General features: G+C 41.4%; 2 protein-coding genes across 4 annotated transcripts; one reads left to right on the forward strand and one right to left on the reverse strand.

The window, feature by feature from the left end:
• The first annotated feature begins 13,252 nt into the window (after positions 1-13,252).
• On the forward strand, positions 13,253-61,837 carry SH3BP5 (SH3 domain binding protein 5). The gene is made up of 9 exons (XM_080581259.1): positions 13,253-13,592; positions 15,141-15,203; positions 24,723-24,851; positions 44,557-44,721; positions 52,383-52,513; positions 55,941-55,983; positions 56,503-56,722; positions 59,467-59,727; positions 60,404-61,837. The coding sequence occupies exons 1-9, from the start codon at positions 13,476-13,478 to the stop codon at positions 60,583-60,585; spliced, it is 1,311 nt and encodes a 436-aa protein (XP_080437385.1). The 5' UTR covers positions 13,253-13,475; the 3' UTR covers positions 60,586-61,837.
• A 4,130-nt stretch (positions 61,838-65,967) lies between these two features.
• On the reverse strand, positions 65,968-97,584 carry CAPN7 (calpain 7). Of its 3 annotated transcripts, XM_080581257.1 has the most exons (21): positions 97,356-97,532; positions 93,914-94,022; positions 92,129-92,286; positions 89,836-89,903; positions 88,776-88,976; positions 87,235-87,321; positions 86,249-86,375; positions 85,391-85,476; positions 84,293-84,386; positions 82,607-82,753; positions 80,885-80,991; positions 79,302-79,422; positions 78,916-79,060; positions 77,869-77,968; positions 74,925-75,060; positions 74,398-74,473; positions 71,863-72,008; positions 71,315-71,377; positions 68,524-68,654; positions 66,911-67,003; positions 65,968-66,831 (listed from the first exon to the last, which is right to left on the reverse strand). In XM_080581257.1, the coding sequence occupies exons 1-21, from the start codon at positions 97,455-97,457 to the stop codon at positions 66,687-66,689; spliced, it is 2,442 nt and encodes an 813-aa protein (XP_080437383.1). In that variant the 5' UTR covers positions 97,458-97,532; the 3' UTR covers positions 65,968-66,686. The 3 variants fall into 3 exon arrangements, with proteins under 3 accessions (XP_080437383.1, XP_080437382.1, XP_080437384.1); XM_080581256.1 differs by lacking the exon at positions 93,914-94,022 and having other exon boundaries at positions 97,356-97,584; XM_080581258.1 differs by lacking the exons at positions 93,914-94,022; positions 97,356-97,532 and having other exon boundaries at positions 92,088-92,268.
• Positions 97,585-125,096: the final 27,512 nt, after the last annotated feature.

The following is a 125,096-nucleotide window of genomic DNA, read 5'->3' on the forward strand; positions in this document are numbered from 1 at the left end:
GGGTGGCAGCAGCAGAGGCAGCGTGGCTCTCGGTCGGGCTGTGGCAAGCACAGGAGCAGGCGCCTGGCAGCTCATGTATTTCTCCTACACCGCTGCTTTGAAATGGCAGTGGGACGGCTGTAGCCAACAGCCCTCCCATCAGACAGTGTGGATTTGTGAAAACACAAATTTAAAAAGCTTGGTGGAAAAGTATGAGTTAGTAGAAAACTATTTCAGTGTGCTGACTAAATTATTTCAATGTGAAGAATTCTTACAGTTGTAAGAATAACTGTCCTTCAGAGAGCTTAAAAAAAAACCTTCCTGTTTCTGTTCTACTTTTTTTCCAAGCAGTTTCTCACTGTAAACTATAAAGCACAGCTTTCTCAGAGAAAGTGTTACTATTTTTCTACCAAATGGAAGAATCCATGTTCTTTGTTGTGAAATCACGCTGTAAATATGTAACTCCTGAAGGCTTAAAATTTATCTCTTGCATGAGAAAACAAATGCACGTCAGGAGTCCAAATGTCAAAGTTTTCTCTATGTACATTTATCTTTAAAGTTTCAGGTTAAGATTGTGGAAGAGCAGGAGGTTACGGGCTAATAACAGTCCTAAGGAGAATTCTAAGCTCTGAATTTTGCATTCATCTCTGATGTCGAAGTTCCTAAAGGTTTGCTTATTTTCAAGTCAATTATTTACTTTGTTGTAGTCAAATTATCATAAAATCAGGAAATATTTTAACTACGCATCTGTTATCAAGAATGGTTCCATCAAAACCTGTTCAAAGTGATTTTAAAAATCAGATCCTCTAAGTGAAGTCAGTATTATGTGTTTTCATCAGGATAAAAAGCAGCACTCTTTTCTGAAGAGGAATCGATTTGACTATGCACGCCTGGATACCAATTAGGAACAAATTCTCACTGTAAAAGCACAAGGAAGAGTGGGTGGGAGGTTGTGCATCCCTTTAGAAAGGAACTGAAATAATATCATTTCTACAGTCATGTTAGTCTCATTACATGAATCACAGAATGCACAATGCCTTGAACACAGGCTTTTGGGTGTGGGGAAGATGCACTTAAAAACAAGCCATAATCAACGAAAGGGTGCTGTGCTGCTCTGCACCAGCTATGATATACTGCTAATTGTTAATGCAACGCATTTCTTGTAGATGAAAGAGCAATATGTGTCTCTAGCATGCTCTGTTATGTTGCCTTCATCGCCAGCCTGTCCCCATCGCTGGCGTGTTGGTCTGGCTCTTCAGCTGGAGAAGGGGCACAGCTCCCTTCCACTCAGAGGAGCTCTGCCGACATATGTGAGTGGCGGATACAATCCATTATAGTTAGTGTTCCCGGGGGGGTGATCCACATCCACATGCTATTGCTGCAGGCAGGGGACACGAAGCCACAGTTTTGTCCTTAATCTGCATCTCTGTAATGTTACGGTGGGGTAAAAAGGTGAAGAAGTATCTTGCCTACTCTCGCTTCTCCTGGTATTCGCTCATGGAAGTGACAAGCTGTCATTTTCTAGTTTGTGTGAAAAGCGACACCTAATCTCCCTTCCCCCTGCTGCAACCTTGCCAATATATTTGCTGCATGCAGATATAGATTTGTGTTCATTTCCCTAACAGATGTCGCAGTGATTCAGTACGGAATGTGCTTGGGGACATGATTATAACTGAACAGTTCGCAAGGAAGGGGAGGTGAATGCATTGGCATTTTTTGCTCCTGTTATAATATAACTTTGTATTTCAGATCCTCTATTCAGAATTTTTACTTCCCGTTTTGAGCAAGAAGGAGGCAAGGCTTGCAACTGCATCAAACACTCCAGAAATTCTGTGGGACCATATGTATGCATACAAATATAAGCAACAAAAGTATCTGAGCCTAAAAAGTAGCTTGGGACTCTGACAAACTCTACACGACTCTGAATGTCTGGGCAGTGCCATACAGCTCAAGCTGCTATTTCTAAGGTGTTTCAGACGAGGCCGGGTGAGATGTACTGACATATCAATGTGAACTCTACACGATGTTTCCTGCATGTTGCCTTAAGGTGCTCAGGGACTGATTTTATATTCAGTGACACTGTGAATTGACAGTTGTTTGATATTTAGATGCAGGAGAGTGTCTGTGAGAAGAACATGAATCCTACTGTTATTCAAAGTAAGGTTTAATTAAAAGTAGGCTCCTAGTACTCAGATTTTTACTGGGAATGCCTATCTCCCTTCTTTCACTTCTCTATCCAATTTACATGGAAAAATGTTTCTCTGCTGAGGAAGTGGCTCAAGAAGGCTTGGCACTCGTGTAACAACAACCCTAGGGCACCACTTCCCCCTTCAGAATACAAGTTAATTATATACCTGCTGCAAAATAACACAGGTGCCAAATTCAAGAAGAATAAAAGGCAATTATTGAGCTGCTCACATCACTCGTATCGCTGCCGCTACGCTATTGTTTGATAGCTGTATAATTGATGTGTGCTGCTGTGATATGCAGCCTCTAGTCTGTGTGCACATTTGCCTATATATTCTTTCAAGAAGTCCCAACTGCCTGGTATTTTCTATCATTACAAGTAGATGCTGGCTCTTGACCGAGCCTTCTCAGGGCTTGTGGAAATATCCCTCCTTTAATAAAGGTAATGTCAGTGGGGATTGCCACTTTCAACCATTTTGATGTCTTTAGCACAAAGGAAATGCTGTTTCCTCCCTCTGGAGGATTACACAGCATTAAAGCTGCTCAGTCTGTGAAGATCAGTACGCTGCTGCGTGGTTGGTTTTTTTCTCCCTTGCCCCCCTTGAAGGATTTATTGCTCCAAAGGGGTGCCTGCGAGGGGAGAGCTGTGCTGCAGGCTGCCCAACATCTGCTTTGTTCCTTTTGCTCTCTCTGCAAAATGCCTGCATCTGAAAATCAATGGTATTTCCTGCTGTTTGGAGGGGGTTCCTGTCCTTGCATCCCACTGCAGATCTCCGGCACTCTGCAGTGGCAACTGGAGGGCTGTTTGCACTGCCGCAGCTGCTGTTATACCGGGGCTACTCAGTTCTGCTTGCTGGGACTGGGGAGCAGCACGGATGCCAGACTGAGTTAGAGCAATTTTCATCCCCTTGCATCAGGACTGCAGTTACAATCTTGGCGGCAGTTTTGCTTGGGAGATCTGAGAGACAAACCTTCTGGGTCTCCAGGGAGTTGAGTACACTGAGCCCTCTCCTGTGATCATGACAAGGAGGAAGATCCATTTTCTTTCTGGTTGGCTTGCTCCTGAGAAGACCTGCATGTCAAATGCATCTCAGAATATTTTGAGATATGTGTATCCCTCTCCAAACAAGGGCTGGATGATCCTCACACACCTGCCAAATGCAAAGACTTTCAACTACTTTCCTCCTTATCTGCATTTTTGGCTGGTGACCATGCTGATTTCCTGAGCCGCTCAGTCCGTTTGCTGAAACGGTCCTGGCAGCAAAGCACCCACACATGCTCTCCTTTACTAGACACAGCGCCTGAATACTCCTTTTTACAAAAAGCAATGTGAAAAGCTTAGAGAAATGAAGGCACCCTTTCAGATCAATTTTTGGACATGTCAAATCCCACCATCCTACCAGAACCTGCCCCACGTATTTATCATGCCTACCATATGCAGGGCATTCAGATACTTTTCATCATGTGAGAGTTGCTTGTGCCTCGGCAGCTTGTTGGAAATGTGGGTGCAGAGGTGCACAGCATCTTTTGCCAGGAGCTCACTTGCAAGGAGTTACCCTGTGGGACTGGAGGAAATGAAAGTTGGAAGCAAACTGGAGGAAAGGCCAAAGGAGCTAAAAGGGAAGCTCAGGGGTCACGTTTTAGATCAGAGAAACATGGTCCTCATGAATATGATCTGTGTTCATCTGCACGTTAATGAAGGACATTCTGTCTGGCTCCTCACGGTCCTCTTAGGCAGGATTTTCCGGAGGGCTGAAGCATGCTCCCTTATCTCTTCCTGCTGTTGTGGAGCTTGCTCCTGAGATATACACCGCCTATTACAGCCAGGACATGGCCTGTCTGCACATATGAGCTGGAAAAGTGCTGTTCTGACGCAGTCAGTGGCTGAGAATGAGGGAAATGCCACCTTTCCTCCTTGTGCCAATGGAGCAAGGGAAACAAAACAATGAATGGCCTTTTGGGACAGGGAAGAGAGCAGCTTTAGAATCCAGCTCTTTGAAGCAATTGTTGCCTGGCACGTAGCAACCCTTTGTATCTCCACCTCTAGAAGTCTAGAAGGTGTCTCAAAAAAAAAAAAAAAAACAAAACAAACGAGAGGGAAAATGAGTTTTCTGACCAATGGGTGGGCTGCAGGGACACCCAAGGTGAAATGCTTCTCTTTTGACCCTACAAACTCTTATCAAGCAAGTTTATAAAACTGCCCTCATATCAGAGAAATTTTGGTAGAGATGAAGTTGCAACATCATACTTTATTTTTTCCTAGGGTTAAGTGTGGGTTTTTTCGTGATAAAAGAGACTGATCTGATGAGGATAAGTGTACTCCAGACTGTACTGCGAGAATTCTCCAGTATCTGCAACAGGCAAGGAGACGCATCCCCAAAGTGAGAGCCAAAATGCTGTAGCTACATCGTTCGCACAAACACTTGTGCTGAACCATGGCTAACAGTAAGAGTGATGCTATAGTTCATATGTAAACAAGCAAACCTGTTTTTGAATTAATTTATCGCCATACCAAGGCTTACTTTTTGGGGGAATTTGTTTTACTGTGTAACTTCTGCTATGGAAATTTTAGTAAGTTTTTCAAGAACTATGCAGTTAGGCATGGGTGCTAAAAACGCAATTCTAGTTCAAAACAAGAGAAGATCTTTTGCAGACCTAGGGAAATGGAGCAAGGGTGAAGCATGCTAAAAAGGAAAGTTTAGAGGAGAGGTGAAGCTAGAATTAAAGTAAGTGACTAGAAGTCTGATTTTTAATTTTGCCATGAGATTCTTATGTGTGGCCTTTTTGCAGTCATTTAGCCTCCTCGTATTTTCACAGGTTTGTTTGGAAAGTAGATATAACAATAATACTATAAGAGGTTTTCTCTTGGTCTCTTACCCAAAGCCACTTCTGTTAGCATCCTCTGTTATAGCGCTTGTTTTTGCCATCTGGGAGAGACCAGAGCTAGCCTGGCCTTGGAAAGAGACCTTTAGTGGTGTTGAGTTAATATTCTTAACCCTAGGTCTAGAACTAGTAAAAGAAAAAAATATGTTCAAAAAAATAGTTCAGTTTATACTGAGACCAGAATCAGGTGCCTGTGATCTGGTAACTTTAAAGATCTGACATTGTGCCTATAGCGCTCCTCAGCTGATGGAGATCTGAACCGCTCACTGTCACAAAACTCTGCAGACCCCTTTTTCCATATCTGTGCTGTACTTTCCAAACCTAATGTCAAGTTGCAGAGGCGGTAGGGATATTCCCTCATCCTCAGAAGTCCCCAGAGCAGTGGGCAACTTTGCTTTCATTTTTGCAGAGCCTACACCATGTCTTGGTGCTGCTGCCTCCGTTCCTTGCTGGGTGGCTCAGACCGACCCCCAGCCTCTGGTTTATGGAGGCAGCAGCAGCAAAGTGTTGGGTGGCTGTGGGACCTTGGGGAAGGGCTGATGAGGAGTGGGATGGGCGAAGGGCAGCCCACAGGTTGGCATGTGGTCTGGGCTGCAAGGCTCAGAGAGCGCCACTGAGACTGTGTTGTGGTGGTGGAAAGTTGGGGTGTGATGAAGTGGGTGGGAGATGGGGTGAAAGAGGGATATGAGAGGAAAAACCTCAGCCAGGGAGAGTGAACAGCAAATGCTGCCTCTAAGAGAGGGATTTCCAGGATGTAATGCTGGGAGGTCAGGAGAAGGGAAAAAGAGAAAGGAAGGACAAGGGCAAATGAAAGAAAGGAGCTAATGATACTTGAGGTGGAAGAAAGAAGGGGAAGGTGATAAGACTGTGGAAAAGACGAGACTGAGACTGAGCAGTGAGGTAGAAGAAGAGATGGCAGAGCTGAGGAAGGAGCAGAGATGACAGGGAGAGATCCTATATCTACATCACAATCCCAAAGTGTTCATTCAGCTTTAGGAGATGTGAGGCCATTGCTCGGACGCTGCTGGCAGCACAGCTTTGTCAGTGAGGCTTCAGAACCTTCCCTGTGTCACCGACTTTGTACCCGGGCAGGTCTCACAGCCCTGGAGCTAGCTCTGAGCTGCCGGGGCCGGGCTGCTGTCGGTGACCCCAGCGGGAGGGCACCTAGGCCGCTCTGCAGCGGTGCCCGGAGCCTGTGGCATGCGGGGCGGGCAGGAGAGGGAGCACAGACAGGCACTGCTTCTCCTCCTGAAGTACGAAGTTGAGTGCTAAAGCAGACCCTGCTTCACTCCCACACACAATGTGCTCAGTCGCCTGGTTTTTATGTAACGGGAAGCACTGAAGACTGCGATTCTGCCGGGGGGGGGGGCAGAAAACCTTGCTATTAATGGTGGGAGAGGGGGCAAAGGTTCTTGGTACACAGGAAGCATCTCACCTCTATGGAGCTGATACGGATTTTTACATCTGAGTATTTGAATGGCCTTTGTGTTTCCTTACTTAGGAGACACTCAAAGCGTGGACCCATCATGCAGGCGTGAAACTCAGATTAGTTACACTGACACGTGTTTCTGTGTCTAGATGCTGCATAAACTCATATTTTCTGGCACAAGGTAAATTAGGCTATAACGAGCCTCAGAAGGATACTAAAGAGGAGGGTAGAGAAATACTTCCCATTTCTCCTATCATGACTTACAGCTCAGCCAGACACGGTTAGGAAGCACAGAGACTGTGCAAAGACCTTGGTGAATACCTTGCTAATTGGGCTTGGCTGTGGAAGGGCCTGTCCCCATCTCTGGGCTTCCCCCTTGGCTGCTGTTTTTTCTCCACAGCTCCAAGGCAGGAGTTCCCTGAGTGGTTGCCAGCCCCTGTCTTTTATTTCTCTAGATACACACTGGTTTCTGCCTTTTCTCTTTGCACATTAATTGGCCATGATGATAATGAGATCCCAAATCCCCCTGCCTTTCTATAGCTATCTGGGCTACTCAGCCTCCTGTTTGAAAATTTATTTTCAGCCCGTTTCTGTGGTTCTCTGGGCCATCTTGTACTTAAAATATCTCTGCTGCTTCCCTCTATTTAATCAATTAGTACCTCTATGATGTGGGATTTGTGCAGGAAAACAAAGGGAAAGCTTCCCCGAATAGCTGGTGCTGGAGTGCTTTGAGGTCCTCTGATGAAAAGTGCTCTGGAGGCTCACGTTGTTAACGCTATATGCTCATCAGCTTAAAATAGGAGATCAGTGAATTTCCTGTCTGGTGGCAAGATTACTGAGAAGCAAAGTCTGTGGTCAGGGAGCTTTTAGCAGCCATGAGGTCGCTCTTGTGCAGAGCTGTGCTTCCATCCTGCACACACGAGGCATCCTCGCTCCACAGGAGATGCCTCCTTGGTCACAGGGAGAACCATGGGGCAGTGCCCCAAAGCACTTCTCATGAGGAGCATTGCATGCAGTGGGGAGGTGTGAGAGCCCCTTCCTCCTGAGCTGGGAAACTCTGTGCCGAATGTACAAGTGGGGATCCCGTGTGAGGGAAGGGCTGACAAATCTGCCAGCTTTGAGCAACTGTGACTCCCACTGGACTATATCAGTCAAGGTAATACTCTGAACTGGGCCCATCTGAGCTTCGCTAGCTGGGGTTTCGTGTTTACCATCACTTTTTTGTAGTGCTGTGTTGCAGGGATTTCTGTATTCATCTGTCAGTGTTGCACTCAGTGTTGTGAGCAGTGTGGCCTCGTGGCAAGGGACCAGTGAGGGGATTTTACCCTTTAAATCTACCAGTGAGATACCTGCTAATATAGTTAAATAGGCACAAATATGTAATCTGTCTGAACATTAAACAAACAAAGGACTGGAAAATGAGATACGTTCTTGCACATGGCTTATGTTATTTGGACAGTATAGGTTGTTCTTTAAATAAATGTTTTAAAAGTGGTTTGCGTAAGAACAAAGAATAAAAGATGAAGGTGGGTGTTTTTGTACTGAATAGCAATGATGTATCTGGATCACTGCAGAAGCATTACTGAATTATCAGGCTGGGTAGAGGAGAGTGGATCTTGCATCTCATTTTGGCTCTCACAAGGCAACACTTCTTGTCTAAGGCCTTATTCTGAGTACAGACCAGCACCTTTGCACCTGATCCTGCTCCCATCGAAACTGATGGGAGACTACTTATCGGGGAAAGCAGATGTCAGGATGGCGAGCCTCCATGAATACGTTCAACTTAAAAGGATGCAGTACAGGGTTTTCCCTGTTCAAGTGTCAGGCATTGTAAAGGGGATCTTCCTTATCGCTCAGCAGCAGATACAAGGAAGACTCTCTCATGTTACTGTGGTATTTCCTAAATCTGCAAAAGCAGCAGACTTTGTATTTTGGGCAGGTGGGCAGTGGGCCTGCTCTGCTCCTCTGTAGAGAGCATCCTTGTACCTATGACTTCTAGTGGGAAATTCCATGCTGCCCACCCTGGCCTGGACAGCCTGCAGGAGGAGAAAGTCCTGCGGTGGTGGTGGTTCTCTCCCAGTGAAACAGCAACAAGCAGAGGGGCCCATAAAGCTGTTAGTCATGTACTATATATAGTATCATTTTTGCAAATTTTATGTAAAATATATATATCGCACTCACACTATCTGTATAAAGCATCTTCAAGAAGATCAGGTTTCAGAATAATAAGAAAAGTAGCTCATTGGGAACAAATGTATACCCAGTAGAAATCAGCCAAACTACTAATTTTGCTAATAATTCTTATATTTTTTTTTCTGAAATATAGTAAAATCAGTGTGGCTAGAAAATAGATTGTATCTCTTTAAATGAACCTACTTTCATTGTAGCCTTGTGAAGCCCAGAGGGTATTTTTTTAATCATCCTTAAATGGTTCTTGTTAAAAAAGAAGTGAAACTAAAGGGTATTTTGGGATGTAGCATTTTCTTTAAATACGTTCCTTGTGTGTGGGGAAATCTATGTTTGTACCATAGATGCTCAGGCCCCATTAATGCATCTTTGTGTGCTTCATTTGTATCCAAGTTCAAAAGGTGATTGCATCTTAACAAAAGGTGTAAAAAAGAATAACTGATTCTTAACATGTCCTAAAATGCAGAGTGCAATCATGCTGCAACCACTGTGAGTAAGGAAGAGTGAAAATTTGACTGAGAAATAAGCCAGAAGTTTTGATTCTGACCACTTCTGAAGAGTTTAACCCTCTGCGTGTGTATCCAGGGAATTTAAAATGTTCTGCAAATGCAGTCTGTATGTTAAAAAAAAAAAAAAAAAAGTTTAGCCTCCTATCAGTGAGATTAAGACTTGGAGAACCAGATCTTTGAATGTACTGGGTTTGTGGGCGAGATCCTGCTTAGTGTTTAAAAGTGTTTCGAACATGTGCAATATACTTCTGAAAAGCAGCTAAGCATATGGGGTTTAAATGTTGATAGAGCAATATCTTTGCAGCAGTTTGGAAGAGAGAGATGGTGACTTTGGTTTTAACTGAGAATTTCCCCAGGCTAAACTAATTTCTGGTGTAATATTGCCAAAGTTAGTATGGTAAACTGGTTTTCAGGATTACTTCAGTTATAGCAATTACTTAGGTGACTTTATGCCCATAAACGTGTTTTGGGAGCCATGTTTTATACACTTTTTTTTTTTCTTAGAATTGGACTGTTTATACTACTGTGTTTATTTGATGGTAAATTATTTAAAACAAATTGCAATAGCGCTTCAATATTTGAGGCGAGTTGGAAATTAGCCTCTAGCCCCATAATCAACAAAAGCAGAATTTTTCAGGGCAAAACTTTTTTTCCAGTCCCTTCGAGGAAAGAGAGGTGGGATTATGGAAGCAAGGCAGTCTCAATCAGTTTTCTCCACAAAGTTTCCCATGAACTGCAAATGTGTCTTCAGTAAGCGAATGTGTGTTAATTAATCCCAAACTGTACTTAAATGCCATCAACGTTCAAAAAGAGGAGATAGTAGGTCTTGTTTCTGAGGAAGGAGATGTAGCATTGATTTGTATTTTATGTTCTTGCCTCTAGTGCTTGGGCAGAAGCAAGCTTTGAGGGCATGTATGAGCAGAAATTTGAATGTAAGACTAGACTTGAAAAAAAACAACAAAAAAAACCCCTTCCTTAAAATTCATTCAAAATCTACCATCATCAAGTATACATTAAATTATGCTAACCATTTGCTTTGATTTCCCCCCCCTAAATTATTAACAGTCATTAGTATGTTTCCCTAGGCAGTCCTTCACTGATACATACTGCTTCCCGGCTGATTTTATTTAAAATGTAACTTGTATTTCCCCAATGTCTATTCAGAAGATGTAATACCTAATTTACAAAACATCCTCCAGAACAAGGGAGAAAATTCCTCTCTGTACTCCTCCCTTATAGAAGCTTCCCTCTTTTTCCTGCCAAGTGCTGCCTGTACACAGAAGATTTCTGTGGGACCAGAAAACGGGGTCATCTAGCAGCTTCCCCTGAAAGTATGATTGCTGTTTGGCCTGAGCATCACCCTGCCCAGAGGTTTCTGTGCTCTGGGATCTGGCACTGATGACAAAGACTGCAGCCCAAATGGCTGCTGTCGTGTCGTGCAATGCAGCCACGCATTGCCTGGTGTGATTAAAAAGGTCATTGAAGTAGCTTCGATCACGACTCTCCCTGCATCGGTACGTCTCCCCGTGCTTTTTAGATGAGCTGTACCATCTCCGGCCTAACTTTTGTCTAGCTGCAGCCTGGCCCAGTGAGTCGGCGCTAATTCTCCGCTGTGACCACCCTGGAATCCCCTTAGTGAAAGAGAGTGCTGTTTCTCCCTGCCTCAACGGCACAGCGGTTGATATGCAAACATTGCTTCGGACCGAGGTTTTGAAATATTGATGCAAGAGAAAGCACACAGATTGTCTCGGTCCATCCTCGTGCAGGCTTGACTCAGCTGCCTTTGTGCATATTGGACCTGGGGTGGAAGTGAAAAGGCCAGCATGACTGGCTTTCTTTTTCTGGGGGGAGGCTTCTGACTTAACACATTGCGTAGGACATTTGCTGGGATGAGATTACTCATGACTTGGTGAAAGTAATACCCTAACGCCACCATCTGCCGTTTACTTCTTGTGCTGCGTTGGCTTAAGCAGAGCATGGAGCCCACCTGCATGCTGTGCGGGGTGGCTGCTCACAGCTCCTGGGGCTCTGCTGCCCTTTGCATGTGACAGCGGTTTCAGCCAGAGCTGTTTCATGGGGAAGAGAGAAAACTGACCATGCAAATAATATTCTTGAGTCTTTTATTGACATTCACGTGTACCGAGTGGTCTCTCTTTCTTGTTTCCTTCAAACCTCTCCCTCAAGGCTGCTTTTCTGTTTACACCTTCGTGGTGGGAAACTCACAACCTGTGTGTTCTTCAGCAGTTCCTTAAAAATAAACCTTCCTGATGTGTTGGTTTGGTATAAAATGATCTCAGCAGCCTGGGGCCTGCGTGTGAGCTTTCGAAGCCGTGGAGAAAGCGGGCTGTGTATTCATACCGTCTCTTGCACAGGGCTGAGCTGCGCAGGCAGCTCTCCCACCACGCTCGTTCCAAGTACGAACGTGGAAAGAAACAGCTTGCTCTGACACGATGGTGGCAGATTGATGAATTTGGCTTAGTTTTATTTGAGCCGTGACAATCACTGGGACTGTTATGGTGGCAATGGAACAACAGGGTCCTCGCTCAAACGTTACAAAACCTGTGGGGAGAGCACGGTCTGTATGGGAGCATTTGGGTACCCCAAGCAGCAGGAAGTGCTTTGTGTGTCACTGCTGTGGGTCAGACCGTGTGGGTTTTGGAGAAAAGTGGTGAAGCTACCGTAGCTGTTCTGCACAGCCATGTTTTCTAGAAACGTAAGCGGTGACGGTGGGATTGCCAGCATTAACTCGTCCATGTGCTGCTTTGTGTTTTCTCTGCCCCTTTTAGGATGTCGGACCATCACCATCTTGGCGTGAGCCACAGCACAGTGGGGATGAGACACCCCAAGGCCCTGGAAGCTCTGGGCTGTTTGCACAAGGTTAATTCCCTTGTTGGAAATGAGTAAGAATAAACCACTTGGGGTTGGTGATGTTTTCCTTTTCTTTACATGATTTCTTTTGCTGTGAGAAATGAAGATGTTGCAAACAACCCATCTGCATTTTTGCAACACCTCCTCTGTTCCTTGATTTTTTTTAGTTTGTTGGTGTCACTTTCCATGTTTATACTATTTTCAAATGTTTGTGCCGCTCTCTTTTTCCTTTTTTCTTTTTCTTTTTTATTTTTTTTTCTTCCCAGTTGCTTTATATTGTTTGGAAGAGCTTGAATACTTCTGTTTCCCCCCTTTTTCATGCTAGGAATGTGAATTCTTATCTTCTTATGTTTTGCTGAAATCTTTTTTTGATTTTCAGTCTCTCAGAGGAAGCTTCTTCTCCAAGTATAAGAAATATCTGCTTATTTTTAATTTTTTGGTATTCTTTGCAGAATCTTCTAACAAAAATGGGGTTACATTAAAAAGTGACACTTTTAAGGCGGAGATGTGTTCCTCACCTGTTGGAAATGACCTGCTGCCCACCCAAAGGCAGTGAGGAAGTGGTTCAGCACAGCTGGTGTGATTTGAGGAAGGGCCTCAGCTGAGCCAGTTGCCGCTTCTTGCCTGATTTTTCCCATATGGGTAGCATGGCCCATGCCCTCTGCTGGGAGGGAAAAGAAGAAATAAGGTGGTTTTCCTTTGGAATGAGGAAGGAACACGGTGTGAATCTCTCTTTGGGGTTGCTGTGAGAGGGGAAGAGAAAAACCATTGTTTAAAATTTGTATTTCTTCGCTGCTGCCCACAGAAGGGCTTTCGGCTGTACCTGAGGAAAGTGAGGTGAAGAAAGCGAGGAAAGCTGGAGCTAAAAAGGAACCAAGTTCCTTTACACCCACACGACAAGGACATGGCTTCGGGATGCCTTTTTCTGCCGCATCCAGCGTAGGTGCAACAGCTGCTTGCTCAGCTGCCACACAATGGCAAACCTGGCTTTCATTCCTATTTTCAAGGTTGCCGAAAGCCCCTTATTTTGAAAGTAAAATAATAATTAAGAAGAGAAAGGATCTGCAAGGCGCAGGCGGTGTTCCCTCACACCTGCGGTTCCAACACTTTGGCTTGTGAGGGTTTGGGGGGTGCCGGGCGGGGAGAGGGGGGAAAAATAATAAAGGAAGAGAGGGGGAGAGGAGGGGGAAGGAAGGAAGGAAGGAGGGGGAAGGAAGGAGGGAGGGAGGAGGGAAGGGAAGAAGGAAGGAAGCCAGCCCGCAGTTCCTCCTCGCGGGGCGAGCGCACAAAGAGCCGGGGGCTGCGGCCGGGGAGGGGTTTCCCGGAGGCGGGGCCGGGCCGAGGTGGCCCCGGCGGCGGTGGCCGTGTCGCTGTCCGTGTCGTCGCTGTCGGTGTCGTTGTCGCTGTCGCTGTCGCCGCCCGTTGCCGCCGCCATGGAGCCGGGGTCCAGGCGCGGTCGCGGCGCCGCCGAGGAGGGCCCGCGGCCCGAGGAGGAGGGAGAGGAGGAGGAGGAGGAGGAGGAGGAAGAAGAGGTGGACCCCCGCATCCAGGTGAGGGAGGGGGGCTCGTCCCCTCTCCGCGCGGGGAGGAGAGCGAGCACGCTGCGGGCCTCTCTGTTATTTTTTAAGAGGCGGCTTTAATGGCAGACGGCGGTTCCCCTCCGCGCGTGCCTTCCCGAACGCCTTTTTGCTCAGCCCCGCTTCCAAAACGGTCGAACCCCAAATCCCAATCCCCGAAGCAAGCACCCGCGGCTGACGGACGAACGGACGGACAGACAGACGGACAGACAGCCACCCCGTTTTCCTTCCCTCCACCGTCAGCCTTTCTGCCCCAGCGCTGCTTGCAGGATTCACCAGAGGCTGCTCGGCGGAGGAGCCAGGCCCGCGGCCGAGCCGCCTCAGCTTCTGCCGGCCTAAATTTGGCCCCAGGTTCCTCCGCTGGCAGCCCGTGTCCACCTGCCCTACGTCTGCACCCCTCCGGTCGCTGGTTTTGGCGTTTGGCTAAAAAAAAAAAAAAAAAAAAATAGGGTGCCGTGCCTGCCTCCGAGCACGGGAACTTTCCTCGCCTGGCAGCGGGAGGCAGCTCAGGTCGTTTCTGGCTCAGCAAACGTGGGTGTGCAGGGATGTGCCTTCCAAATCCTGGGAGCTGGGGGCGAGATCCGACCTCCGAGGACAGGCAAGCTGCGCTGTTGGGTTAATCCCCCTCTGGTCGTAGCCGGGGACGTCGCTGTGACCGAGCGGGGGATCGCTAGCTCGGGCGCCCGTCAGGTTTTATGGTGTTGGGTTTGCGTGGTTCAGCGCTTCCCTGGTTGAAAAGCGGGCAATTCTTTAGTGAGACACCCCTGCCGAAGCGGGTAGGATCTCGCACGGAGCAACGTGTTGCTGAAATAATTCAGGCTATTGGAATCCGCTCCCCAGGGTTGCTTTTTGTGGTAAGAAAGTCATTAACTGCGAGCTTTGTTTTTACGGTAACTTCATTCATGCCAACGCCACCTCTAGTAAATATTTATTCAAAGGATTTAACACCTTTGGTTTTGCTGTTAGAGATCAAAATGTTGGCACGAAGGCAGACTAAGTAAACACAATCATACGTCCCATTGACTGGTTTTATTATAGAAAGGTTTGCCAAAATCCAGAGTAAAATGCTTTTCATGTGTTTCTTCTCATGAATGCTGTGCTTTTGCTGGAGCTACTGGGGTAGTACTAAGGTTATGCTATTTTTATTTTTATTTTTTTTGGGGGGGGGGGGGGAGTTGTATCTCACTGGAAACTAGCAGATGCTCACTATGTTGATCAACAGGACAGACGTTATTGTACCTTATGTTTATTTTTTTCTAGTGAGGAATAGCCCAGAACAGGAAACGTACTACCTTAAAATAAAACTGTAGAACTTCTCTGATTATTTTTCTTGTAAGCTGCAGAGTAAAAGACCAGCGGCAAAGTTATTCTAAGTGTCTCAAGTTTTCCTGTTTTCATTAAGCATGTAAGCCACAGCCCTTGTGAACTTTCTGTTGGGATGCTGAATGACCATTCTCAGAAACATTTTTTTCCCCCCAGGTTTCTTAATACACATTTAACATTTTCTTTCTTTCTTTCCAGGGTGAGCTTGAAAAATTGAATCAATCTACAGATGATATCAATCGGAGAGAGACGGAACTGGAGGTAGAGAATTCATCCTTGCATTTTCCTTCTCTGCACGTTGGGTTTTGTGAGCAATAGAACAATATTTTTATGCACGTTCCCTCCTGAATTGTGTCATCTGGATTGGTTATTTGGCTACAAGGAACTGTTGGTAATTTTCAAAGCTGTAAACTGAGATAACAGCTGGAACAGAAAGAGAAAGGTAGAGGGATGCTGACAGTGAGTGGAGCACCCAACCTCCCCCACGGCCAAACCCTATTTTTAGGTTCTGAAACTAAACTTAGACAAGTTCTGTTTTTACAAGTAACTGTTTTAGATTTGTGTTCTTGTGATTATGGACAGTGAAAGTTTGTTTGAAAGATCTTTGGCATACAAGTACCTGCCAGGATCTCCTCACTTTTGTGTGTGAGTGCTTTTTTTTGTTTAAGCTTGTCGGTTTTGCCTTTTTTTTTTTCTTCAGATGTTGAAGGAAAGATTTCCTACTTGGAGGGGAAAAAGTATTTTTTTTTTTTTTTTGACATTTAAAAATCCAATAGTAAGTTCTTGAGCCACTTGGTCATTATTCTGGAAGGCTTGGTGTTGTTGATCTAATACCAACTCAGAACTAACTGGCATACTTGAGCATCTAAGTTTTCTTTTGTTAACTGCAAAACAAAAGATAAAACCTGTGGAAGTGTAAGGTGAATATGTTGTTAAAGGAGAACTGGCATAAAATGCTACTTTAGATCCTAAATAATTTTGGTAACATAATATTTTGAATGCTGTATCAAAGCATGCCAAGATTGCACATACTCTAAAAGTACACTTTTATATATATCTATTCTCTATCTAAAAATGTCAAGGTCTTGGTTTTTTTTCTTTTTTTTTTTTTTCCTTTCTTTATATGTGTATTTTCATGAGATGGGAAGCATGGGATGGGTACCTGGAACATTTTGAAGTTATTGGAGTAACGCCACTGTACACACCAAGCAGAGCAGCGAATAGGTAATAGTTAGGAAGCTGGTGGTGTGACAGTTCACTGGCTTGGCCTCACCTTGAATATTGTATGCAGTTCTGGGCTTCACAGTATAAAAAGGATGTCAAGGTACTTGAAAGTATCCGGAGGAAGACAACAAAGCTGGTAAATGGGCTGGAAGGCATGTCCTGTGGACACTTGAGTTCTCCAGTCTGGAGAAGAGGAGGCCAAGAGGAAACCTCATGGCTCTCCGTGGCTTCCCTGAGGAGATGAAGCAGAGGTGGGTGCTGGTCTCTGCTCCCTGGTCACTGAGATCAGGACGTGAAGGAATGGCACAAAGCTGTGCCAGGGGAGGTTCAGACTAGACATGAGAAAAAATTTCTTTACTGTGAGGCTGGTCAAACGCTGGAACAGGTTGCCTAGCCAGGTGGTTGGTGTCCCAAGCCTGTCTGTGTTCAAGAGGCATTTGGACAATGTCCTCAACAACATGCTTTAACTCTTGGTTAGCCCTGAAGTGGTCAGGCGGTTGGACTCGATGATCTTTGAAGGTCCCTTCCAACTGAACTGTTCTGTTCCATTGGGCAGGATGCAGCATTCCCTGAACTCGTCACGTGGCTGTTTTCTTCTCTTTACTTGTTTCCATTTTCTCTGCTTTCTGGCATGTAGATCATGAATTTATTGGCAAATAAGCTTAGTGGAATGGAGGACTATTTGTTATGCAAAATTAAACTATATTTCAGCTGTGAAAACCGTTCTGTGTTACTACGTTGATTTAAATTTTATGAGTGAACTTTAAAAAAACAGTATGCTAGTGGATCTGTTTAGTCAAAACAGTCCCAATTAAATGGGCTCCGAGTCTCCTCGGGAGCAGTGCTAGCTATATTTATATCTATATATCTAAATATAGATAAGTCTTTTCAATCTCCTTATTTCATGCTGAGGTACTGAAATTGAAAGATGGTGCTATGGATAGTTGCCTGGATTTCATTAATCTTGTCATAACCTTGCGCTGAGGACATATTATGAAGCAGATAGGGTAGTAATAATAATGCAAATGCATACTCATGAAGTAAATCCCAGTGACTTGAAGATGGGATTTTACTGCTTGATTGAAATTATTCATGTGTTCAAGTGTTTGTAGAGTCTGGAGATTTGTAGCTACTATGCGAGAGACACATGCTGAGCTCTAAAGGCTGAAAGGCCCTTGGATATGCCATTGTAAATGAAATAGCAGTGTTTCCACATCAGCTTGATTTTATGTTATTGTTTACCTTACTTAGTCTAAGAAATACTAGGTGTCAGCACAGAGAACAATTACATGATGCTTTCTACCTCTGTGTTATTAAATGTTTACTGCAGATCTGAATTGTACTTACTGTAAGCAATGTTTGATGGATTAAATTTAAGATCCCATCAAGAGTATGTTTCCATGAAAGTTTCCCTTTCACTTTTCATCCAAAATCTTACTGGATTGAAGCCAGTTTGTAGCATCATGCAACTGCATAATTTTTAATCCAGGAAGATTTGCGTTGCTTTTGATCTGCTTTAATTTCGAGGACAAATGCAGTTGGGTGATGTAAGGTCTAAATTTATATACATCCTGATAAATGCATTTTAAATAGACTCAGAACATTTCTAGAGGAAATATTTTTTTTATCCCTCCCCCTATGATATAACAATAAAAAATCCCACATGTTCATTCCAGACAAAAAAAGAGAGCTCTGCCAAGCAGCTTTATAGGATAAATCCAGAGCTTGGAAGGGGGCATTCAGAATCGGGATTGCTCTGTTTCAAAGACTTAAGTCCTTGAATGCTGCTTGAGAACATGGTCTTTTGGGAGAGCCACACCAAGTTTGGCTTTGAAGATTTGTTGTTTTGACTGCTACTAGCAGCTTTGTGACCCTCTTGTTGCCCATTCCTAGTTTGTGGTGGTGTTGCTATTGCAAGATGTTTCGTTAGAAGTTCTGCTTATTTTTCTTCTACCAAACAATGGAGATATATCTATCCTATTCCACTCCATTATTGAAAATATGAAGCAAATAATACCTGATCATAGTTGACTTTAATGGGAACACAATATCATTAGGCTATTTATATTACAGGAAGCCGGCATACAACGTCTTGTGGTATTACTTTGTGGTCCATTCATTCCCACTGCGAAATATTTCCTGAATAATCTGAAAAAGCAACTGGAGCATTTGAGTGGAAGGTTCATGTCTTTGAAGGAAGTTTAGGGAAAAAAAACAATGAACTATGATGGTTTTTGTGATTTGGTGTACTCCCTGATCAGCAGGAAGAGAAGCCTTGTGGCATCTTCTTTCTGTGAGACTGTTTTGGACTTCTGTAGCCTTGCACGAGTTGCTCTGAACTGGGCTGCTGCATGTGTCCACTCTCTCTGGTTTCCATTAACTGCAAAAAAGCTGTAGGTATTAAATGTTTTTAAAGCCTGTGCTTCCGTTCTCCCTGTGCCTCAGTTCTACACCTGCAAAATGGTAATGTTTACCCACTAGAAATGTTAAGGTGCTAAAATCAGTAGATCCTTCTAGGATTTTGATATTGTGTTCTCCTAGTGTAGCCACGGGCATGTCAGGGTTTTGATGATGTATTGAAGTTGGCTTGATCACAGAGATGATAAAATGAGGAATCCTCTTTTAAGTTGACCAGCCTGCCTTTTTTTTTAAAAAAAAAAAAAAAAAGAGAAATTTTGCACCCAAACCACCATGCGAAAGGTGTGGTTTTACATGTGTGGAATGTGTTGAGTAGAGATGCTGAAGTTGGCTGTATCTGTTCTTTAGTTGATATAATTACTCGTTCTTTGCTCTTTTGACCTATCCCACTAAACCCTGGAGAATTATCCTGCCCTGACGATGCTCACAGCCTCTTCAGGACACGTGGCCCTGATAAAGGGCACTGAGCGGCTGGTAGTTATATGTTGCATTAATGTATTGCCTGTTAATGAATCTTTGATTAGGCTTCATTTAAAATCCTTAACACTGCTCATACTAAGTGCAACGCTGAGCATTACTGACACAGCAAAACGATGATAAAGGTCCTCCAGGGGCTTTAACACTTGGCTTTCCTAACGTCCCTGTTTGTTTCAAGCCTCTGGGAAGAGATGCGGGAAACATCTTGCAGTGGAGATGTGAGTACGTTTTGACTAAATGCACGTTAGAGCTGTGCTTTACTATTGGGGCTTTTTTCCTGTGTACTGGAAGCGCGTCTCCATCAGAAGTTGCAAATGTACTTAGCTGGGTGGGTGAGTCATGCACATTTGTTAACTCATCCGTGCCTTTGACCACCTCTCGAAAGTGCAATTCAGATGTAGCAGATTCATCGAGGGACCCTCTGGCAGCATCGTGGGGAGAAAAATACTGCACATACCATTAAAACTACCACTGGAATCCCAGCAATCTCAAAGTGTGGTTTATGTTAGAGAGAGCTTTTGTGCTGCTGGAGCTGCAAGCTTGCCAATGTTTGTTGAGAGGTGGCGATTGCACATGAAAACTAGATTCAGCCACGCTTGTTGGAAGTAGGGCTTGGTTAGGATCCTTCTTTTATGCTTGCCTAGATCCTCTGGCCCTGATCTCCAGGGCTTAGTGCTAATTTTAGGCCTGGGTTTACCCTAAAGGTTACTCTGGGTTGGTGTTGAATAGAGTCACAGGACAGGGTTGTATCTGCTGTGGTGCTCCTTCCCTTGTGAGCCTTGTCAGCATATGAACTCCTCTCAAAAGGGGAAGGGTCCTTTTATTGATTTCCTCCTCAATGTACTGGTTTTCTCAGGGTAAAGCTCGAGATTTTGACCATGTTCCACATACAAATTTTAAGTATTTTTTAAAAAAAATCCTCAGCCTTCCAAGTTCTAGAAGAATGGCCTGTCAGTGACAGGAATCTCCTTCTGACCACGCCTGCTCGGGCTGGGGAAACTTATCTGTAGAAACATCCGCTGCCTTATCAGCAGCCCCGTGCAGCATTTTCCAGTGTCCCAGAGAAGAGTGCACAGAAAAGGGAGGAGCAGCTCCATAGCTGTTTTTCCTGCTGTCTTTTGCAGTGTGATATACATGCGTGATGGATTTGTCCGGCAATAGCCGCTCTTTCCATGTCTATAATTCCCTTGTTTCCTTAGGAAATGGCTCCTGCACGTGGACTGTGATTGCTTTTGTTGTTTTGCCTTTTGCTTTCGTCTGTGGATGAGTAAGGAAAGGCTTCTTCCTCCACTCTGACTCTGGAAAGATTTTGTCACCTGAGTGAGTCAAAGGGCTTTACTTGATTCACAGCCTTGAAGCAGAAATGGGTTTCTGGCTGAAGGAAGGAGGAGTTCAGCAGAGAAATGTGCTTTGGAAGGAGCACCCAGTTCCTCTCCCTGCTTGCCTCCCTTGGCCTTTTTCTAAGAGGACTAAAAGGCAAAAAAATCAGATTGTATTTGTAGTCTCACTGTCTGCAAGCAGGAGGTTAAAACAACTTCCATATACTGATTTATATTGTTCGTAAATGGCAGATTAATAGATGTATAGAAAGAAATAGTTCCCCGCCCCCCCCATGCTTCAGAATTAAGTGCTATGTTACATAGCCCTTTCCTTGCACTTTGTTATTAAGGCTTGGTTGTCCATCTGCTTTATCTGAACTGCTTGAGTGCCAAATGGATGTTCAAAATGTCAGTATTCAATGCTCTGGGGTAGCTCTCTGAGCACATGCACACCTGCACCTGCTCTGTGTGTAGCTGGGCAGCCTACCTGCTCCTCGCACCTGCAGGTTGTTGATCCTGACACAGCTGTAACCTGGAAGAGAGGTTTCGCAGCTGGTAGGCCTCTGTGGCGGAGGAAGGCAGGGGTGAATGCTGCCTCCATCTTGGGAACAGATGAAGCCTGTCTTTCAGGCAGCAATCTCATTTGCCAGGAACCTCCCAAGCTGATTGAATGGTTTGTCAGAGATTCTGCACACCAGATCGTCAGGAAGATCAGAGGACAACCATTGTAAATGAAATTAAGATGCACGTGGTGCGAAGATGCTTCATACACAGTTGATGTAGTAAGTTCATTTTAAAAAGAAAATTATTTGAGAATATGTATTTCCTTTGATGGGCAGAGATGGTGATTTGCGTGTCATCTGGCATCTAACACCAGCTCAACACCGTCACTAATCAGAAAGGAAAAACAAGCATGCTTTATCCTTCAACAGGTGCGTGTTAAGTGCAAATCTTAATTTTTGTTTCTTTCCACCTTCTTGCAGGAAAAGCATTTAAGGGACAGAGGTCTGGCATGCTCCCTAAAACTGCACTTGTAAATTCAATCACATGGGAGAAAAATGTGAAGGATTTCCAGGAAGGAAGCGGAGTTCTTGCAGCCACTAGAAAAAGATGTTGAGAAGTAGATTGCAGTTGTTCACATGATGCACCAAGTGCTGTGCCTGCCGAAGTTGTGTGCATGACAAACACCTGTGTTAGTCAGAGCCTAGTTAGTCAGACTGCCATGTCAGTGGTAGGTGCACCAGGCCCAACGCTCCTGCTGCATGTGGTGCAGAAGCCTTGGTACTTCTGACCCCCCCTGGTTTCACACCAAGAGTAAAAATAGCTGCTGCACCTGTATTTCTTATTTAAACCTCCCTGGTGGTGTCCACCAGGGGAGTTTTGTGCTGTCCCAAGGGGGACGACTTTTACAGGTGTTCTGGCGGCACGTGGCAGGGCTGGCGCGCTGTGTGGGTTTGTGATGTGGGAACCGTTTGCGCTTGTGGTGTAGCTAGGGCTTAAGGGCAGCACGTGAAGTGCAGGAGAGGAGAGGGCATGGGTTTGGTGTCACCACTTCTCAGAGACCTCTGCTCGTGGTCGCTGTGTCCGAAGGAGATGGCTGGAAGCCTTTGGCTGCGGGGCTGATCCAGGCAGAGCGTCAGCATCTGCTTTTTCTCTCGTGCAGAAGGTGGCGGAGCCTGCAGACTTGTGTTCGTGGCAATCGGGAGCCTGGGAATAAAGATGTCATTTTAAATACGTCGTGTAGTGGATGACATGGATGTAAAGTTCCTGGGGCATTTTGTTACTCATTATTCTCCTCCATGGGAAAAAATGAGGGTGGTAGACCCTATGTGAAGCTCCAAAATAGGAAACTGGCATCTCTGGGGAGGAAATAAGAACTGTAGGTTCGCTCCAGTGTGTTCTTCAGCTGAAACTCCCCGTTGTGTGTAACTAGCCATCCTGTTAGGTGGGGCTGTGTCCATGGATTAACATGTGCTTAAGCGTTTACAAGACCTGTGCCTTAGGTGCCTGTTAGAGGATTAGTTACAGTTTAGTAATTTGTATGCACTTCCACTCAGTTGGTGGGAGATTCATGGATCCGGATGTTCCTGTGAGACTGCTCTCTACTGGGTATTTTTGGGGTTTTATTTGCTGTTCTCTTTTTCTTTTGGATAAGTATTTTTCATGTTGGATAAGTGTAGATGTAATTACATGAATAATTTTGGGGTAGGTCTCTAAGCACAGATTTGTTAGTGATAATACACAGTTGCTGTTGACAGGTCTCTTTGTTCCAAGTGCTTATCTTGCAGACATGGAAACTGATTTTTTTGGTAAATCACTGCATATATCTCTGTTTCTCTCTAATTATTCACTTTCCACAACTGGTATCCAAATACACAGCTTTCACAAACTGAAAACCTAAGTTTTAGGTACATTTGTGTAGAAATGAATTTTTAAATATTATTTAGGCATTTATAGGAAAATGATTTCTTCTTAAATATACTTCAGTACTTAACATTTTTCTTGCAATATAGTCATCATGCTTGCGGTCTTGTTTCAGTTTCTTGTGAAATTCATGTTGAGCAGTGAACCGTGTGTCATCCAGTACTTTAATGGAGGTATCTAACTTTTCTCATTAAGAAACTCATTGACTTGGTAGATGTTGTTTCTTAGCGATAGTATGAAGCGTATCTTTCAAACTATTTTAGTTTAATAACTCCAATCCAGTCAACAGTAAGTTAAAGTGCATTTAATTCTCCATTTTGGCCCTGCCACCCATTTAAGTATTTTCTTAGAATAATTTGGAGCACTTTAAGAAAACAAAGCTATTTACACTGAAAAAAATACTACTGATGCTGACTAAGGTTTTAGAGAAAACTAAAATGGAATGAAAGCAGCTTTTACTGAAGGATGTTTCTTTTTCTGTAAAACTAATGTATTGTTGCAGATTTTTCTGCTTCTGTGAGCAAAGTAGTAGGCTCCAATGTATTTTAGTTCTTCCACTGAATAAACAGTTGTGCATTCTAGAAATCCTCAGCAGTAATGACAAAAGCCTTCTGAATTAGAGCACTTCTTCAAGCCAGCTGCTTCCTGATTTATCAACATGTCACTCCAGCAGTCTGCCTAAATCCTGCTCTCTAATTAGAATTACAAGGCTTGTCAAGAGCTCACATGGCCCTTCATCTTGGTCTCCTTAAATTCTGGGCTAGGTCCCAGCCTGTATTTGCATCCCTCTGCAACAATTCCATTGATTTAGTTTGTGCTGGATGCTGAGATGGAAATCAGGATCGCTCTGCTTGAGGGTATGGAAGTTGCAGTAGAGCAGAAAAGGTAATTACATAAAAAGGGCAACTCATCTAGTTTGGAAGTAGCTGGAATTTGCTTTTCATAAATGTAATAAATAATAAACGGAAAGTAGAAGTCCTTATCCATTGATACAAACTATAGCTGAAAAGATGTGCTTTGATGCTAGAAAATCTTTCTGCAATGAAAAGCTGAAAGCTTTTGCTGCTCTTGAAGTAAGTAGGGTGCATTTGTAAACCAGAAAGAGGAGCCCACTTGAAAATGTCCCACTGCCACGTGGGATGTGTCCAGTTCTTCCTCCTGCAGAAAGCAAATCCTGTCCATCCTCATCTGTGCTGTGAAATGGTGTCTCTGCTGGGGGATGCTGCTAGAGGTGGGACACAGGCTGAGATTAAGAGGTGCTGGTTCCATCCGAGTACCAGTTTGCTGTGGGATTAGGCCTGCCTGCCAGCCCAGTTCTGCTTACTGAAAGGAGAGGCTCAGTGAGAAGGATTCTGGAAATTGTGTTGAAAATCCTTAGTAAATACTAACTTTCAAAATTTGTAAAGCAGTTACAGGGAGACTTCTGGTAAGGTTTCTCTGGAAAGTGTGAGGACAGACTCGAATTTCTGTGAACATTATGCATGCTCCTGAACAATCCTGAACTATGAGACAGTGCAGTAGATGAGATGTCTGCCATTTAACTGTCTCTCAGAAGTTGTAACTCTGTGATTTGCTCCCCCACCGAGTCATTTACTAGCTATTCCTCTCTGAGAAGTCCTGCCAGAGGTGACGACTAGCACAGGCTATTGCAGGCTTTGTATAGAAGCTGTCTCTCTCTGGAAGACAGACATTTGATGTCCAGGATGCTAGCTTTCAGATGCAGTTCGGGGTTCCCATTATTACCTCTAGTGAAGAATTCTGGCTTAGCCCACATGACAGTAACTGTTTTGAATGTGTCAGCTCATGGGTGAGTCTGAAGAACATCCTGGAGGTACGGCAAATGGGTAGAAATAAAGTTTAAAGTTCTAATCTGTCTTTGTCCTTTCTTTCCTTTCTCCTGCTCTGCAACGTTTTGAAGGATGCACGCCAGAAGTTCCGCTCCGTGCTGGTCGAAGCAACGGTAAAACTGGATGAACTGGTAAAGAAGATTGGGAAAGCTGTAGAAGACTCGAAACCTTACTGGGAAGCTCGGAGGGTGGCCAGGCAGGTGAGAACTTTCTGCCTTATAAGCTTATGCTAGAGAGCACATATTGATTGCATCGCTTCCCTGCTATTAATAACGTCCCAAGTGTATGTACTCGGCTGACACTGTCCATGTCTTGAGTTGCATGTTGGCCATGTGAATCGATGGCAAAGTGTGTTTCTTTACAGTCACAGCTGCACATATTCTTCAGTCCACGGACAGCTACAACAGACGTGAACTATGAATAGCAGAAAGCTTGTTCTGTTCTCTCCTCATTACGAATGGCCTTTCAGAGCCTTGCTCTGTCCTATCAACAGTTGTAATTGTTTGAAAAATGTAGTGTAGACCCTGTGTGGCTACTTTTCCTTAAAGCAAAATGCTGAGCAGTTAAAAGGCTTCAACGGGAAGTTTGTGAGATGTCAGGCAGCTTCTCACCTGAAGGATGAAGTAGCTGAGAGTTGAACACATGGTGGCTTAGGGAGTGCTTCTGCTTGGCATCTGTGATGGGTTCTGCTGGTGTCTGAGGCTTTTTCATGTTTTATTTCTTCAAGGGGGAGGCTGCCCTCGAGTGCTACTGCTATTTTCTCCCATGTCAGGGAGGGCAGAAGTAGGGGGAAGTGTTGCCTGGGGTTGCTGCTTCTGTGCTCAGCTGGAAGGACGTGTGTGTTGTAATTGGTAGCTGGGTAACCAGGATGTGATTGTGTTCGTGGGAAGAGTGAAAGAGAGGTGGGGCAACTTGTGAAAGGTTTTTTTTTTTTTTTAAAAAAAAAAAGACAGGAGGATGACTTTGTTTATAAAAATAAGTAGGGGATGAGGTTGAGAGGTGAGAGAAGTAGTGTTGGTGTACACCAGGAGGCAGAAAGTGAACTCACCAGGTAATAGAAGAAGGGGGAGTGAAAAGAATATATCCTCAGAGCAGGGCACAGATAAGTGAGGTGTGAATGCAGGCTTTGTTGCTTTGAAAGTTGATGAAGCAGGAATTGGGCTGATGAGGTGTGTCACACAAGAAAATAGGGACTATGCTTGTCCTTTAAATTGCACAGCATTTATTTGGAGCTGTTGTCTCAGGCAGTGAAGATGTGGGGGAATTATTAGACTTAATCCTTGAGACTAGTGAAAGCGTAGTAAAAAGTAAACCGCTTCCAAAGAAAGTGTGGTATCTACTGCTCATCTGTAACTGTTCTGAAAGCAGTCCCTGCTCACAGGGCCTAGTGCCTGTGGTAGAGATAAACCAGCAGAAGTGATGTGGAGAAAGAGAGGAAGTTGGTAATGAAATAAGAACAAGAAGCTGATTGTTTATATTGTGTTAATTAGTATGTACAATGTTTAAAAAAAAAACACAACTGACCCTGCCTCACGTATGATCTCATACTTTTTTTAAACCATAAATAGCTATGTAAGGTACAGAATGCATAGGACTTCAGGAGTTATACTTGTAAAAGTCAATGGTAGAAATCCATAGTCTGCAGTACCAAAAAATCAGATGACTTTGGGGTTTGTAACATCAGTCACTGAGAGCAGTGAACTTTGTCATCTGTCCTGAAGTTGGCAGGAGATTGTCCTAAAAGTGAAATTTCTTATTCCTACATCTTTGCTGCTTCTGAGATCCGTTTGGTCATACTAGTTCAAAGGTGCTTTATGAGAGCATTAAAAAACTGAAACAGCTTCAAGTCCTGAGACTTGCAAAATCACTACACTTGCCTTGAGCTTGTTAGAGAATACCATATTTTTCTCCAATTTTTCTCCCAATTCATTTTGTCATTAGTTAGGTTTAAATGCTACTTATCCTTGATCTGCTAATTTTCTACAGATTTATTTTTAATTCCGTGATACTTGACAGCTTACCCTATTAGTGTTGTTTTTTTTGTTTTGGTTTGGTTTTTTCCCCTTCCTGCCATTCATTTGACTTTTCTGCATTTTGTGTTATGGAGCCAGCCAGGGAACAGAGTTCTCTCTTTGTATCTGCTCAGGAGAAAGAGCTGAAAGATCACCTCTGATTTCCCTTTGGTTCCTTGTCTAATAAAATCTTGAAATACAAAATATGAGGGCAAAGAGGAGTGTTAGTGTTGAAGGACAGTGAACAGAGCATCTGTCTGGAAATGGGGAGATTGGGAAGGTTGGTACAGTAATTGTCAGTAAGGCATCTGCCCAAAGAGTTTTTGTAGTCTTCATTTAGTCTAGGAAAATTCAGTTTATTTGGGAGCAAATTGGGTGGGGATATGAAATGAAAGTACCAGAATATTAGTATGTTTAGATGGAGGCCTGACGTCTTTCTGTTACACTTTGATTCCTAAAATTGTGAAGAAATCATGAGAATAGCTTGATATCATTCCATTCAAGTTTAGAAAAACACGTAGCTTATGAAGTTTCTTTTCTACCTGCTGTCTTTACAGCTATTTCAGAGCCATTAGGCTACTTCTGAAAGCACAGACAAAAGGTTCTGTGTAGCTGGAAGAGCTTTAATTAAACAATAAGGGATAAAATGCATTGCTGTGCTTGTAAGAGAAAGGGAAGTGTAAATTTTTGTTTGTTGTTCTCAGTAAAGGGAGGTAAAAATAAGGCCTGTAAATTGAAGTCTTCTGGGAACAAAGAACTGCATAATTAAAGAAACCTAGTTTGGCATAAAAGCAGGAGTTGTCCAGAGTTGCTTGCATTTAAGATGCCAGTTGTAGGGCAAGTTATCTGATAAAAGCTGTATTTAGTGAAACCAAGGAGGTTGCTTTCTCATGGCACCAACATGATTCTCTTCTGGAAATATTATTTAAGCTATTAAAATAAAACACATTAAAATGGTACAAGGGCACTGATGTGGGGTCAGCAAAAAAAAGTCCTCGAGTCAAGTACTCCCTGGAGAAGCTTCAGGATCATGAGTCCTTTCGTCTCTTCACCCTTATCCCCATCTTGTGCAATCCTGCGTTGGCAGGAGATGGGGAATTCAAAACAAATTAGTTCTCCCATGCAAGAGTCCTGTAGCATCTTGTTTGTGTAACATACGCCAAGAGAATTTCAGCTTGGTCTGTATCGGGGTGGAACTTTGCTCTAACAGAACAATGGGCCCTTAGTGTTACCATTCGAGTGCTTTGTCCTCCGAAGCGGAGGCACAGGGAATCAGGATGCTGTCTGTTGGCACAAAAGCATTAATATTCAGCTTTTGCTGAGGCTGAAGCAAGAGCGAGTTAATGCTTTCGACCCTGAAGATTTCATGCAACTTCTCCAAAGACAACTTTGTTGTGATTCCTCATTTGATATCACAGTGGGTTGGGTCTTTTGTGTTGACTACAGGGGTACCCTACTGTTTCAGAGCATTTTGATCCAAATTAGTTTTTTAATCAAATTTTATTGTTCTACTGCAAGGACTATTTTGCATTTGGCATATTTTCTTTTTAAGGTTGTTCTTTGACTTATGCTTTAATGCTCATGTTCAATGGAATCATAGAATATCCTGAGTTGGAAGGGACCCATAGGGTTCTGCTTCCCGATGTGACTAGTCTGAAAATTGGCCTCTCTTTTCCCCAAATGTAATGGGGAAGAAGGGTGACATTGCCAGAAAACATTAATAATGTAAACAAGTGTACATCTTGAGCCTCTGAGGCTAGGAGTGTCTTAAGCCACAGTTGACTTAGCATTTTGCAGGGTTGGGTCTGGAAAGCTCCTATGCAATAGTGTCTGAGCATGTGGTAAGAGTTTGAGAAGTGTGTTACCTCACTAGTGGTATCGTGCACTGGGACAGGATGCTGTGCTAAAATAAGTGTGGTCTGTTGTGTAAGTCATCGGGCTGTTCAGAGTTGATCTTGTGTTACTGCATGGCTTAAATATATTACTTCATTTTTCTCTTTCTGTATAAAATGGAGCTGTCAAACTGCTGTGAAGCTGAGTTCATTAAGGGCAGTAAAAGCACTTCAGGGTGAAAGGTGCCATTAAAACATTGTTATCCGTACGTCATCACTTGGGAACCCAGGGACAAACCGAAGAGGAGAACTTGACTTTCCTGCTTTGCTTCTGATGGGGGAAAAAAAGTCGAATAAAAATGTATTCCCCCACCCCTACAAGTACAAAAATCTATGCATCTGTAGTGACCCTTACCATAATAAAAGCCCTGGGAGTGTTGCTTTTCATGAAGCCTATCTTCCGTTACTGAGCTCTTTTTACAGAGTGAGAAGTTATGTTTCAGTCCCTAGTACTGTCTCAGAGTGGGAGTAGGTGTGGGTGCTTTGCTCAGCTTTAGTACTGAGCCTGTTTTGGGAGGAACATGTTTTTGCTTTGTGGTATTCCCCCCCCCACCCCCTGCCCTGTCTAGCTTTCTCAAAAGAGCATTGAAAAGCTTGCTTGAGGCAAAAAGAGATGAAAGATCTATGCTGGGTCATATGTATATGTGTCACTCACTGAGGGACCCATCTGTAACAAGTGTTCAGAGAGCAATACATTGAAAGGGTGTACTCATCTTCCTTCCTCTTGGATGACCTTCCCTGATTTAGCTTTACAACTAATTCCGCCTTTCATCTTGTTGGCATACTTTCTTGAAAAGCACTCTTTTGTCACAAAAGGCTTGGAAAAACATGCTGGCATCACTGTACAACAATGTCTTCACTGCTGATGCCTAGGTGTACCTGGGATTAAACGCAGTTGATGGACAAATAGATTGTGCTCAGCAGGGACAGCCACTGTGCTCTCTACCACTTTGTTTACAGTACTGCTCCTTCCCCTCACTTCACTAATAATCTTTCTCTCATATTTCATATTGGATCGATACATCTGTTTAAAGAAGTCAGCTGACAAGGTAAAGAGTTAAGGGTGAGCTTTCAGATATTTGGACCCTGGGTCTCTATTCTGCCTGTCTTCACAAAACTTAGGGGAACCCAGTTACTGCTGAGCAATTATTTTGTCTTTCTGATGTGGATTTTGGTTGGATTTCACCAGTAGGATCAGAAGGTTATAGTGGACACTAGTAGACTGAGTGAGAGTGCAGGATTTAACTTGATTAGCTTTATCTATGGAAGGATTTAGACTCTAAGGTAATCGTTCAGGCCCTTAATCAATGTCTGTGGTCAGTGGTGAGAGGCAGGTGCATGTGAAAAGCCTTCTGAAATGCATCCGTCTTCCTTAAATGAGTGTAGACATCTAGTCTTTGGTTGCTTAACCATTTAAAAGTTGTCAGGTGAATCCTGCAGCAAGTGATTCTGCAAATCTAACATCCAGAGTGAGCCAGGGTGAAAGGTAGGCTGTTGTAATCTCGCAGAACAGGAACTGAGGAGTAACTTAGCTGCTTGATGGTGAAGGTGGGCAGGGTGTAAGCAGGTAGGAGCACATTTACCTAGTTGGAAGACTCTTCCTCAGCTGATGAGGCTGATAACCACTCTGTGCAGAAGATTGCAGTGCCTGTAGTTGAATGAAACTTTCAAAATCGCTATTGCATCTCGGATACTAGGTGTTCAGCTTGAGAAGTCTGAAAGCACTATGGCTCCACAGATGGTAATTTGCTTAGCTCAATAGATGAAGGCTTTTTACATCAACATAACTTGCCAATCACTCTTAAAAATTAATTAGGAACTGGGAAGTGTTGTCTTGCCAGTGTTGCTTCCTACAGCCACCCTAGTTTCCCATCCAAATCCACTTGGTGAATGATAACTAATTGGATCACAGCACCAGCTGGCTTGGCTGCAGGCAGGGGGGCAGCTCTGAGGGTGAGCGACAGCTCCTGGGTCCAGATCCAACTGCAGGATATCCAGGTCTTCCCCTCTGGTTCGTAGGTGTGCTGCCCATTGGTATATTGGAGGTAGGATGGAAAAGAGGCTCCTTATGACACGGCTGTTTTTGTGAGCTGAAGTCCTGATGCTTGCATTTAAGACAACAAGGAGTTAAGATTGATTTGTATTATCTAGTAAGCTTATCTTGGCAAAAAAAAAAGGTGGAGGGAAGGGGAATTTGAGAAGCAAAAATTAAATGTCAGCAGAACTGTGACAAACTTGAATTCCTGCTTGGCAGCGTGCCATGGAGTTAGTAAAAAGCAAAATTATTGGCACAGTTACAGAGGAACAGCCAACTGACCCTTCCTGGCTGAAGGAGTGTTTCTGGTTAACTGTTTAGAAACCAAAAAACTGTCTGGTGGATTCCCATTTCCAAATCAAGGATATAGAGACTTGAAAATTGACTATGACAAAACTTCTACAAATCCTTAGAAAATCCTTCCAATTTCTTTAGGGGGAAAAAAAAAAACAAAAACACCTAAAGCATGTGACTGCTTTCTACAGCTGCAGTGCTGCGTTGTCATTGGTAAGTAATGATCATCTGTGCAGTGTCATAATTAACAGTGTTAATTCTGGTCTCTCTCTTACAGTCTCTTGAGCAGGGAGAAAGCAGTAGAAAATGATGTGTGTGGAAGTGTCCCTTTTATCAAAGAGAATGATCCATGTCAACGCAGAGCCAGTAATTGTCATAGGCTCCTATGAGCACTTCCAGACATGTTCTTGGCGGTGGAGCCTGCAGGACGTATCCTGTTTGGACATTACTACTCTGGCTGATTGCAGTAACCAGTCAGAAGCTGGCAGAATAGAATAGTTTGGGTTGGAAGGGGCCTTAAAGATCACCTTGTTCCAATCCCCTGCCATGGGCAGGGACACCTCCCACCAGACCAGGTTGCCCAAAGCCCCATCCAGCCTGGTCTTGAACACCTGCAGGGATGGGGCATCCACAGCTTCTCTGGGCAACCTGCGCCAGGGCCTCACCACCCTCTGAGTGAAGAATTTCTTCCTTATATCTAGTCTAAACCTACTTTCTTTTAGTTTAAAGCCATTCCTGTTTGTGCTATAACTACACTCCCTGACAAAGAGCTCTTCTCCAGCTTTCTTGTAGGCCCTTAGGTACTGGTAGGTCACTGTAAGGTGGTTTCCCTGGAGCCTTCTCTTCTCCAGACTGAAAAACCCCAACTCCCTGAGCCTGTCTTCATAGGAGATGTGCTCCAGCCCTCTGATCATCATTGTGGCCCTCCTCTGTACTCTCTCTAACTGGTCCATGTCTTTAGGTTGTGTTACTTGTGCTCTGCCTATGCTGATTGTGTGTCCTTTTACATGAAGATGCTGTTCCAATGGAGCTGCCTTGGTAGCTCTTCTGGGTGTCTCATAGTAGTGTGAGGAAAGAGGAGGTAATGCTTCTGGTTTAGTGCAGGAAGGCGGGTGAATGGTGTGAAAGCAGCTTGCTCCCCAGGTGTCTAAATCACCCATGGAGGAATGGCTGTGCTCTGGATTCCTTTGTAAGGCTGGTGTGGTGGAGAGGCCAATGAGAGAGGGGCAGCAGTTCCCTCCTTGAACTGGGACTTACGTTTCTCAAACATCTTTCTTTTTTTCCTCAAACATCATTTTTTTCTTTGGGTGGTGGCCTCAGTGTTAGGGGAGGCCAAGCATGGGAGGGAGGGAGGTAGCACAAGCCTTGCCTGGAAAGCTATAGCTGGGGTGCTCTGGAGGGAAGGGAGACATGGACTTGCCTTGTGGGTAGTCAGAGAGCCCAACGTGGTAAAGAAATGGTAAGGAAAAGAAATGTAGAGGTGAGATGTGTGAAAATTAGGGCTTTGAAGGATGACATGTGGAGGCTGTGGGTTGTACTGGGTGGCCTAAGAAGTTGTATGTGTCCTTTCTCACCTTGTTCCCTGTAGACCTGAACCCTTTCTTCCCACTGGCTATTTCATTTTTGTTGACGAACACATCACTTAGGGAAACTGTGTCAATGTGACGTTAGTCCACTTGTGCAATGTGGAGTTCCCATTGCTGTGAGCCCCAGGGGCATTTCCAGTATATTCATCCTCCTTGCATGATGTGTGGCTGGCTGTGGGACCAGGCACCCATCTGAAGAGGAAGTAAGCCAAGCAAGGGAATCTGACATCTGTCATATTATTATTATTTATTATTATTATTACTACTGAGAGCGAGGAGTCACTTCCTGGACCTCCACCAGAGAACCCACTGTATTTCATAAACTTTATTTCTAAAGCAGGATGCACTTCAGGTTAAGTAAATAAAGTGTTTTGCCACACTCCTAACTGGTTGGAGTGCCTCTTGTGCCCTCTTTTTATGTTTGTTCAGTTGTGATTGAAACCCTGTGAGTACCTGTGTTTGGGTGTATATGGCTCAGTCTTTCACTGCTGCTGGGTGACGCTTGTGCTTGGTGTGTTCAGTTTGCTTCACCTGAATGCTTAAAACCTGCAAACTGTATTTACGGTTCTGTAGCATTTTCCTTCGTGTCAAAGTCGTGATTATCTCCGAGGAAGCAGGGGGATCAGGGGGACTTAACCTGGGTCAAGCACCTGGGTTTCTCCCAGCTGATTTGTTAGTGCCATTATTTATTTACTTTAAGACTTAAGTTTTACGGTTATGTTCTGCCTCTGTTGGCTGCTTGAGCATTGTGGTGTTTGAATGTCTCAAACAGTGCCCTTAAACTGCTGAGACAGTAGCAGATGCTGCCTGGTAGGATTTGGAAGGTTATACCGAAGATCAGGTCTGTGAAGGAACGTTCCCAAAAGCATTTGTCTTCCCTTCAGCCCTGCTAATGCAGGATAGTAGGTCACAGGGACGGGCAGCTTTCTGACATCTTAATCCCAAGCAGCTGGAAATCTGGCCTGTGTTTGGGAACATTAGCAGCTGCTACTTCACAAACCAACTAAAAAAACCCTCCACAAATCCTTACCTGATTCATATTGCTGTTACTTATATTTCCTACAGACTAGATGGCACCTGTAGCAAACCCATCTTGAAATAACATGTTCTTACCACCTTTGGAAAGTATGAACTAATGTTTAGCCACTCCATTGAAATACCTGCATTGATTAATTCTGTGCACGTACAAGTCCTCTCTAAAGTTAGACCTCCTGCATCTGTCTTTACTTTCTATGCCTCAGTGAGGAGGTCTAGTTATTTTCTGGGTTGATATTTATACATCCCACATCTTTGCTTTATGTGAGCATACTGTTCTGTTGATAGATGACTAATTTGTATAAGCTGCTGATGCAAAAACTGTGATTGGTTTTATCATCATTAATAGAAGACGTGCCTTGGAGGGCTCCATTATTTAAATGTGTTAGTTGTGCATTGTAAATTTGTCTCTTTCTCCTTCTGCTTTTCTTTCCAGAAGTAGAAGAAAATGCTGATTATCATCAAAGCATATTGAAGAGCTTCTCCAGAAGAGATATTTATTTACTTTTTCCAACACCCCCCCCCCCCCCCCCCAAATCCTTAGCTATTCTGGATGGCAGCAATACAAAGCCAGCTAGCTGTTCAACCTCCTCTTCAGTAATTGCTGATGATACAATGAGCTAATTATTTTCCTGCTCTTTAAGAATGCTTTTTCTTGCATTTTTCCATTGTGAAATATTGCAAGTATTGTGCAAGTAGGTCTGGGGTATTGGAATGCTGGGGTGTGTAAGCTGGCGTGGAAATGTCCTCCCTTCTTTGGAGTAGCAGGGAGGGAGCTAGGGCAGGAAAGATTTGTTCCTCTGTCACATACCTGCTGCTTTCAGCAGGAAGAAGCAATACAGGCGATCTGACTTTCAAGCTTAGCCACAGACATGATGGCAAACGCTGGAACTGGCGGGAAGGTGTAAGTAGCTCTCCTCAAAAGGTGCTGGGTTGTGAAAACAGAGGTGTATCCCTTTTTCCTCTGCTGTTGTCTGAGGATTTGATTAAGGTTATTTTGCATCCTCTTCAGTCCAGAAAACCTGAAGAGTTTAAGATAGCGGGTTCCTTTTCATAGCCACATCCTTTGCATTGCCATCCCCAGGACACAAATCTACAGCGTTTGAAAAACTGGTAATTTAAAGGAATGATTCTCTTGCGTTGTTCTCTCTCAACTTTTCCCCTCCCAGTCTCTTCTGGCCGTTACAATCTCTTGAAATATCCATTAGTAAGCCACAGACATGCTCGTCTGTTAAAAATAGTAGCCAACATTTGAGACTGGGTGACATGAGGTCAGGGTAGTATACTATGTACCTGTTGTGTGTGGTAACAGCTCAGCGATGAGTGTTGGAAGGCAGCGCGAGTCTTGCAACTTCTGGGAAGTTGTTCAACCACCCCAATCTTTAGTCTGTACAGTGGTCTAAATAGGTGGGAGTTCACTGTGTGATGATAAACGCTCATGCTACAGGCTGCTGCCAAAACAAATCTAATGTGGATGTTGGTTACTGCCTTCTGGGGGTGTTTCGTTATGACTTCTAGTAAAACAGTAAGAATTTATGAACTTTTGTCTGTTCTTGCTGAAAAAAAGATTATTGGAAGAGTCCAGTTTCTCTATAGCACGTGTGAGAATGGCTCTGAATTGACTCAGTTTCTGTAAGAAAAATCTCTTAATTGTGGCAAACTTGCAGTCGTTCTGTTAGAAGATAAATGTCACTGGTAAGGTGTGGAAGAAATGGCCATCTTCTTTAGCAGTGTCTGCTTCTGATGTTCCTTTTCCACTTAGTAAAGGGTGCTGATGGCTTGTTCTTCTTACAGGAGGATTTTATTGCTGTGAAGGGGAAATGAAATTCTGTCCCTGATACTACCTAGACTTTCTCCTTCAAGTAATGATCTTAGCCCTTCGTGTGTCCAGGTCACCATTCACAACTTTTTCCTTTAAGCTAAGCAAGCCTGATAATCACATCTGTTATGGAGATGTAATTCCACTAGGAGAAATGCTGGAGGGTCAGTAGATGAATTATCTTCGACAGGTCCCTTAGGAATAGTCCATGGACTCCTCAGGAGTTGTCTGAGCATCTTGTACATCTGTCAGAGGTGCACAAGGTCAGCCGGGGCCTTTCTGCTAGAGAGTGTCCCTGCTGTTGAGGATGGGCTGTTGCTGATGGGTGTGAGGCTTTCTAGGGACGGGAGAAAAAGTCCAGAACGCCCCATTGCCCAGGTGAAAATCCTGTCCATGTGTCTTCTCACTGCACACTTAGTGTCTGTGCATGCACAAGGTGTGCAGTCAGAAGCAGGCTGCCAACCTTTTGCCCGCCCTCTGGAAAGTTCTGCGAGCAAACATTTGCTGCTTTGGAGGCAATGAGGTGAGACAACGATCCAGTGTTTCTCCTGCATATTTCTGCTGTGCCCACTAAGCATTTATTATCTTGGTTAATTAGCAAGATCCATTAGGGCAGGCGGTGTAAATCTAGCAGCGTGTATTTGTGGGAGTTTGTTCCTTGCTTCTATATTTAATTTCAGCTGAGAAGGCTGCTGCCAGGTGCAGATGAGCATGCAGAGCGTCTGTAAACCTAGAAACCAGCTGTAAGCCCTGGACTCACTGAGTCACTGCCTAACCCTCCTCCCAACACTCAGCTGCGTTCTGAGGGCTTGTCTTGATATTTTTCTTAATAAGGTGATTATACCTTGGAGAGAAAAACCTGGATGCGTTCTATGATCCCTTCTTCCAGCAGGCAGCAGCTTTGTAATTTTGTACAACTAGCAGGCAGATGGCAACGAGTGCCCAAGAAAGCTGTGTCTGGTGGTGTTAGCATGAACAATTTGGCATATTCTGGTGCTGTAGACTAGTTAATGAGGCTGGGTAACTCCAGACACACCAGCAACTTGCAACAACCTCTTGAAAAAAGGATGGAAGGCCAAAAGGCTTGGTATTGTATACTTAGGTATTTTCTTTCTTGTTTCTTTCCATAGCTCCCAAAGAAGGGAGGTAGGATTCCCTCTTTGAGGACGTCTGCCTGCATGCTGGTAACAGAACAGTTAATGAAGTGAGCTGCTGGTGACGCCCTGAGCCTTTTATCTCTTGGAATAATATGGCTTGTGAGCCTGTCTTAGGGGAGCTACGCACATCACCTAACTTTAGCAACATGCCTCGTAGGTCTGCTCTTATCTCCTGGGCCTTTTTGTAGTCCAGGTTTACCAGGAAAACAAACTGACTCCACCAGAAGTCAGGTTGTGTAACAATTAAGCTCTTAGAAGAAGAGAGGTAGATGCATGAACAGCACCAGAAAGCCTAGCACAAGAAAAAGACACCTAATCGAAAGCAGAAACTACGAGACATCTGGTTATTGTATTCCACAGGCATTTCATTGGCTATGCAGCAGGAAGGAAATGGTTTGTGCTTCAAAAAGCTTTAGTGAGACTTATTTTTCCCCCTCCCCTTGCCTCTTCCCTTCTTCCACACGAATAAAAATCTTCGAACCTATTCTTAAAAAAGTAAATTCTAACCCGTGTGGTTTCATAGCTTTTCGATAATCAGCTTAAAGAATACAAGGGTGTTTCAGACTCTTGAGAGACTGCATTTTCTGTCAGTAATGCAGACAATCATCACAGATTAGTATATATCACAAAAAGCCTCAGATCTGCCAAAATGAGGTCACTCCAGAGGCTTTGTATTTCTATAAGTTGTTTATAAGCATCTGTACATAGCCTACAGCAAGAAGGGGTTTCTGTCTTTTGACAAACTCACAGTTCTGGTTTGGCTTGGGGTTTTTAGTCTGTAGGGAGAGGGGAAAGGAAGGTCATGGTCTTTTTTTTTTTTTTAAAGTGCCCCAGCCCTGTCACTATTCCAATTATTCTAGAAATTGTATGTGTGGGTCTGAGAATCTAGGAAAACATTCAGCATCAGGGTCTTTTTTGTAACTGTGTTCTTTGTGTTGTTGATTTCCCACTGCTTGACAAAAAAAAAAAAATGTGGTATTTGAGAGAAGTGCAGGTTGTACAGGACCTCTGGAGGTCATCTGATCCAACCTCCTGCTCAAAGCTGTACTGTCACTGTCGCTGGATTACATCAGCCGTGGCTGTGCCAAGTTTAGAAAACCTCCAGAGACAAAGATTTACAGCCTCTCTGGGTAACCTGTCTGAGGGTCACCCTGTCCCTCTTGTAGAAAAGAACTTTTTTCAGTGTGCAACCTGAACCTCCAAGCCGTGGCTGTTGCTTCATGTTATGCTGCTGCTGCTGCTGAGAAGCATTCATTCGACTCAACAATCTTGGCAGCTCCTCTTCAAATTTTAGCTGGCAGCTAATCTGATCACTCCTTAGTTTAGTCTAGCAAGGGAGAGGCCAGCCCCTATCCCTCAGCACTCCTTGCAGGAGCTGTTACAGCCTCTGACCGTTCTGATAGATCTTCACTGGACCCTGAACAGTGTCTTGACATCTCTCTTGAACAGAGGGCCCCAAAACTGGATGTTCCCCAAAACTGGATGTTCCACACTATTCAATGTGGAACCTCCACACTGAGTAGGGGGCAGTCGTAACTTCCCATGATCTGACAGCTTCAGCTGTCAGTCCTTGTAACATAGCTGAGGACATGGTTTGCTGTACTTGCAAAGAGAGCACAGTCAGCTTTTTCAGCCTGGCACCCACTGTAATGTGCAGGTCCCTTTTTGGCTGGGCTGAACTTCCTATCTGCGCTAGCCATGGGGTTTTTCTGCCCCAGGTGCAAGACTCATCACTTCTCTTTGTTGAGCCTCATGAGGTTTGTTTTGTCCTGGTCGAGTTTCACAAGGTCCCACCAGGTTCAGGCTCTGCCATTTGTCCTTTCCACCACCACCTCCAATTTCTCATCACGCGCAGATTTGCTGGGGGTGCAGCTGTGCTGGTATTGAGGTTGGTGTTGGGATGCCAAGCACGTTGATGTTTGGGCTGCTCTGCTTGTTACAGGAAAATGGGGGCCAAACAGCAGCACTCGGTGGCTACTTACTCTGCTGCAGTGAGAGCTTGTGCCTTCACCTTGTAGGTTTCTGAATTATTGAACCCACTGCAGTAGTGAGCAAGCCAGGTGATGCCAAAGTAGGGGAGGAGTGATCCTGGTGTCTTCGTCCCTGAGAGAAGCTTGTGCAGAACACGGCAGCACAGCCACCAGGGTAAGAGTGATCCCCGAAGGCGCAGGTTGTGCTACTAAAACAGGGTCTGGCAACTCTGGTAGGCAATTGATGGACGAAAGTTCCTGTTTTAAAGCATGTTGTACTTTACACAGCGAATTATCCATGGGATATCATTAAATTAATGAGAGCAAGCCAGAATGGAAACATCTGAAACTTACTTGCTGCTGAAGAGCATGACTGGAAGCCAGTTAAGTCATTATCTGTTTTGTAGTAAGCAAGTAAGTTTTGCTGGTGGCAATTAAGCTATTGTTTTAAAGAGTAATGAATGAGAGAGACATTGGTTTCACATTTACAGACAGAGCCTTATAGAGCAAAGGCTTTAGGCCAGCGCGTGGCTTGCTGCTGCCTTGTTCTGAGCAGCTAATGTTCCCTTCATGCTCCAGCTTATAATCATTTCATAGAAGAAATTTGTCATGTCTTTTATTGGTAAAGCACAGAAATGCTGAAATAAAGCAGTTGTCATGATCTTGGCAGCGAGTGATGAAGTGAGCCTATTCAAAATGAAAAGCCATTTTTGCAAATACTTGAAAAAGCTCACCTTCGTTGAACAGCATTGTGAAAGAGAAACTGCACAGTCTTGTATAACTATGTGGGCAGCAACAAAAACTGGGAGGTTAGATGAAATGAGGAAGAGGAGTATGTGTCCTGATTGATGTTAAAACAGAAAATTCAAGCTGTGTGTTGTAGGGTGGAAAAAATCCTCTCTTAGGTCAGTTGGGCAAGGGCTCTGACTACAGATGGGGATTGGGGCAATAAAAGCTAAGTGGACCGAAGAGAAAATTGTATTTCATAATTAAAGAGTACAGGGTTTTCTGCTTTGAAAATGGACAAGCTGATGTGTCTGTGCTGGCCTGAAAGTACGTCTGTGTGTTGCTGCCAATTCCAGAAGAATGGCCCTGTTTAAAAAGGTGGTGTTTCTGTTTTCTACTACATGCTCGCCACAGCCTACCTTTACTGTTTTCATCGCTATCTTTAGCTAAAAGCATAATCCAGCAGTTGGGCATGGCTCCCTTCTCTGCAGGGCCCTGTGTAGACTCGGAGGGGAATTGCCCATGAGGATGCATCTCCCAAAAAGGAGAGCGCATCATATCTCCCCAAAGGGACCTCATTACAGCAATAAATCAATAGCTTGTAATTACAAACCCCCGTTGGTATCCCTTTAATTTTACGTTGTTATTAATTTTAAAAGCTGATGTATTTTTTATCACAGAGCTCCACTGGCTTCTGTGAATGCTGCTACTACCGTGTGTTACTTCTGAGTATTTGGGAGCTGGCCGGGAAGTTTGAGGCTCTGCGTGCTGAGGCGAGGGAGATGAGCTGGTGAGAGGAGGTTGCTGGTGTGGGCAAGTGCAGGAGGCTGCTGTGACAGTGGGATTTTCCTTAGCTGAGGTCTGGGTGGTTGTTTAATTGCATTTCTCAAGGGGTCCTATGCTTTACACTAATAGGGGACGGGTCTGTAGTGGTCAAAACATTCACTTACATTTCTTGGCACAAAGTTCTGGTGATCAGGCACAATGAGCTTCTGGTCACTGTGGGGCTGAGAGCTGGGGCACAGGTTCCCCAGTTCCCAAGATGTCAAGGTTTTGTCCTCTTCAGTAAGGGGTTTCGCTGCTCGAGCTCCTGACTTTTGAAAGAGATGCTCGCCTTTATGCTGATTAATTTCTATCAGGCAGCACCGATAAGGGTAACAGGCAGAAAGCTGACATCCCACTTGTCCCCAGCCTTCCTAGGAGCATGGCTATGACCTCTTCCATCAAGCTGAGTGACTGGTAGGCTTGAGATTGGGACTGTGGGAGCAGTCTGTTGGTAGTGGTGCAGAAAAAACTCGTACGTGCTGGAGGGAATTTTAAATGAAGGCTAATTATTGAGTAACTGTACTAACCAAAAAGTGTTTGAGTATCCCTTTTCAGATCGGCAAAACCACAGACCTGTTGATGTTTCTCTAATGACTAATGTATCTCTCTTTACCCTACCATTTAGCTTTTCTCTTTGCCAGGCTCTCAGTAAGTTGTTTAAAATGAGACTGCACACTGATTTCAGATAACTGATGAAATGAAATTATTTGGACTAACTCTTTTGCTTAAGTAAAAAAAACATTTTGTGTTCCGGAGTAGTGTTTTCAAACCGGCCTTGTTGACTAGCATTCAACAAATAGAGCTGAGAGTATTTAGGTATGTTTCTGTTTGAGCTTTCCATTTGCCCATGCTGTTACAGGCACGAAACTATATGTGGCTAGAATTATGGGCCTGCCTGTTTTCAGCTTCGGCTCTTAAATGTCCTACACGTCCAGGTGCTAGAGATACCAAACAACTAGAAGTCTAGCTGAATTGTAGATTTAGCTTCTTATCATAAAGAACGTTTTCTTGCTGTGCTTTAGAGGCTTCATCAAAAGAGCTGCTAGTACTGCGAGCTACCATTAGGCGTTGTTTTCCTTGGGGATTTGGAAACTCGGCTCCTAATGCTCTGCAGACTCTTTGCTGGCTTAGATGTGTTGATCCCTGACCCAGGTGTCTGTGCCAACAGAAACTTTCAAGTGCTGATGCAGTTACGGTGAGAAAACTGTACTTCTCCTGGGCTCCTCTTGCCCCTGGGATCTGGTTTTACTCGAGTTTCGAAAACAGACTTGCTGGTGCAGTTCTGCCTGCGCTAGGAATGGGTCGCCAATCTGTTTTCCTGCATTCGCAAGGAGCTTCTTGCGCGGGCAGGCCCTCGCCTGCAGTGGGAGAGCCGTGGAGCTGAAGCCTCCTTTGGGACTGGGCTTTGGCGGCCTCGTTGCTGGGACCTGGCTCCCTCTGGGATGATCTTCCATGAAAATCTGTCCTGTTCTGGCACAGTTCTTCCCCGTGTCCTCAGCAGTTGGTGCAGGCTGTTACTGGAGTCTTGCATTTCATTTTGCTTTTTAAAAGTCTGGCTCAAACTATTTTTACGGAAAGCTTTCGACATTTATTTGTATTTGATGCTTTTACTAGCATGGATTGAGCTTGCTGGAAGAGAAAAGAGTTGTGAATTTTCAGAGTATTCAGTAGAGGATATTGTGGGGACTACAATTTAGGCTTCTTCTGTGTCTCTTCTGTGTCCTTCGTTAAAAGCTTAGGTTGAGCCTCATTTAAAGATCCTCAGAAAGCTTTTCTATGCTTGGTGGTTACCAGGGCTTATATTAGTGGCTAAATCAAAATATTCTTTAACCAGGTATATTCTGAATTTGTAAATTGCATTAACAGGTTGGAAACAGGCAACTGGTGACTGGGGTGGTAGGGAAATGTCATGTATCGGTGTGTTTTTTTTTTTTTGTTAGAATTTCTAAAAGACCATATCCATGGATTTGCACTAGGCTAATATCAAATGGCCCAAAGAACAGTGCCGCTTTGGGATGTGCAGACCTGCGTGGAAATTCACACTTTAATGTTCTGGCTCTTAATGAAAACTTCAGATAAGATGGAGATGTGTAAGCTGACTGAAAGCAGCAAAGGGCACAGCTGGATGAACTTCTCTTCTGTGGAAAACAACAGCCGCTTCAGAAGGAATTGCATCAAGGACCAAGGCTGAAAGGAAATCATTGCTCCGACTGTGACGACTTTGATTTCCCCCCCCCCCTTGACTCCTAATAGCTGAAAGACCTCTGACACGGAACTCATTTTTCCATAGTCACTTTGGGGTGAAATACCTTTCTGTGTGGTAAGGGAAGGAAGTAAGCAGAGCTTGCTGCTATTTCAGGACATCATAAGGGAGATTTAGTGTGCTTTATTTCCTTTCGAGGCTTGTGTTTAAATTAGGTGTTCGTCTCCACCCTGCCATGGGGCAGGGAGGGAAGGGTGTTTTTTTTCCATTACCTTTACAAGTAACGATGGCATCTGAAGTGGGAAGGTATTTGATGCAGATGGTGTTGAGGATGTATAGCCAGCTGTTAGCTGGAGAAATGTGTTGATATTCTTTTTACTTCCCGCTTTGTGTCAGGGATTTTTGGCTGCTTCCCAAATGACCACCATTCCTTTACACCGAAGCCTCTTCCTTTATTCGTGAAAGACTTCATCTTCCTCAGTTTTGTATTCTGTGAGTCCTTTCCTCTGCTGCAGCCTCAGCCTCCTTCTCTGTGTATCATGACATGCAAAGGTTTATTCATTATTTTGTTCTGTCAGTCATGGCTGCTCAGAGACATTTCCCATAGGTATAAACTCAGTAATTTCCAGTCTATTAAAAAAAAAATAAATCATTGAAGTGTAAATGAAAACAGTCTTCACTGTGCTCAGTGTTCAGTTAATCGATTGTGAAGCTTATGTTTGGAGGGCTTTATGTCAGTGCAAAACAGCTCAAAACCACTACTTATAAATTTATGAAACATATAAAATATAGTGTAGAAAACCTCAGGTAAAGATTTTAATTTTCAGTTAAATGAGGTATTTGTTTGTCAACCTTAAAAGGACTTGAGTTGCAGTAAACTTCTGATAGAGTTGAAAAATAGAAAATGACCACAAAACTTTGAATAAAAAAAGACCTGATGAAGGAAAGTAATGTGAAATGTGCACTTTTGAAAGCCTGAATGTTAAAATTGCTGACGATTCAGTGATAACTATAAAAAGAGAGAACATCTCAATCTTATTTAAAACCAGACAAAAAGAAAAAACAACAACAAAACCAGCAAGCACTCAACACTGGCCATTTGTTTGTGGAGATTCTTTGTCTGTTCATCACAAAGTCACCCATTTTGAACATTTAGGACACGTTGCTGGTGCTCGAGTGCAACACTGCAGGCTGCTGAACTCTGTAGTCTCTATTACAACTTTTGTCACCGCGATGCTATTGAAGCCTGCAGCGTGTCTGGCATTATTTCTGCTTTCTTGGCTCCTCTCCCTTTTCGGGTTGAATAGGCAAGGGCTTAGTGCTGTGTTAGCGGCTCTGGGGGGCTGACACTTGGCTGTGGAAAACAGAAGCGGCTCCAGCCTGGGAGATGAGGTGTGAGCATCTTGAGGGCTGTTTGGAGTGGGGTCCAGATATTGCGAGAGCTCCTCTAAAGCTTTCAGGAGAGATGCTGGTGGTCTGTAAATGCAATCTCTGGTAGATGTTGTTTTATTTTACTTTCTGGTTCAGAGTAAGAGAGATCCCAGCTTATAGATGGGATGGCTGCTAAGCTGTGTTTGCTTTGTTGGGTGCGTTTTATATTGTTGTGGAGCAGTGTTTGCTCTCATGGCAACTCTTCTTCACCAGAAGAGTCTGTTCTCCCCTGTTTTTATGCTCAAAACCATTTCCTTCAAGCTCAAACTTGCTGTTATTATGCTGAAATAACAGCAGTTTCCAAAGGGCACAGCAGAGCCTTTATCAGTATTTTGTGTGCATTACAAATTCCCTTGGTTACCCTTGTGTCTGTATACTGGGGGCTTGCCGTACCTCTTGTGTCCCAGTGATAGTAAGGTACAAGAACATCCAAAGAACTAACTGCTACCTTCTTGGAAAAGTTGTTTGTGCTTTATAGCAATGTAATACTTGCAAAACATTTCCTCAGCATGATTAATGGTCCACCAGATAAAAATCTACCCTGACCAAACTGAGGGAGTGCCTTTCTCAGTGTATTCTTGACATGCTACAAGTTTGCTATTGCATTTTTTTTTTGTTTCTCAGTGATTAAACATACATCATAAGTTATTAATCACTCATCTAGGTGTTTATTTGTAGGCCATCAGCTTTGCATTTTGACTACAAACACTATGAGACAGTTCTTTGCAAATTACCTGTTTGGGTGGGAACTGGTGTCTTGGCAGTATTTACTGCAGTGAGGTAATGTGTGTCACTTCTAAGCAAATGGTTGGGAAACAGTAACACTGGAGTAAGTGTTTTTAAAGTCCTAGGATTAGCGTGGTAGATCTTTAAACATGACTGAGTTCCTTTGTCTCTAATCCTGGTTTCTCCTTCTTTAGGCACAGCTGGAAGCTCAGAGAGCGACTCAGGATTTTCAGAGGGCTACTGAAGTGCTGCGTGCTGCAAAGGAGACCATTTCACTTGCTGAGCAGAGGCTACTGGAGGATGACAAACGTCAGTTTGACTCTGCCTGGCAAGAGATGCTCAACCATGCTACTCAGAGGGTAATATAAATGCAAAGTTGTTTGCCACAGCATCTATCTTTTCCACATTTTTTTTCTCCTTTAGGATACGGTGCTAGTTTGTGAAAGACCAAATTTTTCTGTTGGTCCAGATGTGTGACATATAGGAAATGAAGCCTGAGACCTTTGGGCTGTTACTGGGACAAACTATAGTTCTCTGTCGTTCTCTATCTGACTTTACTGGTAGCTAGAGAAGTGGCTCTTAAAAGAAAAAAAAATCCCCATCTATGTAATAGGAATAAACAATGTCTTCAGGCATATCTGCGTTTGGAGCTATGCCAAAATAGTTGCATAGGGTTGGATATTCCTGAATGCATTTGTTATGGAAACCCTGACTGTGGAGTACCAGGGATATGTTCCAATTTTAGTATAACCTGTTCTCAGCATGGAATAAATTTCAACAAGACAATGCTTTTCTGGAGTGTGTCTGCGTGTGGAATTACTCAAGAATGTGTGTTGCATTTTAAGCTTGCACACTATTCTATTATGAATTAGCTTTTAAATTTAGACAAGATCTTATCCTTCTTTGTAAGGTCTTTTTGAATCTACAGAAAAGATGCTCTAACAATGAAAGGCAGTATTCATTTCAGTAGCTGTCAAGAAGATCTTCCCTGTCATTTGCCTTGCCTCCTTTTTTTTTGCTTGTCTGTTTTAAAAAAAATGCAGAAAGGTTTTTTTAACATGAAAGAAACAAAAATCTAAGTTAAAAACCTTTGTTCTGTCAGAGTTCGCCTGATATGCCAGTGAAGCTGAGCTTGCTATTCCAAATGTAGTGAGCGTGCCATACAATGCTCACATTGTCTTGCAGTCCTCAATGTGTTAGCTCTGTTCTGTTGCAGAAGCTTCTCAGTTATAAAAAAGCCTCTATTTCAGAGTGAATTGTAAAAACCATCTGCCAGAAGACGAAACAGGGAACAAAAAGGATGTTGTCTGTGTAGGGGAAAAATGGAAAACCTGGCATATAAATAAATAAAACACACAAAAATATTCCAGGGTATTGTTTGTGTTACTGTCCCTGTTGTCATAAGGCATTTGCAGATCTGGTACCCTCTGTGCATTTTTGAAGTGAGACCCAACTTCGTGCTCTGTGTGCGTGCCAAGACACCAGCAGCTGTCATTTTTCTCTAGTTGTTATCCTTGTTTGATATGAGCAAAGTCCAGAAATGCATACAGAATCTTTGATTCTAAGAGCAGATAGGTAATAAGTCTGGAAGCATTTAAGGAGTTTAGGAGTTGCTTAGAGCTTCTGGCTTCTGAACTGCTGAGATGTGGCGGAGAGTGGTGGCAACCACGTATCAGCTGCCTCTCTCTAGCTGACATAATGAAAATCTGTGTTGTGGTGCACGAGGGAAGAAGTGCTGGGCATCTCGAGAGTTTAAGTGGATTCCTCTTTTCCTTCTGGGGAAGGATTTCTCTTTCCCACTGGGGATCCCAGTGTCCTTCTACAACCCTTAGTGCTTCCCTGACAGTCTGCAGCCAAGAGGACTACGCCTGAGATTTGCAGACCCAGTGACTTAGAGCAGAAGGTGATTTCTCACAGTGTTATGCGGAGCTGGTGGTGTTCACGTTTATCATCACCGAGTGCAAAACATCTACTTGTTAGAGGGCAGATTCAAACCCTGATGTCTCTGATGGTTGCAGCTGAACAGTAAATAGGAACCTCATGTTTATTCACGACAGATGTACAATCTCCTAGGCATGGGCTGAATTGTATAGAGCAGCTGAGTGCTCCTTGGATGGAAACTGTGTTATCCTACTCTTGCTGGTGCTTAAAATAGTCTGGGTAAACTCAGTTCCCAGAACGCATGTATCTGTGCCTTTCCAGGATACAGCAGGTTTCAAAAGAATTACATGGAAGTTTGTCTCCTGATTTTCATTAGCCATGCTGGGGATCTCAAGGCTAGGGGCAGAGCCAACAAGGGGAAAAATAAAAATAAAATACTGCTGGAAGTGTTGACTGAACAGATCTGGCATTAGTTTTTTGGAGCGCTGACTGAGTTTTATATCCTCTTTTAGGAACACAGTGAATGTGTTCTTGGTTTCAGTGCATGCACTTAGTGGAGTGCTTAGGGTTCAGTGAGGTAAACAAAATAGCTGGGGGCTCAAGGAGCAGAAAACATCATCAGTCCCTACCAAGCCATGAATGAAAACAAGTTGGCAGATGAGATCTCATAGAACAAAGGTACTTCTTGGCTGGTGTTCTTGCATACTCAGATCATTAGCTGTTAATTACATTAGAAATTACTAATGCTAAGTAATGTTACTAAGGGTGAAGGCTGGGCTTTAAAAAAGAATTCCTCTGTTTCCACATAGCAAAATCACTCTTGGAGAAAGTTCTAAAAACAACTTTAGTTGCACTAACCTTTTTTTGGATTTGCGAGGTTTTTTGCCTGTACTTGTAAGTGACAGATATATTGGACAGAATAATCCTGTGCTGTGCTTTGTACAGCAATGAATCAAGTGTAGAAAAGCATCTCTGGGCCAAATGTCAGAAGTGGGTTACTAATTCACTTGTTTTTTATATTGGTAGAGATGTCAGGCAAGAGTAAAGTGTTTTTATTTGCTATTTTAAGGCAGAGGTAGCGGGTCCTATTAAATTAATCTAAAATTTGGAACAAATCCGAGCCCTACAACAGCTTGGTAGCTGACAAACGGTGCAAGAACATAAGGGAAAAGGGTAGGCAAGAGAACAAATGAGACACTTTTTTTTTTTAAATATAAATGTTTATGGAAATACTGCCAGGTTGCTTTTGCACTTGACCTAGTGGCTGTGGACAAAGACTTGTATTCCAGGGCACTGAGCAGGAAATGCTGTTTGCAGACCCTCGCTGGAAGGAAGTGGAGCTAAGGGCTGCACGGTGTAACTGCCTTTTGATTTCTTCATGGATTAAAAAGCTGCTAATACTGCTATTTCTAATTCAGCAGTCTAACAGGATTCGGTAAACAAGCCTTTTGTATCCACTGAAATAGAGAAGTCATCTGTGTAAACTGATTAGAAATGGAAGTGTTGCAGAAACGTTGCCTCTCCTGGATGGGTTGGAAGCAGAACGTGTGGAAGATACTTTTATTTGCAGAGCAGACATCCAGCATGAGTAGGTACAGGGAGTATGGGGTGTTAGTAATTTTTTACCTTGTGTTTTGAGCTAGGTTTCCAAAAAAGCAAAGGAAGCTGTGTGTTTAAATAGATGCCAGCCTGCCTGTGAAGATGCAACTGATCCCTGCAAGTGTCTGTGCTTGAGCTATGTGCTGACCACAGAGAAGCGCAGGGCTGTGAAGCGATCCTGCAAGTCGGGCAGCTTCTTTTCCTTCCTTGGCTCTTAACCTGGTGTATGTTTTTGGATAAATTCCTGTGTTTTTTTTCTAAAAGTCTGTTTCTCAACAGATCTGATATGGCTGTAATGACACTTAGGCTGGGATTTAGCTCATCAGTTTTAGGTGTCCAGAACCTTACTTTGTACATCTGAGTTAGCTGCTTAAAATTCCCTTGTGATCAAAGGGAGTCTGATCATCAAGCTGATGGTGTCTGGAGAACAATCTGCGTGACCAGATGAGGATGTGCACTCTGAGGTGAATTCTCTGTTGATTATAATGGAAACGCAGTCACCTGGCTTGCACGTAGGCAGGTCTGATGAGCTCTTAAGCTGCCTGGAGAAGAAAAGTGCTGTTTGCTGTTAGACATCGGCTTACCGGTGTTTTAGGCAATTACAGTGTATCTTTAAAATTTGGAGAATATATTTTGGGTGTGGAAGTGATGTGTTTGTGCTAGTACCTGTGGTCATGATGCTGTAGTTTGTGGTGCAGAGCGCTGTGCTATGTGAGAGCCAAAGGATGGAAGGTTTTGGAGGGATGAAGGGCAGAGATCTTGGCATTTATTCTCCCATAGAAAACCATTCTTGTACATAAATATATACAAGAGGGAAGTATTAACAGAGCGTTACCTGAAGTTTGAGACAAGTTGGAGCAGAAAGGAAGATACTGCATGAATTTCAAGAGAAACTGCTAATATCTAATTGCTGATGCAATCTGTAAAATGCTCTGCTTTTACAGTCTTTCCTGAGATATGTTCACTTCGTAAGTTCTGGCAGGGAGAAGAAATGTTTTGGCTCTGGATCATGAAACATTTTTAAAAGGAAGGGGTGAAGGGAGAGCGAAGAGGGAGGAGGCATGCTCCCTCTTGGTATAACTTGGCTTGTGAAGCTCCCTTTGATATTACACCGTGCAGTACCATCTGTCAGTGTAAAATGCGTGGGTACTTCGTGATGTGGAGAGAAGAGATACTTCCTACAGATAGAACTACTTGGAGAAAAAGGGGGGGAAAGGCGATGAAAGAAACAACAAAAATACCTTCCCTGCCCTAATCTCTCCATCCCTTTACACTGGAAGTCAAATGCAGTATGGTTTCTATGCTTCCCTCTAATATCTTTATCCCTTGTATCGTTGACTCTGCCCTTCTGGTTTACTGATCTTGCATTGGCTTACCTCTTTTATTTCTAATACTTCTAGAAAAGTCATCAATTTAAATTTTGGAGAAAGAAACAGATGTCCAGAATAATTCTCTGGCTCAGATGGTCAGCTTTGCTCAATTTCACTGATAAATGTTTCTTTTACAGCTGTTGTTGTTACTGAAATTTTCCTGGAGTCCATCTTTGACTTCAGCTCATGCAGATTTCTTGGCTGGGAGGAACAAAGCTACTTGTGCAGACCTATTCACTAATAACATATATTCTGTACTGACCTTCCTTTCCAGACATCTGGGTTGGAAATAGAGGGTAGAGGAGGGAAGAGGAATTGATTGATATCCTTCATGGTATTTTTTTTCTTTTTGTTTTGCAATAGTTGCATCCTGTTGCCTGGGCTACCTGGGAGGGTGAGTCCTGCCTGGAGCTGGTGATCTAGTGATAAAGGATAGGTGTGAGCTACAGAAATGTCCAGTGAATGCGTGGGCATGCTGGAAGCTCATCTGCTCTGGGTGTTTCTGTGTAACAGTACGTTTCCCCCCCTGCTGGGTATAAATGGCAGGTACAATGTCAGGGGGAGAGGTCTTATGAGCAGTCTTAATTTGAGCAGGTGTCATCCTCATGCTTATCTCTGGCTTTTTTGAAGTGATATTATTGCATCTGTGATGGCCTCAGCAAGGTTTGTTGTTGGAAGCACAATAACATTTACTAAACAAAGCAGCTTATTCAGAAAGTGTGACCAAAAACTTGTTTAGGAGTCCATGTAAGAATGTGTTTTCCCCCCAGCAGTATTGCTGGGTGTAATAAAAAATCCTTCTTTCCCACACGAGCCTTGTCTGTCTTCTATTAAGACCTTTTTAAAAGGTAAGGCTTTTCCCTGGCTTGTCTTACATTGAACCTCCTGGATGTAAAGCTGGCTGCATGGTTTGCAAGTCTGTTTCCATCCACGTGCCCTGACAGTTTCTGTATTTAGAGGCTGCTTGGCTTTGGTGGAGGAGTGGATCATCTTGTGGTTCCTTCTTGTCTGAATGAAATGCTTAAAAGCATCTCGGCAGTAGAGGGATCTCCATGGAGATACCTCTGTGGGACTGCCTTCAAGTATTGCAGAACTGCGTCTTTGTCCTCAGCCTGGCACCTTGAGCAGCTCTCCTTTGGGAAGGGCACGCACTGTCCCTGCCCTCTCCCCAGGATTGTATGGGTAAGGTGAGCACGACAGCAGAACGCCTATAGGAAAACCAGGGAGCGGGGCGGATGGCATTCCTCACATCACCCATTTCTCAAAAGGATGAACTATACAACCTGTTTTCCTTTCCCAAAAGGGTAATGAGCGTGGGTGTATATGGCTGGCAGCAAGTTCCGTGTTTTGTCAGATAGTTTGAGGTGTTTACAATCTGTCATCCTCAAATCCCAGTTTTGCAGGGGGAAGCATTTCTGTGATGTTTGAGATGAAAGATGTGCAAAGTCAACATGGTGCTCGATGCCTAACCTGTTTTAAGTCCCTGGTGCTGGTAGTACTTAGGTGGTTGATCCCAGGTATCAAAGTCAATGCTAATTTTGCCCCAAGAATGGATGGCAAGGATTGACATCTAATTAAAAATTGGCAAATTTCAGCCGCTCCATTATTTTGTAGCTTCCAGCGCTTTTAAACTGCAGTTTCGTTACCACACTACAAAGAAGGCAAACCAGCTTCTGTGCAGCCTTAATGTTTCAAGATGAGGCTGCAGCTTGTTTTCAGGATGCAGGAGAGCGTGCTATGAATCTGATGGATTTTTTGACCTTTTTTCCAAAGCTTTTGCCTTATTTATATGTGCAGCAGGGTGTTGAAGTGGGCTTATATGTGTTGAAGGGTGTTACAGTTGAGTATATTATTCTAAGTAATCAGAAGAGCATTTGGAAACCTTTCTTCCTCATAGTTCTTTAGCAACTTTTGTTTAATAATAAGTGGTGTGTGTGGATGAGCAGCTGTGGCCTCCAGTTGTGGCAGCAGGAGCTTCCAGTGGTTGCTGATGCAGCACAGCTTTGGCCTGTGGCAGTTTCACACTTATATTTAGGTATCAGAAAGGACAACGCACCAGTTCTCCCGAGCAGGCTGGCACACCAGGCAGGTGAAAGTTGACTGTGCTCTTTTTCCCTAGTTAGTTTAGCCTGAGGGCTGACACTTTCAAGAACATAGAGCTGTGAGTGAGGTTTTTCAAGATAAAGATACTTTGAATTTTTTTTTCTCTCTGTGCATCTAGGAGTGTAGATGACATGTTCTGGTGGTGGAAGCCAGCTGGAACAAATGTGCTTGAAGCAGTTAGTTTTAGGGCTGAAATATTTGAAAACTTAGTACTGGAGAAAATAGGCCCTGTCTTTCTTTTTTGTACAAATGCCTTCAGAGTTGAAGGAGGGGGAGTGTGGAAATCGCCTGCTTTCTCCTTACTGCCAGACCCGTGGAGAGGTGTCACCAGTTTGATTACTTTAAACAAATCAGTTCTGGATCCTCTCCGATAGCGCGTTTAAGGAAAACGCATTTTCTGACTTGCACCGCAGGCAGCTCAAATTTGCAAAATAAAAGTACCGTGGATAGAACTTCTGGGAAGGCATGACTCTGAGATGCCAGCAGAGCAGCTAATGAAAGGACATTTCCTCTTGCTTTCGCAGAACTTTCACGGAATCCTCCTCATTGCTTCAAAATGCCCTGGCAGTGTTTATTTATGAAGCTTTGAACAAATGGCTGCTTGAAGAACTTGCTAGCTTGTGTGTAGTGCAGTAGCCTGGATGGCTGGATAAGGCTCAGGCTCACCATGGAAAGTGGCTGACACTCTGGGACTGATGCGTGTTACAGGGCTGGTCATCAGCGTATCATCACCCCCCCCTGCATTATAGTGGGTCAGCTCGTGGCCCAAACCTCTGTGTTTTCGATGTTGAGAGCATGGTTTGAGGCTGGCCAACTCTTTAAAGAGAAAAGTCAGTTTTCTATCCTCCTGCAAGCAGGCTGTCTCGTTGGACATGCTGTCTTCTGCCGTTTTCTGGCGACTGGTGGTTATGGTGAGGGGACAGCCTGAACTGCGTTTCAATTCTCTCACCCCTGTGGTTGGGCTTCAGCCGTCTCCTGACTGGAGAGATTATGAAGATACTGGTAAGCAAAATGATCACTGAGTCTTGCTACTCAAATACTTGAACATTGTCTTTTCTCCCTTGAAGGTCATGGAGGCGGAACAAACCAAAACGAGAAGCGAATTGGTTCACAAGGAGACTGCAGCCAAATACAACGCCGCCATGGGAAGGATGAAACAGCTGGAGAAGAAGCTGAAAAGAGCCATCAATAAATCAAAGTAGGTTTCACATTTGGAGATGAGTTTAACGATCACGTCTGCTTGTAGGAGATACTGATTCTGTGGGGTTTTTGAAACTTGTGAAAGTGTGTTGCCCTTTACAAGATGATTGGTAGAAGAATATTTGTCCTTGCATTTGTTGTCATCCTAAGTGGCTTTTTGAGGCACCCGACTTGATAGATTGGTGAACTAAGTGAGATAAGAAAAGTTTTCTGGGCATGTTCTTAGTTGTGTTCTTGTGCGTTGAACCCTTTCGTGACGCGTGACTTGAGAAACAGGCATATGGGATTTCACGTAGATGCTGCCTACAGAGCTGCAGAGCTCTGTGCGTGGATGTTTTGCAGTTTAGGATTTTTTTTTTTGCGATTTAGTTCTTATTTTTAGTTAGGAAGGCAACAAGGCAAGTGACAGAAACCTGAAAAGTGTGAGACTGCATCAGAGTAGCATGCTGTACATCAGACTTGTTTACTTCCTAACGCTGCCGTAGCAAAGCTGTGTGAGAATTGTTCTTGGAGAAAGAAACAGACTTCAGAGAGCATAGCTAAACAGTAAATGTCACGAATAAATGTGTGTGCATTTGATGAGCAGTTTTGCTCTGTTGCAGAGAAATAAAACAGCTTTTTGCTCAGAATCCATTTAAAATTTTGGCCCTGTTTACAACCAATTCTTAATCCTCTTTATATTTCGCAGTCTTTCTTTATAGTTCCAGACTGTAGCTTGTCTAAACAATCTGCTTGCTGTGTTTAGCTTTTAATCCCTCTATCTTAAAAATGATTTTTTCATGAAATTGGTCAACTAAAAGTCTATTTTGATTGGTGTTTGCTCAATTCAAGACAGGGTTAGCACTTCTCAAAGAAGATCCAGGCATGTTTGCTAAAACAGTATAGCAATGTGGCTTCCTAGAATGAGTTGCATGCTGTTTGTCTGGCACTGCACAGGGACCGTGCAAAAATATCATCAGATCACGAAATGACAGATTCCTGTAGATAAGAGCAATATCTGAGAAGTGGTTTGGCTACCAGGAGTTTCTTTCTTACAATAAGATTTAAAGTAAAGACCGTGGTAAGTTGTCAGTGGGCTCTTCTATACCTTTTTTATAATGATTATAGTGCTGAGCCTGATGCATCAACTGCCTCTTGTGTGATTTGTCTTTTAAGTCTTCATTTTCTTGCTGAAACTACCCTTGTAGTGATGTTGTTGTGTTGTTTCCTTCAGAATAAGGAGATTTTCACTGGTGCGTGGAGGGATCCCAATGTATTCCCTTTTGTTTCACAGCAGGGATGACAGCATAAACCACTTAGGTAGGATGTTTTGGAGTTTCTCTCCAAAAAGGAGAAACACCAATTATTGTAACCTAGTATTAAAATGGAAGATATCGAATGGCATAAGCAGGTGTATTATTGTGGATGTATTGAAGACATACTACCTAGGTATGTTGGAAAGGTGACCTGTCTCGCAGCATTGCAATTTTCACACAAAGGAAAACTGAGCAGAAAACGTTAGTGCTGTCAAGTGGCTACATAAACTGGGAACTGAGGCCGTTGAATTTGCAGCTGCTTGTCTTGCAGGGCATAACTGGCAGGTAGCTGCTTTTCATGGAGGAGTTAATAACAGCAAACTGCTCTGCTCTCCTCCCTGGGCCATGTGGCACAGGAGGTTTGCCTGCAACACCTGTGCGTTTTGGGATCATGTTGTCCAGCCTCTCTCTCCCAAACTCATGGGCAGACATGCTGAAAGAATTGCTGTTTTCTATGCAAAAAATAATTTGCGTTTGCTCCACGCTTCAGTTTGAATTAAGATGCTTAAAGCATTACTGTTCTAAAGTAAGACCAGGACAGCCTGGAGGAAAGTCATTTAGATGATTTGCCCTGTAAAATTGATGTGTGGATGATTACTGGATTGTTTTGGTTTGGTTTTGCTTTTAATTTTGTTTCTGGGTCCTTGCTTGCGAGCTCTGAATGTGCTAACGGCTGCATGTTCTTAACATTCACCAGATCTTATGGCTCAGCGCCACTGAGCTGTAGGACGACGAACTTGTCTGTATTAGCCAGTTCTTGGAAGTCACTTTCTGCTCTGGTGACTTGGGCAAAGTGCCTTTCACTCTTCTTGTCATCTACTTTAAAAAGCACTTTGAATGGCTTGTGGGTTTAGATAACTGGTGATGCAGGACGCCGATCGCCTCTGCATATCCCTCGCCCTGCTGTGTTGTGAGCCCGGTTTCAGTAACTACAAGACGGTGGATGTGAGAGAAAGGAGTGACCCAAGGAGACGTGAGCCCCTGCCCTGCTAGTGCAGTGCTCTCTGCTCTTCAGGCTCGGTGTCGGGTGCCTGGGTGGTTGTTAGCGATGGGTGAGGAAGAGTGCTCGTGTTTGGGCTCCTACCTGTCGTGGTGCTGCATCCTTGTCCTGGCTTGGGTGTCTTACCTGCCAGCATGGCTGCTCGTACATCTGTGTGTGGGTGTGTATATATACATGTGCGTGCACAGATACGTATTTACACCACACAAACCCACACATGCTCGTTTGCTGATACAAAAGGCTTGTGGAAAAGCCGATGGGAGGTCAGGATTCAAGCCTAGCTGTGCCCTCCCATTTGGCACCGGGATAAGAAAGGGAGGTGCCGTTTTGTCCATGCCTGCACCCCCATTGCTTTGAGGTGGGGCTGTAGGAGCCCTTTAACTGTGGGATCCAGGCTCCCAGCTGTGACAGCTTACTACGCCTGGAAGGTCCATCTGTGCAGCCTTTGGCAGGGCTGTGTCCCAGCAGAGGGAAGGCAGAGGTGCAATTTGCCTGGATCAGTCTCACCGACAACATCGTATAGCGCTTGCTTGGCTGTGTGCTGCTAGTGAAGTTAAGGGGGGCTGAATAAAAAATAGGACCTATGAAATAAACTAACCACAGAGAAATGAGAACAGGTTATTTTGTGTATGACTGTATATTGAATTCAACCCAAACAAGCATATAGGATTGCAAAGCCAGAGTTTCACATTCTTGAGTTCTGGTGCACAGTCCACAATGCAGCTGCGGTAGGATTTACAGCAGAGGCAAGTGCTGTTTGCTCGGGGAAGTGTTATTTGCTCAGAAAAGGTTGCTGTTGGTTACAGACAGGATGTCTATGCCTGAAGCTGGACGTTGTGTTTAAATATTGCAGAATCTAGGCCTGAGGGAATTGCATTGTCAGCCCTAAAAACTGGAATTTTGCTATTTGTCTTTAGGTCGAAAGACCCACAACAAATAGATGTGTTGGGGGGGGGGGGAGGGGGAAGCTGAGAGCACCTGTAGGTGTTCTATCACCTACATAGTAGTCTCTCAGGATTACACTGAAACACAACATAGCTCTGTTAGTGCTGTGAGGAGAGCAACTCCCACTCTAGTACTCTGTGTTTTGTCCCAGTGGTTGTAAACAGATGTTCTTTGTTTTTCCACAGACCTTATTTTGAACTCAAGGCGAAGTACTATGTCCAGCTAGAGGTACGTGCATAGTTCAGATCCACCTGAGACTACTGCTTGTGGTAAATACTGAAATTGCACATTAAGTGCTGCAAGAATAACCGTATTGCATTTCTGTCAAGACTAATTCCATTCCAAACCTCTTATCTTCAACAATTTGCTATGCACATTTTGAAGATAAAAGACGTTTTGTTTCCTCATGTGCAGTAAAAGCGCTCCAACTCTGTTTGAACCCTGCTGCTCATTTTCAGAGCTGAACAAATACTGTTTGACTGTCTTTGCTTCTCGTCTCTGGATTTCCCCCGCCCCATGTTTTATGCATAGGGCTGCTCATAGTACTCAAACATTACTCAGATGTGAACTTCAGGTTTTGGAAGAAGTGGGATGTCAAGCCCATGGCCTGGGACATGTAGCTGGATGGGCTCCAGGGGGTGCCAGCCCAGCAGGGGCCTGTGAGGTGGACACGTAACAGGGAACTGCATGCTGTGAGTCCACGTCATTCGTAGTGAAAGCACGTCTAATACCTGTCTTCCTTCGTAGCAACTGAAGAAAACAGTGGATGACCTGCAGGCAAAACTCTCCCTGGCAAAGGGAGAGTATAAGACTGCCTTGAAAAACCTGGAGATGATCTCAGATGAGATTCATGAGAGGAGACGGTCCACCGCCATGGGGCCCCGGGGATGTGGTGTGGGTGCTGAAGGAAGCAATACCTCTGTGGAAGACCTGTCAGCAAGTAAACTGGAGTCAGACAGCGTCTCGAGTGAGTACAGAGCACTTCTGTGTCTGGGAATATCCCGTGGGCATTGTAAGAAATGTTGAAATTAGTTGGCTGTTGTGGGACTGGTTAATTTACGTTACCAGTTATTGCAGGAGTTTGTATTCTTCGATAGACAGTTTTCAAGGGGAAGATGTACAAGCTGAAGTGCAAAAGCTGTTCCCTGTTGTTCTTTGTACAGTTTGTATGGCAGGAACAAAATTAACGCATTTCAAATCATGCTCCTAATTTTTAAGCCAGCGTTTTTTTTGGTGACTTGGCTGGGGCGGTCATGGGCTGCTCTAGATCATTCAGCCAGTTTGCTGAGGCAGCGGTACTGGTTTGAAAATAAGCCCTCTGGTTTTAAAGTAAAGCTCTTATATTTGTGGTGCTGGGCTTATGGCCGAGGGACAAATGCTGTGGCCGCAATAGCATGGAGAGGTGTGGTGCTTGCACAGGAGGGCTGTAAGGATAAGCTCCTTTACACTGTAAGATCTCTTGCCAATATGCTGTTTCAGTAGAGCATGTGTGCTTCAAACAAATGCAGCGAAGAAACAGCTCTGTGCTAATGCAGCGTACTGAGGCTCTGCATAAGAGATGTTTTTCTTGTGTGACAGCAGCAACTGAGCAAGCCGTAAGCCTGGTTAATGTGCTTATTGGTAGCACTGGGTAGCTTGGGTTGCAAAAACTGGAACAGTCCGTGGTATTTGGTTTGCTTTTGTCCTGGCTTTGGGTGAAAGTGGATAGATTGATACTGCATGTGGCCCCACTTTTTCTTCCCTCCTGGATACTTCCTCCCCTTCTTGGTGCAAAAAGTCTTTTTTGCTGCCCTGTCCCACCAGTCCCAGTTCAACTTGTGTTTCAGCTCTGTTTCTGCAGGGAAAAGTCTAGGTCAGGACTGCAGGAGTTCATAATTTCATGACCCCAGTGCCCAAAAGGTGCAGTGCTTTGTCAGCGCTGGTGCACACCGATGCTGAGGCCATGCGTGCCTGTGGCACAGCTGAGTGGTGCCATGGGCTAGGGGCCATGGGCTGTGGGCCTGGGCTAGTTTCAGTCTTCTGTAGTGGTGGGAGCTTCTGCATGGTGTGCTAGAGCCCCCTCACCATGTACTTTGCAGCTGGGACCTTCCTGTCACAGCAAACAATTTTGGCGTCTGGGCCAGCTGGTACGATGTGGTTTCAGTATGGCTTTTGAATTCCCTGAAGTCCCTAGGTTGTGTCCCCATGAGTAAGGTCGGGATTGGCTCTTGGGATGCCCACAGGTGCTTCTTTGTTGTGCAGAAGGCCTCCCAGGAGACTTAGGTGTAACAGAATCGAGGGTTTCCTTGTGCTGAAGAAGTTCAGGGGCAGTGTGATACAGGTGGAAGGACTCCAGGTTGTGTCTAGTGCCAGTGTAGAACTGGGTTACGGCAGGGCAGGGCCAGCAGCCTGCCGGGCACAATAACCGAAATAGCCACGAAAGGTTAAGCTCTCATGTTGCAACGTGGGAAGTTTCCATCAAGGCCCTTTTATATCTTTTATATATGGTTTCTGTCTACTGGAGTTAAATAAAGCAGCATCAGCAAGGGTTTTCTGCCCTAGCAGATGCTCCTGTGGGGCATGGTAAGCTCAGATGGTAATAAATAAGCTACAGTTAAAGTTTTGCTTCCTGTAGACTAGCTGGTGTCAGCGTTCCTGGCCAAGTAGAGGACTCCTGTAATGGGAAACATCTCTTTTACCCTACCTTCTTCGCCTTCACCTCCTGCAGTTATCTGTATTGCTTCCTACATGTTGATAAAATACAGTAAGTGAAAAGAAAGGCCGCTTTGCAGTCTTGGATATGACATCTAAAAGCAAAACAACAAAACCCAAACCACAACAAACCGTCTCTGAGAATGAAATGCCATGGAAGGGGGCTCAGGAAAGTGGATAGTGCTGGTTATCAGCTTTGTGCTTTGGAAGCCTTTTCGGTCAGTTCTGCAATGTGTAAATACAGTCCTGCAGTCTGAACATGCAGCAGAAAGAGGCTGGACATCTCTGAAATAACCATGGTGGCAGCTGCCTCCACTTGCCCCCTTTGTGTCCAAGTGGTGTGCAGGGATAACGGGAGGACTGCTTTGAAAGATTTCCTTTGAGCCATTTCATTAGCACTGGCGCTTTGCTCCTGCTCTTCTCTCAAGTTGGTTCTGAGCCTCTCTGACAGCAGGAATCGCGAGGAAATATAGCTGAAAATAACCTCAGGTCATCATAAATGTCGTGCTATTTCCGGGACTTCTTCAGACTGGTGTGATTCCAGCACACATTTTGGTTGTGCAGAGGCTGCACGTGAGAAACCTTCTGATCCCAGTGAGACTCCTGGAGTGCAGAAAGCCTGGTTCACAGGTCCCCATCCCGCAGTGAGCTGAGACTGAAAAATGTTGGTTTTTAGCAAAATCTACACCCTGTATCCAGTACAAAATGGAACTTTCATTAATGAATTTCTCCTCCTGTTGCTAGCAGCTTAATCTAGTCAGTTTGGAGTTTTTGGTTTACTTTAGTTAGAGTTCAGGTAGGAGCAAACGTGATCAGGGAGAATGATACCGGCGAGGTTTGTTGTTGTTTCCATTATTTGTTGTGTAGTGCTCCATCCAAAAAGAAATATTAAGAGCTTATGTTGGATTTTTAACTGCAAAAGTGGGAAGATAAGGTGGAAGCAGTCTGCCCCTAGAGCTACGTCTGCCTTTTAATTAGGGAGTAGGTTTGCTAATGGGAATGTTTCTTTCACCATTGCAGTGGCTTCTGAAGTGTTTGAGGACGACAATGGCAGCAGCTTTGTATCCGAAGAAGACTCAGAAACTCAGTCGGTGTCCAGCTTCAGCTCCGGTCCTACGAGCCCCTGTGAGGTGCCCACTCAGTTTCCTCCCGCAACACGACCTGGAAGCCTGGATCTGCCCAGCCCTGTGTCCCTCTCCGAGTTTGGGATGATCTTCCCTGTCCTCGGCCCCCGAAGCGAATGCAGCGGTGCATCGTCCCCCGAATGTGAAGCTGAAAGAGGTACGCACAGCTGGATACGCCCTGGGCCAATGCTTTTCAGCTTTATAAAGGGAGCAGGAAAACCCTCTCAGCTCCCCTAGGCATGTCGCAAGCTCACTGAGCTCTGACCCTCTGGCCGCTTCCTTGGGGAAGGCACTTCTTGAAGGCCCTGCGTGTCCCACAGTTAACGATGACATCTAAATGCTTTAACTGTTCTTCTGCTGGCTGTGCAGGTTCCCCATTTTTGTCTCAGTGCAGCAGAGGGGTTCGAGGTTCCTCAGAAATCAGTGATCAGTGGGATTCTGATGGTACACTTATTTTAAGGAAAATTTGAGTTTAATTTTTAATTACTGTCCTGCTTGCTGAAATTCCTGCTTTTCAGAGGGGAAAAAATAAATAAGGTGCCAAAAGGAACCACTTGCAGGCTTTGCAAGGCCTTGCTGACGTATTCAGACTAGAGGATTACCACTGTTCTTGTGTACTCCAACCTAAGTCTGTTTACACTGTATCTTACTGATGCAGAGCACAAGATGAGCGTGGCTTGGAAGGCCAACTTCGGTTTTGTTAAAGCATCTTGCTCCTGCTCCTATATTTTTGCGTGCTTTGGCAAAGGAAGCTGCAGAGGGACGACCCGCTTGAGCCTTAAGTTGCAGAATGAAATCTGGATTTAACATCTAGTTTAATCCTTTCTTTGCAGGGGATAGGGCAGAAGGGGCTGAGAACAAGACAAGCGACAGAGTGAACAAGAATAGGAGCAACAACAGGAGCAGCTCCACTGAGGGGCTGGCTTTGGATAACCGAATGAAGCAGCTCTCCCTTCAGTGCATGAAAATCAAAGAGGGAATATGCGCAGGCAGAAAAGCTGCCCAGATTGGCTGAGTCCTCCTTGTGCCCTGTCCTGATTAATGGGAGTATAAATATTTATACATGAACTTCTGAGTGTTTGAAGAACATTGTGCCAATAATATATGCCAAATCTTAAGCGTTTACTCTAAGAATTTGAAACTGCACTAAGAAGTCTAATTGATGTTGAGGGCTGAAGTTTTTATTCAGTAAATCCTTTGTAGGCCAGACAAGTTATCAAATGGTAAGCTGTGCCCCTATTTCACAGACTTTGTAAATTGTTTTGTAGCAGCCTGGCTGAAGCAATAACTAGCAATGTTCCTGTGTAAATTCATGCCAGTAGGGGGTCTGAAATTCAAGCCAGACATTTGCAGAGAGCAGTTTGGCTTCAGTTTTGTAGAATGAAATGCTCTTTAGATACAGTGGATCTCTTGAGTATAAGTGGCATATTCTTTAAACATCTGTATTTGTCTGTATTATGCTGAAGCTGTAGAAATATTTTGTGTACAGGAAAGCTGCATGTGTGGGTCTAAAAGCCTTCACTCTTCCCTTGGTGCTCACAGAAAGGATAAAGATTAGTCATGCCTATAAAAACTGGCGTAAGAGACAGAAACGGGATGGTAATGCTCAGCAGCGATAGGCCCTTTCTAGCCACCTTCCTGAGTCTGGCTTGGACTCTGAGCGTGATCCAGTGACCAAAAGAGTTGATTGGCCCCTCGCCCTTCCCCTCCCCTGAGAAGTGAAGTATTATTTTCAGCACTTTAAGTGTTATTGCTCGAAAATGGGAGTGATAGATGTTTTCGGGACAGTTATGATAAGGGGTTCATCCTTAAAATATGCATGAAGAAAGAATTGCCAGTGTAGGTTGACAATGTGTTCTTAAATTGCTCCGTAGGTTGTACTGTGTGGGGTTTTATAACTGTTAAAAGGACTTGAGGTTTTAGTATGCCCTAGAGAAAGTGTTCAATAAAACTAGAAAGGGCACGGGCATGTTTTGCCAGCAGCTGTTAGGCAGTAGTAGTGTCTGGTAATTATGCTAATAAGTGGTAGTAAAAATCCTAGGACTCTTCAGTTTTGGTGGCTAAGCATTTCTGAAAGCACCATTTTATCTAAAATGTCAGTTTCTATTGTTAATTTGATGGGAATTTTAGTATTGCCCAAAGTATTTTCTATTCTATGTTTTTGCAGTCCTGTTGTATTTTGTCCTTGCCACAGCTTGTGTATCTATTCTCAAAGTTAATGTAAAATTCTTCACACTACAGTAAACATTTTTGTTTTCCACATTTCATTTCGAGTCTGTGCAAGCTAAGTGTATCTCAACTGAATCTTCTCCCACAGCAAGTTTAGTCTTTAAATATCCACTTCCAGCTGAAGACTCACTTTGCTATTTAGAATCCTTTGCAGTGCGTGGAAACTGTTACCTCCTGCCAGCTTTCTGATTCCTTGTATCCATGATTCACTTCTTGCTCTGAATTGTGAGAGACTGGAGATGAAGTCAAGTTTTCAAGTCCCTTAGTACACCAATAAGAGGAAGGTGTATGTTGGACAAACACCTCTGTACTTAATGCTGCTGAAATTTGCTCTAAGGATGTGCAGAACCACAGGTAAAGAAACATGTTTCCATAAAAATTAGATTCAACACATTGTAGCTGTTAAACTATAGTAGCTGTGAATATATGCATTTACATCTTCCAAAGACCATTGGCAGCATTTCCCAGCCCAATACATGCTTAGGAAAAGAAGACTGTGATTCCAGCTTTTGATGTTGTCATTGCTTGGGGAAAAGCTGGGACTGACTGTTAAATATGAAATGAAAAGCAGTAGTGCAGTGTCACACTATTAAATGTCTTACTTAAAATTTCATAACTAAGCTACTGTCTGTATTGCATACAGTTAGAGAAACCAATGGAGGAACTTGAGGCTGAATACCTATTTTTGTACACCTGCCAGTCAAATCTCTAATACACTTGCTTTTTTTTTTTCTAAGCCTCTTGCTATCAAATTTCCTCCTAGTGTCAGTTCTGACTGGAAACCCAAAGACCCTACACTGGTGTAATGAATAACCTTTATGTTCAGCAGGGTACAAGAATGTTGCATGTGCTGCCTTGCATATGTCATGATGGGGTTCAGTTCCCAGCAGATTAAAACGATCGATCAGAAGTGTGGAAGGGTATGGAGCCCAACAAACCCATACTGTTACACTGTGTTTCTTCAGTATTTGTTCAAAGATCTTGCTACAGCCTTCTTCCTTTGGCAACCCCAGTGCTCAGCAGGTAAATTACATTTGAAATGTGCAAGCAAACAGGCGCAACTGCATGTCTAATAAATTAATGGAAAACTCATTTTATTTTAAACTCCATAAAAGGTATAATTACAAATATGACAAACTTAAATGAACATACATGACTGTGGAGTACAGGCAAATGAACAAGCTTTCTCTAGTTACTTTTTGTAGGAATCCTTTATGTATTCTGAAGTGTAACATGATGGTAGCCACCTTTATGGGTATAAAAATAAGCCTCTGGTGTATCAAAGTATATGTGATCAGTGAGAATGTATAAAGCAAACTTTAATCTAGGAATTATACTACTCTTTGGTATTATCACACAAATGTCATTTTTTCACTAAGTGATAAAAACCTCTGTATGTACACAAACTTAATTCTAAGCAGCTGCTTGTTCAAACACCTAATAGTTCACATGGTCAAGTGCATAAAAATTACCGTACAAAATAGTTGCATGAAACTTCCATCAGGAAACTAGGACTGAACCTCAGACTTAGGACAGATGAGATAGAAACTTGATATCATTCATCCAAGTACTAACTCTTGGTAAGTCTTTGAAAATTGATGGATTAGATTAATTAAGGACTAACCCCACTCCTTCCTAACAAAACAAACAGATGTGTGTGTCTGGGGGGCATCTCACCCTGAGCCATAAACAGCAGCATATGGTGGTGTGTATGGAGCTCTAAGGTAGGACTTAAAAAAAAAAAAAAGGCAAAAAATAAAACCTTAGAAAAGGTGTTTCAGCACATAAGCAAGGAGAACATCCAAACTTCTTAAAAGAGTATCTCCAGTTATCCCTCAGCACCAATGAATAGAGAGAATTAAAAATCATTTCTTTATAGTAGCCTTAGTAAATCAAAAATTATAAATCCTCTTAAAGCCCCTTACAGCTGGCTTTCATTGTCATTTAGCTGCAGCTTAGCCAGTTCACAACTGTACAGTTAGGAATACTGTCTGCTTGTTGGTCAACTTTGTAAGGCTTTATATTTTAATGTTTAAAAGCTTTAATTGAACGTTTACAGGCAGAGAACGCTTAATAGTCAAGAGTTGCATGACTGGGAGTAAAGTAACATGACCGATGTACCCTCACTACAATCTAAGCTGTTGTGCAGCTATTTCAATTTTTCCCCACACAGGCCTCACTCTTTTGTAGAAGTATTTTCTATACAGCATTTCCCAGCTTGACTAAATCTAATATTGTCATTATAGATCAAAAATGACAACTGATGTAGGGGGAAAGAAAAGCTTAACCTACATCTTGGGCTGAGGCTGCACTAAAACTTAAGGAGCAGTTTGCTCTCCAATCATTTTTCTAGATTTGTGGAAAAAAATTATGTAAGTATGTAGTTGACAGAAAATATCAGAAGAAAGAAGTAATCGTGACTAATTTCCTAATAAAAGAGGGCAATAAAATAATATTGTAAAAGTAATTTGTCACAACCAGAACTGGCAGAGACCAAAATTTACAAGAATAGCGTGTGTATTTCTTTTGAGATGCTCCACATGAACGTTCTGTCCTATCTGTGAAAGGAAATATATAGTAATGGTATTTTACTAACTCTGCAGGTACAGTATTTGAATAGGACTTGTCTTAAAAAGGACAGTGATTCTGAACTTAAATCCTGTGCATTTATGGGCATAAACCCAATCCACTGACTGTACTGTGTATGTACAAAATGTTGTTGTATCTGGGTAGAGACAGCTTTGTCTAGCATTCCTTGCTTTTGCTTTAGTACAATATGGAAGCTGAGTCTTATATGTTTGTTTCATCCAATGTAAGCTTTGGCACTAGCTTGTGCTTGGAGAGAGAAACAAAAAAGGGGAGGGGACAACTTCCTACAGAGTAGAAACCGACTACAAAAGAGAAACAGATTTCAGTGTAGGCAAGTGTACCAGCTTGATCTCAAACAGCAGAGGACATGCAAAAACTTAGTTCTGGTATCTGCCTTTTATACAGTCAAGAATATACTGTTTAAATTTCATAACTACCTCTGACTTCTTAGGTGTTAAAAATAGATGCAATATATTCTGGTTTAGCCTGTGCTAAGATTTATATTTTCTCTATAAATCTGTGTTAAGTGAAATTTTAATTTTGTAGAGAGGAAGCAGTCCTTGGCACAACTGACTACTCCCAAAGGCCAAGGATAACCATAAAGGACTTGCTTTTTGCTCATCTTGTGCCCATACAATTCCCTATGTTGATTTATTGCAGTAATCATCAAACACTTCCCTGCAAAAGAAGGTAAGTCACACTATGACAAACTTGTCACAAAGCCCAGATGGTCTTTGAGAAAAGTGCAGTCTAAGACGACATGTTTTCAGTGTCCTTTGAAAGCTAGACATTTGTTAAAAAGCTGTCCGATGAAGGAGATGAAACAAGAAGGGACTTTTACTTCATGGAGAAGGTAAATAGCAGACTTCCAGGAGAGTGACTTGAGCCCACAGATATTTCATATTCTCCTGTACTACATGCTTACTTTCCTAATGAACAAATCTTATTTTTTAGAGCACAGGTACTATTTAAGTAATATATTTTTGGTCAAAAAAATGCCAGGTAAACCTGAATAGCAAAGAACGTCCTATGGCTGTTTTAAAAGCACCCTCTCCTCCTGTCACAGAATTTTTTCTGTCATTTGTTTAAAAAAAGTTAACCTTCAATCCTTTTCAGATATTTATATTTGTGTATATATATCTTACAGGCTAGAGATACAGCAGATACAGTAGACTTTACTTTTTTTTTTCCCCTGGAGTAATTCCACTTCCACTCTTTTCTGAAGAACTTTAACCCATGGTGTCAATAGAAATAGGGTTAAGTGCTACCTTTATTCATCAGTTTCAATTTAAAAATGACTCTTCCTATGCAGGCTAAGTACTTGCAAAGAAGTGTTTTAGCCTTATTTTTGTTAGGATGCTGATAGGAAGGAGTGAACTACCCCCTAGCACCAGCAAGTGAGACTACTTCAGTAGATACTGAGAATCTTACAGTGCACCTTCAGATGAAAACATTTCACGTCTGCTAAGTGAACGGTGTGCTGTACTGTCTGTGCACGACTGTTGGTTAACTTTGATTTTAGTCCTGCTTGTCATCAGGCTAGGTTTTGCAGCTAGTAGGAAGAAAGCCATACAGTACCTTGTGTTATAATATGTATTAAAGTAATACCAATACAAAATAACAGTTCTTAAAGTACATGTAATATGGGTGAATCCATTGCTCTTCTTTTAGAAATATCTGAAGCTGGCATCTTCCTTATCCTTTACTTCTATGTACATACTCTAGATAAGCTGAACATGTTAGTGGCAGCCTGGAATACATGCTCAGCAGTAGTAAGTTCACATTTAAATGTGAGAGCTACTTCAGTGCTGAAAACATTCAAGACATTCAGTACAAATAGCAATTAATACATATTTGGTCCTGAGGCTGAATAAGCAGAATACACAATAATATTATTTTCTTAGATGTTTACTTTTAAGAATAAAATCCTAAACCCATAGACCCTATATTTCAGGAGAAGTAAATTTCAGTGTTAGTTTTTCTCTTTTATAAACCCACTATATTTTGATTTGAAATGTAGAAAGATTCTAGTAAACTATGTTCTGCCAGTTCATCTGAACGTAAGCATTTTAGCCTGCTCACAAGCCTATTGAACAGTGCTCACTCTCATACCGTAGCAGCAAAAACCACAACTGTCTACCACAACTAATCAGCAAATGGGTGACTCCATGCTTTTGGCTATGACTTATGAGTAAAATAAAATTGCATTCTTTATGTAGTAAGAGTTATTCACCTCTTCTCAGACTGTAGGACAGGTCAAAAATACTTCTTTAAAGAGTAGTGCACAAGTCTGTCTCCTTACTGAAGCTGTGATACCTTAAGAGGAGTAGCACTGTTGAAATCTAAGAAAAAAGGACCCTCTTGTTGAGGCAAGAATGTGGTGGGGATAATGTTGTAAACTCCAGCAAGTATGTTTTCCACTTCTAAGTAGCAAAATCCACACCTATGATAAAAGAAGTGATCCATTGTAAGATCTGAAATGTTTCAGACTGCTAAGACTTCATTAAATGAACTATTATTACCTGTAGTCACCACTGCTCTTCTTCTGAAAGCCATAGGAACCAGGATCTCCTACTGTTGAGACTGTGACAAGTTCAAAGCCAACGCTGTATTGCCTGCAAGTAAAGTGACACAATTATTTTAGTCATTTGAGTCACCAGGACTATCATAAGGAGAGCACTTAAAAAAAAAAACACTATATAGTACAGCTGGAACACGTTTAAAAGTTTTGTAACATTTGTGACAAAAATGTTAATGAAAATTACCACAACATGAATGTACAGTTTGGAGGAAGACACGCACATCCATTTCAGAACTGTACTCTCTGGAAAATTACTGATAGTTTTGTCTCTGCACCAAAACAGACTGCAAGTGGTTAAACTTGTGGTGACATAGTTCTGTGCTGAGTGGCACAGATTCTGGGCTGTGATCTGATCACTGTCAGAGGAATGGGAATGTTGGTCATCTCAGCAGAACTCTCATGTTGCATTACAATTTGGGACAATTTGTCTGCTACCTCTTAATACATGCAACAAGCACAACTGGCCCTGTCATTCAAACTGCCTGAGAATGAGCTAAAAATGCAGAAAATGCATGCAGAAGAAGAAATGCTTAATTAGTGGAGCAGGAGAGCCACACCTTCATTGAAGCACATCTGTACTCATCTTCATTTCACAAGAGGCGTTTCCTCAAAAGGGGAGGAAAAAGATGTACTATTTTATAGTGTACAGCTTTGCAAAAAAAAAAAGAAACAAAACACAAAAGAACCACAACACTTGACTGCACTTTAAGAGATACATTGCTATTTAGAAGCTCCGTATGCTGGTATTTTGAGGTAGAGAATGAATTTTGCTGAAGGAATTTGACCTGCATAACCTCAGCAGTCAGACAGACTACCAGTTGTGAGAAAACTTTTTTTTTTTAAAGCATACTGACACTACTTTGTGTGCAAATGGGGCTGTGAGGGTCAAAAGCTTTGAGCTACATTTTAAGTTAAACCCATTTTATGTTCTGCTTTCTCAAATATCCCCTCCAAATTTCAGTCCTCTTAAGCCCTTCCAGGAATGGGATGCAGTAGTTGATACAGGTATATTCTGCCAGAGTAACAGCTGAGTGCCCATGAATTTATAAATATTACTTGCAACTCTGGGGAGAAGCTTTCAATGTGAAAGATACTCCACAGGGCACTGACATACAGTTCTTCCCCCAATCTGCTGATCACAGAGTAAATGAACTTTCAGAGCTCAAGCTACTGCATAGGCCATTATTTAACAACCTCTTAAGTTAGTGTTTAGTATCCCACATATTAGCTCCACTATAAAAGAAAAGGAAGTATGACCATAAGATAATTTTATGAGGAAACAAGTCCTTTGTACCCTCTTCCCTGCTCTGCAAGACCTAGTTCTGCGCAAACCCCAGAACTAAAACAAAAGACAACTCCTAAAACAAAAGAAGTTTAAATTGCTACTGATGGTGAAGTTAGAAACATAAGTAGTACTATTTACCTAAACTGCCTCCTGTATCTCATCTTCTGAGTTTTCAGGGCGCTTCCCACCCTCCCCTTGAAAGATACTCACAACACTCATCCATAGCACACAATGCTCACACTGTGTTGGTACATGCTTATTCTACAAACCTTGGTCCACGTAGTTCAATTAGTAATGGCCCACTCTTGTCCATCTGGAATTGATAAATGGGGTTATTTTTGTAGCTGTCTCTGAAATTTCCACATCCTCCAGCACTGTGACCTTTCCATTGTCCATTAACCTAAAAAATGAAAAATATAGAAAATTTTATATTCTGAGGATTTGCATGTATAGAAAAGCAATACAAGACTAGATGCTCCTCTCGCTTCATATGTCACTGATTGAGGGAATCTGAATTTTTAAAGTGTAAGTGAAATGCAGAATGTGCTAGTATTTAGAAAGTTTCATTGCAGTCCTCCACATACCTCACTCAAAGCCTTAGATCCCTTATAAAGGTAGTCTATTTCAGCTTATATTTAGTAAGAGTACCGAGTGACCATGTCTGACTATGAGAAATTGTATCTAATGAAGAATCTGTATTCCCATCTATCCTGTGCCTAGTTCAAGGTTTTTTGTTGTAGTTTGTTTAGTTTGTCACTTTTTTGTTTGTTTGTTTGTTCTCTGTTGTACCAAATGAGAAGCACAAACAGTGTAAGAGTTACAACATGACTTGTGTTATAGCCTTTGCTTTTTAAATCACTCCTCCCACCACTGCTCCATTCACATCTATGCACTCTGAGAAACAGCATTGGAGGGACAAGAACGGTGGATAAGGACAGATTCCAAAGGGACAAAGAAATACAAGAAAAAGAATGCTGCTCAGACTTGGAGAAACAGGCCATCTGTTTGCAAGTTCCCCCTGCTAGTCATTAAAGTGAAAGCTTAGACTTGTAAGACATGCCAGGCATTCACACAAATTTATAGCTGAGATACATTCCTTGTATGTTACTTCCCTCCCCTTTCCGTCAAACCAGCAGGGATCAAGATTTTTTCTTGTGATTTAGTTTCTCTGCCCAGTGTCCAAAAGCCTCAAACGTGACATGTTTGGAAGCAAGGGGGATTTCTTCCCCCACCATGCAACTACCCAGGAGCCTGAATTGCTGTGTTTTGCGAGCTTTCCAGACCTTTTCCACCTCAGCTGCACTTTGCTCCAGGAGCCCCACTATAGCTAGGCTAGTGCCAGAAGTTGACCTCTCAGCTTTAGTATGAGACAGCTAAGAGAGCTTTCTTTTCCTGGTAAACTGTGAATTAGTTATCTGCTAGTTTTTAAATGTGGTAACTGCTAAACAAATACCAAATAAGCATTAAAGAAAGGCAACTTGCTTTTTGTATTTAATCATACAGATAGAACATGCCTTTTATTTGAAGGCTAGACACACATCTTCAAATAATTAACAGGTTTCCACATACTTAATTCTCTCTTTAAACATGTTACAACATCAAACAGATGACCTGCCTCAAACAGTTGTGTCACCTTCAGTGTGTTTTTGCCTTCTTAAACCATTCTCCCAGCTCAGTTTTTAAGAGCTAGAAGTGACGATTTTCTGCATTGAGTGTTTACATTGTTCCCAGGAACCTCTCTAGCCACCTACCATTCTCCTGAACAAGCTAGATTCAAGGGGCTCTTCCAGAACTAAAAGCTAGTATGAAACACTGCCTGAACTTAAGAGCCTGGCTGCCAGATGGTATGGTGCCTTGGCTACACGAAGTAACATAATCCTCAACTTCAGGCACCAGCATCCTAGAAAATGGACTGTTCCACTGTGGCTGAAAGTAGTCCCGTTTCTCTTTTCCTGAAGACAATGCTTCTTTGGACAGAAGACTTCTGTCTATAATAGGATTTCCCAGGGTATGTACACAGTAAGTAGAGAGATGAAAGTTAACAGCTGGTAATTTATGCTTCCTTGAGGATGAAATTGCTAATACCAGGTATAGCTCTGAAAATAAACATCATCCTGTGATCTCCTGTCTATTTATACTCCAGCTGAATGCATAACTGCAGCTCATGTTAACATCTGAAATACTAACAGCAGCTGGCCCCCAAACTGCCTGGGCTTCTCGCTAGTTTTAGTCAAGTTTTTTGCTCTTGCCCCTGCTGCTCTACTCTTTCTACTCCTGGGGAGCATTTCTATATGAAACGTACCATCCATATATCACCTTATTCCTATTTTGCAGTGCAAGTGCTTCTCCCAATGATTACAGACCTTTGAGATGTCTTAGCAAAATTGAAGACCAGTAAAGTGTCGTGATATTGCCATGCTAAGTCCATTTGTCACAGTGTTGGTATTGGTGCTTTTACTTTGCCATTGCTGATTTTGCCCTGTCATGCCAAGAACTTTTCAAGAAAACCATGCGCTTCTCACAAAGGAAAATGAGTGACATTCTTGGCTGAGTTTTTACTGTACAGTAGCACTGGCACAATCTGATCTCTGCACAATAATTGCATATTAGGGTACAGGCTGTTACTCCAAAGGTCTGTCTATTCTACAAAGGTTTTATAGTATTACCTGCACTGGTACAGCTGTAACACTACTATGAAGATGGAGTTTACATACCAAATAGGATTTTTATGCCAATAAAAGTTAAGCAACTATTCTTACAGAGTGGTGTGAACAGAGTGAGTCAACCACCCAAGGCTTTTATGTTGGTACAAACAATACCTAAAGAGCAGCTTTGGCATGTTATATGCAACAAAAGTACAGGATTGGTGTTAATGCTAGGTATGCTTAGATTAAGCTTCAGTTGACCTCGCTAAGAAGTTTTGTTTGTGAGACAATAGCCTAAGCTGGCATTTCTGGACATTAGCATAAAAGTATATTTAGAAGCCTTATATATCTCAAATATGGAAAAGCTAAAACCAAATTATTATATAGCGACCCATAAAAGAAAATACTACTTTACCCGTTTGGAAATGGTGTAAGGTGTGGGAATCTTGGAAAAGCTAAACTTGCACAAGGAGTACACCTGTGTTGTAAAAGCAGAAGTTGGTTATGCATTCATCTGGCACTTTTCACGTGAATTCATAACATATTAGAAAAGAAAAAAAAGCAAAATTGCCTACATACACAGTTTTTAGACACTTGTTCACTTTACATGCTTTGAAAATCACCATAAAGGAAATGTAGCTTTAATACTTGGGTAAGAAGGAAGGAGGCCATTGGAGTCCATGTCTTGATCAGAAGAGATCTCAGGGGAAAAGTAGTGGCTGACTGCCAAAGCAGGCGAGTCCTGTCCCTATCCCCCAACTATACTGTGTAGACACAATACATTGTCCTAACTACAGGGGAGAACATTATCAAGCACATTATCCAGCAGTTCTGCTCCATCACTCATAGCCTCCCTCAAAGTAACAATATCAACCCAAAAGCATTCTTGTTCATCAAATTAACAAATAAAGTACATTTTACAGTATAATTGTTTACATTCATTTTGAAATCAACAGTACATACCCTGATCGTGTAATGGATAGTGTTTTGCTTCTCATACTGGGACACCACTAAGGTAAAAGTATGGGTCCCTGGAGAGGTCAGCTTTATCTTGGTCAGATAATGAGGGCTGTTGATCCGAATACCATCAATATATGGAGGAGGGTCAGCTGAAAAGGAAAAGGACTTTTTGCACATCAAAAAAATCCCCCAGCTTGGTAAACTTCTTAGCCATTTTATAATCAGTGAATTTTGCCCAGAAAGTCAGACTGTTGGTACTAAGGTCAGACTATAACCAGACTTGAGTGCTCTCAAAAGAAAGCCTCAAGATTTGGTCATAAAAGAGGACAAATAACATTAAGAGCAACTGTCATTTTCAGGAGAGGTACATCACATGTCAGGACAAATTCTGCACTTAAAAGTTTGGCTTAGGTCCCATGACTTACAAGAAATGCTTGCCCATCTCCTACCAATGGCTCTATCCAAAGGAGACCTACTGTGATTATGTTGAAGTTTAAAGAAAAGAATGAAGAATGTTTGAGTATTCTATGCAAATAAATCTATGAAGTATCTTTTAGAGATGCTCCCTTTTCTGTTGACGGGACAGCTCTAGTTGGTAAACAAGACTGCAACAATCTTAATGTCTTCAGGAGACAAAAAAAAAAAAGCAACAAAAACCCCACTATCTCCATCTTTTTCCCTCCCCCTTGGTATCATTACACACATAGCTGCATCCCCGTAGCAATGCAAATGCAGTATTTATTATAAACATCCCAAACATTTTCTTTTACAATTACACAATACAATGTGTTATTCAGTCTCTAATTGGTTATTTCCAGACTTCTTTTAATTTTAGCAAAGCACGAACAAACCTAGCCAATTACTTCAACAGACCCAGGATCAGGTCCTTTGTTCTACAAAGCAACATGGGAGAGGGGAAAGGATTAATATAAAACAATGAGAAGCTTAGGAATGGGAAAGCCCTGCCTCTGTGCCAAAGGATTAACCTGTTTTGTTCTGATCTCATTTTAACAGATGGTAAAAATAATACTGCAGCTTGACAAATCTATTTCCATGGTAAAAGGTTTTAAATGAGTTTGAGCTCGTGAGATTAAAAGTTTATAAAAGAGTTTGGGTAGCAAGATAAAACAGATGAATTATCCAGCTCTTGTTAATAGTCTTTCTGGAAGACTGTCTGTTTCAAGCACAACCCAGCAGTTCCTCCGCTGTACAAATGTGTTTCACTTGCTCACTTGAGAATGTTTTCAGTATAACACACATGCAAAATAAGCACTGCTACAGGAACTAACAAAATCTCAAGCATGTCTTGGGCAGTAAGGAGAAGCAAGTTCTTTAACAAGATCAGCTCTTGCAACAAGTGGTGATTATTTGGTAAGGTCTCAGTGGATGTTTTCTGATCATGGAGAATTTGGATTCTAGGCAAACTGGTTGGCATAGTTCAGTGAAACAAGACCAGAGATGAACACCAGAACCCTTATCAGCCATTCCAGTAGAAGAAACAAATAAAACACACACACACAAAAACAAAAACAAACAAACAAAAAAACCAGAAGCACAAATTCCACTCTTTGTTCAGAAGAGCTTTAGGAGCTGCTCTCTGATTAACTCCTGCTATTACCTGTTGTGTGAGCAGCTACCTGAACACAACTCTAGTTCTGAAGGGGTTCCCTATCTGTAAAAGCAACAGACCAAATCCTGCTTATGCTAGGACGTGTTTTCACTGAATTAATTCACGGAGTTTTTGTTGTTGTTATTGGTGTTGTTTGTTTTTTAAATGCCAAGCCCTCTATGGTGACATAGAGAACAAATAAAATCATGATGTTATCAATCAGTTCTACTTCAAGGTTGCAGTCTACCTAGCCATTACCTTTACTTCCTGTGTCTCAGATCTGCTATTTGTCTTGAAATAAAACATGCATGGCTTTTCTGCAGCTACAACAAAGCTCCAAAAATCAATCCCCTTCTTCTTAGGGTAAGCAGAATCTGACCTATAATGACCAAGAGTAATGCAATGCTTGGATAAAATTAAACATCTAAATATTTTCTTAAACATTACATACGCAATGCAGCTGAACACTTCAAAATATTTTAGAGTATCTCATGAACTTACTTTGGATACTTTGCAAGGCCATGCTCACAGAACAGTTAACATTGATTATTTTCATTTAGGAGAAGCTGTAAACCAAAATCATTTCACCAATGCTATCTGATAAGCAGAAGCAGTGTCTCTTTTAGAGTTAACTACTGCCACTGCAAAAATAAACAGGTCAATAACGAAAATGCAAAATCAAGTGTTAGCAGCACTACAGTAAACCTTTAAGTAGGGTTAAGCACTTCTAACAGTTGCAGCTTGGTTTATTCCTTCAGTGTAGTCTGTTGAAGGTGGTCAAATGCCTGAACAACTATTTCAAAAGACTGACCTCTTAGAATGAGACATACAGTTTTAAAACAAACTGTGCCTTTCTTTCCTACAAAATCCTTTGCCAAGTATTCATTCACTTCTAAGCATCATCTTTTTGACAATCACAGTATACTAACCTGGATAGTAAACTTTTTTGCCATCAGTCTTGTATACAACCATTGTAATGAATTCCCGATTGTGTGCAAAGTCATCCTATAAAAACACAAATCAAGTAGAGAAATATATTTCTGTGGAATGTAACTAACATTAGATCAAGTACAACATTCTCTCAAACCCTTTGATCATCACATGGTATGGTTTCATAGCTGTATTTACTGAAATACCTCACCAATTCCTTTTAAAATGTCTGAAAAAAAAATATCACCAATTTCACTGAAAAAACTTCAGACCCTCAGGATTTAGAATTACTTCAGTACCCTTATGGTGTACTCTCTCAATTTTTTACTCTGAGTCTGTTTCAACAATCTTGTATGCAGGTATCTATACCCACTGAATTTAGAATTTGTACACATTCACATGCAGATACACCTGAACATGAACATATAAGCAGTAATATGCTCATACTAGAGAGAGCAGTATAGAAAAAAATACAGAAGACATTAGAGAATTTAATCTACAAAACATAAGGAAAAGAACTTGGCACCTTATCTGTGATGTGTCTGCTAAGCAGAACCCAGACTGCAGCACCACCTTGTGGACAGTGGACCTCCAGTTTGTACTGAGGATTATTAGCCAGGCTGTAAGCATCCTTCACTGGACCTTGTTTTGCATCCCAAGTACTAGAAGCAATGCAGACACTTCGTTAGATCAGTAGGATATTAATTTGCACTTTGAAAACTAACTCAAAATACTACATGCATAGAGCTATCTATTATCAGTAACAAAATTACCAAAGGCTAATTTTCTACTGGTATCTACAACTACTATATTAGGTAATTGCTGTGTCAGAAGCTTTATCTTATATTTGTTTTTATAAATGACTTTGCTACAATACAAGCATGGTTATCAGCAATGCTAAATGCAAACAGCTTGTTTGGTATGGTGACTGCAACCACACAAAGCATAGAAAAAGGTGAACAAGAGCCTGGGCTAGCCAAACATTGTCATGATTGCCAATTTTTTCCCCATAATTTTTTATTCAGGTAAACTTTAAAATAAGAATTAATCTCTTTCATGTTTGGAAAGGTGCCTGCATAAAGTCTTAAATCCTTGAGGTACCCTATTACAAAGCCTGCTTCATGAACTGTCTAGACAAGAAAAATATGGTGTGGAAAAGCAAGAAGTATTGACGACAATGCAAAATGTGACAAACTGGGAACAAAAATGGATGAAGCTATTCTTAAGTCCCATTGACCCTCCCACCCTTTTTAACTGAGCAGCATGTGTGAATGGCTGGCTGCATTATCAGCTAAGCTTCAAATTATTACTATCATTACGCCACTTTTTATGGCGATTGCCACTGTGCTAGGCATTTCCCTAAACGGAGGCATGAAAATCACTAATAAAAGGGAACACAAACTAATAGATGAGATTTGAGATTAACATGTACATTATGTGCACTCAGCAAGTTTGCTGATGACATCAAGCTGTGTGTTGCAGTCAACACACTGGAGGGAAGGGATGTCATCCAGAGGGACTTGGGCAGGCCTGAGAGGTGGGCCTGTGTGAACCTCATGAGGTTCAAAGCCAAGTGCAAGGTCCTGTATCTGGGTCGGTGCAATCCCAAGCACAAATACAGGCTGGGCAAAGAATGGATTGACAGCAGCCCTGAGGAGAACACGGGGTTGTAGCACAGCATACTGGAGTAGGAAGACAGAGAAACCCTCACTACCAGAAACTGGGTAACAGAAAGGCTGAATGTGATGGATACTGGGTGGGAGACAGGTATTGTGTTCAGAAAAAAAAAAATAAAAAAATCAATGGCCAAGGAAGTTAAGTTAAAACAATTGTGACTGGTGAAAAATGTAATTTGACCGTTCTGATGTGAGTGAACACACCTTGTAAAGACAACAGGCACTGCAGTTGATCTAGTCGATCAAGGGAAAGCAGCTGATGTGATCTTTTTGGACTTCACCAAAGCTTTTGACACAGTTTCCCATAGGATCCTACTGGACAAAATGTCCAGCATATAACTTAACAAAAACATCATACGATGGGTGAGCAATTGGCTGACGGGCAGGGCTCAAAGGGTTGTGGTAAATGGGGCCACATCTGGCTGCCGGATGGTCACTAGTGGGGTCCCTCAAGGCTCCATTTTAGGGCCAGTCCTCTTCAATGTTTTTATACATGATTTGGATGTAGGACTAGAAGGTGTTTTGAGCAAGTTTGCCGACGACACCAAACTTGGAGGAGTTGTGGACTCGGGTGAGAGTTGAAAGGCCTTGCAGAGAGATCTGGACAGATCGGAGAGCTGGGCGATCACCAACCACATGAAGTTTAACAAGAGCAAGTGCCGGGTCCTGCACCTGGGATGAGGCGACCCTGGCTATACGTACAGACTGGGCAACGAGATGCTGGAGAGCAGCCCCACAGAGAGGGATCTGGGGGTTGTGGTTGACAGCAAGTTGAATATGAGCCAGCAGTGTGCCCTGGCAGCCAGGAGGGCCAACCGTACCCTGGGGTGCATCAAGCACGGCATCGCTAGTCGGTCGAGGGAAGGGATTGTCCCGCTCTGCTCTGCGCTGGTGCGGCCTCACCTCGAGTACTGTGTGCAGTTCTGGGCACCACAGTACAAGAAGGACATTAAACTGTTGGAGAGTGTCTAGAGGAGGGCGACAAAGATGATGAAGGGCCTAGAGGGGAAGACATATGAGGAGCGGCTGAGGTCACTTGGCCTGTTCAGCCTGGAGAAGAGGAGGCTGAGGGGAGACCTCATCGTGGTCTGCAGCTTCCTCGCGAGGGGGAGTGGAGGGGCAGGCGCCAACCTATTCTCCATAAACACCAGTGATAGGACCTGTGGGAACGGTGTTAAGCTGAGGCAGGGGAAGTTTAGGCTGGACATCTGGAAGAGGTTCTTCACTGAGAGGGTGGTCGCACACTGGAACAAGCTCGCCAGTGAAGTAGTCAGTGCACCAAGCCTGTCTGAATTTAAGAAGAGATTGGACTGTGCACTTAGTCACATGGTCTAAACTTTTGGGCAGACCTGTGCGGTGCCAGGAGTTGGACTTGATGATCCTTGTGGGTCCCTTCCAACTCGGGATATTCTACGATTCTATGCACAAATGACTTGCAACTGTCCAGGAAAAATAATTCCGAATAAAAGCTAGGTTACTCAAGCATAGCCTAGTGACTGATTAAACAAACATGGAATGCACAAAAATCTGATTTCTGTTCCAATACAGAGATATAGGACTGAGGTCAGAAGCTGCTTACACAACCTTATGTCCACAGCATCATCATAAAGGTCACAGGAGTTTGAACAACATTACAGAAACACTCCAAGCCTGAGTTCTGAATTTAGAAGTATCAAGTCAGGCTCGAGAGCATGGTCAGAGTCCAACTTCTTCAGCTGTAACTGGGAAGAATGGAAGGAAGGAAACATCAAAAATTTACTGCTATATTGACAAGAAAATTTCTCTTGGACCAACCTGTGAATACATGTAGACTCTTTAAAAAGACTTGGGTTCCAACTCAAATAAACAACATCATAGTACTGGCACAGGTCCTCCCAGGCAATCCAGAAGATCCCTAAAAAGGGACTGCTGTTACTGTTTGCTTACACTCTTTTTTCAGGAGTCTCTTTCCAGGCAAATAATAGAGCTTATATAAATCCACATTTCTGTAATAATAGTCATAATGTTGCATTGTCCACATTCCTAAATTTAAACTTAATCCCCAAAACAAACAAGTTGAAACAAGAAAAACAAAGAAAACTGCACATCTCCAAATTCTCAACCTGAAGCTGTCAGGACATTTTTCATTCTCAAGCACTAATCAGGAGCATGAAAAAATCTTTGTTGTATCCAATGACATCACTAACTGATTATGAACTGCCTATTTCCTAAGTTTTTGAGAAAAAGTTACATGATCAAATAGGTTCCCCTACTTCAGCAACCTAGTTTAGTAGCATGATAAAGTATTTAATAAACTTGAGTATGTTTAAATGTATTTCCAGAGTACTTCATCCAATAGCCACGGGATTGTTTTGGCACCCCAAATCTGCTCTGTCTTTACAATTCTCGTGCATTTATTTTAATTCTCTATAGCTCGCTTAATTATGACTCCAACCAACACCACCTGCAAACTGACAGATTCCCGATGAAGTAAACTCTCAAAAAAAGTGACACCATCATAATGCAAGTCCCTGATATAGGCAGCTGCAGATCTTGCAGCACTAAAAAAAATATACAGAGAATAGCTACACTTAGACAACAAAACCAGTATGTCGATACAGTTTGAAAAATTAACTCCCTTAAAATTTATACAAAACTACATGAATAACTTTAACTGCTACGTTCTACAGATATACAATTCCTTACTAAATGAATCACCAAGTAAATGAGCTAATCATTCATAACAATCAGAAAAAACAGGGCTGCTATTTTTTTTCTATATTTCTTTCTATCTTTCTGCAGGGATAAACTACAAAGATCTACAGTATTTCATTATATAGCTACTTTTTTATGCTTTATTACCATTGTCTATTTTCTGAGCTGTTCTTGGATCAAAGTTCAAATATTTTTGTAAATCTGGGGTCCAATTTCTTGTGTCATTCTCACTGTATCTTCCCTTCCAACGTAAGTGGCTCCAGGGATTTTTCAACTGAAGGAATCTAAGTCCCTAAAGAAATACAAAATAAAATTTCCGGATTCATCTTGTCAAGATTCTTGTTATAAATATACGAATATGGAATACAGACCAATATCTTAAGGAAATAAATCATCATTAGGCTTCTGGAATTTCCCAATGAAGCTCAGACCAAATAAACTATATAAGTCATTAGAACAAAAATCAGTAGATACCTATCTCAGACACAAGCTTCAAGCAGGTATCTGAAAAAGCTTTCAGTTTTACTCGGTACCTTATATTCTCTTATATCCAAGACTGCATAGGCATGGGTTGGAACTAAACCCCATTTTTCTCCTTCCTCTTCAGACATCACACCTGTTGCTGTTGTGATAAGGACATCTCCCTTGTGAAATCTGTTCAAAAAGAGGTGAAAAATAACTTAAAATGTTACCAGTTGCAAACTAACATTTGACAGACACTGTAATGGTATGTTTGTACACTACTTGTGTGACCATGCTTTAAAAAAAAAAATACATTTTTTATAGTCAGAAATCACACCTGAAGAAACTTCAGAAAGCGGAACTATTTTCTTCCAGTATTTAAGTACAGGCCGCAAGTAAAAAAAATGATTACTTCTGTTACAAAAGAAAAATCATCATCTGTCAACCTGAAGTTCAAGTATCACTTAAAGATACTCTTCACAGATCTTGAGCTGAATACAAACATGGTTTCATCAACACTTAGCTAAATCACTGCATATAGTAAATTAACAACTCCACTGACCCCAGGATTTTGAGGTGGCTTTCCCAAACATGGGAGAAAAATTAATCCTTCTAGACTTTTGCAAATGTTTACACTAAGGTTTTGTGTTATTCAGCATAGGCCTATAGGGTCTGAATCATCAACAACTCAGTTCTGCAATTGTTCTGAATTGCAATCATTAACTTCACAGCAAGTATGGCTGTGAAGACCTGCTAACATGCTTTCCAGCACATGCTGAAAAGCAAGTATGCACTCAGGGTCCCTACACGGTTTACAGGGTCACTGGACTACAGATTGTCAGTCTAGCACAGATCAACAACAACAGTGAAGCTATAATCTCATGCTAATTGCAGCCACACCTCCAAACTGCAATGCCAGAACATCTGAAATTAGCAATTAAGTGTGAGTTCCTAACCTACTGAAAAAGCACTGTCGAAACAGTCACACACTTATAAATGGAGTTGTTTCAGTCAACAGAGTATCTGGTTGAAAGAAACTGGTTGCAAAGAAGTTTTGAAATAAATCCAAGTACTTGCTAGTTGACGTTTAATACAGCTGAGAGCTGTATCTTTCACTATAAGTAGAATTGTTACAGTAAGCCTGAAAATCAGTATCACAGTTTTGACCAGCTTACTGCTGTTCCTCCAGATTTACTAGTGGAACATAACCAAGATCTTGTGATACGACTATTAACACCATACTGCATCCATTTGTTCCACTGATTCCAGGAAGGAATTCCACTGATTCCAGAAGTTCCACTGATTCCAGGTTCCACTGAAGTTCCAGGAGATATGCTTCCTATACTTCCTTCTACTTATTAAAGACTTCGCTTTTACCGTGGTTCCAACCTGCTCTTCTTTGACTATATTCTAATTTCTTCATCAAGAAATGGGCTACTGTTCCCCCTGCCCCATATGCAAAGAAAAAATTCCACAGTATTTTACACTTCTCTTCTATAAAATTCATCAATCCATCATTTTTTATTCTTCCAGCCAGCATATGGAGATTTTATAATATACTATTGAGGGCTCTGTGGTGATTGTACTCCTTTTACATTGGTAAATTCAGCTACTACACAGCAAACATTTTAATCAGTTAAGAGAGAATATCTACCTCTGATAGAGCATTCTGAAAGTGCTATCTTTATCGAAAGCTTGATTGTCAGAGTGCATAGCAATTCTTTCCGGTATCCAACCAGTCAGTGCATGGAGATCAATATTCTGAAATACAAACATTCGAGAGAAATCGTAACAGATAACCCATCCATAACCTTCTGATGCTTGTACATAAATTGATGCCTTGAAAAAAATCAGGTATACATGCTACAATACAGTTCCATACATAAAAGGCTCAAGATTAAGAATATATAAATTGGAAAATGAACTGATGAAGAACCAGAATTTCAGAGCTACAGAAGCAGTAAAAAGTGATCAACCAGCTCTATGATGCATTCCATTTACTTCTTTGATTCATAGACTTTTAAAGCACAGTCTCAAGAACTATTTGGAACCTTGCTATTATATATGCATTTTTAATTATTTAAGTTTTATTTCTAAGGCTCAGGGTTTAGGATTTTTATTCTTTTTGGTAAGGCCTTTCATGTTTTCTGTCATGCTTTCCAGTTAAAAGACACTTTAATCTCCCCATTTCATCTCCTTGAAATACTGCTCCTTCCCCTTTCTTTTGCTTTGTACTCCTCAAAGGAAAAGCAGGAAATATAAATGCTTGAAGGGTCAATAAACAGCACTGGTGGGTGGAAATTTCAGGAATTACAAATACAACACAGACAATAAGTAAACTTGAGCAGACAAGGAAGCTATAATATAGTCAAAAGATGTGGGATGGGTGGAGATTAAATGTCATGAGTCAAGCTGTTTTTCCAGAAAGCAAGTTAAAGAAGGACAATGCGAATAACACAGCTATTGTCTCATAATTTCTTGCTCTGCAAAACAAAGCAGCCCACCACTGACATAAACATACATGTTTTTATAGCATACAAAAGCATGCTACATTTACTCCTTATGCTTATCAAGACAAATGTGGCTTTGTATATTTCCAAAGGTGATGATTACCTGTCATATCCACAAAGAATGTAATTATCAAGACACCAAGTAGAACACGAACAGCACCATGGAATCAAAAATATACTATTAACATTCTTAAGAAGTTTGAATGAAAAAAAAAATCAGAAATACTTTTTAAGTAATAAATGAAGATTATTTGTGCAACTCATTTGAGTCAACTAGCCTCTTTGAAAGAATAGTTTGCATGTCAGCTTAGCTGCAGCATTATTAATGCTTCTTCAGTAGCTACACTATAGGAACCTGAAACACACTTATATAAATGCACAGATCAATGTGGTAAACTTTCACAGACCAGAAGTACTTGCTCCCTCCATATACACGGAATATGTCAGTCTGTTCCTTTCCTATCCAACTCTTTGACCTAACAAGGGAAAACTGCCCTATTTACAGAATAACAATTGAAACAAAAATCAGCATTATTGGTGCAGGCAAAAGGAGGTATAACTTTGCCCAAAACTCTCACCTAGACTCAATAAGAACACATACACTTTCCAACCATACGTTCCAGTCCTACAGTCCCAGTACCAAGATTAACTCCATCAAACTAGAATGAGTAAGACACCCTCATGGGCAGAGATCTCATCAAGCATAGTTAAGTACACTTGTGGAATGAAGAAACAGAAAAAACAAACAGAAGGAATCACAGACTTGCCTCCCCACATAATTAATTTTGATCTCACTAGAAGGAAAGCTATTTGACAGGTTATCTAACTGGATTTTTTTGGCTTGTTAGAAATAACCTAGTACTTACAGAATTTGATCCAGGAAAATCATATCCTCCCATGACCTTCATGTAGGCCTTTTCTATTAGTGATACCCATAATTCATTCTTATTGTTAGAATAAGAGCAGAGGAGTTCCCCACTATGATCAACAGGTAACTGGTCATCTATGATTACCTGTGTAAAATAAACAAACGAGAAGTCATCCTAAAGCTAATACAGTATTCTGGAAATACTTTAAGAACTATAACAAAACCAAACTCTCAGCAATACTTATCTTCTGAGACACAGCCAGACCTGACCACTTTTTTAGATGTGGACACCTATACCAATCCTGCAGTGATTTGCTCTAGTGAACAAAAAATTGTATTGCCAGTTCTTACGTACACTGGACCACCGGGTGACCAGCAAGCACCTGCCTCAGTTTCCCCTATATAAAATAGAGATGTTAACAGTACTTGCTTGTAAAGGGTTTAACATCTGTTGAACACAGCTACAGAAAAGCTCAGTAATTACCAGCAGTAGAAGAAAAAAATAAAGCCACTAATATCCCTCACCCAATTAGGAAAAAGAACGTATACTGTGTTCAGTAGCCAGCACAAAAATAAGTAGTTACATATCTACAGCAAAACAAAACATGTCATATCACTTTCACAGTCTCTAGTTCCAGAGTTAAATTTTTTCTCACTAGAAAGGAAAAATAATGTCAAAGCAACACTTGTGAAAACACTACCATTTCTTCTTTAAATTATGTGGAATATACTTTGCATAAGTATAGATCATTAATGCAGTACTTATCATGGTCTGAAACAGTTTCCCAGTATAGATGTTTCAGTTTCAAACTGATATTACTCTACTACCAATACAGCCCATTTTCTGGTCAAATCCTATTCATTTAAGAACAGACAATCCTTTTCACAAAACACAGTCATTCATCCTAACAAAAAGCAACAATTAGGAGATCTTTTGGAAAGAGTATGAAGAGCTTGTCAAGTACATAAGTGATAGTTGGGTTGCCAACAGACTTCCTGACCCAGAGGTTATATCGTAGCATTTAATAGCATTTGAGGACTCACCCCCCAGCCCCTTCTCTATGAATAGAACCACTTGATTTTTGAACTCCCATAAACATTCATCATCCACAATGATCTGCAATAGTGACTGCTACACAATTTTATGTCCTTATTTACATGCACTAAGAAAATTATATTTGTGAGATTATAAAGCTCTATTATTTATCTTCACGCATCTCCTCTCTTTACTAAAAATCTTTGGTCATCCGATTTAGTCCTTCGACCATTCCAGGCCTATAGCCTTCCTTGGAAGTTCTTCTCTGTACTTTTCTAGTTCTGTAACTTCTTTTCTGAGATGAGGTTGAAAAAAGGTTGAAAGGTTGAAAAAATACTCATTCATGAATATGGGATGAATTATGAAAACGATACAGGAAAAAAAAAAGCCTTTATGTAATGTAAACTTTTTTTTATGAATTGAATGGGAGTAAGGCCATTCTCATGATTGTATGCAGATAAGATCTCTGCTGTTACATATTTCACTACCAAAATGAATCCCAAAAGGTTTAACGATTAAAAAACACTTTCCAAAGAAATGTACCCAAAGTTTTTGCTTTGTAAGTACAACTTCACAGTGAAGCAGACCAAGCCCTCAAATTATACGGTTTAATCAGTAACAGTATTAAGTTTCCCCACAACCATTTACCTTTCTAGGTACACCATTGATATGAAGTTTCACCATGTATTTGCCACATGGATTATACTCTGGTTCCCCTTTCTTATTCTGAGGGTAAATGATACTGTTAAAAAAAAAAAAAGAATAAGAAATTGTGACAATTGTAGATATACTGATAACATGAGAAACAGGATTAATATCGTCTGTTTCTAGAATTTACACTAAGGATAAATGTGAAATTTTATATGAAAGAGTCACTCAAATTTAGTAAAAGCGATAATAGTGTTTAAGTAGGTTTTATTTTCATACCTTACTCTTGCTGCAATTCCTCCCTTAATAGACTAAGAAAAAGTACACAAATAACCTAATCATTTCTCCAACAGAAGCAATGCAAACAGGTTTATCTTACTATTACACATACTGAAGATATGCAAATACCATTTAAATACAGTAACTGCCTGAATGATAGTCAAAGGTTTGAAGACTGCAACGGCACAGAACTCACTGTTCATGAAAAGAATGCACGTTCACTTCAAGAAGTAGAGGCTGAAACAAAATTCCAGGCACAACATTCACACACTGGTCTGGCAATGGGCTCCTGACAGACAGCCAAACCAATGCTAAATTTGTTGTAGAATGCTAGTTAACTGAACTGAGATAGTGTTGTTAACAAACTCTGCAGTGAGATTCAAGATAGACCATCTGGCAGCCTTTAGTATAGCAAATAAAGAAAACAAACCTATAAAACACTGTAAGTAACATTTCTATTAAAAATAAAGCAAGCTTTCCAAACTATTTGTTCTTCTCAAAGCACATCTGAAGTTAGACTCCAGTGTCTTTATACTCATCTACCTCAAATTGTTTTCGTTTTTGGAAATGCTAAAGCCACACGTGTCCCAGGGAGATGAAGGTGAAAGAAACACTAACTTTTACTGTGTCCAACCATACAAATATAGAATCTCAGCTAAAGTTGATGAAAGTAGAGAATATTAATCCAAATATTTTTCTATTAGTCATATAGCTATACAACTTAATAGATATCAGTGTAAATACCACCACTGTAGAACATACTGCCAAAGCTCAGCAGTGTTAAGTCTGACAAGATCATACAAAATAATAGCTATTTACCTTGTAATCAACTTTTTGTTATATCTTCTTTCATATGCAGCACTGATAGCTAGTGATGCCACAAAAGAACAGTCTGACACTATTGTCTATAAAGAAAAGAGAACAATGATGCTATTTGCTAATACTTAGACACTGAGAAAAAAAAAGGGTCTGTGGAGAGGTCGAAAAAGTTATCGTTAGTTATGCCCTTCAAAAGGGAAAGGAATTAAACCGAGAGAAACAAGAGTTACTACAAAAAGGCAGGAAACATGTTGCTTGTTATACTGAGCAAACCAAATTTAAAAGATTTAATAAAGGCAATGAGAGGCAAGTGCAGCTCCCTCATCATTCACTCACATTTAACCTCTTTTTCTGCCCAAAACACCCTCTGTAACAGTAACTATACTCCATGGCAAAATCTGTTGCCCATTTCAGAATAGGCCATCTGCAACTTAACACTACACAAAACACTTCCACTATTCTCAATGGGCCACTTCTGCTTTAAATAAAAAAAATTAAAATCTTGCCCGTTACTTTTTTTGTGAAATAAACTAAGTGAACTGTTTGCCACAGTACACCTTGTCTTTTTTCATGCTAACTTTACTACTGTTTTTGGAAGAAAGGATTTTCACCTGGAATTCAAATTCTGGTTTTCATTTCCATTGATGACATACCTCTTCATTTTCATGGCTAGAAAATGCATGGAATCTGAGGTGGTATTATTTTTTGATTTGTTTATTTAGTCTTGAGAGAGTTAAGGAAAGCTCTCTCACATTTAGACGTTCATTTCTGAAAAAGTACTCCTTTTCTCTTTTATAAGGTCTCATATTCCCTGCAATCAACTCTAGCAGCATACATTTCTCTTTGGGAACAACTTACCTGCTTTATGCTGAAACTTGATACAGTATAAATCATCGTAGGGTTATTTGTTATGTCATCTGGCCGTACCCACTTTGCAAACATCGCTTTCTGTTTGGGGGATAACGGTAACTTCCCACATTTATCGCTAGATTTAAGAGAGGAAGGAAGTAGAAATAAATCAACAGCTTAGAAAAGCTTTTCATGGTATATCCAGATCTTGCACTTCCGACAGATGGTACAAAATATACATAGAACAATTACACAGGTGTAAGACAACTTAAAAGAACAGTACTCCAAAGCTGATGATTTGGGGTGAAAAAAGCAAAAATATTGAAAATGTGAAATAAAACCCAGGAGGTTCCTTCACAAGACTGAACAGAAAAAAGGAATTGCAAAAAAGCCATCTATACTAGCAGAAACCCAAATTATTTCCTTTACTTCAACATAATGAACTAATACTAAAAAGTTTCTTTAGTTCAGAAAATATCGAGGTTTATCCAATTGTCAAGCCTTCACTAGAAAACTGAAAAAACACCTACCAACCAGATGTCTTGTCTATTATGACTATGTAATCTGAACGTATATCATGGCCCATGAATAAACATCTGGAAGTTTATATATCACTCTTCCTCTGAAATGTTCTTTAGAGAAGAAACAGCTATCACCTTCATTTTACAGGTGGGATAACTGAGGCGGAGTGATATATACTGCAGTCAGGAAGTGGACCCAAGCTTCCATCCTAGTCCAATACTCCAAAAAGCCAAATAAAATGTTCTGCTTGTAGGCCTGGAGAAACAACTGCAAAAGCACAGGAGAGCAGGATCTGCTTACATTAAAGTTCAAAGACCAGACTGGAAAAAGGAGGCCACAGCATTGAAATAACTCAGTCTGAATTATGCTTAAAATCCTACTTAAGCAGTTTTAAATTCTGAAGAAGAAAACACAGCAATAATATGGGAAAGCTTTGGAAATAAAAACATGTTCAGTAATTGAATAGCACTTACGAAAATGGCATAGGGAAGGCAAAACGTTCCCTCAGATCAACGCTCATGAAAGGGACATATTCGATACCATTAATTTTTGAAGTCTTTCTGTAAATCGTAAGAGAAAAATACAGTTACAAACTTATCTATCATCTTTTCAAGACTAAATTCATAAAAGTGACGATCAAATTCATTTTTAAAACAAACAAGCAAACAAAAAAAACAACGGTGCCTCTGAAGACAAGATGACCACCTCTTGAAAATGCAACAAGCACTGTCATTTGATTTTGAAATGTGCAGCATTTGGTGGCTCAGTCACTAATCCTACAAGTACATACCCTGTGGGCAAGTCACCATGCCAGCAGAGAAATGACTAAGCCACAAACCTCTTCATAGGTCTAGAAGTAACATGTAAAAATACCTTATTCTAAATAGGATTTCTCAAGTTCCTTCAGCAACTCGTTGAAGAAAATTTTAGGGTAAATTGACAGCAATTAACACTTAGGGACATTAAATTTCATCTAATTGGGGAGTATTTTGGAATGCTTTGTCAAACAATAACCAATAAACACACTGCATGTGTTAATTAGTACATTTTTGATTGAAGTGCAGAGAACATTTTTTTTTTAAAAGAGATTCATACGTAAATGTGAATGCAATTAAGTTGTAATCAAGAATTTAGCTGAAAAAGGTATGTGAAATATTTTAAAATCAAATTAAAATGAAAGATAAGAAACAACTCTAAGTTATCTGGCAAGACCTAACACTCCCCCCAAAAATCCACAGAACAGAAATATACACTGCACAAACAAATGAAATTTTAATAAGGCAATTCTACACGGTCTGCTACTTTTCAGATGCACATACACTTCCATCTTTATGACTACATCCTTAGTCCATTTAAGTCCCTGAAAGTAAAAAACAGACTAAATATTTTAAGATCAAATCCTGGACAGCGCTGAACATCACCCTGAACACGATCTTATTTACCATGGAGGGAGAAAGAAGAATGCTGAAACACCTATCAGACAATGCATTTTTGCACATATTTGATATTTTTCAAAATTCACAATTTAGGCTAAAGATTTTATGGATTCCTTACTGTTTGTATATTATCCCTCGTATAATAAAAAAATCAATGCAAAAAGAGCTAGATATAACAGAAGGCATAATCCTGAAATATATTATGCTTCCTCAACTTCCAATCAAATATTAGTTGTACCATCTGTAAAAACAACTTTGTACCTTGGCATCTCAGAGTTGGATCTTTCATGAATTCAATCAGATATATACAAAAATAAAGCTACCAAAAAATAATTCTGATAGTCAATTATAAAAAATCGTCTTCTAAATACACTCCAGAAAGTATGCTCTGTGGATAAAAGCTACCGATTGCATGACCACAGAGAAAACAATAATTTAACATGTATATAATGACAACAATGCAGTTGATAAGTAATGTTTTTCCAAGACTGTTTTGTGTATAATAATTTACTGTCTAAGATACACAAAGGATGCATGCACAAATTTTAAAACTTTCGAAAAGCTTGGCCTCAACTTACCTGAGTACTTCAATCTCCTCTGCAGTGTATCTCTGACCTTGAGATTCACTAGCTTGTACTGCTCTGATTGTCTGTGGTTTATCATTTAAAGAAAAGTCAGGTCCCAATGGAAAGAACGTTCTGACCGGCTGATTTGGTTTAGCTGCATTTGACTTCTCCTTCTGAGAGGACTTTGACATCGATGCCTTCAGTGCCTCTGCTCTAAAGCAAAAAATATATACATATTCTATTTACAATCTTAATAAAAATAAAGTTATGTTTCAGTCATTTATTTCCTTGTGTACACTCCCACATTTGTTAAGTGGGATGAACAAACACTCAAGTTGACCAATACCACTTTTCCTAAGAAAAATCAATTCACGAATAATATAGATAAAAGATAGGTGTTTTAGAAAAAGTTCAGTACTGATGCCAGTACTTCTTTATTTTCCTATTCTAGAATCAATGAAAACATACCATTTGCAATTCAAATATAAACTACTTTCAGCAGAACTCATCAGATTTTGTCACCTTTAAGACTATGCTAATAGGAGAATTTGGGTAAGCATTCGTTATCTGGAACCTCAGAAAAAGACCACAAACTCTAAGAGAAAAAAATCCCTTTTAAGAGTAATTCACAGACAGGACATAATAGGATCAGAGCGATAACTCACCAACGTTGGCTTCAGCACCACCTACTGCTTTGCCTTCCCTCAGAACTTCAGGATTTAATTTGTCTAGCAACTACCATAGCAGAAAAATCCACTACCACTACTACAACCCAGCATTTCAACTGCTTGAAGACTATGTTTTCAAGAGACATATTTTTTGTTGTTGCATTGAACTGCTGGCTTGCTACATATTCAAATCAATACGTTGTTTTTTTTAAACACAGACTGAAATAGTGCTGGAAAACAGTTTATACTGAAACAGCCCAGCACAGTTCATTTCCATCATACTGCTGATTTAAAAGGACTTGCATTGAACTCAGGCTCACATAACTTCTTTTAGATATAGACTCCCGTGCACTAGATTTACCCACACAATTAAATCGCTGCCTCAAGCTAAGTACTATACTCACCTATCCAGTGCTTGCCGAGCCAGCTGTTTCAGTTTTGACTGCAGGCCTGCTTCTGAAGTTTCACTAGCCTTAAATTCAAAACAAAATAGAAAAGCTATACATCCAAAGAAAACACAGGTTTTATAAGCTCAGTTGGTAAAATTCCACACTTCTAAATTACAGCCAACAGTAACTATCCATTTTTTCCAATTCTCCTTTGAAACGAGCAGATGTGTTTTTTTTAAAAATCTCAGCATAAAAAGCATACTTAGCAAGTAAATATCATTTTGAAATCCTAGCAAATGCTTGTAGAATGAAAGTGTTATTTAAAATTCTTCAGTGTGGGAAATAGTATATGCAAAAAACTGCCAGAAGAATTAACCATACTAAAATTCTGGACAGGAAAAAATATTAAAAAACAAATGTTTTGTACACTAATGAACTTAGATGTGCTCCTTTTTTGTTTTTTCCCTACAACCAAGTCAAAAATAATCATAGTAACTTAGGAAAAGATGGACTTGAATGTTCACTTCCATTGAAAGAGTCTACTTGAAAGTTAAAAATCTTGCTCCTGCAGATGTTAAGCATAAAATTATCCACATCACGGCACCAAAACAGTTATCAAGTGTGCTAGCTTCTATTCCCAGTTGGGAGGTAGGCCATAATAGGTTACTCGTACAACCAGTTTACGCTTTTTTTCCTTCCAAGTGAAGCATGACTAGTGGAGCTAGGTAATCTGCAAGAGGCACAGCATGAGGTGTGGCTCCTTCTGTGACACACACAAGCAGGTTTCAGGGTCTAGCTTTGTACCTTGACTGATCCTAGGTCAATAGAGGAAACAAAAAGCAAGTTACTTTCACCCTAAGAAACGAAACTAGAAGTACCCTTTATAAGAATCTACTTTTATCTGGTAATAAATTATTCTTAAGAGTTCCTTGTTGGAAAAGGCTTTGAAAGATCCATGAAGGTAAGCAGCGGATGTGGTACTCCTACAGACCCATCCAGGAGACAGCCACAGAAGAAAAGGAATGGCTGCTCTCTGACTGCTCCAAGGGTAAGAAAGTAGAACTCTCCACCTGAATACACCGAGCAGAAAACGAGATACTACTGCTTCAAGATAGCAGAGTTCCTTCAATCTTCTTTCATCCTAGGAAGGCACTTTTTGATCCCCTTGAGGGATAAAGCCTACAGTCACCTTAATAAAACAATATGCTAACCAAGATCAAAAGAAAGTTCAGTAGTATCTGCACACACTAAGAGATCAGGTAACATCAGCTGTTAACATGAGATAATTTTGGAGTAACTTCTATATAGGTAAGTAATATTTGCATGCACTGACACAACAGAAGGAGGAATGCAGCAGAGGAAAAAAAAAAGTATGCTGCTGCAGTAAGTTTTATATAATAGACTGAGGAAGTTCTGATGCAACAGGTCAAATGGAAAAAAAAACCAACAAAACAAACAGAGCAGTTCTACTAGCTCTTGGTCTGATTATGCTGTATGGCCAAGGTTTTTCAGGCTACCTAAAACTGGTTTGCAAAAATCAGAACAAAGGTTTTACTCTAGTATGCAGCAATAATAATGTCCCCCTCCCAACAACCCATATATATTCACACTATAAAAAGGGAAGAGAAGAGGAAAAAAGAAAAACAGACTTGGTGGAGTTACATTATGATGGTGAGCTCTTCCTATAATGAGTTAGTTATGACAATTGGACTTAAGAGAAAAAAGCAGTACCTGTAATTATATTTTTCTTGTATTACAGCCAATTTATCACTACCATTAACTTCAACGTGAATCAAATTCACTCGTAGCAGCTTTAATGCTGAGCACTGACTAATCAAGTGGTACTTTTTTTTTCTTACTAGTTTTGGCATTGGGGACTTACGTTTTCAGGAAGTGTCACATGAAAAATTTCCCATAAATTACTTCCTTTAATATACTCAGAAAGTAATATAGCTGACACACTGGCAAGTCATCTTCAGTTTTAACTGTTCGTAATTTCTGCTTTAACATTGCATTCACTCTAGTGCAGAAATTAACAAGAAAAAAGTTCCAGAATATTTCTAGTTTTTTGTATAATCTGGTTCAGAGAAAAATACACAAATCACCAGTCCCCATGAATTTAGCGTTGAACAACATAGCAACTGTAAGAAACATTACAAAAACAACCAATGGAAACAAGATCCAAAAGCAGTTTTTAGGAATACAGGTACTCCATTTTTAAGCGTCTTTAGGGGTCAGTCACTTGTGTAAGTGGAAGAATTTCTTACCATCACATAATTCCACCAAGTTAACTTGTAGCTTAACATACTGTTTTCAAACAGAGTTCCACCGCTTCTGTGTACAACTCTATAGCTTCTTCTGCATTGCCTTTGTCATCTTCATCAAAAGCCTGTGTAACGAGGAAGTGAGCACGCTCCAAGTCCAACTGTTGCTTTGACTTCAGAGGATCTGTTTTCTGTGACTGAACTAAATGAAAAAGAGTATTTAGCATTGAACAGCAGCAGACATGTAAAAGTATCCTTAACACAGCACTGAAACTCTAGCAGTTCTAGCAGATGAACATTATCTATTTTTTGACTGGAAACAAAAGCTTTGCAAAGTTTGCTACAGACATCTTTGCAAAGATAGAAAAAAAACCACCCCACCTCCCAACCCCCAGAGCAGAGATGCTCTCAGGATATTTCATATGTCAAGTACCATACACAAAATCTTTCATATTACACTAAAGACAAGGTTGTTTCATTATATAAAATATTGCATCATTTGTGAAAACAGACACCTAAGGAACATGTATATTGCAGCAGGTGATATCTCATTTGATATTTTTATTTGTGACCTGGAGAACATGTGGTGCATCTTCATCAAGACTGCAGACCCCACCAAACCAATTCACCCCAGGACACAGCTGCTATTCAAAAGGACACAGACAAACTAAAGTAACAGGGTGACAGGTACCTCAGAAAGTTCTACCAGGAGAGGTGCCATGCCCCACACCTGGCACAGACCAACACCCATCACCAGACAGACTGGGACCGCCCAGCTGTGGAACAACTCTGCAGAAAAGGGCATGGGGGTCCCGGGGAGCAGCTGCGTTGCCAACCCCAAGCAGCAATGAAGGCTAGCAGCACCCTGGGCTATGCCACCAAGAGCACAGCCAGGAAATCAAAGGCAGCAATGACCATTCCCTACTCAGGGCCCAGTAGGCTGTATCTGGAATGCTGTGTCCAGTCATGAGGGGCCCTAATCACGGTCAGGAGCAGAACTCGTCCTGCTACCTAATAGCAACCTGCCAATAACCGCGAGGTTATCAAGAAAATGGATTCAGACTCTTCAGTGTGGTGCAAAGCAAGGGAGTGAGAGAACTGCCTACAGACTGAAATGGGAAGTTCAACTAGACACAAAATAATAATAATACAAGGAAGATAACTGCACCCTGGAACACCGGCCCAGATACACTGGGGAATTTCTGTCTGTAGTGATTTCCTGGACTTGACCACACCCAAGCAACCTGGTCCAAAAACCAGCATCTTCCCTGATCTGAGCAGGAGACTGGTCTATAGACCTCGCACCATCCCATTTGGGCTGAGTGATTCTAAATGAGAATTGCAGGTGTACAATAAATGGAGATTTTGATTTATGTCCAAACACTTCTTGTGTTCTCTCACCCTCTTGAAGTTAATAATTCTACATAAATAACAGAACACACCTGCTTCGAACCCATCACGTTGCTGAGGCTTAGATGGAAGTTTTGATTAGTTCCTGATTGTTGTTTTTTTGTTTTGTTTTTGCTATTGCTACATTTAATTATTTTCTCAGGTTTGCTGTGCAGATATGGTTCCTAGGAATATTTAAAAGGAAAGAATATCTACACCCAAGTGCTTAGAAAATAAGTCTTCTGCACCGTGCTTCACTTCTGAAGTATTCTGCAGAATTCAAAACACTGATGTGCTTATTGTATTCATGGTCCGTTACATAGTACAAAAAAATCAGAAACATGAAAAGCAGAGCAAATATCACAGATAAATATTTCACAGCACTGAAAGGCGTTCTACTCAATTTAAGCAAAGGTTTAATTAGAAAGCTCCTCACCCACCTGCTGAATGGAGAGCTTGAACTCTCTCCAAGTACTCATTTATTTTTTCTTGAATATTTTCCAAGCTTGACCCTGCCATCCCAGCATAAATCAAGGCTTGTGCAGCTTCCTGCAAGGAAAATAATTTGAAACAAAGATAATATTTCCTGCCTGGAAAATTATTTTCATTGAACAGAGGGCCCATAACCGCCATAAGTTGCATGAAAATAGGATCCTACATCTACATAAAGAGTGGCTGGAGGGAAAAATCCTTTGCAAGGAAGTTATAAATGAGATCCAATCTCCTACGTTCAATTTCTCACACATGGGACAACCTATAAAATTATAATAAACCTTTTGAAGTTCTTTAAGGCCTAATCTTAGATCTTAATGTATAGTTAAATGCATGAACTCGGAAATTTTAAATAAGCTTTCACAAGCATGCACCAAAATCATTTAAATAAAGCTCACAGGTCACAAGCTTTTATCTTTAAAAATGCGGCTTTATGGTTAAAAAAAAAAAAGCTAATGAACTTATTTGCACTGAATTTGATAATAATGAGAAGAAAACCAATATAAAAACTCTTCAAAATCAAACCCATAGAATTTTGGTTTGTAAAGTCTTTTCTATTAGTGTTACTCATATAATGCTATCAAATCTTGAAATTCTATGAAATTAAAGTTTCCTAGCTCCTCAAACTTTGATCTTTAAATGTCTGTAAGCACACAAAACACTGGATATTACTCAAAGTACTTCAAGGAGTGAGCATAGGTCTCCAGCTCAGATGCACAGTGTGTTATCCACGTTAAGGCTATTTCTATACTGCACAAATCTATGTAGAAAAAATGCCTTCAGTTGCATAAGCTGTCTATCCATTGACTAAATTTATGAAAAACACTTTAAGGTTTGGCAGGGATGTAACAGCCACAGCTGATGCAGTCTCACAGGCATATGGAAAACTGAAATTTGTCACTCCTAAAAACGAGGATAAAAACCTTACTTTGTCCTCATTATTGTCACAGGGGGAAAACAAAGAACAGACAGACTTCTGCAGCAGTGCTTTTCTCCCTAGCAGCAGCAGCAGAGAAGGTGGCAGTCACATAGCAGGCTGTGTTTGTAGGAAGCAGAGCAGTAACTCTCTGAGCGCTGCTCCACAAAGATGGTCTCCAGAAAGGTTGCTCCTTGCGGGGCAAGTACAGTCACAGCTGGCGCGTCTCTTGCTCACTTTGTGGCTATGATGTTGTCAAGCTGATCAGTTTATTCTCATAGGCACCTGCCTCGTTTGCCCAAGCTTAAATATTTATCCTCGTAAGTACAGGCTGTATTTTACTGATGGGCATCGCAGAACCAAGAACTTCATGCTCATGGTCAACATCCATCACCATATCACAAAGGAAAACAGAAGTTCTGTTCCTTTTATGCGTAGCAATTAACTACTGTTAAGGTCTAGCAAACAGCTATTTTTGAGAAAAACATTCTTACAGGTACCTGCTCAAGGACCGTATGCACGTCTGCGGCATACCAGAAGTATGTATAGATCAGACAGATGTTATATCCCTCTTGTAAGCTGCGTGTGTACGACACACAAAACAAATGTGGATCTTCAAACCAGTGCGTCAAAAACCATGCATAATTGATGCTGCTCCTGCAGTTTCAAGCACAATTGTTCTACCTGGCCTTAAGAAGCAGAGTGACAACAGGCTTCTACGTATTAAGCCTCCAAAGGGCTGAAGCAGCTGACCAAACGCCTGCAGACCCAGCACACCAACTGTTTACAGTGACACGATGGAAGCGCAGTTCAGACATGGCATTTATGACCAACGAAGTTCACAGATTCACAGATTTTTCTAGGCTGGAAGAGACCTCAAGATCATCGAGTCCAACCTCCGACCTAACACTAAGTACTCCACTAAACCATATCCCTAAGCTCTACATCTAAACGTCTTTTAAAGACCTCCAGGGATGGTGACTCCACCACCTCCCTGGGCAGCCCGTTCCAATGCTTAATAACCCTTTCGGTAAAGAAGTACTTCCTAACATCAAACCTAAAACTCCCCTGTCGCAACTTTAGCCCATTCCCCCTCGTCCTGTCACCAGGCACGTGGGAGAATAGACCAACCCCCACCTCTCTACAGCCTCCTTTAAGGTAACTGTAGAGAGCGATAAGGTCGCCCCTGAGCCTCCTCTTCTCCAGGCTGAACAAGCCCAGCTCCCTCAGCCGCTCCTCGTAAGACTTGTTCTCCAGACCCCTCACCAGCTTGGTCGCCCTTCTCTGGACTCGCTCGAGCACGTCCATGTCCTTTCTGTAGCGAGGGGCCCAAAACTGAACACAGTACTCGAGGTGCGGCCTCACCAGAGCCGAGTACAGGGGCACAACAGCAGGAAGCAAACAGCCATAGGAACTCTATTCAGGCAGGTCTGTTTGTAAGTACCCCCAAAATACTAGATAATATTTTATAATTACTCGTTTAGTCCAACTTTGACAGACACTTTTTGCGCAACATCTAGAAAGCCAAACTTACCTATGCTAAATCACACTTAAAAAAATCCTGCTCTATCAACACTTGCTGAATTTGCTCTCTCACCCTTTCTGATCACAACATGTTTGAACACCAACACCTTCACGTATAATTTGACACCAGATTCACCACCTGACCTCGGACAGCCAAGAGCCACCTGTCCAAACACCAAAATCGTTAAGCGTGGCGTCGCGATTCAAAGCTTTTCTCATACAAAGCGATGTCCATACTCATGCTGCTCTGTGGCCTAGCATCTCCACACCACAAAACCTTCTCTGCGTTACTCTCTTTGTCACACACAGCACGAGGTGCGCCAACACCGCTATGGGCGCGCTTCCGCTTTTAGCGAGAATACCACCTCTATGCAGCAAGGGAAAGAGATTTTCTGTATGCTGAATGAAAATGTGAAAAAGTGATTATTTGCACAGAAGGGTAGTTTTCTCCTGAGGAGCACCTGATGATTTCTTATAGATATGTTGAGCAATGTCCTGTAATAAAGTAGCTCTGCGCACAGCTAACATGCGCACACCGCTGCTGATAAGCACAGGGCTCACCGGCATTATTATTGGCAATTATACCTTGGGAACGCATATACTTCCCATAAGCAAACTTAGCTCACCCCACATTAACAGGTTAAAGACCTTTTCCGACCCTTTGGCACCCGCAGGCTCACACACACTTCAAAGCCAGGCAGCGCCCACGGAGGAAGCCCTTGCCCAGCTGACGGAAGGATGATGGAACATCTGAGGCTGCTGCTGCGACGAACAACAAACACCGGCTTCCAGGAAACCCTCTCGATCTCCAGCCTAACCCCGCCACACTTACACCCCCAGGACGAGGCGGACAGCGCCGCTTCCCCTCCGCCAGGGGCCGCCCGCAGCCCCCCAGCCCCGGGGCAGGGACCCCGCCGCCCCCCGCCCGGCGCTGCCCCTCCGCCCCATACCCTGTAGTAGAAGACGGCTTCCTGGTAGCGCCCGCTCTGGTCCCGCTGCACCGCCAGCTGCGCGAACTTCACCGCGTCCAGCTCCAGCGCGCTGGCGTCCATGGCCGGGTCCTGCCGCCCCCTCCCCGGCCCCTCTCGGCCCTTCCCCTCCCCGCCTTCCCCTCCCCTTCCCCGACCTCCGCCCCCGCCCTGACACGGAAGCGGGGCGGCGCATGCGCGCCCGGGGGAGGGCGCTTGAGGTGGCGCCCGCCTGCGGTGTGGCGGGTGGGGTGCGTCCCCCCGCCTAGCGGCGGGGTGTGGGCTGCCGATGGGGAGGTTGTGGGGGTGTTGCTGCTGTCCTCTGAGGCAAAGGGAGGGGTTTTGTTTGTTTTGTGCTTTTTGCTTTTTTAATGGAGGTGCTCAGTGCAGTAGCTTCTTCAAAGCCCTGTGCTGTGCAGGTGGCTCTTTTAGTTCATAGAATCATAGAATCACTAGCATTGGAAAAGACCTCCAAGATCGTCTGGTCCAACCAACCCCCTACCACCAGTGTCACCCACTAAACCATGTCCCTGAGCACCACGTCCAACCACGTTAAACAGCCCCAGAGACACTGACTTTACCACCTCCTTGGGCAACCTGTTCCAATGCCTGACTACTCTTCTGAGAATAAATGTCTCCTCATTTCCAACCTGAACCTCCCCTGGAACAACTTGAGGCAATTCCCTCTAGTCCTGTCACCTGCGAGAAGAGACCGACCCCCAGCTCCCCACACCTTCCTTTCAGGTAGTTGTAGAGAGCAATAAGGTCTCCCCTGAGCCTCCTCCTCTCCAGACTAAACAACCCCAGCTCCCTCAGCTGCTCCTCACAGGACTTGTGTTCCAGGCCCTTCACCAGCTTCGTAGCCCTTCTCTGGACCCGTTCCAGGACCTCGATGTCATTCTTGTACTAAGGGGCCCAAAGCTGAACACAGCACTCGACGTGCAACCTCACCAGAGCAGAGTACAGGGGGACGATCACCTCCCTGGTCCTGCTGGCTGCACTATTCCTGATACAATCCAAGATGCCATTGGCCTTCTTGGCCACCTTGGGCACACTTCCGGCTCATGCTCAGGTGAGCATCAGCCAGCACCCCCAGATCCTTTCCTCTGCACAGCTTTCCAGTCACTCTGCCCCAAGCCTGTAGCACTGCACGGGGTTGTTGTGGACCAAAGTGCAGGACCCGTCACTTAGCCATGGTGAACCTCATCCCATTGGCCTCTGCCTGTCGACCCATCCTGTCCAGGTCCCTGTGCAGGGCCTTCCTACCCTCCGGCAGATCAACACTTCCCCCCAGCTTGGTGTTGTCTGCAGACAACTGAGGGTGCACTCAGTTCCCTCATCCACATCATCAATAAAGATATTAAAGAGGATGGGCCCCAACACTGACCCCTGGGGAACACCACTGGTGACCAATCTCCAGCTGGATTTCACTCCATTCACCACCACTCTCTGAGCCCAGCCTGATTCGTGGAAGAACTCTATAACTCAAAGCAAATAAGTTATAAAGTAGGTATGTGGTTTGTTTTGGTGCCGGGAACATGCGAGATAGCTCCCAAAGGCATGCGCACCTTAACACGGCAACTTGCTTTGGTTATATGCAGTAAAAAGTTACATATTCATGAAGTTTTCCAATACGCCTATACATACATACATACGCCTATTCATAACCTATCTCCAAGAAGTCATTTCCATAAACTCCTCCCATCTGTGCCTGCGCAGTGCCTTCTGGTGGTGGTCATCGGGGGGTCGTGTTGATGAAGTCCGATAACTCCTCTTCATCACCACTAGTTGACCCCCTGCCTTTGTACAGACTCAGCTGCTCCTTGGCTCTTGTCCAAACCACAAGGTCGGTCTCAGCTGGTTTTTGAGACAGGTTCCCCATTTTTGTCAGAAAACGTCTTCTGTGAGGGGCCCCGAGACTCCTTGTTTTGGTTAATTTGCACAGTAGTAAGCAAAGACACTCAGCAATATCTATTTTAAAGCGATTAAGCAAGCCCCCATTCTTTCATTCCTGGCTTTAATAATTATGATTGTTTTATTTAGAAATCATTAATATGATTAAGCAAGCCCCCATTCTTCTATCCCTGCCTTCAAGCCATCCAATCAGTTTTTAACCCAGCAGAAAGTGTACCTGTCCAAGCCATGGGCTGCCAGCTTCTCCAGGAGAATACTGTGGGAGATCGTGTCAAAGGCTTTGCTGAAGTCTAGGTAGCCTTTGTCAACAGGCTTTCCCTCATCCACCAGGCGGGCCACCCGGTCATAGAAGGAGATGAGGTTGGTCAGGCAGGACTTGCCTTTCATGAACCTGTGCTGACTGGGCCTGATCCCTCGGTTGTCCCACATATGCTGCATGATTCCATTCACGATGAGCCGTTCCATCACCTTTCCTGGTACCAAGGTTGGGCTGACAGGCCTGTAGTAGTTCCCTGGGTCCTCCTTACGGCCCTTCTTATAGATGGACATCACATTAGCAATTCTCCAGTCATCCAGAACCTCTCCAGGTGACCATGACCGCTGGTAGATGATAGAAAGCGGCCCAGCAATCACATCCACCAACTCCCTCAGCACCCTCGAGTGGATCCCATGTGGCCCCATGGACTTGTGACAGTCCAGGTGGAGCAGCAGGTCTCTAACTCTTTCCATCTGAATCATGAGGGATTCTTCTGCTCCCTGTCCCAGACTTCCAGGCCGGGAGGCTGAGTACCCTGAGGATAAGTGATCTGGCTAGGAAAGCATTAAGAACCTCAGCTTTTTCCTTATCCTCAGTAGTCATATTCTCCCCTGCATCCAGTAAAAGATGGAGATTCTCCTTGGCCTTCCTCTTACCGTTAATATATTTGTAAAGGGAGCATTTTAGTTTTATGCCTGTATGTCATTATAAACCTAAAGTAGCAAACATTTATTAAAAAGTTCATTATGATTCCCCCTCTTAAAAAAATCACATTTCTTTTGGTGTGCTGCAGGCTGGTAGTTCTGTAATCTGTATTTTTTTCATTATTATTTTTTGTTTTAAACTCAGGACTAATCAAGGAAAAGGCTGTCCTCATTCAAAGGCTGCTGCTAGTATCTGATATCTTGTTTGCCCTCTATCGCCTGCCTCTTCCACCGAGCTTTTGTTGCAGGATGAATTCCTGCAAGTTGGGAGGGTTGAGCTGATGAGAGCTCCAGGCTAGAAAGTCTTGTCTGTGTGCATTGCGAGAAGTATTTTCAAGGCTGTGTCCTGGAAGTATTGTTTCTGTGAATTCATAAACTGCATGTCAGTGTGAAAACCAGTTCAGCTATATGTTTATTCTTTCAGAGTTTCTACCTAACATGATACTGCAAGATAATGTAAGATTTTACTTCTCTCTGAAAACATAACTTACCACAAAATGTTGTTTTCAGGAGATGTGAAAATATGCCCTGGAAATTTATTTGGAGGCTTTTTGGAGCACCTCTCCTATGCAGAAAGTCTGAGAGAGTTGGGGATGTTCAGCCTAGAGAAGAGAAGGCTCTAGGGAGACCTTATTGCAGCTTTTCAATACTTAAAGGGGGCTTATAAAAAAGATGGAGAGCAACCGTTTGCTCAGGCAGATAATGATAGGGCAACAGGGAACAGTTTTAGACTAAAAGAGAGCAGATTTAAATTATATATAAGGAAGAAATTCTTTACTGTGACGGTGGTGAGGCACTGTCACAGGCTGCCCAGAGAAGCTGTGAATGCCCCATCCCTGGAGGTGTTCAAGGCCAGGCTGGATGGGGCTTTGGGCAACCTGGTCTGGTGGGAGGTGTCCCTACACATGGCAGGGAGATGGACCTGGGTGATCTTTAAGGTCCCTTCTAACCCAACCCATTCTTTGATTCTGAATAGACTTAATAAGAGGTGCAGCTAAATGTTGGAATACTAAGTACCAAAATACTAAAATCTATTATTTTTCATCTCTGAATTTCGTATGTATAGAGATGCTGTTCTCATTCTGTCTTCTTTTCTGCCTTATACTTTTTAAACTTTATAGACTGCAGTGATATAAAATGCAGTAATATTCTATGTAAAAGATGACTTGCTTCTCATCATCTGCCTGGTCCTCAGATTTGGAGGACCCTGATTGAGGGAACAGTGACTTTCTGTCTGTGGTCACTGGAATTGTAAGGGACCTGTTGTATAGGTTGAACGTTCCTAAGTCCATGGGGCCCCATAGGGTTCACCCCAGAGTACTGAGGGAGTTAGCAGATGTTACAGGTTGCTAGCTACAGCTAACTAGTTCCCTATCAACAATTTACCGAAGGCCTCAGGAGTCTGGGGAGGTTTCTGCCAGCTGGAGGTTAGCCCGCAGAATCGTAGAACGACTTGGGTTGGAAGGGACCTTAAAGATCATCGAGTTCCAACCCCCTGCCATGTTACATCCATTTACAGAAAAGACACGAGAAAAGGCCCCGGAAGCTACAGACCTGTTAATTTAACTTCAGTCCCTGGAAAAGTTCTGGAGAACACTATCCCAAGGATTATTGAAAGGCAGTTAAAGAACAAATAAAACCTTTAAGAGGGCATATACTATAGCAATTATTAGTATGTTAGGAAGCAGTTCTGTTGATGGGGCTTTGAATGCATGAAGCTACTAAATAAAAGGAGTCAATTACATTGCACCACTAGATGTCCATCTACTGTTAGATAAAACTAGCACTAGAAGTTTTTGCATGGTGAAAAAGGCAGAAGTTTATTTCAGCTCTGGTTTAGTTACAGATGTGTCTTAAGTTGCTTTGGTTCATTTTGAAATTATAAAATCACGTTACTGTCATTCTGTAGATAATTTTTGTTTAAATAGAGCTGTTTCACCAGAGATTCAATTCCTCTGAAATTTCTTTAGATTAGTTTCTTAGAAAAAGTACTGTGATTCACTGAAAGTAAAGAATCCCTCTTTATACAGTTAAAATGCTGTCTCTCAGCTTTCTTAGAGGCTGTAACTTTTGGCGTCTGTTTGGAAGTAAACAGTCATGGTGATAGGAACTGTGATCCTAACTATGAAATAAAGGAAGAAAAGTGAAAAGTGTATTTTGTTAGAAATATTATTCTTCACCTTAGTAAGCACACTTCCTTTTGGAATTGCATCTGCAGATCCTTCCTTCTGACTGTGTTGACTGGGAAAATGAGATTAATGAAAGGAAGTTTTATTAAATAAAGCTTTATATGAAATTAATGTTAGAGTGGAAGGTACTGATGACTTCCACTGAATGAACTATTGCATGAAGAGGTCTGCACATACTATTTATGCATATATAGATATATATAATCAATCATGTGCATCAGGCTGATAAAATTCGTATGGAAAATGAGAGAAGCTTCTGCTGCAGTAGTCAGTTGGGCTGGGTTAGTTGCTAATTGATCTTATGCATGCAAGGCATGACTGAAGATAAGATACCCATTGGAGGGGAGCCATGGTACAAGTAGTTCAGATTCCCATTCTGGGGTTACCTTGTGCTATTGGTAACAGGTGTACCCCAAAGTGAAGTTTGTCAATTAAACTACATCCGCAGCTGCAGAGGGAAGTTAGGCAACAGGGTCTGCCTAACCTGATGTTGCTGAATCACGCAGGGATAGCCCCTGTTGAAGACCCACTTGGAGCATGTTTATCAAGGGGACAAAAGTTAGAACCACTGACACCTCCAGTGATTTGTACCCTCCTGCAGCTGCTGGTCCTGTGAACGTTTGGATATTAAGTGTTGATTTCTCGTACTGTAAGGGTGTTCACGTGTTTTCACCACATGGTGTGACCTTGAGGAGTATCTGCTGCTCTGTGCCAATTTACCTCGCAAATGCTTTCGCCCTGCAATACTAAGTAGTAAGTGTGAGATCAGTGAGAAGGAAACTAGTTTGTGCATACTGTATTCAGGAATGTCATGTGCTTGGGGCAGCTGCTGATATAGTTTACACTGGATCTTCCCAAACAGTGATTTTATTTGCATGTCTCAATACAGAGAGTCCTTCAGATGTGTGACAGGGCTTTGACCCCTTTTTGTTTGATTCTTCTGAAACATGTGTCTAATTAGATGGTAGGTTCATCAGAGTTGATCTCAGTTTATCAATTCCAAGTCATTTGGAGACACTTGGCAAGGATGGTCTTTTCTGTAGAGCAACATCTGAGGCTGAAATACATAGCTCTAGGTTGGAGCTAAGCATGCAGCATGATGTACTCAAACGTCTGGAGCAGATGGCTTTAGAGCTTCTGCTTCCTGTAAACTCTGTGGCACAAAGAAATTCAATCAAACATCCATTTCTGAACTGCATCTGTAACTGTCTTTAGAAACGCCTACATGTAAGGTGAGATTACTGGTTAGTGCTTCTTAACCTTGCAGCTGAATCTGGGCAGGTGGAATTCAATGGTGTGTCCTGTATACACCCAGTGGCAAGACTGGTATTATGTCCCTTTAGGAAGAGACCCAGTCTCACTTTGCGTTTGAGCTTTGATCAGTGTCTTTGATTTGATAGCATCTTTAATGCTTCCAGTAGATTACAGACATATCAAAACGGGTTAAAATTCAACTGACGTTTAAGCATGGAAATACCCAGCTGTATGGAAGGCTTGGAGAAAATTCACAGCATTTGCATTTAATGAGAAGGTTACCTCAGTGAACTGTGGGGAAACTGATATTCCTGAGAAATGCCTGGGATCACAGCAGTGGTCTCTAGATTGCACTTAAGCTGGTTTGACATTTGAACCGGGTAGTTTATCCTCCTGTTGCTACTGATGATAAAGTTGATCCATAAACTTTGCCTTGGAAACTGCATCTTTTTTGTGCTTGATATACTTACTCTCGTTAGCAGAAAAATCTTTGATAATTAGAAGTGTGCTTCTTCAATAAAGCACATTCTTGCAGGATTTTATCAAATACCTGTATTTTTATTAGTGTATTTTGGGGCTAGCAAGATTTTTGGATTGTCAAAGTTATTTTTCTTTCACAAATGAACTTCATTACTATGCTAATGACATTGGACTTTAATAATTATGGAGGAACCTTTTTAGTAAAAGTGTTTTCATGTCCTTATGCCATAAGATCTAGGTGGGAAGAACAAATGTATGTGAGGGAATGAGGAAAAGGGGAAAAACAAACAAATCTGCTCAGAATACCTGTAAGGGGAGGACACTAGGGTACTGAAGAACTCCTTCAAGACTATTTTTCTTGATCGTGGTAAATGTCACTCTAGTGAGAAAGTTTGTCCTCGTCAATTGATGCAGAAAACCAATTTCATAGTATTCCGAGTAAAGATTTAGCCTGCATCATAAACTTCCCCAGTCTTTCCTGTTATGTACAAATATGTTTGTGTTCAGTCGAGCCATTTTTACCTATAGATTATCTCTATTTTTAAATATCAGAAAATGATGTGTTTTTTTGTTATTATTTTGTAAGAGGCCAGATGCAGTATTGTTGTCATATAAACAGACAGACAGCAGGCAGACCTCACAATGCCACTAAATAAATAAATAAATAAATAATGCCACTTGCACTGTGTAAGAATGTGTCAGAAAAGGTAAAGACGCTCCAGTGTTTGTGACACAAATATGTATGCATTGATAGATTTGATTCAGTTTTTGCATATACTAAACTTACAATTTATCCCGGTGACATTTTCAAGCTTAAATTTGGTCACATGCATAAGTGTTTACACAGCTGGAACAGAAGAAATGATGTACACTATGTTTGAGTCCCCTTAATCTAACCATAAGTCTTCAGCTATTACCAAAACAAGTGTGGAAAAACTAAAAACAAACAACCCTTAGTTCTTCAAATGAAAAGCTAGCTATTTTTTCCTCTCTGTAAGTAACCGGAATCTCCCTTTAGTCCTATGGGACCACTGTGCAGTGTGTAACTGTGTGATAAAATAACCAAGTAGAATCTAGTATGGAGCTCTAGCTCCCTCGTCAATATAGGATATCATACTACAAACTTCCAAAAATGAGTTCACACTGACTCTTGAAGTATAGATATTTAGGCTCTTTAATGTGCAATGGATGAATACAATCCAAAGGAGTCAAGAACAGAAAAACGTTAGGTGGAAATGTCACTTCCAACCTGGCTATCATCACCCTACATTTCCACCTGGAGGTGGCTTTACGAATGACAGTCTCGTTCTTACAGCTTTTTGTATATTGAATGCTTTAAAGTTTGAAACAAATAGGGTACTTGTTTGGTTTTCAGTAGGATAAGTATCCTTCAGAAGACAGTGAACAAAAGGATGTTCTGAAAATGTCCTTCTAAACTAAGACAATTTCTATAATTTATTTTTTAGGTACTGCAGGCAAGGAAGGCGGTACTGACTGTGTTCTGGAAGTCAGAAGTGGAACCTCCAGCAGTACTGGTAGCCAAATACTTCTTCACCTGTTTTTCTTCCTAGAGACATACAAAGGAGCAGTTTAGAGCTGGAAGCAGAGCAGTCTGGAAATTGTAACTGTTCAGGACAAAATCCCTGGTGTTCATTACAGGAAATTGTCTTTCTGCTCCGTTTAATAAGTGACTTGTGTACATCCTTTTATTAAGTTCATCCTACTGTTAGAGAGAGCTTAACTTCAGGCTCTATGTAGCAATCTTTTTTCCTTGTGTTCTGTATGATGATAAATTGTCAGATCCTTGGCTGAGCAGAAACTTTTCAAATTATTTTTCCTTGTCCCTGAAAGTCGGTGTGGGATAAATGATGCTACAAGAGCTCTTGTCCTTAAACCAGTCCTTAAGTATGAACACTGCTTTAGAAATCAGAGTTGTTCTTTAATAGGCATAATCTTTTGCTTCTCTGAGGCAGTAAATTAAACAATGTTGCAATACGCTTGCACTTGATCTGTAGAGCTTGATTGCTTGCTTTTGTTTTCATGTCGCTTCACTTTTGACATTTGGATAACTAGCCATAGAAGCCTGGATGGCAACAGTTGATACGACCAATGTCTCTCTAAGCTGCTATCCTGTCTGACAATGCACAAATGCAGCTGTATAAAGAGCACAGAACAAAGCAGAAATGTGGTAATACTTCCAGATTTTTCCCATTCTCCAACAGCTCAGGGACTGGGGTCTCCTAAAGCTAAAAGATGGCATCTTTATATTTAATGACCTCTGATATACTTTACTTTCAGTTTTACTGCTCACACTGTCTGCTGATTTGAACTCTTAGCAATCACAAAATCATGGTGTGAAATGTTCTATAACTTAAGTACATAATACATGCACATTTTGCTTACTCTGAATCTGCCAGCATCTGCATTTAGTTGACATCCTATCCTTTTATTAATGAGACATTGTCTCCAAATTTCTCACAGCTTTATAAATATCTGCCATATCTTTCCTCAGTTATTTTTCACTTGGAACTCTTTCCATAGCTGTGTTAGCGCTTTTGCCTTGCTCTGTGCCTGGCTGAATCTGCTGAATTATCCTGGTCTCTGAAATGACTGCTACTTTACTGCACTGGGGACATGCAGTTTTGTTCTCATGGGAAGGAAAAATATTAAAAACAACAACAACAAAAAACATGGGATTGACAGGTCTGAGCTGTCAAGTTCTCCTGTGATTAGCGGCAGTTATGCAAACATTGCTGCTTCTGTTTCTCTTGTATGACACTCTGTGATAAAATTCTTTAGGATAGGTCAAAAATCTCCGAAACCAACAATAGGACACAAGAACAGGCATAAAGAGCAGGCAAAATCAATTTTTAAGTGAAGGTGATATGGGTTATGAAACGTTAAAGAAAAAAAAAAGAAAAAAAGGATGTGCATTTCTGAAAGTTATATTAACTTGATCTAATTTCATCTTCATGTGGCAATCAAGTGCAAAGATCAGCAGTTTATGTAAGGGAGCTCAGTAAACCATCTATTCTTAGGAACATTGCAGAGGTCACTTTTCCAGATATTCTATTTTCCTTCCTTTTGTGCTAAGACCAGTGATTACCAAATGAGGAAAAAATATTTCTACAAAAGACGGGGCATTTCTCTGAGGATTGTCTTTATGTCATCTAGTTAAAATCGCTGTCATACTCACTAAATACCAAAAATTGCCATTGCGAAATTTGGCTTCAGTAATTAACTTCACTAAAAGCCAAGTGTTTAGAGATAAAACAATGTATAGTCTTACAGTTTAGATTTTTTCCCCTCATTAAGGCTTTAGAGGTTTTACTTATTACATTTCCTGCTTTGGCATACTCACTTTTCAATATTTGTAGTTGGACACAAAATTAGTCAAATGAGCTAATCAACTGTGTTTCCAATGTGTTGCTTTTTTTTTTCTACAGAGTGCACACGTGAAAGATGCAAAGTGAGGATTTGCTACAGTGAAATGTAACGACTCAGAGGTGGCATGGTAGTACACAGGTACGAGTAGCTGAGTTTTCACCCAGAGCCTGAGTTTGATCACCCAAATAATCACACTGGAATTGTATTGGGCTCAAAACCCAGTCTCAACAACAACAAAATAACGTGCCTATTGTTTTTCTCCCTGGTTTCTTTCTATCCATGAGGTGCCTTAATGTTTGCAGCAACGTAAGCAAGAAAGAAACCAGACTCCCAAGACACCTAGTTAGAAGCTTTGCTGTTCATCACAGAAAATCAATTATACGGTGGTTTTCCTCTGACCTATAAAAGGATATTGTGGTTTGAGTTAATTAAAGAATAAAATCTGATCTTTCATTTAATTGTGGGAGAATATAAGGATGCAGTGATTTCTTAGACTGGAATGGTTTTAGTCCTAGATCTCAGTTTTGACTGAGCATTTAGACAAGTTGTTTTGAGAGAACATGTTAACTTTATTAATATAGAATATTAGTTCACTTCTTGCTGGCTTTTGCAAAGCAGATATAAAGCTTCCTGTAGTGATGTTCATGTGATGGTTTCAATCCTCTGGCCTTGTTCCTTAAAAGAAACTAGACAAGGTTTCATGAATTTAATTTCATTTTCCCCACAGATTCTTTCCTGTTATTTAAAACTAGCTTTCTTGACATGTTATGAGTCTGTGTGCACAAACAGCCTTATCTGCCTTATAACAGAAAATTTGTATTGTACTAACTTCATTTGGGAGGATAAATGAGTTGGCTGTAATTAACTAAAGAGGTTAGATCACATTAATACCAGCTACCCAGTGTTCTACATCCCTATATGTTCCCCTGTTTTCTCCCTGCTTTTTGACATGTGTTCACTGCTGGTAGTACCATGGAGACATGAGATGTCACTGCAGGTTTTAAAATTGAGACAGTGACATTTTAGAAAACTGACAAATTCTTACAGATGTGTTTTTCTGAAAAATTTTCACTTTCCTTTGCTGACTTATCAAATACCATTTTCCTAAGGAGTGAGAACATCTTGCCTGTGTAGGATTAAGGCATAAGCTGTGTATTGTCATGCCGTGACTTGGCAGTGCTGTGTTAATGGTTGGACTTGATGGTCTCAAATGTCTTTTCCAACCTAAGTGTTTCTGTGATTCTGCCGCAGGAACACGGTGTTCTAGAAACTTCGTTGGATATGCTGCAGATAGATACTGCTGGAATGATCCTTTGGCAAGTGCAAACATCCAGCGGTGTCAGTCCCATACACTGAGCAGTAAGCCCCTTCCACCCTGCCCCAGTATGGAAGGGATTAGCAAAACACTACAGTATTTTGATACCTGAATTCAGTTGTTCAGTGAAAGGCACAATAAATAGAAGTTGTCCAGCAGTAAGAATTTAACCTGCTACTTGCAATGATAGGTATGATGTAAGTTTGTAAGGAAAAGGATAGTAGGTGAGTCTTTATTTATCTTTTAAGACAATGGACTGTAAACAAGGATGCATCAAGCTCATGAAACTAAACGTCCCTACCCTTTCAGGTGAGAAGCTTGCCTTACAGCAAACCTGTCAAATTTATTTTAGAAAAATTTGTAGCTTGCTGCAGTGTTGCCAGTTCAAATCTTCTTTGGGGATTTTACTCTTTTGTAGGAAACTGGCATTTAGTGAATGGCATACAGGTTTGCTTCCCCACCACTGACAGACCAGTATCTACTTTAAAGGGGAGTAGAGGGACAGAGAAGGGTGGGGAGTTTTTCAGTTATCATTTAGTTTACCATCGATTTCATTTCTTCCATAAATAGGGTTTATGAAATGACATGAAACTATACTGGGAGCTGAGGCACACAGAGTTTCTTAGGTGAGCTTAATGATGCAAGTCTGACTAATAAATGGATGTTCTGGGAGATAATCTGAACATGAATTAAAATGAGCTGTCTAAAGCAAAACACTTTTGGCAGTCTTTACATCCACTTGCAAAATACATGGTACTTATGTGCATAAGCAAAAGCTGCCGTCAGGGGCAAATGTAGTAGTTAACAGAATTTTTACTGTAAGCCTGTTCACATCTGTGCTTTTTATCAGATAATCAGACAATTTCTGTTGAACTTCAAATTTATGTGATTTATTGCTTCCAGCTGTTGTGTTGATGCGTTTTCATCCTGCACATTAATTAAAAAAGAAAGTGTTTATGCATTTAAAGGCAACAAAGTTTTTCACACAGATCTGGAACAGATCTTGTTGGATAACTGCAGAGTCCCTAAGTCTAATATTTAATTTCTTAGCAGTACTGTACCTCATTTGTTGAGACCTGTTTTTCATATAAAACACTTGCAGAATGCACAAAAAATTTGCTTAAGTGTACTTCTTTGTGTATGTGTACAAGTGTTTGTGCAGCTACCTTGAAAGCAGTTTTCATCTAAGAGCTGCTCAGACTAGTGGGGAAAAAAACCCACAGTACGGTGTCAGTAGAGTACAAAAATACTAGACTTGCAGAAGTGTACCTGTGCGAATGTGCAGCCATGAGGAGGATGTTTCAGTCAGAGACACTGTCTATTTGCTGTCATTTAGTCCTCTTTTGCTGCATTCTTAAAATTTTCAGGTAGATCATCTAGTTTTTCTTGTGACCAGCCCTCAGGATTATAAATTTAGTGGCATTTTTTTTTCCAAATTTAACTTGTCACTGATTACAGCACTGATGGATTAATTACACAGAGTATAAAAGTAGGGTTATGAAGAAGGACAACCTATAATTTGGGGTCTGGAATCAATGTCACTATAGGATTTTTTCCAATTAGGAAAAAAAAAGAAGACTTCATATTACTTATATCATTCAGACTGTCATGCTTCTGCCAGCAGACTAGAAGAAGTGGTTTGATTGTGTTTTTTGTTGTTTTTTAAAGGTAAGCCACCTATGTTTTATCAAAGAAACTGAACTATCGTCCAAGTACTTGGCATGCTGTAGTCCACAGTGCGTAGAGAGAGCTCTTTGATGGGAAAAGAGAGACTCACCAGGAACCTAAACTATGTGATCTTTCTTTCAGCATTAGCATTGGTTGTAGTGGAATTGCCATCTCATCCACATCATGGCTGCATCTAGCCCTGTTTCTTACACCTTTTTCAGAAACTGCATTTAGGAAGGATGGATTTCTCTATTAAATATTTCTTCCACTGGAACTGAACTAAAAGATCTCTCTAGTACCTTGTGAACAGTAGAGTCTGTTGTAGAGTACTTACTCATTGTCAGCAGTCAGGCAGTCCAAAATATGTTGGCTTTTCTTTTTCTTTCCAAGGAAAGATTACTGCAGAAGTTGAAATAAAAGCCCCATCTGAAGGCCAGATCCTCATCTACTGTAAACTGTGGCATTAAAGTCAGTGGAGCTTTGCCGATCCATATCCCCAGGGATATGTTGGATCGGAAATAAATTGTGGAGAAAAAGAAAAAAATTGCTAATGATCTTCCCTGACAGCTGATAGCTATAAAAGGAAAGAGAACAAAATGTGTGGGGGTTTTGAGACTGATACACAGAAGATGTTTCCTGGAAAAAAAGATGACACAGCTGTAGGTTAAAGCAAGTTGAAAATAAAATGAAAAACTGAAGAGAGAAAGTCAGGGGTTTTCCATCCTTCTATATATTGTATAAATGCTGTATTCAGACAGCATGCTTTGATTCTTGGCACAATTTCAAAATTAGAGTATTAGAGCTTATTTATGAAGTTTCAATACCTTTATATTTCACTGTAGAAAGAATTACATCCTTCAAAACATTTAGTGATTGAAAACAGGCTTTTTGTTAGATTCCAGAACCCTCATCACAGGCTGCTTGAGATGTGGATTTGTTCAGGGAGTAGAAAATATGGCAGGCTATCATATGGTAGGGCCACTGCCTTCTGAAGAGCTGCAGTGTGTAATTAACCTTGTTATCAAACTGTTGTAACATTTTCCAGTATTTTTTTAAGAGACATGTTCTCCCTTATTCTTATGGCGATGTGTAGAATGTGTCACGTAAGTAAAGCTTTGATAGTTTGTGTCGCAGAAGATGTTACTTTAGAGGGATACTTTTGCTATAATTGTGATTTAAAAAAAAAAAGCTTCCCTTTCCTCACAGGTCCCCATAGTTCCTCTCTTCTTTGTCTCATTATCATGTGTCAATAGGCACAGGTACATCTCGCAGCTCAGCGATGAACTGCCTTAAGGAAGTGATCAAACTGAGAAATACCTGCAAGAGAAAAAAAAGTGATTTTTGACTGCAAGACTACTTCTATAGTACAGCTCACCACTCCCACCCTTTCAAGTTGAACGTGGTGGGCCTAAGGTCAGGCAGTCCTGTCATAGCTTGCTTAGCTTGTTCTTTTTAGGTAGTTGAGAAAAGAACATCACCGGAGTTGGAGAGACCGTGAATTTTGAAATGATACTTACCTGAGCTTAAGATTTCAGAGAGATTCTTGTAACAATTTGTAATCCTTTGGAATGTCAATACTGGTACAAGAGAAGTGAAAGCTGAATCTCTCCCTTATCTTGCTGATCTTCACAGGTACCAGAGAAAAACTGAACGTGAATTGCACTGAAAAAACAATATGGATAGGCTTGATTGTTTTAGTGTTGCATGTTGGACATCTGCACTCTATTTTGACTACGATTTAGCTTAGGAGTAGATAGTGCGAGTATTTGCATAGTTGTTATAATAAACATACCACTGCATCATAGCAGAGTAGGAGATGCATTACATTCACTAAAATCCCCTAAATGGATTTATAGGACCATGTTAGACTACGCTCAGTGGTTACAGTAGGAAATGCAGATTTGAGACTGAAGGTTCCCTCCCAACTCTTTCTATTTATGATAACAGTTTCCAAAACTGAGCCTAATCCTGGGTACCAGCAGATAAAGATATGGTGATGTGAGGCTCAGGACAGTGCATGAAACATCTTTGTATTCTTTTGGTCCTGATGATCAAGCATATGACTGATCTTGAGCTAGTGGCATCTTAAATGCTCAGAAAAATTGTCAATAGCTTAGCTGCCACAGTTGGTTTGTTTCTTAGTTGTGTGTTGTTCTTGGAACTGTAAAAAGCAGAGGAGTTCCAGAGAACATATCCTGGAAGGATATCTCTTAGCTTTTATGAAAGCTGTAAACTTGCTAAATTTTTAGATGTAATGATAGGGGGCCGTCCGGGAGTATGAAGGAGAAGAGTGCAGTGAGGTTGGACTGTCCTTTGCTAAGTCATACCTATTATAATGGATGTGCATAAAGTTATAGACACCCTGCCTGCTGCCATTCTGCTGGACAATCTGTTTAAGTTTTTCCAAGTATTTTTTTTAAAAAACAAATGGACCTTGAATTCCTTCATAAAACACTCAAAACACTTTGTATCCTGGGACTAGAGTAATTAGTAGGGAGTGGGGATCCAGGACTTCTTTCCTTTTAAATGTTCCATTTTATGAGCACATATTAAAAAGGTGATAAGGGAAAATAAAACCCCAATGGAAACAATGTAAGTGTTGTTCTTTTCCATCCCCAATCCATTATCTAAAGAATCAGAAAGAGAAGTCTTATTTACTATATATACCTGATGAACACAAGTTCGGGGTATTGTGCAACTAAGTGATAAGATGCATAGGAAGAAGGTTATTTTTGATACTATACAAGGTGAAGCAATTTTTTTTTTCAAATTATATGTATTTTTCCTCTCTAAGATCTAGCTCTCTCTCCTTTGGTTATTCTCAGGGAATTTTGTCTTAAGTCAGTATCTTTGATCTGGGCAAGTGAACTTTCAGCATTTTCCTTCCAATTTAAATCTGACTTGTTGGGAAGAGTCCTGTGACTGTGCTGTGGTGGATGGTTATAATCTCTTCAGAAGGGATATGTAGGGCAGGCAAGGGTGGGGGTGGTGATGTATGTGATGGAGGGGTTGCATTGTATGGAGCTTTCAGTTGGCAACAACACTAAGAGCCTCTGGGTAGGGATTAAGGGACACACTAAAGCAGATGTTGTGGGAGACTTCTATAGGCCACCCTGCCAGGATAATGACACCAATGGATTATTTTATAAAGAATTAAGGATATCTCTGTCAGCTGTCCTGTCCTTATGGGTGACTCGAGCTTCCAGGTGTTAATTTGGAATACCATACATGTGATACAAATAGGTCCAGGGAATTCCTAAAGCACGTTGAAGATGACTTCTTGGTACAGGTACTAAGGGAACTGATTAGTTATGGTGCCCCTATATATATGTTGTATGTGAGCAGAGAGGGTCTTACGAGTTAAGTGGTGATTGGTGGCTGTCTTTGCTACCATGTAGTAGTTGAGTTTGTTTGGTGATGGAAGAAAAACTGCCAGCAAAACTTTGACCTTGGCTATGGAGACAACAGACTTCAGGCTGCTCAGGGAACTAGTTAGTAAGGTCCCCTGGGAAACTGCTTACCTCTTCAGAGTGCAGGAGTAGGCAATTCCAAAGTCAGGTGGGGCAGAAACTCGGCTTGGCTGAACAGGGATCTCCTAAAGCTTAGGTGGAAAAGGAAAGCGTCTGGATGCTGGAAGCAAGGTCAAGTGACATGGAAGGGCTACAGAGATGCCATTCACCACTGTAGGAGAAAAATTTGTGTGTGGTCCCCAGGCAAATGATCACAGCACCAGGCCTGACAGAGTTCAACAAACATTTGGACAGCACTTTCAGATGTATGGTTTAATTTTCAGATGGTCCTGTATGGAGCCAGGATCTAGACTTGATGATCTTTGTGAGGTTCTTTCAACTTTGGATATTCCATGATTCTATGATTCTGAGACATCTTGAACATTTCCACAGCATGTACAAGCATTTTTCTTACCCAGAACAACTCCAGGTAGATTTGGCTACATGATTGCTTCTGTCTTTTGTTGAAGGGATATTCACTACCTGTTGAGACCGAGTAGTCCTGGGATCCACATGCTTAATTTTCAGAGAATCCCATTATCTCAACGTTCAGTGCTTGGAAGTAATTAGCATGCTTTGAAAAGGGGCTGGATTGCAGCCAGTGTATGTCACTGTGTTGGGGCAATACAGAGAGTGACTTCACATAGTGGTTTTTTTTCAAGCTTTTCTGGCACAAGAAGTAATAGAGGTATTTCTTTAGAAGGCCTTTTGCAACTGAACTGGCCCTACAGCCTTCCAAAGCAAAATTAAAATGTAGAAACATAATGTACTGATTAGAATTTTTACATGGACAATAAACAAAGGCATATGGTAAACTTAATTTGAAACTTTGGCTGGGAAATCTTAATAAAACTTGGGAGGAAAAACAATTTTGTTAAATTTGTTGTTTTATTTTGTGTGATCCTAAGGCAACGGTTTGTTCTGTTTGTGGTGTTGTAGAGGCCAAATTTCCATGATTGACTCCATGTGCATATGCAGTATGAATTACATATGCAGTGTTTAACTGTACGTTATCTCAATATGTTTTTTGTAAAGAAGGTTCGGTGTACATGAAGAACTTGCTTTGAAGATTAACACAAAAAATGTAGAAAATGAGGTTATGTGCACAATTCTTGTTTCATTTATTGCAAAAAATGAAACGGGGCTCTAAAGAGTGTTCAGCATCTTAGGTGCTACTTTAGAGACTCCAGTGATATTGTTGTATATGCCAAGGCATTCCTGTATAATAATGACAAATCTTATATGACATGATTTTGCAAGTAGTCATCAATTGTGTGTTCTAGGTGTTTCTTGTTTATTCTTCTCTGCATGCCTGATTTTGTACCCTGGAATCTGATTGTAACTGAGGTCAGTAAGAGCTGTGCTTTGAGTGCTAGGTATTCTGAAATGTCACACCTGAAATTGGGCGCACCATAATACCAGGTATTTTTGTCTTTAACAACTTGGTTCTTTGTCTTCCATCTATAAAATGAAGCAAAAAGCACCCTCATTTCACAAGTGATGTGGCAAGACGAAGTGATGGTTATGAATTTCTGTTGTAAAGCACTGCTGCAGTAAAGCTTCCGGAAGTGTAAATAATGTAGTATTCTGGGCAGAATTTAATTATTATTCAGTGAAAAAGGCCTAAAATCACTCATTGAACAATGGAGACAATTTTTTAAGCAACTGCTCAGGAATCAGGCTTTGCTTCTTGTAAGTATGCAATGAGATGTGTTTCTTCAGTTGTTCTCCTGCCTCTACCTACCTAACCAGCCTACTTTATCTTTCTTCACCTGGATATAGTTTCTTCTTTTATGGTTTTGTATTCTAAACCTTTTTTTCTTGTTCTGTGCCTACTGAGATCTCTGTGTTCTGGGTTGTCCATGCAGCTACCAGATTTACCTGTCTCCCCACCACCACTCTGATTATCTCGACCTTCTTATCCAGCTGGTCCAAATTCCCCTTCTCACCTCATTCTTCTAGTCCTAGCTTAATTTTTCTTCACTATTAGCTCCTAAATGCAGTTTCTTCTGGTTTTCATTCTTCTCCCATTTTGTCTGTGTCATTCTCCTTGTCCAGTCAATTCCAGTTCTCACTCTGCAAGTTAAAACCCTGTCAGCATATCCTCCCTGCCATCACAGCTCTCCAATCCTCAGTTAGGTGTCCCACTGGTTTCAGTAGATTTTGTTCCTTGTCTGTGTCTTTCTCCCTTGTTCACTTAGCCCTAATCTACTTTTTCACTATACTTTATTCATAAATTCTTGCTATCCACTCCATCCGCTATATCCTGGAGACCTACACTTTTCTCATGCGGTGCACAAGCAGATTTTTTCATGTCCCAGTCTCTGTTCCTTTTTTTTTCTTTTTTCTTTTTTTTTTTTTTTCCTCCTCCAATATAGCTCATCTTGGCTTGTGTTTAGTCTAGTCTGACTTCTTTTTCATCCACAGGAATGATTAATCCACTTAACTCCTTCTAGAGGTGCATGTGAAACTGGACACAAACACGATCACTTTTAGGTACTTTATATATTGTCATTAAATACTAATTAAAACTATAGGACTAAAACAATGTTCTCAGTTTATTAGTTTCATTAATAACACTAATGATTTGGCTGCAAGAAGACATGCAGAGAGAACACCATTATCACTGGTTTTTGACTATTGAATACTGTAGAATACAGTTCCCTTCTTCCCTTGGCTCCCTGCAATACAAACACACACACATTTATAATTGATATATCATAATTATTGAATAATATTTATTCTAGTTAAGTTGGCCTCTTTGGAGGTGGGAGACACTAATGTGTGATCTAGCTGCAGTTCTTTTGATTGTGTTAGCATAGTATATTGTTCTTCTGCCAGCCTTCCTTTAACAAAAAAGAATATTGCTTCCTATGAATAATCGTAGTGGAATCTATGACATCCTTATAGCAGATATGACCTCATATACATAGTATTGTTTTAAAGAGAGACTCTTGGAAACATTGCACGGGGAAACTTCAAAACTGGCATTGATGGAAATGATCCACAAATTTAAATTCATGCTGGACAATTCTGCATAAGCTATGTAAGCTTTTTTTTGGTAAATAAGTGCTCTGAAGAGAAAACACTTGCCTCTTCACACGAGTTCTTCAGTAACAAATACCTATTTTTATCTCCATAAATCAACTGAAGCAACCTCCTTTGATCATTTTCATCATTCCATTTAAGCACACATACATCTCTGCTTGAACTTGTGAAAAACTCAAAGCTCTTTTTGAACATTAAGATATATCAAGATTTTGGAATAGGCTTTCATCTGTTCTCACACGCATGGACTTCTGTAGCCATGGTCCTTCTCTAACCTGGGAGTAAATATTCTCTACCACAAAGCAGGAGTATGAAGAGTTCCTAGAACAAAGTTGAATACACTGACAGCAGCTCTGTTGTTCCTGACTGAAGGTGGAAATTTAGTAATTGCCCTTTATTAAAAATTAGTGATTGCAGAGGATGCTTACCCTTTATTCACAGAATGATGCTTTAAAAGCACTATAGATATGAAGATTAGATTAAAAAAAAAAAGACTCTAAAATGATATTATCTAAGGGAAGGGCCATGAAAAAGTATGCTTTGAATTGTGCATATTTGCAACTTTTAAAATTGGATAATGTCACAAATCTCAAACATAGCACACTTTATCATTCTTTGGAAAAAAGAAACAGCATGTTTCACAGCTATTAGTTATATCTTTAGAACAAATCTCTAGGAATTTAGTCTCTAGGGTACTTGTGGATACTGCTTTTGTAAGGCACTGTTGCAGAACTTCTCCATTCCTATAAAGGAAAGAAGAAAATACACTTTAATGTAATATTGCATATTCACACCAACGCCAAAGTGTTATAAAGTTGGAAATATGGAATTGGGCCTTTTTGCAGTTGAAATGGGGCTGGCATAAAGAAAGCTTTTATTCCTTGTGAAGTGTTCCGGACTTTTCTGTTATTTCAAGACTGAAACTCTAGTTGGTGTCAGTGGGCATAAGATGAGGCAGTCTTTGGTTAGTAGTTCAGGTGGATACTGTAAAGTACTTGCAAGAAAAGATTTTGCATCAGTCCTTCAATATTGTATTTTATCTTCCAACTAGGAAAATTCCTGTACAGGATTATGTGTAATAACCTTGGAAATCTATGCTAAAAGTATAACATGGGCTGGCTAGTGCTGGTATACATTTTAATTTATACAGTATATATTTTAAGTCTAAGCCATGCAGAAGAATCCTTCTTGAATGGGACAAGAACAGCAATATCTAGATGTGTGGCTCGGTGGTAACAAAACTCTAAAGTAGTCGTGCAATTGCCTTTCCAAAGGATTTGACCTTAGAGCAGGCTGTACCTGAATTACAGCGCAGGGAAGACTGTTCAGAGTTCTGGAATGTAGTTTATAACCTGCAACTAAGGAGAATTATCAGATACACTGTTTAGGTAGTTCCAGGCAAAGAAGTGCTGTGTTATATGGAAGTCTAAATATTTTGGTGAAAATGTTTAGTACAGAGTCATTAGATTCTAAACAAAACAGCGGGGAGATGCTAAGTTTTGCATGTCAAGTAATCAGGCACTTTTATACTACAACAGATTAGAACAACACATTAATCGCCCTGGCAGGCTATTGGATCTCTTGCCTGAATCACGTTCCTTATGTAAGGTTCAATGATTAGAGTAATTTTGAGTTCTTGAATTCAAACCCTATAGTGTTATACTATATTGTTTCTGTATTTACAATTGGAAACAAATTTTAAAACTCCTGTGGACTTCAAAAGAGGGCAGGAGGACGTTCCAAGCAGCACAAACTGTGGTGTGCTTCTTTGCTTTAAGCCATCCTCTGTGGCTCCTACTCTCAGCAACTTCCTGACTTTGAGTTACTCTACTTTCCCTAATTGTTTACAAGGCATTTGGAGTCAGGTCCTATGCTACAGTCAATCTGCCAAGCATGTATCAGTGGAACAAACTTTAACAGAGCACATCTTTTCTCTTAAAATCTGTGGCAGGGTCTGCTCTTTCTTCTGGTTTCTAACTTAATCACCTAGCAGCTATGAGGCTGTGTGAAGTCATGCAGGTAGAAGTGGAGTACACTTTGGACCAAGGATTTTCACTTTTAGGTAAAAGAGCAGTTCTTCCTCATTCAGATAACTTTGGAAGCACATGAGCTTTCTCGGTTTCCCTGACTCACCTTACTAACCTTTCTCTAAAAAAGGGTGACCTAGGATTGTGTTGTCTTTGTTATATTACTCTTAGAGACGTGCTTGCACAATGTCAGGGATATCTAGTACTGAGATAATGTCAGTTAGACTAGATTGGAGAAAGCATGGCAGAACTATATGCTGTCAGAATGCTTTCTTCCATTTAAATAAAAATGCTTCAAGTAACTAGGTTATTTTTTCTTCATTTTTTAAATTTTTTAAAGAGAATGAGAACATTGATATGTTTTTTGAGAACACTGGTATGTATTTTTATCTCTTTGAAATATTTTTGTTTGTTTTTTTGAGCTTATTTCAGCATTTAAAAGCTTGGTTTTGCAGTATTACTTAAAAAAAAAAAAAAAAGGTGGACACTGCTTTTGTAATATCCTTGAGCTAAAATCTCTGCTTTGTTGCTATCAGAAAGACGTTCATTTGTCAAGACATGATGAGTTTTGAACTAATTACGGATCATGTGGTAGCTTTGGTGGTTTGCACTAAGGAAAAATAGGACAAGAAAAGGTGCTGTTGCTTTCTCAATTTTCCAAGAGTTGTTACTATGAGAAAAACACTGCAAAGTTTCAGAGGAGATATTAAAATGAACAGCATCCTACTTTGTTTCCTATTGCAGGGTATGTATTTTTTGCACCTCAGTGAAAGTTTTACTTAAATTTTATTTACTTTAAAATCTGTGCCTAGAACTGGCGAGAAAGAGATGTGCTTCACATCTTTAGCTACAAAACAACAGTTTTTCCTCCTATCAAAAGTGGTAGATTCTGGTAAAAAACAACATGATTTCCATAATTAGAAATGAAAGGACTTTTTTTTTAAAAAAAAAAAGCCATGTGATATATACGTAGGTTTTACATCTATGCCTTTTGCAAGGTCACAGTTTCCTTGCTTAAAGCTTTTTTAAAATAAGAATCTGCATCTTGCTATTGTAGGGTCCTACTTCAAACGTACGTATGTTAGTAGGTCATGTACTGGTGCCTCAAAGACTTCTGTAGCATTCATTGTGAACTGAGCTAGTGTTCTAGCATTCTGAACTGAAATCAAGTGTTGCCCTTGATTTTGAACTCCCCACTTTGTGGTAGTTTGATGTGAGGTGACTTATGTTATTGCTATTCCAAAGCAAGACTTTTTATACAAGTAATTTTTTCCAGCTGAGACTGGGTTTGAGTATTTAGTCCTGTGTATAAGATGCTTTCCCACTCAGTATTCCTTGGAGCAAGAGAGTCACATCTGCTAGGTCTCCTAAGCACTTTTGGCTTTGAGAAGCTGCTTTTATGAATGAAAGGTTTGTGCTTAAATCGCTTAATATCCTTTACTAAAGGAGTCAGTCAAGCACGTGCAGGTAAAGAGTTGATATTTTTAGTCCTTTTGCTGTTCACCTTTTTCTACCTTCCAGTCAAAGGAACTGGCAAGGATATTACAAATTATTTATATCATCCACAGAGTTTAGCTGGCATATTTTACAAGACCTGACAAATGGTTTTAGTTTCCTGCTTTAATGCTTTTTTATTGGTCACCTTTGTATTTTTTCCATACACAAACTTGATTCTTGGTGTTGCCATGCTACTATGTGTCATATCCAAAGTAGATTTAAAGCCAGGGCTGATAGGAAGGAGAGAAGAAAAATGGTAACAAATGCATGTCCTGCTCCGTAAGGACTTCCTGATTTGTGAAAAGTACTCCTCATGCTAAGGAGCTCTTGTGACCTCCTTTACTCTTTTAATAAAGCCCGCAGTAGGAGACAAATCCACCTTGCTGTGAAATACATATAAATATATATATAGATGTTATTGATTACAACCGTAAATTAGCACCCTATGTGTGTGTACATGGGAGGTGTGCAATCCTTATAGCCACACCTTTTCCAGTTGTGGCTTCTAAGCCCTTCTGAATGAAAGCACCCTTTGGAACATCTGGAACTTTTTGCTGATCACACTGACCTCCAAAGTCAGGTAAGTCACCCTGGGACTCCATGCTTGAATCAATGTCTGGCCATGGGACTGTAGCTGGAATCATTAGAAAACCCAGCTTTCCTGTGAAAAATCTGGAATAGGTGACACTGCGTCTTTCCTGAGACATTTCAATGCTAACAAAAAGATAATGTACTCATAGGAGAAAAAAAAATGTGTAGAGAGGACATAACTGATAAAAAGATGTCTTTGTTTTCCAAATGTCAGCTCACTGTAAATATTTTGCATAACTCCTACGACCACATTTATCTTTCTTCTGGTATTACGGTGTCTCAGTGGTTAAAGTTCAGTATGTGGACATATGAGGAGAGTAGTCAGGTGCAGGGGCGGGATGAATTTCTCTTGGTTTTGCTGTTTGGTGAAACTCATACAGATGGAATCTAGGCTTTATATTCTCTTCAGTGAGAGGAAAGGGTTAGGAAGAAAGGAATAACCAAGGGGTGTGTGAGGCAAAGCTGTCTGTCTGCTCTACTCCAGGACTCTTTTTTTTTTTTTTTTTTTCCCAAAAGACTTCAGAAGAAATGAAACCAGAGTGAAAATTTGGAGAAATCTAACAGGGGTTCTTCAGTAGGTAAGAAAAAGCTACATGATCACATTCCTTTGTACTGATAGAGATGGGATTTGAAATTGTCGCAAGGAAGATTGTGTTCTTTCTCTTAATATATGCAAAAAGAAGAGGGAAAATACCCCTACACCAGGGTGTGCAGGAAGATCCTGCATGCAGCATGGTTATTATAAATCATAGGTGAAAAACAGATGTTGCCTCAAAATATCTATGATAATGCGCTTCAGATGTATATTTACGTCTAACTGTGCATTTCTGCCTGGCAGCAATAATCTAGAGAATGGCTTTAAGTGCATAAAATATTGAAGCAACTGAAGATTAAACTGGGACAGTAGCTGATTACTTGCAATTATATTTTTTCTTTTTTTAATCTTCATGAAGAATTTAAAGAATTTAGAAGTACTATTGATCTGTTTCTTCCTTTGAAATTTATTGTATCTGTATGGGTGAGTCTCTGAGAACAAACAAGAAGGAAAAATGCTGACATTAAAATATGCTGTAAAATATGCAACTTTTATACTGGTTTCTCAGGGCTTTTAATAATTGTCACCCTGCCTTTTCATAAAATAGCACTGAAGTGGTAACTGCTGTCTTAACATCTTACATAGATTATACCTATATGTATTTATATAATTAACTACTGATGTATGTGTTTTGGTAGCCAAAGATATACAGTGTTATGTTCAAATAAGTTTTCATCTTAACATTTTGCTAGCTTAATATGTAGAATTGGTAATGCTCAGTGACACTGCATGTCTCTGAGTAATTTAAGGTTTGATCTGTAGTATCTGAGCTGTATGACTTGAGGTTTCCATTACATTACTTTCATTTTTTTTTAGCAAATATTGAAGAATGCACATACGAGGCAAAAAGTACTTCTGTTTACGCAGCATGTAGCCTATGACTGGAAGTTCATGTGGTTTTATGAAGATAAAGCCAAATAAATGGTACAAGTAGGGAAATTAGTGTGCACGTGTTCTAAAATTGCAGTGTAATTGTGTATTCAAAGAAGTTGCCTGTAGTGGACTTATCTCAGTATGGGCTACTGAAGGGAAAAATAAAGAGCAAGTGGGTAACAGGTTCCTTTCTGCTCTCACTGTTTAGTGAGAGTAGAAGTTTTTCAGGCACAGGGTGTCTGACAGTAAGAGCAGGGAAGATTGTGAGTCATAAAGTTGGAAGAAGCTGGAAGATTTTAACAGAGACTAAAAGCTGTTAGGAAGTGTAGAAATAGTTGCATAGCTCAATAGCCAGCGATTATTGTGTATCTTACTGAGTAACAGCAAGGGCTAGACTTTGGTACAAAATTTGAATGGCTACATTACTGTGGAAAGTCTAGCCCCTTGCTAACACAGCAACTCTATTTTGCATACGTGACTGCAGGCAGTCATATGCATCTGAAACGCAGTGATATTAGTGCCCTTGAGTTTTTCACAAACTCAGTGTTTTCTCTAAAAATTTCCACCACTGTAGTTACAGGAAAGTAAAACTTTGGAATTACTGGCAGTGTTTTAATTTTCTGCCCTTGAATAGGTGTTTTCTAGCTGTGCTGAGAGATGTGTGTACATTTTACTAAAAATCATATAGTTCTAGATGCTTACTGCTTTGATGCATTTACTTTGCTGCAAAAGGAGATATACACAATACGCTAATGAGTACTGATTCTTTTTATTTTGGAAGTCATTAAAATATTTACCTGTCTCCATTTAAGCTTTTTGCTAATTAACATGTAAAAAAGGCTGATGTAATGATGCAGAGTAATGAACATAGATAATCAGTAATAAAGTCTGTCAAAGTGATCAGGGAGAACTCAAGAGAGTCTGTAACTATCAGGGATATATACAGAAAATTTAAGTAAAATTTAAATATGAAGATGGCTTTTTGATCGCAAAACATTTTTATTTGGTATGGTTTTGTATATGACATACCACAGCTTTTCCTTTTCTTAGAAGTGCTTATTAAAGAAAACTGCAATATGCAGAGACATTGAAGAAGTTTTCCACAAAGTGCAAAATCCAGTTTTGCTTTCCCCTTGTGCTTTTTAAGGACTGTATAGTACCTGGAACACCTGCTGGTGCATGGGGACCCCAGTTACATCTGGAATATCTGTGTAGTACTACAGTAATAGTAAGAGGTAAAGTGTCCCTATGTGATAGCTTTCTTGAAATACAGCAGATGTGGATTTTTGCTCCTCCAAGACATTCCAAAGAACCCTCCAAGAACTAGAATGTGGCTTAATGTCATGATACCTGGAAATGTTGTTCTGTCCTTGCCTAAGGGTAGAATACAAACTCAAGCAGATTATTTTTATTCATTGCTTTTTGTTATTTACAAGACCTACAGTAATACTGCATGCCATTAATTTAGGAACTTGGAACTTAATCTCATGCTATGATGTAAGACCAGCTGCGGTTTTTCCACTGAATTGTGCTTGCAGATCCAAGATATAATTTAAAATCCAATGTAATGAAGTGTTAACAGCAGAATTTGGTCATTAATATTCTTTTCACAAATACGTGACTTGCTTTTCCAGTAGAACATTACTGATGTTGAGAATACAATAAACAATCAAATTGGCTCAGTAATATAAAACTGCAGCTGGTTTCAAAAGAAATCAGAAGAACTTGTGGAAAGTGTGTTGTTCACCCAAACGTAACCTGAAAACCTTTGAAACAGTCTGTGGAGAAGGGAGAATATCCCTGAACTGCTTAACTTTCTTTTTATACTCTTTCCTTAACCTAGTAGCCGTTGTCAAAGATAAGGGATTGGGCAAGACGGATCTTTATTCTGATATTACTTTTATGGATGCTAGTGGCAAGCAGATGTTCATCAAACAAAAGTGACAGAAATAAAGAGAAGTAATATGCATGAAATGTACATATCCTGCCCCCAGCACATACCCTGAAGATACTGAGAAATCTAATGAGTGGATTAAGCTGTTATGCTGTAGCCATATCTTGAATATCCTCTCCATCTTTATAGATTCAGTTCCTCATCATTTCACTACAGGAATTTACCCATGACTGAGAGGGGTTGCTTCTGAGAAAGATGCTTTTGGATTCCAACAAGTGTGCCTAGGAATCCCTCCAGCTGCTGGGAGGATGATCTGGCTTGTTTTTGCCTGCTGTCTGATTGCTTTTGTGTGTCTTCTCATACATTTTCCTCTCTGCTACAAATAAGTCTAGGCACTATCCAATCCAGCATAGATATTAGGCCTTAAAGCAATGTCAGAGAGACAGATGCTGGGGAAGTTTGTGTTCAAGTCAGCTCTGAATTTAGATTATAGATGAATTGCTCTCATCAGAGTTCCAGAAG

This window comes from Anser brachyrhynchus (genome assembly GCF_964034855.1).
Source record: "Anser brachyrhynchus genome assembly, chromosome: 2".
NCBI lineage: Eukaryota > Metazoa > Chordata > Aves > Anseriformes > Anatidae > Anser > Anser brachyrhynchus.

What these genes read in the sequence shown, in the direction of transcription:
- SH3BP5 (XM_080581259.1), top strand. Translation starts at nt 13,476, where the DNA reads ATGGAGCCGGGGTCCAGGCGCGGTCGCGGCGCCGCCGAGGAGGGCCCG. An exon ending in AGGTGGACCCCCGCATCCAG is followed by an intron (nt 13,593 to 15,140) that starts GTGAGGGAGGGG and finishes CTTTCTTTCCAG; the next exon opens with GGTGAGCTTGAAAAATTGAA. An exon ending in CTCGGAGGGTGGCCAGGCAG is followed by an intron (nt 24,852 to 44,556) that starts GTGAGAACTTTC and finishes CTCCTTCTTTAG; the next exon opens with GCACAGCTGGAAGCTCAGAG.
- CAPN7 (XM_080581256.1), bottom strand. Translation starts at nt 97,569, where the DNA reads ATGCGCCGCCCCGCTTCCGTGTCAGGGCGGGGGCGGAGGTCGGGGAAG. An exon ending in GCAGACACATCACAGATAAG is followed by an intron (nt 74,474 to 74,924) that starts GTGCCAAGTTCT and finishes GTGTTTTTATAG; the next exon opens with GATGACTTTGCACACAATCG. An exon ending in AAGAGCAGTGGTGACTACAG is followed by an intron (nt 66,832 to 66,910) that starts GTAATAATAGTT and finishes CTTTTATCATAG; the next exon opens with GTGTGGATTTTGCTACTTAG.